Source organism: Biomphalaria glabrata, chromosome 5 (genome assembly GCF_947242115.1).
Source record: "Biomphalaria glabrata chromosome 5, xgBioGlab47.1, whole genome shotgun sequence".
NCBI classification, from domain to species: Eukaryota; Metazoa; Mollusca; class Gastropoda; family Planorbidae; genus Biomphalaria; species Biomphalaria glabrata.
Genome location: NC_074715.1, coordinates 4,064,044 through 4,208,222, shown reverse-complemented (window position 1 = coordinate 4,208,222; position 144,179 = coordinate 4,064,044). Strand labels below are relative to the sequence as shown.

The 144,179-nt window shown below is 35.4% G+C and overlaps 4 protein-coding genes across 10 annotated transcripts in view; 3 read left to right on the top strand and 1 right to left on the bottom strand.

Moving 5' to 3' along the window:
* LOC106075904 (aminopeptidase N-like) overlaps positions 1 to 18,604 on the bottom strand; it is a 27,892-nt gene extending 9,288 nt beyond the window's left edge. For 2 of the 4 annotated variants that reach the window (XM_056029058.1, XM_056029061.1), the window contains exons 1-3: positions 4,838 to 4,921; positions 2,004 to 2,313; positions 1 to 160 (exon numbers count right to left, since the gene is read on the bottom strand). The exon at positions 1 to 160 is cut by the window's left edge and continues 85 nt beyond it. In XM_056029058.1, the coding sequence (XP_055885033.1) occupies positions 1 to 160; positions 2,004 to 2,271 (428 nt within the window). In that variant the 5' untranslated portion in view covers positions 2,272 to 2,313; positions 4,838 to 4,921. Of the gene's footprint in view, positions 161 to 2,003; positions 2,314 to 4,837; positions 4,922 to 10,798; positions 10,973 to 18,505 lie in introns of those variants that run through there. The other 2 variants (XM_056029059.1, XM_056029060.1) reach the window with 2 other exon arrangements.
* A 37,678-nt stretch (positions 18,605 to 56,282) lies between these two features.
* LOC106071561 (platelet endothelial aggregation receptor 1-like) lies at positions 56,283 to 84,597 on the top strand. Of its 3 annotated transcripts, none has more exons than XM_056029047.1 (13): positions 56,283 to 56,403; positions 57,497 to 57,628; positions 58,697 to 58,861; positions 64,663 to 64,836; positions 70,128 to 70,337; positions 74,359 to 74,577; positions 74,718 to 74,852; positions 78,037 to 78,174; positions 78,538 to 78,672; positions 79,588 to 79,722; positions 81,198 to 81,329; positions 82,350 to 82,448; positions 84,116 to 84,597. In XM_056029047.1, the coding sequence occupies exons 1-13, from the start codon at positions 56,358 to 56,360 to the stop codon at positions 84,553 to 84,555; spliced, it is 2,160 nt and encodes a 719-aa protein (XP_055885022.1). In that variant the 5' UTR covers positions 56,283 to 56,357; the 3' UTR covers positions 84,556 to 84,597. The 3 variants fall into 3 exon arrangements, with proteins under 3 accessions (XP_055885022.1, XP_055885021.1, XP_055885023.1); XM_056029046.1 differs by having other exon boundaries at positions 74,356 to 74,577; XM_056029048.1 differs by having other exon boundaries at positions 56,397 to 56,535; positions 74,356 to 74,577.
* A 3,606-nt stretch (positions 84,598 to 88,203) lies between these two features.
* Positions 88,204 to 119,060, top strand: LOC106053000 (neurogenic locus notch homolog protein 3-like). Its single transcript, XM_056029052.1, has 13 exons — positions 88,204 to 88,438; positions 92,370 to 92,495; positions 93,145 to 93,315; positions 93,928 to 94,116; positions 98,059 to 98,271; positions 99,924 to 100,127; positions 106,922 to 107,053; positions 108,466 to 108,594; positions 108,695 to 108,829; positions 111,305 to 111,433; positions 113,064 to 113,201; positions 115,869 to 115,967; positions 117,596 to 119,060. Exons 1-13 carry the CDS (start codon positions 88,384 to 88,386, stop codon positions 118,012 to 118,014), a joined length of 2,139 nt encoding a protein of 712 aa, XP_055885027.1. The 5' UTR covers positions 88,204 to 88,383; the 3' UTR covers positions 118,015 to 119,060.
* A 1,798-nt stretch (positions 119,061 to 120,858) lies between these two features.
* On the top strand, positions 120,859 to 143,976 carry LOC106072979 (uncharacterized). Of its 2 annotated transcripts, none has more exons than XM_056029057.1 (10): positions 120,859 to 121,029; positions 122,533 to 122,607; positions 124,439 to 124,603; positions 127,747 to 127,920; positions 131,084 to 131,293; positions 134,715 to 134,939; positions 137,092 to 137,226; positions 140,359 to 140,496; positions 141,027 to 141,161; positions 143,158 to 143,976. In XM_056029057.1, exons 1-10 carry the CDS (start codon positions 120,984 to 120,986, stop codon positions 143,256 to 143,258), a joined length of 1,404 nt encoding a protein of 467 aa, XP_055885032.1. In that variant the 5' UTR covers positions 120,859 to 120,983; the 3' UTR covers positions 143,259 to 143,976. The 2 variants fall into 2 exon arrangements, with proteins under 2 accessions (XP_055885032.1, XP_055885031.1); XM_056029056.1 differs by having other exon boundaries at positions 122,476 to 122,607.
* The last annotated feature ends 203 nt before the right edge of the window (positions 143,977 to 144,179 follow it).

The following is a 144,179-nucleotide window of genomic DNA, read 5'->3' as shown; positions in this document are numbered from 1 at the left end:
ATCCGATAGTTGGTCAGTTTTGGCGTCACTGTTGGTGTTTGTTGTATGTTGAATGAAGGTGTTGAACTGGCTGAATAGTCGATGAGTGGCAGGCAAGGCTCCGCTTGCCGCTTCATGTGCAGTCCTTTGAGAGAGGTGTTAGGAGCTGGGCATTTCTCACCTGGGGAATGATTAAACATAATAGAGATAGAGACTGGCATATAACAGTTAAAGGAAGAGACAAGGGCCGGATATATAAATGCAGAGGCCCGGAGCAGGATATTTGTCGAGGCCCCAATGCTAGGACAATAACCCTTCTTCCTAAGTATTATTAGAGAATGAATTGGGTTGCCTGAATCAGACAGAAAAACCACAATTCTACCTCTTTCCAGAAACCGGGGTCATTTCAAAGAAGTCGCAAAACAAACACGTGTTAATTATAAATCATCCAATCAGGTAAGGAAGTTCAGGAAAAAATATAAATACGTCAGTTTCTATAAGGTCAAACTTAATAAAATATTTAGAATAGAAGTTTCTATGATTCTTGACAATACTGTATCATCATCATCTTTCCGTTACGTTGCTCATAGAAGATGGGGTCTCAATAAAACACCGCACTCTCCACGGTCTTGCTAGTTTTTTGATGGGTTCCCAGCTCTTTCCGATCGTCTCGGCTTCTTCTAGTACACAGCGTCGCCATGTTCTTTTTGGTCTTCCTCAGCGTCTTGTTCCCTGGGGGTTCCACTCTAAGGCCTGCCTAGCTCTGTTGCTGGTAACTTTTCTATGGTTGTGACCAATCCACCTCCACTTCCTCTTTAAGATCTGCGCCTCTATATTCTTCTGTCCATCCATCTCCTAATGTTAAATGTTTTCCAATTTAAAATACCGGTGTACTTTTAAGGTATTTCGCAGACATCTGTTGATCAACGTTTAAACAATGGGGGGGGGGGGGGGGCAAGCTGGTTAGTCGGGGTTTATGTTGTAACTGGTTCCTGTGTTGGAATGAGTTCTTAAGCAGTTGCGGGTCCACTAGTTGAGGTTAAAGTTATCGCTAAGTTGTTTCAGTAATAAGTTATATCAGTAAAATTTGTTTTAGTAGAAAGTTGAACATCATCACGATATTTAAGTCAAGCTGATACTGAGTTGAAAATCTACGCGAATGTTGAAATTAGAAGTTTGAAGAAGTTGTTTTCAATTTATATATATATATATATACTAGTCAACCGGCGGTGTAGGAAACGCCGCTATTTGAAATAGCGGCCTTAGGCCACGCTGCAGCGTTTGTGTCCGCATATTGCTCCGCACTTTAATATAACCCGTGCTAATTCTAGGTGCATACATTATTAAATTTAACCATTTCATAACTTATAAAAGATTTCCCGCTGCCTAATGATTTGCCAGAAGCTCCTGGAAATCTTATGAAATTGCAAAATTTACGAAAAAGTCCTGAAAATATCCGGAAATTATTTAAAATCTTTTGAAAACTCATACAAATCTCGTGAAATATATATACAAAAATGTCATTTTGAGATGTCACTCAATATCCTACGCGCGATAAAAAAAAACGGCATTATGCAATACCCGTAATAGTGGAATACAGTGAAAGAAACTTCTCGCGCCTCAAACTAATGAAAAATTACGTATTGCCAAATATTCTCAAAGATAGATTAAAACATTTGGTAATTCTTGCTATTGAGTGTGAGCCATGTAGGAAACAGTATTCTTATGATACTTATCGATCGGCGGCGTAACATACGCCGTTTTTTTTGCAAGGCCGGTCTTAGGCCAATGCAACCTATGCGGTCGCATTGTGCTCCACACTTTCATAGGACCCATATATATATATATCAGGCAAGACTTTTTTACTTGGGCGATATTAAGAAGAAGAAAAGATACCAAATGTATTAAAAAAACTAATAATAGTACTTCATAAATAAATATTTGGCAATCTGGAAATTGAAATGATCAAAATGCAGGAGAGCAAACTGTTTAAATATTTCGAAATAAAAACACTATTCTCTTACATAATTCTTTATATCCTTGACTGGCGAGTCTCAAGCAGTCAGACCTCTCTCCACTTACTGTCTCAGGATCATATCTATTAATCATTTCTCTATAGCCTCCTGTGAAATAGATGACAACACACACACAAAAAGCTCCCGTGGCAACCAGAATGAAAAAGACAAATCCTGCTAAGGCTCTCATGTGACACCTGCTCCTGTCGTTAGGCCTGGCTAGTAAGTCTAGCTGACTGTCGCAGACATCCGTGGATTCCGATTTTTTCGCTGACATAATGTATTGACGATCAATACAGATTTAGTGATAATGAACTTCCTAAATAAAAAAATGATTTATTCATTATTGTAGGGAATTGTATTAATTTATTAATTCTCTTATTTATGTCAACATATTAATTAAAGGTAGATCAGTCTTTCTAAAACTTTTACTGATTGCCCTTCCCACTTTTCCGAAAATTAAAATTAAAAAATGCCCCCCCCCCCCCCCCGCTTTTACCTAGCTGAGGACCTGGTGTTAAGTGCAATGTAGAAACAAAGAAGTCTAAGACTACGACTAACACGAACACTAAGACTAAGACTAATGCTAGGATCAAAACTAAGACTAAGGATAATGCTAAGACTAAAACTAAGACTAATGCTAAGTTTAAGACTTTTCTAGGACTAAGACATTTGAAAAGCTTCTTATTATACAATTAGAGGATATCTTATAAAATATTAAAACATTGGAAATAATGTCATTTACTAGCTTAATATTCGTGGCTTGATAGATATATATATATATTTTGCTTTTTTGGTCTTGAAAGTCAATGAACTCGAAAGTCTCTGATTTTGGTTTAGTCTTAAGACTAGTGTGGCTAATTAAGCCAATTCTAGAGCGGCAGACTTTGCGAAAATTGATGCATTTGTGTGCATCTGATTCAGGGCTCGCGGACAGGGCAGCTTTCTTTTTTATTTCTCTCATGATTAAGGCCGCTTCGTTTCTTTTTCTCTCAGCGAGGATCGTCCCAGCACGCACAGTCTGTCTCCATGCACTCCGGTCTTTGGCTATGTTTTCCCACATACTTTAGCTGATGCCTGTGGCTCTCATGTCTCGCTTGCAGACATCTCTATAGGTTAGTCTTGGGCGGTTCTTGAGTCTGACTCTCTCCACAAGCTATCTTTCGAGATTCTACCATCTGGCATGCGTGTGAATTGTCCGAGTCAGCGTAGTCTTCTTTGTGTCAGGAGAGCATACGTATGGTGCATTTTGGCCAATCTCAAAACTTCCTGATTGCAGACATGGTCCTTCATGAGATGCGCATTTATAACTACAATGAATATACAACTTCTTTTTTCACCTCTATAAATTATCCCACTTCACCCCCCCCCCCAAATCAGAAATCTTATTAATATCGAACCATGCCGAGAATTACTCCCTTAGAGCACGTGAAAGGAAGTGGTCATTAAGGTCGCCTTGCCACCCTACAAGGGCAGCCCTAATACCGCACGTGAACCAGTTCTCTTTCAAATCCTTGTCCAGACCGTCTTTCATGCAGAACTCGACTTTTATAAAGTCGCCCCCCCCCCTATTTTATCATGACTTTACGCCCCCCCCCCCTTTTGAGAAGACATCTAAGCAGTCGCACCCCACAGTTTGAGAAACTGTTGTGTATACTGTTGTCTTCAGAAATACACCAAAGTACGTAAAGTTAGTAGACATCTAAGCAGTCGCACCCCACAGTTTGAGAAACTGTTGTGTATACTGTTGTCTTCAGAAATACACCAAAGTACGTAAAGTTAGTAGACTATTACATAAAGAAAGAATAAGGGAAAGATAAATGCGCTCTGTATCATTCTAAAGATTTATTGCATTTATGCGATAACTGACTAAATATAATAATTATAAGGCTTGTCTTAAGTGTCCGAAGATTACAGAGGAATGCAGTATTTCCACTGGCTGCGCAGCCCCAGCCATGACCTACATATTTAACCACAAACAGAGCAAGTATAACCATTGTCCTCAGGTGGTGGATTTTGATTTTCTTTTCGCCGTCTGCGTCTGTCCTGGGCCGATGGTTTCCTTTAGGTCTCGAATGTATCCCGCGGCCTTTGTGAGTGACCTTCAGCTGTCTCGTTCTGAGGCCGCATGCAACCAGATGCTGATTAAATTTACAGATCTATAAATTTAAGGTAAAAAATTAAAAAAAAATAAAGATGCCAAGACAAATATAGATAATCGTGTATCCTTTGTGCAGATATATTGACTTGTGTCTCCTGAAACAAAGAAGATTACGCTGGTTCGGACATGTCACCCGCAGGCCAGAGGGTAGAATCCCGAAAGATATCTTATATGCCGAGCTTGTGGAAGGAGTCAGACCCAAGGGCCGCCCAAGACTAACATATAGAGATATCTGCAAGCGAGACATGAGAGCCACACGCATCATCGAAATTATTTGGGAAAACACAGCCAAAGACCGGAGTGCATGGAGACAGACTGTGCGTGCTGGGACAACCCTTGCTGAGAACAAAAGAATTGAAGCGGCCTTAAGCAAGAGGGAAAAAAAGAAAGCTGCCCTGTCCGCTAGCCCTAAATCAAAGGCATACACATGTACGAATTGTGGCAAAGTCTGCCGTTCTAGAATTGGCTTGATTAGCCACACCGGATTCTGCCCCGTCTCAAGATTAAGTCAAAACCAGTGACTCATTTGGGCGCATCCATTGCCTTTCGAGACAAAAGAAGCCATATATTGACTTGAGAGAGAAAGAGAGAAAGAGAGAGAGAGAGAAAGAGAGAGAGAGAGAGAGAGAGAAAAGAAAAAAAGTAAAAAAAAGTATGATTTGGTTAGTAATTAACGGACTACCTTTTGGAGTCGTTCTTGTATAGTGTGTACAGCTACCTGTACGTAAGTGTCACTTTACATTTTCCAACCCAGGTAAAAAAAGGGTCAGATCTTCAGAACTATTATCCTGGCTCGGATTGGCTGTTGTAAAAGGGAGTGAACTAATACGATACGTCAACGGGGCGGAGTCTGTGGGAGAGCGAGTCTCAAAGATTTTAGGAATACAAATAGGCCACTTCTTTTTTCCTCATAATGGTCAAAAACTATCAGCGATCTGACGACTACAACGCTGCCACCACATCAGAAAAACAAACAAACTATGGCATGGTTGAGTAGTTTGCGTTTTGAACTGTCCTTTAAATGGCCCCTGTTTGAAATCCCGCAGCTGGCGTTTCCCGCCGTATTCGTTTTTGAGTCAACATTCAACACATTTTTTTTTACAGTAATGTAGCCTATTTAGAAGGCCAGGTACAGGCAGTGGCGTAGCTATGGTAGGGGCTGGGGGAGAATTTGAAAACCCAACTGCGCCCCACTTGAAATGACTTTTTGATTTTGACTTTTAATTTTTTTTTTTTTACTTTAAATAGTATGCAATTTTCTCATGGCATGATGTCGAATGTTAAAATGCAGGGGTCCCTTAAGAGGTTAAGTCCCCAGGGCCACCAAAAGTTGGCGAATTTTAGTATTACGCCACTGGGTAAATAAAGTGACTGAAAGACAACACTTTGACTACAACAATGTGAGAACTGGTAAATGTTAGGACACAAAAGGACTAGGTCAATTTGAGAACTGAGATGAATTTAGAGATTATGTTAGGTTTGTAGATAAATATATTGTGCATTGTGTTTAGAGACAGTAAATGTACTGAAGTAGATGAATGACGTTGCAGAATGCGGGTACATGGAAGAACAAGATGGCTAGGGCTTAGAGAAGGAAGAATGGACCTCATTCACCAATCGTAAACAAACAACATTTAGCCTTGTGATTCTCTATCTCTTCCATACAAATTACGATCTTATGTTTATACACAGTGGCTATCACCTGACAGTTTTTTTTAATCGTTGTTTTGATCAATATTATCACGTGACTATATATTGTTTGTTTACGATTGGTGAATGAGGCCTATAGTGATAGACTGATAAGTAAAGGACGGATAGAGACAAAACGAGCTTCCCCATCTGTAAATAAATATCAGACGAAGTCTTTATCAGTTTGTCAGTTTTATATTGTAAAATGTGTTTTCCGATTCGGATGTTCCTTCAGTTTTGAAGATAATTTACTTCCTAGTCCAAACCTCCCGCAGGAAAACGGGGGACGGGAGCGGGCAGGGTTTGAACCCGGGACCATTGATAAGTCCGAACTACAGTCCAGCGCGCAAACCGCACGTACTTACATCATAATTCATTGTGATGTCCCTTGGCTGTATCCGGACTCGCGCAGTACAGTAAGTGATGTAGTGTTATGGTAGACACACACACAATATCCAGGCAAGGACAATACACACACACACAGAAACTATTTCCTGACAAGTCTTCTTGCATTTTTGACTTACTCATTGAGGTGTGTGTGTGCGTGTGTTTGTGTGTGCAAAAGTATCGTAGCCAGAAGGAGTAATCCGTAAAAAAGTCCAACTCTAAATGAAAACATCCGAACATCATTTTTATATGGCTATATAGTCAAACAGGAGGCGCGGTGGCTGAGCGGTAAAGCGCTTGGCTTCCGAACCGGGGACCGGGGTTCGAATCCTGGTGAAGACTGGGATTTTTAATTTCGGGATCTTCGGGCGCCTCTGAGTCCACCCAGCTCTAATGGGTACCTGACATTAGTTAGGGAAAAGTAAAGGCTGTTGGTCGTTGTGCTGGCTACATGACACCCTTGTTAACCGTAGGCCACAGAAACAGATGACCTTTACATCATCTGCCCTATAGACCACAAGGTCTGAAAGGGGAAACTTTACTTTTTTATATAGTCAAAGGAACTGTGAGAATCAGTGGTAGAAGAAAAAAGAAGTCGATTCATTAAATTTAAATGTATTTACTAAAAATGAACATGTAGGTGTGAATATAACATATAAAGTATTTTAATAGTTTAATTGTAGACCTATGTTGATTTTTTCCAAACTAACACTGAATAGAACGTAACCAAAAGCTGCAGTCTTATTAACGAAAGAATCTAATCAAAGGATTTGCAAGAGATTGTCTAGACTCTTGCGGTTAACGCATTGTCAGGGGTATGTATAGAGAGTATGAATGTATTGTTGTAACTTTGGTATGAAAGAGTTATATCCCTTAGTTTATATACTCCCAGGTTATGAATGTGAACGGCCTTGCACGTGTATGTTGTAATGTTCCCTGTATGTGTGAGAGAGTGTGTTAGTCCGTGGGGTCCTTTTCCCAGTTCAGAAAGGTTGAACAGTTGTTAACTGGACTGGTGTTTGTGTTAGTCAGATGTCATATACTAGAAGAGGATGGATTACGGAGTACTCAGGGCCGGTCTTAGGCCACTGCAACCTATGCGGTCGCAGTGGGCCCCGCGCTTTTATAGGCATCGCGCTAATTTTATGTGTAATTTTTAATTTTTAAATTTATAGGAAAAATTTATGGAAATAACCTGCACTTATTATAATTTCCTGAAAACTCATAAAAAATAGACAATGTCATTCATTATGGCAAACGCCATTCCTACTCGCGATTAAAAAAAAAAGACAGTGTCAGCTTTCATGCATAAAATGTAATAATTGGACGAATTTTCACCATAACCGGAAAATCCAATACGGTATTTACTTGTATAGTCACTGGCATATAAAAACGATAAATATGCCATAGGTTGCAAGATTGGTAATGTAAAATTAACTTGATCGCAATTTTGTACTTAGAAAAGAATGAATAAAATGCAAAGCTGAATTTATTTTCTAATACAAAATCTTAATTTTTTACTTATTATCCTTTTTTCCACCCAGACTAGGCCCCGCGCAATTAGTTTCGCATAGGGCCCCGCAATCGCTAGGAGTACTTCTATATAAATAATACATTTGTAATTTCATGAGAGAATTTTTTTTTCATTTTTGGATTCTTTTAGAAATACATTTGTTATCACTAAGTGTTTACCATCGATACACAGTAATCGTTCGTATCTAACCCCTAGTGAGTTACGAAAACTATAATCCGACACGCATTACCTCCCCTCTTTCCCTTGTATACTACTCTCCCCCCATCCATAATATTGTTACGTTCTTCTCTATCAGGCCTTCTGCAAACACTGCCCAACAACACAGCACATCTAAAACATCCACTTGACAACAAGAGCTTCAATAAACAAGGTGGCGGTTTATTTACAATTACATCAACAACAGCAATTAAACAAATTGGCTACAGTAACTTGAAATGCTTTGCTACAAAACAGAACTGCCTAACTAATCACTACCAGTCTCTCTAGCTCGTACAGCTACATTTTCGAGGACTCACTTCGTAGCACACAGTCCTAACTGCTTGCTGTCCTGGACTCGACTGTCATTTCTAACACACTGTCCCCCCATCTGTAAAAGCTTTTTGGCCACATGACCATAACATTGGTCATATTGCGTGCATTTGCAGTACTGTCCCTTGTTCACCAGCCCTTGACCTGTGTGATTGGCCTGAATCATGTGTGTCAGTAGGCCGCACACACATTAACCCTTTCAGTCCGCCACTAGGGTCTTAACAATATATCAAGAAGAAAAGTCAGACAGAGAAAACGAAGGGAGGACAACATGAAAGGACGGGCCTGCCATTGAAAGAGGTTCTATCCGGACAAAAAGACAGAGAAGAATGGAAAATGACAGCCAAAAGATCTTGTGTGGTACCCCAACGGTCTAACAGACTAAGGGAAAGGTCTAGGTCAGCGGTTCTCAACCTTTTATGCTCGGCGACCCCTTTTTACAATCCCCCACTCTGCCGCGACCCCCCCCCCCACACACACACATACAGCAAAAGAAGAAAAGACAATAACCATCCATATTTTCGATGGTCTTAGGCGACCCCTGGCAAATCGTCAATCACCCCCAAGAGGGTCGCGATCCACAGGTTGAGAACCCCTGGTCTAGGTGATATTAAAAAGATGTATATGGAAAGTGGTTTCACTAAGATCAGATGACTGGACAGAGAAGGTCTCTTAACATGGAAGCACAGACCTCGCCGCCATTAGCTGATAGTTTGAAGATCAATGTGTTGAAATGTTAGGTAAATGTTATAAAGCCAGTAGAGAATAAACTAGCTGCAAACATTGTACAGGTTACTTTACACGAGCTTGAAATCGCGCATTGAAAGCAGTGTTGTTTACCTGGACAATGCAATCGTGAGCATGCAACAGCTTTGCTAGAGGATTGATGTTGTTAAATTGGTGTATTCTTTCGCCACAAAACAAAATCTTAAACAAAATTGTTTGATAGAATAAGCTTTACCCGACATCACCATTAAATCAAACGACATGTATTTATTCTAGGTGTTTATGACCTCCTTCAGTTGCGCAGCGACTATGGATCTTCTAATAGAAATGAGATGTCTAGGCATTAGCTATGGTCAGATCGATGTCTCACTGACACAATAACTTTAAATTGCACATCTCAGGGAAATCGCACAACAAAAACCTGTGGCCCCTGAATATGTTATACATGTATTGTTACATTTCTTTTATATATATTTATGTATGCATACAATAGAGCATGTGTGTCTTATGTTAAGGCTTCAGCTCGGTGTTAATTCTATGAAATATAACTAGTGTAGCTCTAAGTCTGACTGGAAGTAACACTGAACTCAATCTACTTCAGTAACACCGGCGAAAGGCCGAAACAATCAAAATATGTAGTCGACGCTGATGTTGTTCTACACATATATTTAATAACCAAGAAGGGAATCGTCCGATGTCAGCTATGTCCGTAAATCCGTATCTCTATTCTACGGCTCTATACGAAGCGTCCTCTATGTAGCGTCACTTAGAGCGTTCTTGTTTTTTAACCAACTTTACATCATCGTCGCTAAGTAAAACTTTCCTCTTATTCCCGAAACAAATAACTAATTCCTAATCATGTCATAACACTTACAAGAATAGCTAACACCTGGTAGTGCTTTTTGATTTAGATCTAGTTTACGTGAGTATTTTATTGTACTTTAAACTAATAAGTTTTAGAGAGTCTTTTGTATTTAATTTATGTTATCAAATATATCAAGATAAACAAAATAATTTTAATTTCAATTATGCTTTCCTTGTAAGATGTTTCTTCTTTCTACCCAGAACTAAAGAACATATTTAACTAGTTCTAGGACTCAAGACAACTAATCTAGCCTTGAAATGAGTCCTACTAGCGTGTCTAAATACTTGTCCTTATTCGTTTCAAATGATAAATCACGTGATCATGCCTTAACCGGGGCCGGATTTAACTGCATGCTGGACAATTTATGAGAGATATACAATTACATAGAACCATTGTTTAATACATGCGCAACGGCTGTCTGTGTCTGCTCTATTGAAGTTGTTGGTGAACGGATGCTGTAGTTTTCAATTACTTTTTCAATCCTCGTGTCACTGGCTAGAAATTATTTTATACAAAATGTGTAATTTGAAATTAATGAATTTTCAAAAATTCATAAAACTTAAGTAGGGGGTCTACAGAAAATCAGAAAACATGCCAAGGGGTCTACGAGACAAAAAAAGTTTGGGAACCACTGCTTTATGATTGGTGAAGGTATTCAGGCAGTCTCAAAAGATAATAAACTGTCTCAATTGTTTATCGTTCAATTAATCGTAATCAATTTAGTATAATGAAATCATTCCAATAATATTATTAAATTAAAATTAATTTCAATAAATAAATAATTAATTTTTATTTTTTTTTTAGAAATGATACCAAATGATTTTGTAGTAGAGACACTGTACTAATAATTTTTATTTCCCTCCAGTTAATCTTTCACCAATTCTACTGAAATGATTCCAGCTTTATGTACTCACAGCCAATAACTTTAGAATCTTTAGACACACAGACATCATCTCAGATCGTTATTATATAGTTTCTGCTTGTTGCAAAAAAAAAAAAAAAGTTAATTTTAATACAAATCTAAACTACTACAATACAGTTCTAAACATAAATGAATGAAAATACCAAACAAACATATATGTTTTAATAACACGCAATATAATATTGATATAATATCATCAGGGCTATAAATAAAAAAAAAGATGACACTAAAATTTAATGAAACAAAACAGGTGTTAATAAAAATCATATCCAGCCAACTTGTTGAGTTTATCTGTTTCAGATGTTCCCTTAGAAATGAAAGTTAGTATGTCCTAGTCCAAAGGACCAGGAAAAAGAAGAAGAGGCAGACAGAGAAAGCGATGGGAGGACAACATAAAAGAATGGACGGGCCTACCACTGAAAAAGGTTTTAAACAAGGCAAAAGAGGACAGGGAGGAATGGAGAAAAACGATCGACAAGTCTTGCTTTGTGACCCAGCGGGCCAACAGACTAAGGGATTGGTAAAAGGTAAAAAGTCCAAACTTTCTAACCAAAGGACTTTGTCTTAAGTGGGCAGGGTTTGAACTCTGGAACGTCATGAAGATAGTCCGAAGCGCACACTACATGACCTGGCAGCAATACTTCTCAACATTGTCTCAAATGAAATAGAAAAAAAATTCAGATGTTCCCTCCGTAATGAAAATGATCATGCCCTAGTCTGAACCTTCTAACTGGACAACTTCGTCTTAACCTCTGCAGCATCCTGACGACAGCCCGAACCGCAAACCACCTGACCTAGCAGCAATCCTTCTAAACATTGTCTGAAACAGAAACACATCTTTATTAATTAATAATAGTCTTTATATGATATATACTGTTGAGTTAATTTTTTAAAATACTATTATTTCGCTAGATTTATTGATATATACAATGACTCTTATAATAATATAAACAATTATAAAAAAAAAGCAAAATCTAGACTAGACTAGATCTAGATTCTAAACCCAAATCTAGATCTCCTCTACCTTCTAGACTTAGAAATCTATTATACATCGAGATTAAATAACTATGTCAAGCATATATGATACATTTAAAAGATCTGATAAAGTTAACAAATAGCTAAGATCTATTAGTTTCTACAAAATGACAAGTTATTGTGTAAGTGGGCAATGTGCTCTTAGTCCGATGGGGCTTTTTACCCACTATTAGGTCATGGTAAAACGATCAATAAAAATATTATGAAATTAATTCATTATAAAATCTATCAAATCTTACGTGATTTAAAATTAAAATTCCTATGCAGAAAATATTCTACATGAAGATGAAATAAAAAAAAAAGAATATTACAAAAAAAAAAGACTTACCTTATAGTAGACTAGGTTCGAAAATTCAAATTTAGTTTTGAGTAAAAGAAATTGGATCGCCATAACATGCTTTTTGAGGTATAATCAATTGGCAGGGAACAATAATCACATATAATCGCAATTTCCATCATCCAAAAAGGCCTTTTACCCCAAAGTGCGTTTAAAACCACCCTACCCACTAGCAGAACTAGATGTTAGATTATTTTTGGTAGATGATATAAGAGAATTAGATGGACTCTGGGGCATTCTAAAAAAAAGTAAATATTTATATTACTACATTTTTCGAAATGAGGTACCGATTATGTATTTGTTTCGTTCACTTTTGTTAAAAAAATAAAGAAAGAAAGAATGCGTTTTTTATGTTAGAATAAATGTCAGTATATACAGAACAAGATTTTGTAATTATTAAGTTTTTTTTTTCTTCACAAGTATATCCTTCAAGTCTAATGCCACGAATTTTTCAATCTTAATATGTTAAACCCTTAAATAAAATGAATATGACATCACATTTAATAAGCTAAAATATACTAAGACATATTTTCACAAAACTCATTCATTGATTATTTACATATATTAACAAGCTAATAACGTAATAACAGCTTACTTAACTGTTTTCAAAATCTATTAGTAATAGTCGACCCACGGCGTAGGATACGCCGTTATTTTGCAGGGCCGGCCTTAGGCCCCTATTTGACAGCAGTGGGCCCTGCACTTTCAAAGGACCCGTGATAATTCTAGGTGTAAATTATTAAATTAAAATATTTTATAACATATAACAGAATTCCCACAGCCTCCTGATTAACCAGGAGCTCCTGGAAATTTTCTGAAAGTACAAAATGTACAAAAAAGTCCTGAAAATCTCCAGAAATTATTAAAAAATATTTTAAAACTAAATAAAAATCACATGAAATATACTGACAAAAATTGACATTTTGGGTTGTCATTCAATATGGAAAACGCCTATCCTACGTGTGATAAGTAAAAATGGCATTATGCATTCTCGCGCCTCAAACTAATGAAGAATTACTTGAGGTCAACTATTTTCGAAGATAGATTGAAACATTTGGTAATTCTTGCTATTGAGTGTGATCTATGTAGGAAATAGAAATTTTATTATATATGACTTCGCTACATTCAAAGCTCGAAAAGTAAATTTGTACCTAGTAAATAATGAATAAAATAGAAAGATAAATTTATTTTCTAATAGAAACTCTTAAATTTCACTTATTATCAGTATCCCTACACAATTTTGGCACCACCAAATCCATTTCGCGTAGGGCCCCACAACGTTTAAGTTCGGCCCTGCTATTTATTGACAGATGAATACAGAGTAGATTACTTGTTCTAATCCCCCCCCTCTTATTTTACCGCTATAACTACGTGGGGTATAAATAAAAAGAGTGATCTATCCATGACTTCTTGGTCACAACGGTTAAGTCCGGCCCTGCTATTTTGTGACGAGGGAATACTACTTGTTCTTCCCCCACCTCTATTATTTTTCGTAACTCTAGTCCGTCAAACTTGCAGAAATAAAAGAGTGATCGTTCCTTTTCTTCATGTGTGTCCAAACTCTTGAGCCATGAAAAGGATTAGCATTAGCATACGCCGCTATTTTGCAGGGCCTGCCAAAGGTAATTGCAACCTATGTAACTTTAGTGGTCCCCGCTATTTCAAAGTACCCACAGTTTCATAGGGTCCATGCTAATTCTAGGTGTATAAATTATGAAATTAAACCATTCTATAACTTAAAACAGATTTCCCGCGCCCTCGTGTCCTGGTAATCTCCCGAAATCGCAAAATATACGAAAAGTCCTTAAAATAGTAAAGAATGAAATAAAATGCATAGACGAACTTATTTTCTAATACAAACTCTTAAATTTTACTTATTATCCACCTCCCTACCCAAACTTGATCCGGCGAAATCCTTTTTGCTTTGGTCCCCACAATGGTTAAGTCCGGCCCTACTATTTAGTAACAGGTGAATATAGAATAGTAGATTAGTTGTTCTCTTTCCATAACTTCTTGGTCACAATAGTTAAGTCCGCGCTGCTATTTAGTGTTTGTAAAATGTTTCTTTGTAAAATGTTTTACATGTTTCGGATGTTCTTTCAGAGTTGACTATAGTTTACTACCTAGTCCTTACCTCCCGCAGGACGAAGGGGGATAGGAGTGGGCAGAGTTTGAACCCGGGACCATCGATAAATCCAAATGACACTCCAGCGCGCAAACCGCACGACCAGTCAGCCATCAGTAGTGACGGGTGAATACAACTTGTTATCTCCCCCTTCTCTTGTTTTTCCATGGGGTAACTCTATCCACGGAAACAAAAGAGTGATCTTTCCTTTATTCTTCTTCTTGTTCAAACTGTTGAGCCATGAAGAGAATTACATGTATAGGTTGTTTGTGGTCAGTTTTTTTAGTTGTTTTTGTGTTTTTTTTCCGTCTTTCTGTAAAGTTTTCATCTCATATATTACAAACGATATTGAAAATCGTTTTTAACGGTATTTTTAAACTTGTTAAGCAGTAATGCCTACTTTTTTATGTTCAGGTCAGAATCATTTTGCTTTTAAAAGGAAATCGATTTGTTTTATAATTCAAAATCTAAACTAAGGTTTTTATTATATGGATACAAGTTTTACTAATTATTGCAAATGTTTACTATTTATTGTACGAAAGGAAGAAATATATTAGGATTTGATTTATTTCCTATATTTCAATAAAATGTATGACAATTTTGGTTATTTCTATGAATACTGTTAAGACATGATAAAACATATTTGTTTAGACATATATGATTTAAAGGGTAGATGATGTATATATTATCCGTTTGTGTTGCCCACGGGCTATGAAGGTATTATGTAACCAGTACCACGATAAAATATCATTAGATTTTTTGAACCAGTGTCATGTATTGTAATTACCCAATAAAACACTACATTAACAAGTCTCTATCCTAGTTTTTTTTTTACACAAGAATAACAAAACATTTCATAAGAACTCAGTACACTACATTACATCAAGCAAGTTCGACACACCAGTACAGATCAGTTCACAACACACAAGAAACATAAATACAAATGTAAGCATTAGCGTTGGATGTGTTTTAGGACATCCTACTAATAAGGAAAATATTTATATTACCACGTGTTTTAAAATAAGATACTAAGCTGATACTGATTGCGTTCATTTTCTTTTTTAAAATGTGTTTTTGTGTAGCAGAGATGCCTACATGCAAAATGGAAATGTGTATTCCCAGACCTGGAAATGTGTATTTTGAGGGGCAAATGTGTATTTTTCTAATAATAAAGAAATCTACTCAGGAAGGACTAAAAGTAATTCAAGCACGTAACATACACAAATACAGCAATTCTAAAGTTAAAACAACATGAAATTATATAGGACAATTTGTACTTTTATCAAAATATTTACACTTTTAGTCTGTCATCTATAATAGACTTTTCTAGAATATGTTAGAATGCTGTCATTCTTGTCACAATGCAATGATTTTATGATTATATTACATCTTGTGTTTTCTACTTTCCATAATAGAGGCAACAGAAAATGCATTCAAAAGAAAGAACATTTTCGTTCTAAGTGAAATAAGACTAAAACCAGATGTAATGGTTTGCTAAACTGGATCAGTGACATCTAATTATATAAAAGTAGTTTTGTTTATAGGCAATTTATTTATATTATATCTTTATCTTTACAAGGTATCATAACACTGGAATTATTTTATCACATTTTGAAAGAGTTCCGATTTTCCTATTTCAGACCATTCTTTGCATAGTTAGCAGTGAAAGCTTTGGCAACCTACTATCACTAATAACAAACATTTTAAAGTTGTTGTTTTTTTCAGGGAAATAATCTTAATTGGTCATTGAATTTGTTTCTAATATTAAAAGCTGGGCTATTAAGTATGCCGAAAAGCTGTAAGATAAAGCTAATTATTCTGATTTCTGATGCTTGAAGTTGTATTGAATAAGGGCTAACACACTCAGCTTTCAGATCTCCTTGATTTCATTCTTAAGATTTAGGCTTTCACAAGTAATGTAACCTAGATAGTTGCTATTGACTAAACAGTAGCTTTCGATCTGCCTCAGAAGATACGTTATACATTAGGGAACATCAGTTAAAGGTATTTTTAACAATCCCACGGAACTGTAGGCTCTATCGTGAATGTAAAATAGGCCTACTAAAATCTAGACCTATACCTATACAAAGTTAGAACAGCCAATTTGCCCCTTTTTTTTTTGTATTTTAGAATCCATAAAGATAAGAAAGGAAATCAATAAATCTCTTGTGAAGAGTTACAGATATCTAGAGCCATGCTTGACGCTCAAGGCTTGAGTTACTAGACCTAGCCTGGTCACATTTAGATCTATATCTAGATCTGGAATCTACATCTAATTCTCTAATAAAGTAGAACCCTTACTCAAATGCCACTTGAAACGGAGTTTGATGATGATGATAATGATGTAGAGATTTGTATCTATTTAGGTCTTGATTTAGATTATAATTCTAAATTTACCTAAGATTCTATTATAGGTGTCTGACATCGTAAAATATCTCAAGTTCTAGTTCCAGTCTTGACGAATTAGATGTAGATCTAATCAATCAATTCAAAATCAGGTTAAAGACTTCATATAAACTGACACATTAAAAGGAACTCTGATTTATTTAGATCTGTTAAATCTAGTGGACAATTTAAATATTCGCGCGATAGCGCGCGCGAACAAAAAACAAAAATTGATGCTATCTCATAGTAGATCTAGATCTAATCGAAAAAGTCCATTTCCAGGCAATAAGGCACTGATATATATATACATATATATATATATGATCATATATATATGATTTACAAGAACTACTTTATTATGATTAATTTTTTTTTGCTTTGAAGGGGGAAATGCGTATTTCCAGATGATAAACCGCACTCGCGTATTTTCGTGTCCTTTTGTGTACCAAAAAAAAAAGATGCGTATTTGTAGGCAACTCTGGAGTAGGAATATCTGTATATTCAGAAAAAGATTTACTAATCGATGATTATGTTTTTTGTACATCTTTTGATGTCTTTTGCCTCGAACCTTTAATAATTTAATTAGAAAAACATTGAATTCCATTAAGTTATATTATGCTTATAATGCATTTTAATTTCACTAAAATAATTCCTACAACTTTATAAACTGTTACTTTTTAGTGTAAGAAACAATTAAAATAATAAAGCTATGAGATTATTTAGTATAGAGAAATAAAAGTATGCTTTTAGACTTTTACAATCTATAAATCAGATTAAGTATAGGTCAACTTTGTGTGAGGCCTACGGTTAATGAGGTTATTAAGTAACCAGCACAACAATGGAATGCCTCTGTTTTGTAATTGATCTTATGTTATAAAGGTTATGCTATAAATAAAAAGTTTTATTGAAAAAAAAAAACTTTAAATAATTTCTTTTTTTTTTAAGTCAATGTGGCGATATCAAAGCTACATAACTGTAGCCACATATACTTAAAAAAAATAGAAATTATATAACGATTTTATTCATAACGTTAAAGAAATTTGATTACAATTTGAGCATTACACCAAACAATACATAATAACTCTTGAAAACTTATACATGTGTCACGTACACAGTATCTATATTTAGCTAGTCAGCGACCTCGGGTAATTCCTTCACGCGGAGAGCTATGTTCAGAATAAATGTGATTGGTTTTGAGGTGTTGATTGTTGTACTTTGAGCTGCATTTATTGGTCAGATTTCAACCAAGCGGCAATGAGATACGAGTCACATGGCAAAACGCCCAAAGCTCTGTAAATTTCTAGATTTTTGGCCAGTCTTGTTTGGAACGTGTTAATGAAAACATGTACTAGAGTTTTGTATTAGAACTCAATTGTATTACTGTGTAGATCAGTTATTTTATTCAAGTACATTTAACCATTGTAATTATTTGTGAATAGCTTTTCCACGTTTTGAATAAAAGTAATTGTTTTAGACGAAGAGAAGTTTCTTCATTGAATATAATAAAATACTTAGATCGTATTGTCAAATAGTAACTCCTAGATCTAGATGATCCTCTTATCAACTGGCAACCTCTAGATGATCCTTTCATCAACTAGCAACTTCTAGGTGATCATCTTATCAACTGACGATTTCTAAATCTTCGGCAACCACGATCATTGATAGTGCAATATAAGTATAATCGTAACATCTGGCACCATCTTAGATTGTGACATTAGCACTATCTATTGATTGATTGTGACAATATGTATGTAATAAAATGTAGTAAATTAGCAAATTGTAAATGCGTAAATACTGTAAATACTATTAAAAATTACCCTGAGCACAATTTACACCCGCCTTCTCCTTGGGCAAACAGTTATGTTTACCCCATGGAGAATGGGAACAGTCGTCTAAGGTCGACACATTTGCCTGGCAGGAGACATCGTCGAGTAGGTAGTCGTAAACGTGTTTTGAGTAAAATCCATTCGCTCTCACCGCTCTGGCGCCAGATCTATCAAAGTCAATATTATATTCTAATTATTTCTTTGATAGTGGGAAGCGTGGTCGAGAGGCTAAGTACGCTTGAATTTGGCTTGTCTTCCCTGCCTTTGAAGGGGGCTCGAGGTTCGAGTTGTATTTATTAAGCGCCTAAAGGCAGCACGGAAAATCTACTCCTAGATACTCCTTCCCCCCTACTGGTCCACAAATGAGATTAGTCCAAAGCGCTCTGAGCATGCTATAAGTATGAAAGTAACGCTATATAAAAGCTATATTAATAATAATAGTGCAGCTCTAAATCCATGGCCTCCACATATTTATATCCGGCCCTATCTAGAACAAATAATGTAAGGAACCATTATGCTTTGTTTTTGTACAAAAGAAAGAAATCTATATTTCAAAGTTTCCCTATCAAGGTTTGCAAAGCGTCATTGATCTTTATAAGTTTTAGAAATTCATTTTTGCAAGTTTCTCTAACTCAACTTTTCTTAGAGTAAGAAGAATTCAGGTAAAAAAAAAAGTTAAATTTCAAAACCGTTGAAAGGACCTATAATAAGCTGTTTACTTTCAATCAGATGTGAGAAATATTTTTTCCTAGCGTCTAGAGTGCACTAATAACAAAATGTAAGTTAAATTATTTCAAAAAAAAAGGGGGCAACATTGGTCTATATATTAAGCCAGGGACCTTACAAGTTCAAATATTGCACGTACGCTTGTGAATTGCGTGATTGTCTTAAGTAAAACATCTTGTCAGACGTAGTGATCTATGGCGGCCTGGTGAAATGAGACCCATTCTAGCATTAGAAAGTAAAAAAAAAAAACACGTCAACTTAGTCATTGTAGCAGAAGCTTCTCACAAACAACACGGTAAATATTCTAAAATATGCTTTATCAAAGATAAACATTCATTTCAGACTTATTTTTTAAACAATTATAATTATGTCATTTTATTTGGTCGTTTCTAAATGTTTTACATCTCTTTGATGTTCCTTCATAATTGAAGATCGTATACATTCAAGTCCAAACCTACCGCAGGATGACTGGGCAGTGTTTTTAGCCCGGGGCCATCGAGATGACCGAACGACAGTCCGGCGAGCATTTAACACGACCAATCAGGCAGAATTAAACAAAGTTGTCAAAGACATCTTGAAAATAAATTGTGTCAAATGATATGCAATATCAAACGGTTTTGCACGCACCTTGAAATATAAATTATTTTTAATGTCTTAAAACGCTCAAAGTAATAATAATGTAACCAACTCCACGAATAAAGCATTGATCTATTTACTGTTGCCACATTATATTGTGCGATTTTGCATCTTTTTTTTTTTGACTACTGATTAATCACAATAACTTCTTATTTTGACCAAATCCTTAACTACCAAAACATCCTCCTACATACGTACATTGGCAGGGCTACTTTATGTTAGAGTATAATGAAAGCTGTCTGGTTTAATTTCTTAATAAGTTTGTTTTGATTGTGTTCAAATAGTTGTCCGTCACAAGAGAACACGTGAAATCACACTAGATGAGATCTTCACTCTATGACTGGAAATTAGCAGGAACATTTTAACAAGGAGGTTGATTGCGTATACATTGTGTTGCAGATTGTTTAAGAGCCATTAATAGCTAATTTATTTCTAATAAACAAAACTAGATCTTCAATTATTGACTGGAATGTAGCAGAAACTTTATAACAATGATGTACCAAGCAAGCACTGTGTGCTGCATTGTTTACAAACACTTGATAGTTATTAATTTCTAATAAACAAAAACTGTTAAATTATTGGTGTTCGTGTTTGTAATTTTCTGTACGCCAATATCGCTCAATGTATAAATTTACTAGACTTTATAATATTCCATTTATACGCTTTTAGATCTAGACTTAAAGGACGGTGCGAAAAATGTGCCTGACATACAGGAATAGGCTCCTACATGCGGAAATACCATAGGATGTATATTTAGTTTAAGATATATATTTTGTAGTCTTCTTGCCAGATTAAAATATTTTTTTTTAAACTATCAAAAATTATAACGGTTAAACTAGAGTTTTGTTAGTTAGGGAAACGATATTTTAATTATTTTCCAAAAGATATTCATCAACTGTCTAATTTCTAAGAAAATTGCTTAGAGCCGTTTTTGAGGAATGTGCCCACCCAGGTTTTACCGATTCCGAATGTGCAAATTAAAAAGAGAAATGTTAAAATTGTAATAAACATTCAACGTGTTACAGCACGTCACGTATTATAATAAGGCAGCCAGGTATTAGGACCAACAGGCCATGTCTTAGTGTTCATTAGCCAGATTTGGCTGTATATAGTGACAATAGAACAATTATATTACCTTTGATAACCCAACATAAGACAGACCACTTCGGCTTCACGTTGGGACCATCCATCATCGCAGACATATCCCCATTTGTTGTTAAGAAACACTTCCACTGTTCCCTCGAATCTGTTTGGTCCATCTCTTAGTCTAATCTGTAGGTCAGTATCGGCTGTGAATGTTCAATTTTATTTTCTAATATTGGAGATTTTTATCTATAAAAGGTAACTTCAAATAAATAAAAGTTTTTAAAATTCGTTTTACAGACTCCAGGACGTGTGGATTATAGATATCTATCTATTTTAAAAGATTAATGGTAATTTTATTTCTGTGTTCTATCCTTAGCCCTGTGATATTTGAATATGTTCATTTATTCTAAATGTCTTCCAATCTCTGTTTATTTACTTACGTTTTTCTGTAAGTCACCTGATAAAAACTATACATTTTTAGCGGCCCCCGTAAGGGGAAAAAGCCGCTATTAGGTTTGTGCAAAATGTCCGTCTGTCCGTCTGTCCGTCTGTCCGTCTGTCCGTCTGTCCGTCTGTCACACTCAGATCTCGAAAACTAGAAGAGATATGAAAAATATTATTTCATCATTAAATCCGGCTTGAAAAGTTTAGGTGCAACGGCTACTTTTGGTTTTCTAAAAGCAAACCGTTTAATTTATAAAATTAATTATGCAAGCGATTTTTTCATAAAAATACACCAATTCTAAAACAATTACGTAAATGTAAGGGAGGCAATGTTACAATATGCTAACAAAGATGGACAATTTTTGTGTATTTTCAGTATCACTAAGTCAAATATATTTTTAAAATGTACAGGAAATGTTTACAACAAATACAAATAATAGTTAAAGACGTTTTTTCTGGTCAACTAGCTGCTAAAATTAAAAGAAAACATTTCTGTTTGTTTATAAAGGCTAATAATGAACTTTGTATGTAAATATCACGCACATTTTTTTAAATGGACTTTTTATGCAGCGATTTTCGTGCAGTAGCGTAACGTCGCAACATGATCAGGTGCTAAACCAATTCCTTAAACTTTTTTTAAAAATCAGATTTTATTTATTTTTTGTTTAGTGCCCCCATCCGAATAAAAGAAGCTTATTTTTGTGCGTTTTGTCTGTTGGTCGGTCTGTCCGTCACGATTAGATTTAAAAAACTAGAACTCTAAAAGCTATTGAAAATCTGATTTACCCTTTAATTTTCCTCCCATAACATCTCAATAGTTTTAAGTATCTAACATTGATTGTTCCGGATTTTTTTGTGCAAAACTAATCAACGCCAACAAATGTTTGTTTGCTCTTCTAACTTATATTACATTCAATTTCCATGCTTAAACGTTGCAAAAAACACATTATCAATAATATGTTGTTCCGTTTTTTATGTAAATAGCATATTAATGCTAAATCATAATCTCTATACTGACTTATATTTCATTAAGTGTAAAAATGTTCCGGATATTGTTTTATAGAACATGAATTATGCCTAATGATTGTTTGAAATCGCATAAGCCTTTGAAAAAAAGTAATTTACTTGAATTGATTACTGAAAATTACTTTTTAGACATTTAATTTTCTTGTAAAACAAACATAACATAGAAGTTTTGTAATCGATAAAGAAAGTTCCGGATTTTGTTTCTTACAAATCGTCGCCAGAAATTTCCGAATTTATTTAAAAATCTACTAACGACAAATAATTGTTTGAACTCCCTCTTCTAATTAATAAACAAATAATCTTTTCATTTACGAAATAATGTTTTTACGGATTTTTATGAAAAATATTTTAACTCACTACTCTCTTACAGTACATTTAACTTTCTACCTAAAACACTAAAAAATCTAATTATCGTTAATATTATGTTCCGATTTTTAAGGAAAACAGAATCCAAACACCAAAGTAAGGTATGAAAATCTCTCCACGTGGCTGTAGTACATCTAATTTTTATACGAGACCATCCAAAAAATTTAATAAACGGTATTACATTTATCTGAAATTCTCTTTTTCTTTTACTATTTATACAAACATCCGGAACAATCTATTATATAAACTTTTCAATTGTGTTCATACCTAAAAATTATTGCGATGTTTTGAAACGTAAAATAAAGGTTAATCAATTTTTAATAACTTTTAGTTGTTTTTTTTATATCAAGATAACGGACAGACCGACTGACAGACAAAACGCAAAAACAATGTGGCTTTGATCCTTTTTAAATAATATCTATTAGAACTCAGTGCACCAATGTCTATGAACCCTCGTTAAATATCTCGTGTAAATAAAGACATTTTTTTTTATGGTACCGGTACTAGCCTATTGTGAGGTAATGGAATTTTTTTTCTTTGACGTCATATGAATGGACTCTTTAAATGTAATGTTAAAAGAACGCACTCGGTGCACCAATGTCTATTAACCCTCGAAAAAATTGCTTGTATTAATGAAAACATATTTTAGTCTAACTAAGCCGTGTGACGTAGTGTTTTTTTTTTCCTTTGACGTCACATGGAATGAAATCTTTAAATGAAATGCTAAAAGAACGCACTCGGTGCACCAATGTCTATGAACACTCGAGAAATGGCTCGTGTTGATAAAGGTGATTTTTAGTCTAGCTAGGCCTTGTGACGTAGTGTTTTTTTTTTCCTTTGACGTCATATGGAATGAATTCTTTAAATGAAATGCTAAAAGAACGCACTCGGTGCACCAATGTCTATGAACACTCGATAAAAGGCTCGTAATGATGAAGGCGATTTTTATTCTAGCTAGGCCGTGTGACGTAGTGTTTTTTTTCCTTTGACGTCATATGGAATGAATTCTTTAAATGAAATTCTTAAAGAACGCACTCGGTGCACCAAAGTCTATGAACACTCGATAAATGGCTCTTATAGATGAAGGCGATTTTTAGTCTAGCTAGGCCGTGTGACGTAGTGTTTTTTTTTCCCTCTGACGTTATATGGAATTAATTCTTCAAATGAAATGAAAAAAGAACTCGGTATAGTAATGTTTATTAAGCCTCGTTATGTGACTCGCGTTTAAAAAAGGAATGATATCTTGATTTAGATCTAATCTAGATTTTTTAAACTAGATCTAGATTTTTATTACAGTATATCTAGATCTGGATTTATATTCTAATTAAAATTATTTTAGAGTCTAGATCTAGAATTTCTAGATCTAGTTTAGACTAAAATAGACTAGATTAAGATGTAGAATTTCAATTTCTAAACTTAAAGTGTAAAAAAAATGTGTAGATTTTCATTTCCAAACGTTTTGATCAATATTGTAATGTTTTAATATACTAAAACTAATCTACTATTTTTTTATTAAATTTAAATTTAAATTTACGGCAAATGAATCTTTGAAACATTATTACTTTTGACCATCGGATGGCTGCCTGGTCGTGCGGTTTGCGCGCTGGACTGTCGTTCAGATTTATGGATGGCCCAGGGTTCAAACCCTGCCCGCTCCCATCCCCCGTCGTCCTGCGGGAGGTTTGGACTAGGAAGTAATTATCTTCAACTCTGAAGGAACATCCGAAACGTGTAAAACATTTTACATCAAAATTAAATCACCTCTTGAATATTATTTGCGAATATGCAGATCCGACAGGGATTCGACTTCGACGGGGGCCGCCTCTGAGTTTGTGTAACACAAACTCTCTTTGTAATCTTGTTTTAGTATTGTATTGCATCTGTTATTATCTTACTGTATTTATAACTTACGCAATGCAAAACGGATGTTAAACATAGTGTTACAAATGAACAGTGACAAGTAGAGGTAAACGTGCGACCCCAGCGAGATGACACTGCAGCAGAGTGTTCTCTGGAATCTACGCGTATAAACAAAGACAGGATGTGACGTGCCCTCAAGTGTTGTTCCAGAGGACGAACAGATCTACGAAGGGGGCAGTGTTACAAATGAACAGTGACAGTTAGAGGTCACTACGTGTGACCTCGGCGAGATGACACTGCAGCAGGGTGTTCTCTGGAATCGACATGTATAAACAACGACAGGATGTGATGTTTCCTCCCGTGTTGTTCCAGAGGATACTAGCCGTGTTTTTGCAACAATGCACAAGCGATTAGGGACTCTATATAAGCCAGAGAGTTAATGTGAAAGTCAGTTGTGAGTGAGCCGTTACAGTCGATACAGACGATGTAAGACGTGTGCGGCTCTAGTGGAAGAGAAATGTGTACGACTCGATGCAAGTTAACTAGGGTAGAGTTAACTGGAGTGGACAACTGTCGTTAAAGTCTATACAGCGAACTACAGTGGACTTGAGCCATTACAGTCGATACAGTCGATGTAAGACGTGTGCGGCTCTGATTCGGTAGACTTGAGTACGACTTGGTTCAGCTTTGGGAAACCTGGAGCGACACTGGGAAGTATGTCGTTGGTCTGTTCTTTGGAATACGGCTCAATGCAAGTTGAGAAGAGATGAATTGCAACGAAGTGAAGAGATGAATTGCAACGAAGTATAGATAACTGTAAACTGACAGATATTGTACAGTCTTCTACTCTACATGTTACAGTGACGAATTGTTAGAGTTAATAGTCATTAAAGTTATATGAAACTGAAAGTTTAGTCGTCAAGTTCTTTGCAGTGTTTTTATTTGTGTGCCTACTAATACATTTAGTCAGAAGATTCAGAAATACGTAACAATATAAATACAAATTAATAAAAAATAAAAAAAAGATTACTGTGTTAAGAACTTCCAATTAAAATTCATATATATATTAGCGATATTTTTTACAGCAACATATTATATTAAACGTAATAGCAACATAGGTTTCTAAAAAAAAAAAAATGATTTAAAAAATATATTTTAAAGATTTTTTTTCTTTCGTTTTCGTGAAAATACATGTTATTATACATTTAACAACTGCTGTTTATTTCTTACAGATGTGTTTTATTATTTCATTGTGCTTAAAATGACAAGCTTTTTAAAAATTGAAAAAAAAATGAAATCAGCTCTAAAATTGTAAGTAATAGCGCGCACACACACAAACACACCCACATATATATATATATATTGTAATTAATCTCAATATACAGGCAACACACACCACCAACTTAAAAAGAATTTTTCAACTTAGGGCTCCAAAGTAGCGTAACACTTTAATGTTAGATAAATTGAAACCAACATTGTACATTTGGCAACACGTAACACAGGTTGTACAAATATTTCTTCTTGAAAAACCGTACTGCCGTATCGACCCTCGCACTGACCTCTCCGTCTTATCCCGGGCTTTCACTGGGTTCAAAAGTTCAGGACTGACTTCACACACTGGGGTCGTCGTGTCGGACTTGGTTGCAGACCAAGATCAAGACGCCGTTCGTCTTGACTGTACTTGACAGTAATCCGCTCTGAACCGTCGTAATGCGCCGTACATAACCACACCGCTAAACCTCACAGAACAGTGCTGTAGTCGGCCGGATTGTAGTAAACAGTACTGTTGTAAACCTTCTTGAGTGTGACGCCTCCGCTCTTTCTATAGGGTTTCCGCTGGCCTTCAAGAACCGGACGGTAAATCGCTCGATCATACTAGATATCTCATGACTACATCCTTCGTAACATCGGCTGTGAAGTTTCATCGCTGCAGGTGGGGTCGATCGGTGGGAGCGGCAATGGGCTTGTCTCTTGACCTTGACAAAGCCATTCACGTTGCCTTCACCAATCTACCCACGCCTGTAAACTGCTATCTGCCGATGATATTGTCCTCTGGTCAACCTGGAAGAAAGCTGACCAACTTCAGGCAGCATTACAAGCCGACCTCCAAACCATCTCATCGTATTGTACAAAATGGCAGATTCAGATAAACGTTGCCTAAACGACCTTGTCTCTGTTAACCCTGGAATAAACATTTTTGGGGCCCCATTCGAGCTTCGACTCGGTGATTTGTGACTTTAACCCAAAAATACGCCAAGGTATCATTTGCGGCACCTATAGATGGAGCCCATTTTCAGCTGCAGAAAAAATGTCCAACGTGGCTCCTGTCAGCCTGAGGAGAGAGTGCACCGTGTTAAAAGCCCTTGAACGCTATAAAAGGGGCGAACCAGGGTCCGACCCACACTTTAGTCACTCAGTGGAGAGTTAGAAACAGGATATATCGGCAATCATTCATGCACGTCGTGGAAACTTTGAGGGTGCAAGCTGGCCTCCCCATTGATCGGATCGCAATCAGAAGGATAGGCACGTGCCCTCCTTGGAGAAGATTGCCCATCCGTACCATAAATCTTACTATACACGGGTTGGAGGCGACCATAAAAAGACACACCACAAGATTTACTTAGAAAAATTGCAATGGATTCACTAAAAACCTACCCGCCCAAAGCCATAAATTGCTATACTGATGGGTGGGTACTGAAGGACGCCGTATGGGGCCTACATCTGTTACCCTGACACCGAACAAGACAAGCTGTCGGTCGGATACGGCCTCGCCGCATTTAGCTTCGATGCAGAACTCAAGGCGATTACAAATTCGTGCGCAAAAAGATCACCTTTGCAACTACCGTTGTAATGGTTACTAATTCCCAGTCCTGCCTACAAGCCATGGCTGGCTTAGGGGAAAAGTCCGAATTGGTGTTAGTGGCTTTCGGCGCCACAAATAACATCCGTCTATTTATTGTAGTTGTCACCTTTATGCAGTGGGTGCCCTTGCACGGTGGCGTGAGGTGCACTGCCGTGGGCGATTCTAGCACGAGAAGGAGCTTTGGCCGTGCCAACTTTCGAAGCAATCCAAAATTGCCAGGAGGGTCTGGCAGCACATGCGCCACCCTAATCGTGAGAACCTGTGGTAAAGGCTAAAAATGTCAGAACAATCCATAATAGTGGGTGGCGTATCCGGTGTTCCATTACTACTGTATAGAAGCTATGAGGCACTATGCCGCAGAGCTAAGTCATTACTAGGGCCCTGCCATCAATCGGAGTTCATCTCAGGTGACTGATGTATCGATAGTCTTATATTGAAGTGGGGCTTTATCGTAAATTTTGGAGGGGGTTTTAAAATCCAACTCTACAATAGCTATGCAACTTTGGATACTTTTTTTTAAAAGTTTTGATATATAGAAGAATGAATTTGACTGCAAAACCCCCTGAATGTATGTATTATTCTTTGTGTTGCCCACGGGCATGGAAGGTGTTATGTAACCAGCATCACGACAAAATCTTATTAATTTTTTGAACCAATGACATGTATTGTAATAACCTATCAAAGGTTATATTACACAAGAATGACAAAATAGTTCATAACAACTCAGTACTCACATTACATCAAGCAAACTCGACACACATGTACAGATCAGGTCACAACACACAACAAGAACAAGAAACATAAATATACATGTAAACATTAGCGTTGGGTGTGTTTTAGGGCATCCTACTAATAATAAAAATATTTATATTACTACGACTTTATAAACCTTTTATTGTAAGAAAAAAACAAATTAATAAAGATATGAGATTATTTAGTATACTGAAATAAAGTATGCTTTAAGACTTTTACAATCTATAAATCAGATTAAGTATATGTCAACTTTGTGTGAGGCCCATGGTTACTGAAGTTATTAAGTAACCAGCACAACAATGAAATGCCTCTTTTTTTGCAATTGATGTTAGGTTAAATAGGTTATGCTATAAATAAAAAATTCGATTAAAAAAAACTTTAAATATTTGTTTTTTAAAGTCAATGTGGCGATATCAATGCTACATAACTGTAGCCACATATACTTTAAAAATAGAAATTATATAACACTTTTATCCATAACCTTAAAGAAATTTGATTACAATTGAGTATTACACCAAACAAAACATTATAGCTCTAGAAAAACTATATATGTATATAATAAACTGTAGTAAATTAGCAAATTGTAAATGTATAAATACTATTAAAAATTACCGTGAGCACAAATTACACCCGCCTTCTCATTGGGCAAACAGTCATGTTGACCCCATGGAGAATGGGAACAATCGTCTAAGGTCGACACATTTGCCTGGCAGGAGACATCGTCGAGTAGGTAGTCGTAAACGTGTTTTGAGTAAAATCCATTCGCTCTCACCGCTCTGGCTCCAGATCTATTAAAGTCAATATTATATTCTAATTATTTTTTTGATAGTGAGAGGCGTGGTCGAGAGGTACGCTTAAATATGGCTTGTCTTCCCTACCTATGAAGAAGGCTCGAGGTTCGAGTTGTATTTACTGAGCGTCTAAAGGCAGCACGGAAAACCTACTCCTAGATACCCCCTTCCACAAATTAGTTTTGTCCAAAGCGTTCTGAGCAGGCTATAAGCATAAACGTAGCGCTATATAAAACGTATAATAATAATAATAGTGCAGCTCGAAATCCAAGGCCTCCACCTATTTATATCCGGCTCTATCTAGAACAAATAATGTAAGAAACCATTATGTTTTGTTTTTTAATTACAAAATAAAGAAATCTATATTTGAAAGTTTCCCTGCCAAGGTTCGTAAAGCGTCTTTGATCTTTATTAGTTTTAGAAATTCATTTTTCAAGTACCTACAACTCAACAGGCTCCTACATGCGGAAATACCATAGGATGTATATTTAGTTCAAGATATATATTTTGTAGTCTTCTTGCAAATTTAAATATTTTTTTAACTATGAAAAATTATAAAGGCTAAACTAGAGTTTTTCTAGTTATGGAAACGATATTTTAATTATTTTCCAAACGATATATATCAACTGTTTAATTTCTAAAAAAAATCGCTTACAGCCGTTTTCGAGGAATTTGCCCTTCCAGGGTTTGCCAATTCCGAATGGGCGAATTGAAAAGAGAATATTTAAAAGTGTAATAAACATTCAATGTGTTACAGCACGTCAAGTATTATAATCAGGCCAGCCAGCCAGCTATTAGGACCAAATAGACATTGTCTTAGTGTTCATCAGCCAGATTAGGCTGTATATAGTGACAATAGAACAATTATATTACCTTTGATAACCCAACATGTGACAGACCACTTCTGCTTCACGTTGGGACCATCTATCATCGCAGACATATCCCCATTTGTTGTTATGAAACACTTCCACTGTTCCCTCGAATCTGTTTCGTCCATCTCTTAGTCGAATCTTTAGGTCACTGATGGCTGTGAATGTTCAATTTTATATTCTATTGTTGTAGATTTTTATCCATAGTAGATAACTTTAAATAAATAAAAAAAATTTTAAATTCGATTTACATACTACAGGAGGTGAGGATCATAAATATCTATTTTAAATGATTAATGATGGAGCGTTGGAGCGGCAATGGACTTGCCTAATGAGCTTGACAAATCCATCCACATTGCATTCAATAATTTACCCCCACCTGCATCAAGTAATCTCCACAGCCCATATCGTGAGGCAGATTTTGTCCGGTACGGACACATCTGAGATTGGGGGCAATGTTGTAATTCTGCTTCCGCGCCACATTGACGGTGCGCATGAGAGCACCATTCAAGACAAGTAGTAAAAGACATTTTTATACAGGAAGAAGAACTGTTGTGATTCAGATGAAGTTATGGGAGTCTAAACAGTCTAGGGCTAAGTGCTGTCCTGTGTGATACTAAATAACTGTTTTGGAGTTTCTGGAGCGACACTTGGAAGTGTGTTGGTGGTCTGTTCTGTGTTTTGGTATTAAGTTGGACCCTTAAAATTTAAGACATAACTCCCCTTGACTTGATAAAAGCTTTAAATTTCATTGGTTAGGTAATGCTCTAAATGCATCACAATTTCACAAGAATAAATCCTAAAATTTTATAAACTGTTTACAATTTATTGTAAGATTAATTAATATAATAAAGATATGAGATTTTTTAGTATATTATTTTATTAAATATATACAATTTATAAATCAGATTAAGTCAACTTAGCGTGAGGCCCACGGTTAATGAGGTTATAATATAAAGTAACCAGCACAGCAATGAGATATTTTCTCTTTTTCCAATTGATGTTAGGTTAGAAAGGTTATGATATAAATAAAAGGTTTCATTCACAAGACTTTAAATATTTTTTTAAGTCAATGTGGCGATATCAAAGTAACATAGCTATAGCCACACATAATTAAAAAAAAATAGAAATTATATTATGATTTTATCGATAACCATAAGGAATGTTTTTTTTATTTGAGCATTACACCAAAAAAACAAACAAACATTGTAACTATAGAAAACCTATATATCTATATAATAAACTGTAGTACTTTTGCAAATTGTAAATGTGTAAATACTATTAAAAATTACCTTCATCACAAATTACACCCGCCTTTTCCCTAGTCAAACAGTCATGTTGACCCCATTCAGAATGAGAACAATCGTCTAAGGTTGACACATTAGCCTTACAGGAGACTTCGTCAAGTAGATAGCCGTATATATGTTTCGAGTTAAATCCATTGTCCCTCACCGCTTTGGCGACAGATCTATCAAAGTCAATATAATATTCTAATTATTTCCTTGGTAGTATAGTTCTAGATCCAGGGCCTTCATCCATTTATATCCGGCCCTATCTAGAACAAATAATGAAAAAAACGCATTATGCTTTTTTTTTTTTTTTTTTACAAAAAAAAAGAAATCAATATTTGAAAGTTTCCCGATCGAGGCTCACAAAGTGTCATCATTTGTTATAAGATTTAGCAATTCATTTTTCACATCAACTTTTTTCAGAGTAAGAAGAATTCAGGTGAAAAACATTTACTTTCAATCAGATGTAAGAAATATTATTTTATTGGACGGTGCGCAAAATGTGCCTGACATATAGGAATAGGCTCCTACATGCGGAGATACCATAGGATGTATATTTAGTTCAAGATATATAGATATATATTTTGTAGTATTCTTGCCAGATTTAAATATTTTTTAAAACTATCAAAAAGTATAACGGTTAAACTAGAGTTTTTCTAGTTAGGGAACGATATATTTATTATTTTTTAAACGATATACATCAATTGTCTAATTGGGAAGCGTGGTCGAGAGGCCAAGTGCGCTTAAACTTGGCTTGGCTACCTAGAAGGGGGCTCGAGGTTCGACACCCGACTCGGGCAGAGTCAGTGTTTACTGAGCGCCTAAAGGCAGCACGGAAAACAAACTCCTAGATACCCCCCACCGGTCCACAAATGAGATTGGACCAAAAGCGCTCTGAGCATGCTATAAGCATAAAAGTAGCGCTATATAAAAGCTATAATAATAATTTCTAGGGAAATCGCTTAGATTGTTTTCAAAGAATGTGCAAATTCCGAATGTGCGAATTGAAAAGAGAATATTTAAAAGTGTAAAAGACTTTTCAGTGTGTTAGAGCATGTCACGTACTATAATCAGGCCAGCCAGGTATTAGGACTAAATAGACGATGTCTTAGTGTTCAACAGCCAGATTTGGCTGTATATAGTGACAGTAGAACAATTATATTACCTTTGATAACCTAACATGTGACAGACCACTTCGGCTTCACGTTGGGACCATCCATCATCGCAGACAAATCCCCATGTGTTGTTATAAAACACTTCCACTGTTCCCTCTAACATCTTTTGTCCATCTCTTAGTCGAATCTGTAGGTCAGTAATGCCTGTGAATATTAAATTTTATATTCTAATATTGTAGATTTTAATCTATAGATGGTAACTTCAAATAAATAACATTTTACTTTTTTTTTTAATTCAATTTATAGACTACAGGAGGTGAGAATCATATCTATTTTAAAAGATTAATGATAATTATCTGTGTTCTATTCTTAGCCCTGTGATCAGGGGCGGACTGGCTATATGGGCATTTGGGAAAATGCCTTGTGGGCCTTTACCCAAATTCGCCGGTAGGGCCACCGAAATGGCCTGATCGAAGTCACTATAGCACATATCAAGTTATTAAAGGTTTTATAATAATCTTCTTATATTATTATTTGTATAAAAGGCCCTCTGAGCGTCGTGTTTAAACAAATCTTTCACAGACATTACAGTGTAATACTATTTTAATCGTACACATTTTCCGAAAATAAAATGTAGAATATAGCCAGTGCTACTAGTAGGCTTCATCTTTTTAGAGCCTACATAATTGCTGATTTTAAAAGACTTATAATGCTTATAAAAATAAAGAGTTCACTGTATGCATGCATTTCGATACAAATTTAACAATGATTTCTAAGTACCGATACACCTAGAAATGGATGCCCATCACATTATAGAGAATTTGTGGGCTGAATTTTATAGAAATGCCCTGGCCGATTTTGACACCCAGTCCGCCCCTGCCTGTGATATTTAAATATGGCGTCTTTGACATGTGTCATTTATCTTACGTTTCTCTGTAAGTTATCTTATAAAAACTGAACAGTTGTTAGTATTGTATTGTCATCTGTTATTGTCTTACTGTATTTATCACTTACGTAATGTAAAACGAATGTTATACATATGAATACAAAGGAATTAAAAGTAGATTACTGTGTCAAGAACTTCTAATTAAGATACATATTTATCTATCTATATCTTTCTATATATAGAAGCAATTAATATTTACATTAGGATATCATATTATGCACACTGGCAACGTACGTTTCTAAAAACAGTTTTTAAAAACTTATAGTAACTACTATTTATTTCTTTCTAATACGTGTTATTATTTTATTGTGCTTAAAATGACAAGCCTTTTCAAAAATTGAAAAAAATGAAATCAGTACTTAAAATGTAAGTAATAGCGCAGGCACACATTTTGGCAGACTACACACATACCACTACACCAACCTGGGTCAGGACCAGTTTTATTACCTTACCCCTCTTTGATCAGACCATCCCTGACAGAATAAACCTCTTTGAAACTGTGAAGTTTCATTGCTGCAGGTGGGTGTCGATCGGTGGGAGCCGGAATGGGCTTGCCTTTTGAGCTAGCAAAGCCATCTACGTTGTCTTCAGCAATTGTAGCTTTTTTCTTCTCCACTAGTTTGCCTTCACTTGGTTGCATTGACGTCGTGGTCGCAATACCATCCTAGTTGCAAGAAAAAGTCTCCTTTTTCTCCGCTAGGTGGTCTTATTTGCCGTCAATTATGTCATAGTTGCATCACAATGCACGTTGGACTACGCAACTGCCGCCTCCTTTTTTTCCTCCAGTTGATCTTCATCTTGTTGCAGTGACGTTGTGGTCGCATTGCTCTCTTGTCGTTCGGTACTGAGGGCAGCCACTTAACACGCAGAGTGGTGTGGGGTGTAAGGGACGTGGTCATTAAGATCGTTGGGCTAACAGGTTTCTATATGGGTCTTCATGGGGTTTTCCGGAGAAGGACTTTGGAGATGGGCTTCAGTTCCACAGGAGGGGAAATAATAGGACAAGTCATCATCATCAGACTTGCCTGGAGGAGAAGCTAGTAGGGAAGTTTGGTAACACTTCACGTGCAAAGGTTCCTCATTTTCGGCATCAGGCTTCATTTGACTTCCTTGACCAGCAATCAGGGCTTCTCTCTGTCTCTCTATGGTCTAAGCAACTGGACAAACGTTTAATGGTTGCAGACCTTGTTGATGACATTCATCTTGCATGGGTCCATTAACTGCGTCATCAGGCATTGGTGGTGTTCTTGATCATCAAGTACTTCTGTAGCGAAATCCTCGGTCGAACAATAGACACCTTCTCTTGTTTCTTTCATAGTCTCCTGCTTCTCAGGTCTGTGCTCTCTAAGAGAAAGACAGTAATCGTTACGTTTCTTCTCTTGGGAGCCACAGTGGGATAGCTTGCTACAAGTGTCGCAGGAAGCACCATCATCACCAACATGGCCATTGAAACTGCTTATCTCTTCACAGCCTTGGAGGGAAAGAAGTTCGATGCTTAATGATGGTGCGGCTCCTCCATTTGTCAAGTCAATCTGGTAACACAATCTCGTTCAAAGTCTTCAACACGGGTCTCCCCACTTTTTCACCGAGGTATACATCTGTTCAAGCCTAGAGCAGATCTGTTCGTTCGACATTTTCCACGTCGTACTCATGGCACAAATCTCTTCTCGTACTGTGCCCATCTGCTCTAGCAGAGAACTAATCATTTCAATTACAGCTCCCATCTGTTGTTGCATAGCTCCCATATCTGGTTCGACTTCAAAAAGATGTTTCCGGATCTTCCTCTTCTTCCAATATTTTTTTCAGGAGGCGTGCCTGTAATGTTTCCTAGTTTTCGCCAGTCTTCAGCCCTTGTGCACGTACTTCTCGCCTCAGCTCTCTAAATTCAAATTCGTACAGCAAATTACGATCCTAACCGATCCAACTTCTGACCTGACATCATTTGTAGAGAATCTCACTATCCAAGCTCTCTGCAAACTGTACCACACACCATCATATATATATATATATATATATATATATATATATATATATATATATATTCCAAGCTCTCTGCAAACTGTACCACACACCATCATATATATATATATATATATATATATATATATATATATATATATATATATATATATATATATATTGCTATGTACACTAGGAGTGTATTTATTTTTTAATGATAAAATATTTAAATAAATTAGTTTTATTTTAAAATAAACTATATATACATATATATAGTTTATTTTAAAATAAAACTAATTTATTTAAATATTCTATCATTATCATTCTATCATCTAGCTCTTAAGTCGTTGTCCTTACAATCATGTGATAGACGGTCACAAGGAATACACATTTTTCTTGTTTAGGGACACAGGTTAAAGACCTACTGGAGTCAAGCCTTATCTGTAGTTGTATGGACCCTACTTGGCTATTATCCATGACATTGGGTTGTGTTCATCTCGAGCCCACATTGGGCTTTTTGCTGTGACAAATGTGTGCTTACCTTTAACGATGTTGTATATTTACTCATGTCATTGGCGCTTTGGGTCACTGTTTATCACTATCTATAATCATTATTTATGTAATACCCTACAATTGCTTCATTAAACCTTTGGTTTGTTATATACGCTGTCGATGTTCACTAGTAAAAACGTTATCATATTGTCATTATTTGTTCTCTTGCAACTTTCATGGAGTCGTATTTCTCTTTACTCAACTGTACCGAGTCGTACTCAAGTCTACTGAATTACAGCCGTGCATGTCTAACATCAATTGTATCGACTGCAACGACTCACGTCCACTGTAATCCGCTTCCTCTTAAGATTGCATCATATCTTGCCTTCATTGTTTTCTTTTCATTTCGGCACGTTGTGATGTGAATTAACAATAATTACAGAATAAATTAATGATCAAAATAACAGAAAAATATGTCTTGTTCAATACATAAATAGTATGTTAGACTCTAACACGCATACAAAACATACTAAGTATCGTTCTTCCTTAAAGAAAAAAAATACAATGAATATAAACGAAACATTTCGCGCCAAAACTTCCTCTTCGAGAAAGGGACTACGCAAAAAGATCATGCTTCGATTTTGAAAACTATAAAGTTTTAAACGATTATAGCATTGATACATTTTACACAAACAAACGTCATAAATTTATATAAACAATTTAGCTATTATGAAATGAATGTGTAAAAAATAATAACACTGATTTTTTTTGTTGGATATTCATTTGACGACATGTGAAACCCTTTCAGATATCTTTAATCTTCGGAATCGAGCGACTTTCCCATTATTTTACAACTTAAAGTAAAATAGTAAAGTTTCCCTTTCAGAATTTGCGATCTATAGGTCTTTTTTTGTTTGGTCCACGGTTAACGAGGGTGTTGTGTTTTCAGCACAACGACCAACAGCCTTTACATTTCCCTTGCTAATGTCAGCTACCCATTATAGCTGGGTGGACTCAGAGGCGCCCAAAGATATCCGAAATTAAAAATCCCATTTTTCACCAGGATTTAAACCTGGGACCCATGTTCGAAAGCCAAGCGCTTTTCTGCTCAGCCAACGCGCCTCCTGTCTTACAACATACTTTCTCAACTTAGTAATGGACATACATTAAGCTGGCCACATGACACCTTCGTTAATCGTCGCTATAGAAAAGATAAACTTTCCATTTTCTTTCCACGTAGATAGCAGGATCTATCAGGATTATTTTAACACCTTCACCTTTGTTATACAATTTTGATATATTTCCAATACTATGTGAGTTATTAACTTAAAGAAAAGGTTAGCACAATTAGAAGGCTATAACCAACAGCTTTAGAAAACATTTACCTTGACATTGTACTAAAGCTACAGCTGTTAAAAATATCCACGACATGATAAGAGGTTTAGCTAAAACATAACCAGAATAATGAATGTTTATTGAAAATGGAGATCATGTTTTGTATTAAGCGAACACAAGACTACATGTATGCACAAGAAAAATCTAATGATATTTCCCAAATGTTTTCTAAGCATTGACATTTTTCAGTTAAACAAGGAAGTAAAATAGATTTCTTACAGCAGTATAGTCACTAGGGAATACGGAGGGGAGAAAGTGCGGGCCGCCTGTGAAACGCCCATAAGAAAGTGACACTTAATCTGAAAAATATGTTATAGCTGCTTCTTCGTAATTAAAGATGAGGAAATTTCTCAGATCCTAAAAAATAACGTGTATAAGCTTATTACCAGACAGACAGGTTAACTTAATATAAGCTCAGTAAAAAGATTGGTAAGGCGCAGTGGCTAAGCGGTAAAGCGCTTGGCTTCCAAACCGATGAAGTGGGTTCGTAAAATATGAGACTGAATTATTACTATCCTCCCGCTATTGTCTTGATATAAGTGCGTGATTGAAAACCTATTTGATGTTTGTAAAATGGTTATCTCTCTTGACATTCTTTCTAAACTAAAAAAAAATAAAAATTCTTAGAGGCCAATAAGAGAGAATGCTTTTTTTGGCCTTGAACTCTAAGTGTGTATCTGTCTCCTAGAAAAGAATACAATCTGGCTTGTATTTCTTAGTGAGATGTACTATGTGTGTATGTTTATTGTTTAGCACTCTGATGTTAAGTGTCAAGATTTTGATGTCTGCTAAGAGTGCGTGCAATTGGTTTAAGTGTTTGTTATTCTATTGTGTGTATGCATTTTATCTTTAAGAGTTGCTTTGTTGTTTATGTGTTTGAAAGTCCTCCCTTTCATCATCTCTATATCTCTATGGCGTAGAGTTTGGAAAGTTCAGCTCGAAGTTGAACTGTCTTCCTCTCTTTCCTCCTCTTTTATCAGGGGGATTTTCGTTTAGGTCCTCTGAGGAGAGAGAGAGACAGAGACGGCCCTCTTTCTTGTTATTTTGGTTGGGGTGGTGGGTACTTCCAGATGTTTAAAGTTTGTTTCTTTGCGTTGTTTGGTGGGGGGGGGGGAGTACCCGCAGCTTTTTTTAAACCTCCTTTTAGCTCTCAACCATCATGAAGCCATCTTTTTTTTTTAAACCATTAATCAATTTCGGATTTTTTTTCTGTCCCCTTTGAGGATAGCTTAAATCTCCATATGGTTGAAAAGTATTGATTTTTTAAAAACCTAAATATTATACAGCATTAAATTCTGAACAATATGGTGTATACAGCATATCCTAATTCAAAGTGGAAGTATTTAAAATATTTTTTAAAAATATTTTGTATACTAACTTAGTTTTTACCACAGAGGTTGTCGAATTTTGCTATTTAATGCTATCAACCATTTTTTTTTCGTTCAGAGATGACGTGATAAAAATTATTTATGAATATTTTGCCAAAAAATAGGCACAAATAATGTTGTATATACAAGTATGAAAGTGAAGCAGAATAACTAAGAAAGGTTGAAAACGTTTAGAGTAATTATTTTGTTTTCTATGCCTACCCCCTTAAAAACTTGAAATAATTGTCCACAACCCTTTTTTTTATGCAATGAATATGGTTCATTCTGCTTCACAATCTTTTACTAGTATTGAATAATCAACAGCTGAAGTTTTATTGAGCTAGCTTTAGTAGTTTTCAAGATATTAACTATTTTTTATCATTTTAGCTATAAAAAAGCCCTCCCCCCCCCAAATTTTTTTCTTTCAAAAAGTTGATAAGATATATATATATTTTTTTTATTTTTACATGCCTAGATATAATAAAAAAGCATTTTAAAAAATTAAAACATGTAATTTTTATTGGTGGGGGGGGGGGTTAAGCCATGGCATATGTCCATGGCATATAAGATTTTCTTCTGTGGGGTTTTGTTTGCATCTAAGTTTAGCTCTATTTGGACACTGGTTCTACCAATGCTGATCATGCACGCAATACCAGCACTGCTGTCTGCGACCCGGGATAGTCACAAGTACCTTTTAGGTCCTCGGATTATCGTTGTATTTTAACTGAATATAGTCAGGGAGCTCGGTCTGTTTGCGGATTTTTACTCAAGCCACCCAGCTTGATAGGCTCTTCCTTGGAGCCTTCTTCTGCGAGAAAAACCAACTACACAGTACTTTAATATTCAAAACTCGCGCCGTTCACTCTGAACAGAAGCACAAGAAAATCAACAGAATCATAATTAATCCACACAATGTATACACTTAACACACAAGAAAATGACGATCTTTAAAAACATGTACAAATATTTTTTTTCCAATTTAAATCCGGGTACTTTATGTCATCCATAATCAAAACAAAAAATGCATTTTTATTTTTTTCTATAAGTGTAGTTAATTGATTGCAAAGTTCTTGTATATACTCTTAACTAGAAATTGGTGGTCTGTATATAATGCCTGCTTTGTCTAAATTTCCACCACTTTCAGTTTTGAGCCAATTAGACGAAACACCCTCAGTAAAGGAACTGAGCACAGCTATTGACATTCTTGCATACAGGAAAGCACCCGGAGGAGATGGTATTCCTGCAGAAGCTATTCAGGCTGGAAAGCATGCCCTTATCAAGCCACTCCATGAACTGCTAATTTTTGTGCTGGGAGCAAGGTATAGTTCCCCAGAAATTGAAAGATTGTCAACAAAGTAACAATTTACAAAAATAAAGGCGACCAATCCGATTGTAACAGTTATAGAGGCATTTACTTCTTAGCATAGTTGGAAAGGCTTATGCCAAAATAATACTGAAGCGGCTTCAGATCTTGGCAGAACGAGTTTACCCAGAATCGCAGTGTGGCTTTAAGGCGGTAGATCCACAACAGATATGATCTTCTCTCTGCGGCAGCTTCAAGAGAACAAAAGCAGTCCCTCTAGATAGCTTTTATTGACTTTACCAAGGCCTTTGACCTTGTCAGCAGAACCGGCTTGTTTGCCGTATTAGTCAGAATCTGCTGTCCTAAAAGTTATGAAAACTAGTATCAGCTTTTCATGATAATATGCAGGGCACCGTACAGTTTGACAGTTCCGCCTTTAGGCCATTCTCCATCAAGAGCGGAGTAAAACAAGGATGTGTTCTGGCTCCAAAGGTATTCAGCATCTTCTGTTCAGTTGTACTCACCAGCGCATTCAAATCCCTGGAAGATGGAGTATATATCCACAGTAGTTCCGATGGAAAGCTATTTAACACGATACGCCTTAAAGCCAAAACAATTGACTGCGAATCTTGATTAGGGAACTGCTGTTCGCCGATGATGCCGCACTCATATTTCATTTACAAGAAAGATTGCAGAGCCTTGTGAATGCAGCTACTTGTTAGGAGTTTAGCCTTACAGTAAGCTTATCCAAGACAGAAAACCTAACACAATATGTCGCCGAAATACCAGTGATACATATTGGAAATCACACACTTAATGTGGTGCAGGAATTAAAATTCTTTGGAACTTCTTCTTCTTCCTCTAGCCAACTTTATTGCTGCTGAGCTGTGAGCTCTTTTGCAGACTGTGCAAAGGAAAAATAGTGTGCTGTTTTCTTCAGTTGTTCAGCACTGCCGTACATGGTGTTGGTTATGTTGGGCTGTAGTGGTAGTAGGGTCTGACTAAGTTGGATTAGAAAGAGGCAAATAGGATATGGTTTTCGGTTTCATAAGGGTAGGTGCATTGTCTACAAAGGGGGAGTTGTGTGGGATTTATTTTATTGAGATGGTATTGAGATGGTAATTTAACAGAGGTGTGTTTCCTGTCATTAGTTGGAAGATTGTAGTATGCTCTTAGCGGGGGAGGAAGTTAATACTGTCCAGTTTGTTAGGCATGTTCATTTTTTTTGTACATGGCTCTGCCTGTATGGGAACAACAATAGCCAGTAATCTAGATTTAGACACTGAGCTGACAAAAAGAATAGGAAAGGCTTCTGCAGCAATGGCAAAACTCTCCAAGCGCGTGTGGAAAATACAAAATTGACTACGGTAAGAAAAATCTTGATCAACAATTCCTGTATTCAGAGCACACTTCTTTATGACAGTGAGAGCTGGGCAACTTACATGCGTCAAGAACACAGATTAAACAGCTTCCACCTACGCTGCCTGCGACGCATACTGTGCATCTCCTGGAGGGATCATGTCACCAACCAGTAAGTTTGGAAACGAGCCAACATGCACATCATCTATGCTCTCCTTCAACAAAGAATACTACGATGGCTCAGTAGTGTCACTCGCAAGCTAGATTGAAGAGTCCCTAAAGACATCCAAGGGCAGCCAAAGACTAACCTACAGAGACGTCTGCAAGCAAGAAATGATAGCCACAGGCATCGACCAAAGTTTGTAGGAAGAGATAGCCCAAAACCGGACTGCATGGAGACAGACTGTACGTGCTGGTACAAACTTCGCCGAATGCAAAAGAAACGAAGTTGCGTCAGCCAAGAGAAAGAAAAAAAAAGCAGCCCTGTCGGCTAGCCCTAGGACAGATGCATAAGCATGCACGAACTGTGGCAAACTCTGCCTCTCTAGAATTGGCTTGATCAGTCACTCCAGATTCTGCCCCATCTCAAGACGTAACCAAAGCAAATCAGTCATCTGGGTGCATCCATTGTTTTCCGATACATATATAAGATTATGCTTTTTATTAGTGAGTTGGTGTGGTGTTGATTTTACAAAATGTTGATTCTATGTTTTTGTCAGTTAGGTAAGGTAATTTCTTCTGCTATAACAGTATTTTTATTGCATTAAAACCCCCTTCTCCATGATTATCTGTCTTATCTTTTCTAAAAATTTCTGCATTATAATTTTCAGGATGTAGCCAAATTTGTGTTCCTGCAATTAGGTCTGGCTTATCATTTTCTATTTAGACTTTTAGGTCTGCTGATTTGTATCTGCTTTCAGTATCAGTCACGTTTAATGTTAACTTAAAAAGGAAAAGTTATTTTTATAGGAAACATTTGAGATTCGGATGTGTGCAGAAAGGTACTTCAGCGTCCGGGATAAAAGAAATATCTTACTTACCTAGGTTAAGCAGAATTTGTCAGTACATTTACAAGAAAAAAAAATGTTTATACGAGTACTATCTTTTATATTCAATTGGAGCTCATTAATTCACTACAAACTTCACAAGATATAACGTGGCTGGTAATAACTGACACGAGATCAGAAACTATGTTAAACGCTGTTTGATACACACTCGTTGATTGTGTCAGTAACTTATTCCCATTGCTCTAAGCTATTATTTCTTTAGTAAAAGATATACTGGAAAATGTTTTTTTTTTCTTCCTAATGATGTCTTCTGGATCTATTACAATATGCACACCAAGTAACATAAGAAGCAAAATAAAAGATCTAAAAAAAAAAAGTTTATTTAAAGGGGAAAAACTCCACCCTCGTCGTTTACATTAGCACCATTTTTTAATCAGTCTATCTCAATTTCTCTGTGTATCCTAATCGTAATGCCAAACCTTAGATCTGTGATACCACAATTTATATTTTTTCATTTATATCTACTTTATAACATAAAAGAAATTTAACAGTTTCAGTTTGAACCAGTTTAGATGCACAAAAGGCAGACATTTTAACATGACGCTAACTTAATCATTTCTACATCTACATGTCCAAATAGACAGGTTGTAATAAGAACACTTTGACAATAGTTTGTTGTTATTTAGTGTTAAACTGATTTACTTTTTTAAAATAGTATTTTTCGTTATATTAGCTAAACGTATTTTTAAAATCGTTTGACCGTCTATTTATTTCTTCATGTTCTATGTAGACCAAAATACTATTCATTTCTATCCAACATAAGCAATGTGGCAGGGAAGATAACTTTCTAGTTAATTTTCTTAATACTCTATTTTATTTGTTACGGCTATAAGAACCTGCTTTCTAATAGCATTTATAGATACACCCAGGTCTAGAAGTAGTCAATTGTTTTTTTAGTAATTGTGATTACATGAGTGATTCCCCTTTGAAAGGCCTTGTAAAGTGTGTGTTAAGTTGCAACTTGCTCCTAAGTTAATAGCATAGCCACTGGACCTTGCTGTGTGTTATGAGAACTGTATGTATATATTTTTTTTTTAATTTTTGGATTCCACCCGGAAATGTTTGAGAAACACTGTCTTAATGGGTTTTATTTCAAGTCATTCTAAAAGTGACTTGTACCTAGGATTATTTATTTTATGTCAATTCAAGAAAAATATTCAGCTCGGAGTTGCTTCATTTTATCCTAGAGGTTTTTTGGATAAATTTATAGGCAGATGATTGTGGAGACAATGCACATCTCTTTAAAATACAATCATGAAAATCATTATAAAGTGTACGAAAGGTTGAAAAACGTTCATCTTCAATAGCTTTCGAGCTATTTTATTTTGCATTGAATGGTCCATGTCAGTTGCTTTAGGAATAAATACATAAAAAGGACATTACAGGTAGGCCTACGAAAGGAGTAAATGATTAGAGCCATATTAATTCCGAAAAGACACGAATATAATGAAGAAAGAAAAATAAAAAAATGCTCTTGAAAAGAAAACAATAGATTCAACTCATTAAAGAATGCATGATTTTTTAAAAAGCAGCCTTAGCAATCCTGTATAGAACGAATTATTACCTATCGGAGTATCGGCGATGTTTTGCTTTTAAAGGATCCACAAATAGTTTTTTTTTATACATACAAAAAAGGGTATTTTGTATTAATTAGTACAGGCAATTTCAAAATGTAATGAAATAGAAAATAAAATTTTTGAAATTGTATATGCATATAAATTAGAGATGGGAAACGAACCGAACCCGAACCGAACGAACCGAACTCGAACCTCACTTATGACCGAATCGAACCGAACCCGAACTTTGAAACTGCTTGGTACGAACCGAACCGAACGAACCCTCCTTATCTTAACCGAACTAATTTTGCAATTTGTACATCCTTTTTTTTAATTTTTGGTTTAAAAAAAATAAAAATTACTTAAATATTTTATTTAAATTCTATTGATTCCATTATACTTTGAAAACTTGGGAGGGGGGGGGGATATTTTGAAAACTTTAAAAAGAAAAAAAAAGCGGCGCGCTGGGGTTCCCATAGGTTTTTCCGTATGTGCCGACTCCCCCCTGGCCTTGAATTTTCGCGGGCTGTTTGCAATATTGGTTTTGAGTTGAATAGGCGCCCTCTAATTAGATCTAGATCTAGACTCTAGTTCCTAGTAAGTACAAAGTCAACATTAAAAAATTGTCACTTTTATTTGAGATGGCTGTTAGTTGAGAAAAGAATAGTTTTGGCCAATTAGAGAGTGTAGATATAAATCTACAATAAGTTCATTTGTGTTCTAGTTTAAAATAAATTTTAATTATCTTCTATTAAGTGATTTATTTTTACAAAATTGTGAAGTATTCCATATTGGAATATTATCAGTGGCGTAGCAAGGGTGAGGGAGGGGGGGGAAATGGAAAATCTCCCCGGGCCCCCACTTGAGAGGGCCTCAAATGAGTGTTTTTTTTACAATATTCAATATTACGCAAAATGCAGTGGCCCCCAAAGAGGTCCAGCCCCTCCCGGGCTCCCAAATGATGAAAAATTCCTAGCAACGCCACTGAATATTTTTACTATTATTTTGTTTTGCATCATTGATCATCAGTATTTTTAATGCAGCGTTTCTCAAACTTTGGGTCCTCCCCCGTGGGTGGGGATGGCGAGTACCTTGAATTGGGGGATGGGGAGACGCAACTTCCTGACAAAAAGGGGTGTCATAGAGTGTGTGTGTGTGTGTGTGGTGTCTGGTGGCGATAAGAAGAGGTTAAGCGACTGATTTGTGTTTATGCATTGAGTATGATGAAATTAGCGTAATGCAAATGTGAAACGGCAGACAATCTTGAGACCTAGATTTCGTTTAAATATCAGTATATTTCATTAATATTACATCTCTATCAAAAGTTAAATATGTGAATATTGTAATAACAGTTAGGCTATATTGAGTTGTTCACATAAGAACTTTATTTTAAAGTTTATTAAGTTTATATGTTATTATAAGGCTTGTCTTCGAGTCCGAAGATTAGTGAGGAATGCAGTTTTGCCCATGGCTGCGCAGTCCCAGATGTGACCTATATATTTTGCCACATCCAGGGCAAGCATAACCACTGTCCGCAGGTGGTCCATTTAGTTTTTCTTTTCGCGTCTGCGTTTGTCCTCGGCGTTTGTCCTCGGCAGCGGATTTTCTTTTGGTCTCAAACTGACTCGTTCTAAGGCCCCATGCAACCAGATGCTCTCTTCTATGTCAGCTAAGCAAAGTTGACGGCTAAGCTGGTCTTTGAAGCGTTTCCGTGGGGCGCCTCTGTTATGGCGGCCACCTTTTAGCTCACAAAAAAAGAAAAGACTGTCTTTGGCATACGTTCGTCTCCCATACGGGATACGTGCCATACCCAGCGTAACTGCCGGACCATAAGAAGTCCCTCTATACTATCCTTACCGGTAAAAATATAAAACGCCTATATTGGTTCAATTGTACTACCTGTTCGTAAGCGACAAACCAACGACCAACTAACAAGGAGAGGGGGCATAGAAAAAAAAAAGTTTTATTTTCAGTGTAACTTATCTGAATATTAGTATAATTACATGTTTAAAAATTAAAATATATTAAGTAGGAGATGCCATTTTATCTTGCGAGGCGCGTATGCACAATATGGGTCAAAACGTTTTGAAGAAAACATTTTAAAACATCTCCGCTATTGAGATTCTTCTGCATTTTTTGTCTCAGAATAGTCGAATTTCTACCGTATATTGCAATTTATTATAGTGACATGTGTGAAAAAAAAAATCCTCGATAGAGACGTCTTTACACGAAGAATATTTGTTTTTTTATTATAATGAATTGTGCGTTCTGAAAGAAAGCACATCGATATTAGCCTTTAAAAAAAATATCTCTTCTTACTAAGAGAAAAAGGTTAGAATACGCTTAGCGCCGAGTCTTGCCCAGAATTAAGCCACTTGCCGACTTGAGCAAAAACCTGCCGCATCTTCAATTCTATCTCCATTAAGAAATGTTTACATTGCTTAAAATGTATGTAGGCAACATTATTTTTGAAAAAATATTGCCCATAGGCCTATTATATGTTGCAAAGTATTTGTTTTATGTAAAAATTAAACTTAAAGTGTTTGGCATATAGTCATGTATATATTTGTAATATATGACTTGGACAGTGTCATACTATTTTCGAGTGTGTGTTTCTGTATTGTTATTAATGTCTTTTGAGTATACAGCCAGTTATTTACACATTTATTTGACTCTTCATGTAAATAAATAATTTCTATACATTTTCACCTGGCACTTTGTTGCGTTTTACTATTTGCATACATTAAGATACCTATATATGTAGATGTTACACTTAATAATCTAGGAAATATAAGTACAGACCATAATAGCACTGGACGAACGGAAAATCACACCACAAACACTGAACCATTGATCCTAATAACCTAATTCAAGCTAGATGACATTTGGGAACTCGATATGAACAATATAGTCACAAGGGGACTGTTGACGATACATCACTATTTTTAGCAATACCCGCTACTAGGTAGCATTATTAACTCAAATTGGTTATGTAACATGAGGTGCTGGTTTAAAGAGCCCCCTTCGTTTTGTAGCATTGTTTTACTTTCTGTAAAGTTGTTTTGTTTGCCGTCTTGTTTATTTATCTTGGCTTTATTGTCAAGTAGTATTTGGACAATCTTTTTTTTTTGACCATTTCGGCTTGCCATAACGAATGCTGTTTGATTATATTTACTTTAATATTCACATTAGCTTGTTGATTACAACGTACTTTAACCACAGACACATGTCTAGACCTTGTTGATTACAACGTACTTTAACCACAGACACATGTCTAGACCTTGACGATTACAATGTACTTTAACCACAGACACATGTCTAGACCTTGACGATTACAATGTACTTTAACCACAGACACATGTCTAGACCTTGACGATTACAATGTACTTTAACCACAGACACATGTCTAGACCTTAATGATCACAACGTACTTTAACCACAGACACACGTCTAGACCTTGATGATTACAACGTACTTTAACCACAGACACTTGTCTAGACCTTGACGATTACAATGTACTTTAACCACAGACACATGTCTAGACCTTAATGATCACAACGTACTTTAACCACAGACACATGTCTAGACCTTGATGATTACAACGTACTTTAACTACAGATATATGTCTAGACCTTGTTGCAATGATTACAGCTGTCTGAACTTGTTCGTCTGCTAAGAGAGTGCGGTATGCGCGCGGAACTGTTGACAGTCGTTTCGATGTCCCGGGGTTTATACTTTGCCTGCTCCCATCCCCCGTCGTCCTGTGGGAGGTTTAGACTAGGAAGTGAATTATCTTCAACGCTGAAAGAACATCTGAAACAAGTAACAAATTTTACAAGACATTGCCTTTGTTTTTTGGTCGTGATAATTCTACATTGTAATATAAACTTTTCAATATTCCTTTTTGTTGAAAAATTACTATCTACTGTAGATGGCTAGTAAAGTTAATTTGACACTGATTTTGTACTTAGTAAAGTATAAATAAAATGCAAAGATGAATTTATTTTCTAATACAAAATCTAAATTTTCACTTATTATCCTTATCACAACCCAAATTAGGCCCCGCGCAATCCGTTTCGCATAGGGCACCGCAACCAGTAGGACCGGCCCTGCTTCACAATACAATGTGGTATTTGTGCGATGCCAGCATTAATGATGTTCATAAATCTCTCTCTCAATCTCTATCTCTCTCTTTCACTTTACCATTTGCTTTAATTCGAATATAATGTGTCTCTGTGTAATTGTATACGAAGGCAATCATTGTCGACGTTGAGCCAATTTTTACTAGACTTGTATCGTCTGTCTGGTACACCGAATCTCCTATTAAACTAAAATTTTGTAAAATTATTTCTTTACATGCCAATAGAAGAAATAAATTAAAAAAAAAATACAAAAGATTTGTTAATTAAATATTGATAATTAATTATATTTTTTTTTGCTATCTTAAACAAGGGCAAGAAACCGTACTCGACTGATGTGTTGGTATAAGTTAAATTAGTGTCCTTGAGGATTCAAGCCTTGAGAGAACATTTTTTTTCTGTATTTAAACAAATAATCATCTTATCTGGTGTTCAAATCATGTTTTCTCTCTTTGCTAACGTATTAATACATTTATGCATTGTTTTAGAAGTTTTGTACAATTATGAATAAAACGTTTGTAGTTTTAAAAAACAGTTTTTTCAGCACCTCAAACAGCCCAAGAGAGTTGACAACACTCATTGTGATAATCCACCAGATGATATCAAAATTAAATATAAATATTACACTACGGTGGATCCCTGGACACATTGGCATCATGGGATATGAAAAGGCAGATAAGCTATCAAAGGGAGGTTCATCTATGGAACAACCAGATAGACCTGTTAACTACCTCACCCTAAGGTCAATGTTAGTCAACAATCACAAAGAGGAGTGGCTCAACCAATGGGCATCAGGAAACACAGGCAGAGCCATGTACAGAGAAATGACTATGCCTAACAAACTGGACAGTATTAACTTCCTCCCCTGCAAAGAACAATCTACAATCTTATGCCACCAACTATCCTATCCTTTATTAGGTAATCTTTAAGCAAATCAAACTCACATGTCTTTGCCTTGAATTTGATGTCAGTGACAAAGTTGTCAAATGACTCTCGTTCATGTTGAGAACGCTGGAAAAAAACATGTCTTTCAATGGTAACATTTTTTCTTGGTAGACAGTACTTCTCGAACTTATTAAGAATTCAGTGAAGTGTATGGAAGGCATGGGCGTAGCCAGGATTTTTTTTCGGGGGGGGGGGATTTTTTTCTCCCTTACCTCCCCCCCCCCCCCGCGAAAAAAAATATATTTATTTATGTGTGTGTGTGTGTACATAATCTTTATTACATTCTGACCCTTCATTCTTTCGGAAGACGTTTATTGTGCCCTAGAATAGGTTCTTCCATGAGTTAGTGAAAAAATTGTAGATTCCCCGACATTACTAGCAAAGGGGTCTGGGGGAGCGCTAGGAGCTCCCCCAGCGCGGGGCGAAGCCCCCCCGCCAAACACTATTTCTGATATTGAAAACCAACAAAATGCATATTCTGAGGTATCTATAGTGCATTTTCCTGCTATTAAAAAGTTCTATTTCAAAAACCTAATGTGCTATTCTTACTGACTTAGACCCTCCCTCGTCGTTCGGCGCATTTGCCATCAAGCTGTTTCCATAAAATTGTGGACTCCCCGCCATTACTAGCAAGGGGGTCTGGGGGAGCACCAGGAGCTCCCCAGCGCGGGGCGAAGCCCCCCCGCCAAGCATTATTTCTGGTATTGAAAGCCAACAAAATGCATATTCTGATGTATCTACAGTCCATTTTAATGCTATTAAAAAGTTTTATTTCAAAAACCTAATGTGCTATTCTTACTGACTTAGACCCTCCCACGCCGTTCGGAGCATTTGACGTCAAGCAGTTTCCATAAAAATCTGTCACTGGTAATTTCTGAAGCCTCTTCGCACCTACCATGAGGACCTCCATGAATGAGTGGCGTCAAGTTGTAACTAGGATATCATTGCAACTCTTCATATGCGTAATTCATTTTGTCGGAGAACATGTCCCGCAAACCTCATGCGTCGTTCTCTCACAATCTTACTAAGGGGTCAACTACCAGTTCGGCATAGGATTTCCTTGATTTAGATCCGATCTCTATAACTGACTCCTGAAATCTGTCTTAGCCATCTTTGTTGAGCTATATTTAGTGTTTTTCGATTTCGGTAGATGACTATTCACTGCAGTTTATTAATGGAGCCCTGCCACTGGTAAAAATGTGTAACATCTCGTGAATACGCTCTCTGAATTAAGTGACTTGTTTGCTTTAGATTTTATATAGAAAAGAGAAGTTTTATCGTCAAAATCTTCTGTTGGGGGTTTTCCACCTCAAAATGCTCTATAGGGGGATCTTAGACTCAAAACCATCTGGAGGGGTTTTAAACTTTAAAAAAAAGCCATCTGTAGAAGAAACTCAAAACCCCCGATTTGCTTGGCTACGCTCAAATAATTTTATTGTGTAATTTGCTTTTTTTTTTATATTGAAGATGTATTTTTAGCACCAAACCCCTCTGAATGGGTGTTTAAACTCAAAACCCCTTTGACTACGCTCATAGATTTTAGAGTGAGTAATTTTCTTTTATTTATATTGAAGAGGTACTTTTTAGCTTCAAACTCCACTGGAGGGGAGTTTAAACTCAAAACCCCATAGACTACACTCATAACATTTTTAGTGTATAATTTGCTTTTTTTTATTATTAAAAAGAGGTATTTTTTACCTTCAAACCCCACTGAAGTGGGGTTTAAATTCAAAACTGAGTCAAAACCCATTTAGCTACGCTCATAACATTTTGAGTGCGTTATTAGCATTTTTTATATTAAAGAGGGGGTTTATCGTAAATTTTAGACGGGGTTTTAAAATCAAAATCTTCCTTAACTGTGCTCTTGGAATTAGGGGATTTTCGTTTGCATTTTTTTTTGTTTTGTTTTATAGAAGAGGGGGAGTTAACTGCAAAAACCCCAGGTAGGGGGTTTAAAACTCAAAACCCCTGGTAGGGGTTTTTAAACTCGAACCCCCCTGGTAGGTGTTTTTAAACTCGAACCCCCCTGGTAGGGGGTTTTAAACTCAAAACCCCTTTGGTTGTGCTAGGGCAAGTGATGGTTTAGTATTAAAATCTCACCTAAAATAAACAAAATCAAAGCAAAAAATCAGTCACTAAATTCCGACTCCCCCCCCCAAGGGGGGGATTTCATTTGGGGGGGGGGGTTGAACCCCAAGAACCCCCCCTGGCTACGCCTATGATGGAAGGACTTGCTAATCTCACATTCATTACATTCATTGTCCGTCCATTGGAAAGTGTTATAGACTTGCACTGCTTCTTGGCCGATCACATGCAATAATGTCATCGACTGTACTTCTCTGCTTTTTGTATCCAGTCCACTTGCTATCGAATATATCTGAAAGGATTGTTTGAACCTTTTCCAATTTTCTGCTACGTTGCCATTTAATTCCAGCGGTTGTGGCGGGTGGAGTCGGTCCATCTGCCACCATGTAATAGACAAAACAACATGAGCTTCAATAAACACAATGATTTTATTCGTCCTTTTTTATGCTCTTTTACTGTTCTCTATACTCTGACTTCCTTTTACACACAGTCCCTGACACCCTGCTGTTCACTCCAGCATGTACACTCAAGGTCCACTGGTCATTTCATACACAGACACACACACTGCACTACCAGCCACGCAAAACACATACACTTACTATCACACCAACTAAGAACAGGACACACACCACTATTAAATTACCACCTGAACAAAATAAACTCCACACAACTACCCCTTTGCAGACACTGCGCCCACCCCTTTGAAACCGTAAACCATATCCTCTTTGAATGCCCCTCCCCTATTCCACCTTAGGCAGACCCTACTTCCACTACAGCCCAACATAACCAACACCCTGTACGGCAGTGCTGAACAACTGAAGAAAACAGCACACTTTTTTTCCTTGGCACAGTCTGCAAAAGAGCTCACAGCTCAGCAGCAATAAAGCTGGCTAGAAGAAGAAAAAGAAGAAGAAAAAAAAAAACAGTTTGCTGTGAGTTTACAAAAAAAAAAAAATAAACGTCGCTCACAAAATTTTCAAGCCACAACGCATGGCGAAATACTAAATTTCATTTCTCTTCTTAATTTTGAGGTCTGAAAGTGACAGACGGACATTATACATGAAACTTACAGCGGCTTTGCCCCTTACGTAAGACTCTAAAAACACTGCTAAATTAGTATTTTCATCCGACTGTTCCCTTATTGATTAATTATACCATAGATTAAAGCAATTAATTAAATTTGTTATAACTTGTTTAGAAACCAAAGACTTCAAGTACTAATACTCAGTTTCTTCTGCTTATTTAATTCTTACATGAGGAAAATATTGAGCACGTGTTTTATTGATAAAAAAAAAATTAGAACTAGGAATTGCAAACACCTAAAATAAATCAGTATTTTTTATATTAATTATATAGAACGTGTCCATACAACTTTAGCCGCGCAACTACAGAAAGGAAATGCTTTATTTTATGTGTAGACACAATATTTACTTGCAAGTCGATATGTAACTTTTGTATTCTTGTAATTATTTTTATTAATAGTTAATAGAGACTTTAAATTTGGTAGGCATTTGGGCTGGTAAAGCTGAAGTCATGTCAGTAACATTTCTTGGTACACTGGACTGTTTACACACATTTCAGTAACATTTCTTGGTACACTGGACCGTTTACACACATTTCAGTAACATTTCTTGGTACACTGGACCGTTTACACACATTTCAGTAACATTTCTTGGTACACTGGACCGTTTACACACATTTCAGTAACATTTCTTGGTACACTGGACCGTTTACACACATTTCAGTAACATTTCTTGGTACACTGGACCGTTTACACACATTTCAGTAACATTTCCTGGTACACTGGACCGTTTACACACATTTCAGTAACATTTCTTGGTACACTGAACCGTTTACTAAACTTCAGCACACCCCTTGAACGTCCTCTTTAAAAAATAACTGAAGGAGGTTGATTGTCATTTGTCTTAATTTATCGTCTACCTTGTATTTTGTGTTGTTGTTGGTGTTTTTTTTTTTTTACCCTGTATTAATTGAAATAAACTATGTTTACCTTCAGTGATAAAGATTGTCAATTCAAGACAGCGCACGTAACCCTTAAAGTGCTGAGCTGTTTTAAAATAAGTGCCTACAAAAGGGAATTACAATAAATAAACTATCACACGCGTTTTAAGGGATTAAACTGAACACATTAAAAACACCTTTAACTAGTAGTCTGGACGTCATCTCTGAAGCCAGTATTACTTTGCCGAAATGTTTTACTAATATCTGGGTATCAGTTCAGAACCTTAGAGAGTCACTAGAACAAATATGGAAAAGCTTCAGACCTTTGTTAACAGATGCCTACGCCGGATATTAGGAATTAGGTGGCCAGAAAAGATAACTACTATCGATTTGTGGGAGAGAACTAGACAAAAGCCCATAGCCCAAGACATCGCAAAACGAAAATGAAGCTGGATAGGACTCACCCTGCGAAAACCAGCTACCAATGTTGCAAGGCCGGCACTTGACTAGAACCCACAAGAAAAGAGGAAAGTGGGCAGACCAAAGCAAACCTGGAAGAGGTCAGTCATCAGTGAAGCTGAGGGTACTAGAATGACATGGAAGCAGATGAAGAAAGCTACTCAGAAGCGAGTTCGGTGGAGAGTTATGGTGGCGGCCCTATGCTCCCCTGGGAGTGCACAGGATTAAGTCAAGTAAGTCAGTGCAGAACCTCAAGCACGTATTGTTCACAAGAAAAAGGTTCCAGGCGAAAAATTTGAATTTGATTCGAGCAGACAATAAAATGAAAGTCAATGAAAGACTCGCATGAATGTTCACCCTGTCATTATCCATGGAGTTTGATCCAGCTTTGAGATGTCAGGTTTACTGACAAAATAATTGAATACTTTTTGGCTTGTTTTACTTGCTGTATGATTTAATTTAACCTAATCACCCAATATTACTATACATTCGTTTTTTTTAATTTGTTGAGACTTTCACGTATTCGGCTTGGAACAAGCCTGTTCTCTCAGGAGTGGATCTTACTCCACAAGAAATTACATTGATTTTGTCTTCACAGTTTTTCTCCAACTCTATTGTGATGAGTGATTTGAACAAGACTTGTCAGTCTTGAACAGCACCCTAAATATTTTTTGCTTACATTACAGTATTACATATAACTAATTAATGATAAATAAAACACGTTTAAACTAAAGTTAATCTAAATGCGAAACTTTTGACATTAAAATTGACCAGAAGAAGTGAATTCTTTTCAAAATGACTGAAACTAAAAATATTCACAATGAAATGAAAATCAAGATCTCTAGATGTATATTTCTAAGCTCTAGACCAAGATGAAAGCAACATACTGAAGAAAATGTACCATCATCACTTGTGTCCCTTTTAAAAAACCAATGCGTTGAAAAATGAAATACGCCTAACAATATGTGCCATGTACCTCAGAAGAAAGTGGGCATGTAAAAGTGCTTTTCCTGAGAGATTTAAACAAATTAATTAAATTCGATTCAACCTGGTTTACAGCTTACAATTTTATTAAGTACGAACATAGGGGATAAACAAAGTAGAACAATAAATACTTTTCTAGATAACATTTGAAATGCAGTAGTTTGTATTTGTTCATTTTTGTACAATATATTGTTTTTTCTGAGAAAATTTGTCCTTAGTTTGATGCCCCTCATCCCTTGATGCCCCGTGCGGTCCGCACCACTTGCACATTCCTAGCTACGCCACTGCGTTTGACATAATTCCTTTGTTAATTTCTTCAAATTCTTATTCTACAACCGCCACTCGGTCCAAAAGTCCTACATGATGACGCCCTTGTGGACTGGGTTGTCAGGTCTCTTTCAGTATCACCCCGGATTAGATTTAAAAAAAAAGCGAAAAGCTCAGCTAAAGTAACCAGGGAAAGGCTATAGTCCTTTTCCGTGGTTTACCTATCCACATCTAACCAAACTGATGCTATACTACACTTCTTATGCTTTGAAAAAAAAATCCGTCTGACTCTTAAGGTAATTAAAACGACTGCTCTTCTTTCGCATGCAACAGACTTTCTGGCCTGGATGACTTGATGTTAAATGTATATTTTATTCATTGAATAATTTTGTTCAAATCAAAGAAACAGTTTTTTTTTAATCAATTTCCTAATTCTCAAAATTTTGTGTTTTGTAATTCAGAAAACCAGCATCAATTTGAATAGCCAAACTTTTAATATTTTTTCCATTACCAACTCTCTTTTGACATAAATTGAGTTTAGCGATAGAAGCTAAATGCTTTGAAATTTATTTTGAAAACCTATAATTTCTAACGTAAGACAATTTGTATTACTTTTACCATTTAGTGTTTTGCAAAGTGGGGTACGCTGACCCCCATGGGTAGTTAAAGAGTTTAAAACGAATACTTATTTCAATTTATAAATGATGATTTTTGTTTCAAACTTCTTTTTTAAAAAGGACCTTTCAAACAGTTTTCCATTTTATGAGTTAATTAATAAATGGAAAATATATTTATAACATTCCATTGATACGTTTTCCATTGTGACCTTAGATGCACATTTTTGTGCCAATGCGCGTAACTATAAATGAAGCTTAAGTTATTAATGAAGAAATCTTTGCCTTTCTAAAAGAAACTTACCTCCCCTTAACTTTTTCATTCTAAACTTGTTTTTTTTTTATTTGCTTGCATAGATAATATTTTAAATTAAATGGTTTACTTTTGGCAAAGTAAAAAAAAAGCCATTAAAACTTTGAATGACCTAAAATATCTTGATATCCGATTTTCATTTCTCTTCTAGTTTATGAGATCTAAACTGGACGGAAGGACAGACAGTCAGACCACACAAGCTAATAATATATATATATATCCCCCTTTCGGTGGCCGCTAAAAAATCAAACATTTCTACCTACCTTAAATGTGCAAATGGCTGAATATCCTGTCAGATACCACCGAAACTATGCAGCCTACCTTGACCCAGAAAAGTCATTGAATGATTTCTGTTACATACCTCTCTTTTATCTTTTGATTCGATTATAATAATAGCATATTCAGACATTACTTTGATCAATCGCATAAAATTCGAAGATATAAATCAGGATGTAACGTTTGGACGTTTTGATGAAATTTCAGCTATAAATATTAGTATCAGAAAAAAAAAACTTTAACATAAACATGATCGGATAAGAGACTTTATTAGGTCTCCTACTGGAAATGCACATTTTTTTTCCGATAGAGTGTCACTTTATTATGGGCGTTACACATGCAGCCCGCACCCCCTTCCCATCCCCTAGTGACTCAACTGCTTTAACCATTGTATTTTACTTCCGTGTTTAACTGAAAAAGTTCAACGCAAGGAAAAAATTGTGGACACATGTCTTGATATTTCTTGTGCATGTATGTAGGCTTTTGTTCGCTTAATACAAAACATGATTTCTTTCGGCTAAAGCTCTAAACATGTGGTGGATACTTTTAATAGCTATAGGCTTAGTACAATGTCAAGGTAAATGTTTTCTAAGCTGTTGTTTTTTATTGCATTAATCTTTTTTTTAAAGTTAATAGGTCACATGGAGGCGCTGTGGCTGAGTGGTAAAGCGATTGGCTTCGAAACCGGGGATTCCGGGTTTGCATACAGGTGAAGACGGGTTGTTTGTTTTTTTTTTGTTGAGATTTTTTGGAGCACGTGAGTCCACCCAGCTCTATATTCTCTTTTCTATCAATAAGCAATCAATGGTAGAGTTGGTGGAATCTGTTTTGATTATGCTTTCCTAGACATACATACTACAATTAGCCATTAGTTATAATTATTTTATTTATAAATAAAAGAAATTATCTTGTAAAATGAATATATAAAAAAATATATATTTTCAGTGTTTAATTTTCTACACGTTCTTTTCATAATAACTGAATTGTAAATATAAATGTATAACGTTTGTTTTCAAGTTTGTTATCAATGCTGCCTATAATCCTTTGAATCGTTTTTTTTTTATAGTTTCAAAATATATACAAAACATGTCCAATAGTTATAATTTTAAACTACTAACACAGAGATATAAGAAAAACAAGCAAATAAAGCAAAGAACTCTGATCCAACTTACTGACGAACTAGCCCTAAAACACCATCTACCCAATAACAGAAAAAAAATTACCAGATTCTCAAACATAACTCCTAAATTTAACAAAAAACAACCAACCATTAAAACACGTTTAATAAATTATACCCTAATAAAAAAATACAATCCAATTAGAGCTCGAAGTAGGCACGCTTGAAACGTCCTAATATGATTTCAGAAACTAGAAGAGAAAATGAAAATTGGACATCAAGATATTTTAGATCATTCAATGTTCTGATGCAACAGCTACATTTTTCTTTTCCGAAAGAGAACAAATTAATTTTTAAATTTATCTATGCATTAGATTAAAAAAACAACAACACCACTTTAAATATTAAATATTTCTGGTCCATTGGTAAATTTGATGGGGGCCGCCTTTGTAAAAGAAAAAAAAATCGGCGCCTTAGTATGTTATGAATTGGAATAGAAAACTATACCACATGTAATGTAATGTTTTGTTTTTGTTTTGTTTAATTACAACAGATTTTTGTAACATTAAAAACTACACTCCTCAATGTCAATACGCCTGTCGTTGTAATGGATCATGTGACTCTATTGGGAACTGTCTTGGATCATCCTGCAGTGACGGATGGTTCGGCACCGCATGTCAGTACTGTAAGTAGTGTATTTCATACTGCATTTTATGGTTTTGATTTTAGTATTAAATATTGAGAATAAAAATAATAATTAAGAGAAAATAACAAAGAAACCAACATACAAACTTTAAAAAAAATTAAGTTGATGGAGGAGAATGACACTCTGAGCTAATGCACTTGATATATAATAAAGATACAAATTTCTACCCCTTTTTATGAATTGAATCTAAAAAGTATTTCTAAATATCAATAGTGGGGGCACAGTCCTAGGTTCGAAACTCGGTGAAGTCTGGAATTTTTGAATTCCGGAATTTTTAGGGCGCCCCTTTCTCCACCCAACTCTAATTGTACCTGACTTTAGTTGGGAAAAGTAAATGCGGTTGGTCGTTTTGTTGGCCCCTTGACACCCTGCTCTTTAACCGTTAGCCCAAAAAAACAGATGACCTTAACATAATCTGCCCCATTCTATTTTTTTACTTCTTATGTTTTTACTAACACAGTAGACGCTTAAGTGACAAGGTGATATCAAAACAATGATTAAAATCTATTTTAAAATAAATGCACCATTAACTTATACACATGTTAGGCTAGGATACTATTTATGAAATGTTACGAAATGAAAAGCGTTTGCTAAATTTAAGGAACTGAGTATCTTTTTGCTAAATTTAAATAACTGAGTATCTTTGAATAAAAATATTGAACTTAAAGTCTGGGCTTTGCAGATTTGTAAGCTCTTTTATGTCTTTTATGGCTATTTTGAAAATAACTACTACTTCTATGTAAGAAGAACAACTTAAGTTTCAATAAAGCAACTTTAGAAAAACCTCAGAGTTATTCACTTCTAAGTTCTATGTTCATTAAGCGCATAAAGGCAGCAATAAAAGGGATATCTCTACCCCACGCTTGCCCACAAAAGATATACATCAGAGGCACAGAGCATGGTTTAGCATGAAATGCGCTCTAAACAAAAGAGTTATAATCCTGATTGTTTGAGACAACTTAGAGAATCTATTGCTGAAATTAAATGCGTATTATATTTTTAAGTATGTTTTTAGTATTAAAAATTATTTCTCCAATGATTAATTAGCGGATGTAACAAACAACGCAATGATATTACCTAAAAGTGCAGAAACGTTGCGAGCAAACTCTTCAAGACAAGATTGTGGTCAGCGAGTGGGTCCTCATTTTGTTATATTAACTTGGAATTTAGCACTGCCATTTACCTGGTTAAGAATAAAAATAATAAATAAAAGTAAGTTTTTATATTATTCCATCGTCTGTCTGTCTATCTAACTATCTCTCTCTCTCTCTCTCTCTCTCTCTCTATATATATATATATATATATATATATATATATATATATATATATATATATATATATATATATATATATATACCGTGCTTTTTTATATAAAACAATACGTACCGTACTCAGTAATGGATTGCCTAACTTTTAACTAATAATAAATTAATAATAAACGTTAAATTGCTAGAAAAGCAATAATCTTTCACTCAATTTGATAAAAGGTGCATATACGCTTACCGGTGCGTACCGTCACAAAAAAAAAAACACTGTATATATAATACAAAATATAAATATAGATATATATGTATGGTAACACTACAGAATACCAGGGCAAAATAGTTTAAGCAAAATTTTAAATAATTGAAAGAGAGAAGGTTTTCACTTGAAAATGAAGCATCATGAGAGTTCCTCGAGAGATAATATTGACATTCGTTGGCTAAGGTCCCTCATCAACAAACTTTATCAACAGATTTAAATATGAAACCTTGCAAGGTTTATTATACTCTTCCGCATATTATTTACACATTGAAACAAGCAGAAACTTCTTTAACAAATTATTTCGCTTGCGTACATTACAGTGTAAGCAATAAGCTAAAGTATTGTGTATATAGGAAAATATACAATTCCAATAATTTAAAGGATATATAAATTCTGTTCATATTCTATGGTCTTACACATTCGAGCCAAAATAAGTAAACAAAAAAAGTCCGCGCGACTTTCTCTTTTTTTGAGGGAGGTTTTCGCTCTACTTTGTCGGTACTGTTTTGTCCTCGACATCTAGGCCTACATTTGTTACGACTTTGGAGTAGACTAAAGAAAGTTAACTCACCAATCGTTAGGTCACCGATGTCCTTCTGATAGTAGAACACAATCCACTATGAACAGTCAATACTCCAAGTAATAGAAACAATTTCACAGTTCTCCTAATAAAATGTACATACCCGTATTCATAAAAATCGATTAAAAAAAACTATCCTCCGTCGAAAAATCAACTATCATAACTCCAGTTACTTTACACATCAACACACTCGCTCAGGTCAGTTTCACCTCCAAACATAAACAAAATTCAAAAAGTTCTCACGTGGAATAAATGGTCAGTCGGTGTGCGGGGGGGGGGGGAACACGTTTACAACACTGTCCTCTCCCTAGCTCTGTGCGTCCCGAACAGACTCTCCATCATATCCACAATAACGGTGCTACCGATCTTGGTGCACTACTTTGCATTTGGTTCGAGGGCCCTTCTGGATCTGGTACACATCGTCATTGATCATTTTCACAATCTGATATGGGCCTTCCTAATCTTTCTGTAATTTCTGCAAACTTCCCTTCTTTTTCTTGGAATTGTATAGCCAGACAAGATCATGTTCTTCAAACGCCGTAGAATTGGCCCTTCTGTCGTATCTGGTCTTCATAAGGTCGGTACTGTCTTTTATCCTGCTCCGTGCAACTGCATGAATTTCTTCTAGTCTCTTTCGAAGTCCTGTTACATATTTGCTCGCTGTTTTTGGTTGTTCTCCTGGTTGTCCAAATAAGAGGTCTGCTGGCATCCTAAGTTCTCGACCACACAATAATTTGGCTGGTGTGTAACCTGTAGTTACATGAACTGCTCCTCTATAAGACACGAGGAATAGGGGAATGTAGTCATCCCAATAATTTTGCTTAACTGATGACATTTTAGCCAGATGTTGTACTAACGTACGGTTGAAGCGTTCTACCATCCCATCCGATTGAGGTCATTGTGGTGTGGTTCGCGTCTTGACGATATTCAAGAATTTACAAATCTCCTGAAATAGATTAGATTCAAAGCTGAGCCCTTGATCTGAATGTAGTTCCATTGGGACACCAAACCGACCAATCCAATGTCCTACCAAAATATCGACTATTGTTGTGGTTTCCTGGTTGGCATCGCAAAAGCTTCAGGCCATTCACTAAAACAGTCTATTATCACTAGAATGTATTTGTTCCCTTTGTTAGTCTCAGAAAATGGTCCAGCTACGTCCAGTGCGATTCTCTCAAATGGGACACCTACGTTGTACTGTTGCAAGGGTCCTCTAGTTCGACGTTGCGGGCCTTTAGTTGCCTTTACCGATACTAATAAAACCTTTATCTGACTTTTCTAACGTTTTGTTAACGCCTACGGGACCACATCTGGAGCCGTTGTGCATTTCATGTAGCACTTCTGGGATTCTAATCTTTTTTAAAACCAAATCTAGTCGGGTAGAGGTCATATCGATGGATTCCCAAATCTGTTATAGAACGCCGTTGTCTATCACCAGAGAGTCCCATTGTGCCCAGTAAGCCTTGGTAATCTCTCCCGTACTAGAAATTTGATGCCAATCAGGGCGTTGTCCAACTTCCTTCCATTGCAAAATTAGGACTATAACTTTGTCATCCTTTTGATCTCTGCTTATCGTCTCTTCAGACCAAGACGCTGATATACTTAGCTCCAGCCGCCTACAATCCAGGGCTCTTGTTTTCCCTTCTACTTCTGTGCAATGCTTACACTGCTGCTTACAAGGTCGTCGTGACAAAGCGTCGGCATTGGAATGAATAATAGAGTCCACCACAGCTAGCAGCTCGCATCTAGTCACAATAATTTCGTTCAGCTTTTGACAAACTTTGGTTAAAGTTGGCTACAACTCTCTCGATATCGTTGACTTCCTTTGACAAAACAGCACAGATTCCTGTATTGCTAGCATACGTGTCAAGTTGAAACACAATACCTGGTAGAGGATAATTTAACATGGGTGATGAGACGAGAGCTTCTTTCAATCTTTCAAAAGCTTCTTGGCATTCTGGCGTCCTTTGAAATTGCGTCTTTCTCTCAGACAATTGGTGAATGGCTCTAGCGATAGTAGAAAAACTGGGTACAAAACGTCTGTAGGAATGCAAAGACCCAAGATACCTAGGTACTTGTGGGACATGACCTGTTTCCCAACAGCGGCAGAGGAGAATATAGAGTTCAGGGAGTAGGAGTGATTCGTTGACTTTAACTATTTCCACTGGGATACCATCACTCCCTGGAGATTTTCTATTTTTTATGCAGTTAATTGCTTTTTTAAGGCCGCTAAGGCTCGGAAGCTCAACTAGGCATTCCAGTACTGGAAGATCTGGTAGAGAAGCCAGGGCGACATCGTCTACTGTATTCTGTGTGGTATAGACTTCGAGGTAGTGTTCTGTCCATTGTTCTAGCTGCTTGGTTTAATCTGTAATTTTTTCTCCAGATTTTGATAGAAGAGGGGCAGGCTTAGACACTGTTGGACCCAGGGCCGCTTTAATGCCATTGAACATAGCTTTACTATTTCCTGAGTAGAGACTGTCTTGGATTCTGTTGCAGGTAATCCTCCAAAAGTTGTTAGCACATTGTCTAGCCATTTGTTTCGCCTCTTTATTAGCACTTTTGAAGGCTTGCAAAGATTTTGGAATATGCTTTGTCTTTTGAGCGAGGTGTGCAGATTGCTTTTTCTCGATGCAAGGTTCCATGTGTGCTAGATTCGCCTCAAACCAGTCTACAATTTTGAGTTTTTGAGACCCAAAGGCGGTGATTGCCGAACTGTAGATTACGTCTCTTAATTTCTTCCATCTGATAGAGATGTCTTCTTCATCACTTAACGAGGGGATTGAATTGTTAAGAAGCTCGCCAAAGAGTGCTGACTTCTCTGGGTCACCTATATGGTTGACGTTGATTCGCCTAGTTTTAGGTTGAGTTGAAGTATAAGGTTTCCTTGAGAACCAGTTTAATCTTGCTTAGCACTAGTGAATGGTCTGAGTTGCAGTCCGCACTATGTTATGAGCTGGTGTGGATGACACTTTTCAGATCCATCCTTTCGGTGATGCAGACGTCAAGCTGGTGCCACCTTTTTGAGCGTGGGTGCTGCCAAGAGAAGAGTGTATTTGTTACACACAGTTCATAAGAGCTACAGAACTCGAGTAGCCTTTGGCCAATGTCGTTGATATTGCAAACACCAAGTTGTCCCAAACATTTTGGCCATGCATCATTTCCATCACCAACACGGGCATTAAAGTCTCCATTTCTATAGAGTTGCTCGGACTTTGGAATACTTTTAATTACGTCCTCCACGGCCACTGGGATGATAAGTCTAGGGCTTCCTGTAAATCTCGCTGCCTGTCTCCACCCCACGAGACCGGTAGAATCAAGTTTTCCTGGTTCTGAGATTGGGCGGTGGCTACTTGATGGTTACCCAATCCATCTCGTTCTCTCAGACGGCCTGCATTTTTTTTTTGAGTACAGTTCCTTTGAATATGGCCAGGAGCATTGGAATTCCAGAAGCTAAAGAATATCTGATCTGCCTGGGCATCTACTGAGACCGCCGTTCCTCTGTTGTTTCCACCACCTGCGTGAGGTCCTCCTCCTAAACATGGAGCTCCCTACTGAAATTGGTTGTTTCAGCTGTGCCTTTAGCTGCCTCAAAAGATAAGGCGTATATCAAAGCGTCGCTTCTCTCTCGTTTCCTACTCAATCGGATGGCCTTCTTCAATTCGGGGTGTTCCACCATCGATAAACGCGTCCGTTACGAGAACTTCTAAGATCTCTTGGGTCAGCGTCGGATAAGCCAAGCGTGCCAGTCGTTCAATGTCTGCCATCAACTCTTGTAGTGTCTCTCCTGGTTTTTGCTGCCGAGTCTTCAATTGCACTCTATAAACCTACTACATGTGTTCAACCCCAAATAGCAATCCCATAGTTCTAACAAGTGCCTCGTAATCTTGCTGGTCGCTTACTATCTGAAGCTATTCAGTGGCCTTTCCTCGTAACGCAAGCATTAATCCAGTTTTTTGTCTTTGTTTGTTTTCCAGTTCAAGCCTCCTCAGATTGTCTTTTATAAACTGTCCACTAAACTGTACTATAAAAGATAGGTGGCCCAACTTTTCCAGTTGCCTCGCTTGATCCTGAATTTACTTTTGTGCCTTAAACCTTGCCCAGCTTGACTCTGATTGCCTGGACCTCATCGCTAAGGACTTGAAACTTTTGCTCCGACTTTACTGCAGTGATTTCATCCTTTAGCTTACTTCTGAATTCCTCCTTATCTGTTTTTTGGCTAGTCGCAATTATTTGCATTGCCCTAGAAGCTCTTTTTTCATTTCACCCAATATTCCGCTGAGATAGTCTTCACTTCGAAATCGTGAGTGTCTGGGTCGAACCCATATTTTTCAGGCCTCTCTTTGACGGCTAACAAGGGCTAGGATCTCTCGCCTCTTTCGGATTTCATTAATCTGGAGCTCGTAAAAGCGTTTAGAAGTAGACATTGTAAGTAGAGTAGGCGGAATCCCACTTCTGACACCAGTTGTTAAGACTTTGGAATAGACTAAAGAAAGTTAACTCACAGATTGTCAGGTCGCCGATATCCTTCTGATTGCAGAATCAAAAACAATCCTCCGTCAAAAAATCAGCGATCATAACTCCAGTTACCTCACACATCAACACACTCGCTCAGGTCAGCTTCGCCTCCAAGCATAATCAAAACTCAATAAGTTCTCATTTGGAAAAAAAAAATGGTCAGTCGGGGGGGGGGGGGGAACATGTTTACAACAATATTATATATATATATATATATATATATATATATATATATATATATATATATATATATATATATATGTACTTTATATCTTTATAAACTTTATATTATATCTACTTTAGCCACAACATAATCAATTAAATTTATTTAAAGATTTTAATCAGCAAAATTATTGTATATTGTAAATATGGAAGAAAATTCTTTCCACAGCAACTTTTAAGAACATTAGTTTAAGTTTAAATGATGCCTTATGTCAAAGAACAAAAATATTTTCCACTGATGATACTACTTTGGATCTCTATTGTGACAACAATGTTTCTATGACAACCCTAAAACTTGAAGGGGACAGTGTAGGAAATATTTGCACTATATTTGTCAGTGGAGGTAAATTGTTATAATCGCTTTAATTTTAGTTTATTACGGTTAGTTTTGAGAATCAAAATATACATTTATGAGTATCTCAATTATATTTATTTCCTTGTTTTTTTTTTTCTTTTTTTTTTAAATAACTAAAAGTCTTAGATTACATTAATTTTTATTACTTAAAGTATTTCAGTGTGGAGTTCGGGTGATACTGTTCAATAAAACAAAATCATTTTTTTTTAAATCCGGATGAAATGTGTATGTATGTATGTATGTATGTATGTATGTATGTATGTATGTATGTATGTATGTATGTATGTATGTTTGTATGTATGTATGTATGTATGTATGTATGTATGTATGTATGTATGTATGTGTGTATGTGTGTGTGTGTGTGTGTGTATGTATGTATGTATGTATGTATGTATGTGTGTATGTGTGTGTGTATGTATGTATCTATGTATGTATGTATGTTTGTATGTAGGCCTATGTATGTTTGTATATATTTATGCATGTATGTGCCGAATAGAAATCAAAACCGTTTGACCAATCTTGATAAAACTTGGCATACATGTTCCTTGGGTACTAACTTATACCGTAGTGTATATATTATAGCCCTAAAACAAACTTAAGACTCTCAAAAAAAAAAGATGACTAACTGTATGAAAGCATTATTACTTCATTGATCTAGGCTATGTTTACCATGTTTACACGAGAAAAGATCAAAAGGATCTAGATCTAGATTTAATTTTAAGAACTACACTTTGTGCAGATAGATTTTTACTTTGACACATGAAAATACAAAATTATGTCCATTGATTTCATTTCTTAATAAAATTAACCTTCAAATTTGTGTTTTAAAAGCATTTTCACGTAAATTCGTTTCTTATATTTGCGAATTGAGATAACTTGACGTACATTTTTTAATTTAAAATACCGTAATGTTACACATTGTTTTGTCTAAAACTTTAATTCAACTCTAAGATAATATAACTTTTCTTCACAAAGATAGTTTTATACTTTAACACATGAACATACCAATTAAAGTCCATTCATTTTATATTTCAATCAAATTAACATTCAAATTTGTTTTTCTAAAGCATTTTTAATACATTCGTTCGATAAAGCTGAGCAGAATGAACTCTTTCCAAGCCAAAATTGAACTCTAAATTAGTCTAGATCTAGATCTATGTCTACCTCAAGATCTACTTTATACTTTAACACATGAACATACGCAATTACGTCTATTAATTTCAAATTTTAATCAAATATATATATAGGCCTACAAGCAAATGTTTTTATTTGAAAAAACTGATTTAAGTCGATTAGCTAATTTCATATATTTATTTATATTATTTTTACAATTGCGCATTTCGCATTCGCTTTACTTATAACATTATTATTTCGTTTTATTGTTTACAAAACACTCTCCGTGACTATATCGACAGTGATACGCAAACAAAATCCAGCTGGCTGCGAGTAATATATGTCTAGTATATCTATACTATAAAATAGAAAGTAAGGCGTATGTATGTGTGTATGTTAGGCAGAAATGTTCGTTGGGTTCTAATTTATACGTATTGTATGTATTGTAGCCCTAAAACAAACTTAAGACCCTCAAAAAAAAAAGTTGACCGACTCTATTGAAGCTATAGTATTTTATAGTCTTTGTTTACAATGTTGACATGAGAAAAGATCGAAATGATTTAGATCTAGATCTAATTTTAAGAACTAAACAGAAAGGTTTTTACTTTGACACATCTAAAAACAAAATATAGTCTATTGATTTCATTATTTAATAAAATTAACCTTCAAATTTGTATTTCAAAAGCATTTTTACATAAATTTGTTCCATATATCTGCGAATTCAGACGTCCTGACTTACTTATAATCCCATACATTGAACAAATCGGGTAAACCCGTTTTAATTGCACTTTATATCCTATTCCTTTCGTTTTTAATTGATATGAATGTATCGCTTCGGGTAAATCCATTTTCGCAAAACTAATTTTTTTTTCGTAGCGAAAGAGAAAAATTTGAAAGTATCATTAGCTAAGTTTAACATACATCTAAATCTAATCCCCTAGATTAATAAACACAAACCTGGACCCGAAGGCCGCGGGTAATGTCTGGCTAGTTTATATTATAAAGTAGTTGATTATGATATTATCCCTGGTCCAACAGACCTTGAAATCATGAAGACCAAACCAAATAAAGCATCTGGACCTGATGGTATTTCAGCTAGATTACTCAAAGAACTAAGCAATGAGCTAGCCCCAGTGTTCAAAATACTCTTTCAGGCATCGCTTAACCAGGGCAGAGTACCAAAGGACTGGAAAGAAGCTAATGTCACCCCCCCCCCAATTTAAAAAAGGAGAAAAATCTGACCCAGGAAACTACAGACCAGTATCACTTGCCAGCATCACATGTAAAATCCTAGAACACATAATATGTAGCAACATCATAAACCACTTAGACAAACATAATGTCCATACCAACATAGCTTTAGGAAATATAGATCATGTGTAACACAACTAATATGACTAATTGATGATTTTTCAAAAGGTTTAGATAATAGTGAACAAACAGATGCTATCTTACTAGATTTTTTCCAAGTCTTTTGACAAAGTTCAACACCATAGTTTGCTTAAAAAATTAAAATATTTTGGCATTGATGGTCCATTGCATCAGTGAATTAAAGATTTTCTGATAGGTGGGAAGCGTGGTCGAGAGGCTAAGTGCGCTAGAAGGGGGCTCGAGGTTCGACACCCGACTCGGGCAGAGTTGTGTTTACTGAGCGCCTAAAGGCAGCACGGAAAACAAACTCCTAGATACCCCCTCCCCCCCCCCACTGGTCCACAAATGAGATTGGACCAAAAGCGCTCTGAGCATGCTATAAGCATGAAAGTAGCGCTATATAAAAATATAAATAATAATAATAGGGAGAGAACAAACTGTAATAATAAATGGCTCTAAATCAACACCGATAACAGTAAACTCAGGTGTACCTCAAGGTACAGTCTTAGGTCCACTACTATTTTTAATTTACATGAATAATTTAACAAATTGCATTACTTCATGAACAAAAGTCAGATTATTTGCAGACGATTGCATAATATATAGAACAATAAAAACAACACAAGACACAGATACTTTACAAAGAGGATTATATGAATTACAGAAATGGGAATCAAATTGGAGCATGTCTTTCCACCCAGAAAAATATCAGTTGTTAAGAGTAACAACAAAACTAAAACAAATTATTTCCACGTATCTTATTCATGGCAAACCAGTAACACAGACTAAAAACGCAAAATACCTAGGTGTTATAATAAATAAAAAAAACTGTCATGGAATCCACATATTGATTAAACTATAAAAACCAAACAAAGCATTAGGGTTTATTAAAAGGAATTTCTATAAATCACTTAGAAGAACATAAAACTAAAATGTTATTTAACCTTAGTTAGGCCAATAATAGAATATGCATTCTCCGTTTGGGACCCCTCAACTCAAGAAAACATTAAGAAACTGGAACAGACACAAAATAGAGCAGTGAGATTCATAACAAACGAATATTCACATTTGACTAGAGTAACACCATTAGTAAAATCACTAAATTTAGAAAGCCTTCATGACAGAAGACTCAAAAATAAAGTAGCAATTATACATAAAATACTCAACATAATCTTCAAATACAAAAACAAAATTTAATAAAATACTCTGAAAGACACAAAAATAAAGGCACATTCCTCGTTCCATATGCTAGGACAAATTTGTACAAATACTCCTTCTTCCCTAGTGCTATTAAAGCATGGAATGGGTTGCCTGAGCTAGCCAGGAAAAACCAGTGACTTGGAAGAATTTAAGTCATTGGTTAATATGCATGACTAAATGCATGACGCGTAGGACGTAATCATCTTCTTTTTTTAAATAACGTCTGTATTATATAAGATAAGATAAGTAGAATGTAAGGCGTATGTATGTTACGAATAGAAATCAAAACCGTATGGCCGATCTTGATAATACTTGGCAGAAATGTTCCTTGGGTACTAATTGAAACCGTACTGTATGTATGGTAGCCCTGAAACAAACTTAAGACCCTCAAAAAAAATTGCTCAACTCTATTAAAGCTATAGTATTTTATGGATCTAGGCAATGTTGACCATGTCTACATGATGAGACAAGACGGAGATGTCACACATACGCTGAGATGAAAATATCTAGATCTAAATTAGCCCTAATTCTAGAAAACATTTTTTTTTTACTTTTACACATGAACATACACATTAGTGTCTATTCATTTTATTATCTATTGAAAATTAATCTTCAGATTTGAGTTTACAAAACATTTTTTACATAAAATCGTTCGATTTAAATGTAAATAGCTATAAACGTCTTGACATCCTTTCCGTAGCTCGCCGCACCATTACATGCGCCGCGTAGTGATACAAATGAAATGAATGGTCATAATATTGCGCAGTACAAAAGCAAATTATTAAACTAATAAAGTACTTACATAATTTAATTTATTTTCCAATGTGTTTCTTTAAAGCATTTAAGCCTACAGTTACCAATTCGGTCTAATTTTGAATCTTTGTTTTCAATTTACTTTTCATTTAAGATTTACTTAGGCACATTTAGACCTTTTAACAACATAGCTACATATATACAAAAAATTTCATTCATCAAGTCGTCATAGCGTGCGTGTAGCTACATCTAGGTCAACACTGGCCATCAAATTGTCTAGTTTTTGACTAGACTACTATGGCATTTAAGTTTTTTTTTTAGATTCTATATCTATATCTACATTAAATTAAACTAACTTTGTTATATTAACAGCTACATTCACGCGTTCGCTTTAATTATAAAATATATTTGACATCTTGATATCGTGCACTTCTAAATACACTAGCCAATGTTTTAATTTAATAATTGAATCTAGATATCTTGGCCTGAATAGCTATTTTTAGCTCCATTCCTAATATTTTTGTATACTCGAATTCATACATTAGCTTTACTTATTACATTATTATGTTCTTTAATTTATATATATTTAAAAACAACACCATTTGTTGTAATACACAATCAATATGTAAGACGAATTTCCTTACGCGCCATAAAGATTATTATTATTATTAATTTAATTACATCATTTGGTACTATTTAAACTTCTTTAAGATAATTATAAAACGGGACTAATCATAACATTATAAATGATGAATTTGTCCTTTTTTTTTTTTTGGTAAAAGAGAATACTGTTCATAAATCTTGCTTGTTGGTTATTTATTGGTAATGTAATTCTTTTTCAGGTCGTAATTTTGCACTTTTCCAAAAGACTGAACAATCATCTACCCATGAATCACACAACTATGACTCGCAGTTTGCAGTTGATGGAATGGTCAGGTTCCATTGCATATTTTATGGTTGTAGTCATACAAATCAGAGAGATTTATGTCCCTCGTGGACAGTACGTTTTGATCAAGACTACTACATTTATAAATGTGTTATATATAACAGAAGTAAGTAACAGATTTATTTTAAATATATATAATAGTTATATATGCTACTTAACCTTATGATAAAACGGTCAATGTCAACTTGCTTTGAGCAGTATAAAAGTCTGGATGAATACCTCCCAGCTAGAAAACTAGTGGATAGTTGGAGATGCAGAAGACGTATCCAGATGCATCATGCCACTAGACTATCTGGTAAAGCTTGCCTCTCCTACAACCGCCAAAACATTCAACGTTTTCATCCCCTTCCCCCTTGGTGTCGCCCAACGACCCCAGACATACGCTTGAAATTAGTAGACCCTAATGCTACTAAGCTAAATCGTTTATCTAACGACCTTTAAACTCTAGCAGTGGGGACCATTAATTCCTTCAAGCCCTGTGTCATTTTTGCATAAACTGATGTATTTGGCTTCAATACACTCTGAAAGAGCAGGCTATGGAGAGTAACACAGACTGTTGTGTTCACTGACTCAAAACATGTACTACAGGCTTTGCAAAGCCCTGGACCATACCCCCCAAATATTGACACTGCTTGTCATCATGGCTTTACACAAAATAAAGCAACGTTATGGCACCCATGTAATAATGCAGTGGGTACCGAGTCACTTAGGGGTGACTGGCATTACCATTGTAGACTCCATGGCCCACCAGGGAGAGCAAACACCACCAACCGAACAGGCTGTGATTTTTCATCATGCTCTTGCTATAATCCAAAAACTAAAAATGGAAAAGGGGTTTAAGTGCTGGGACAAGTCCCAAAAAGCCTGCGGAGTGAGGCGCCCTGACCACACTTCCGCATTATCTGATCAACACAATCTCATCGTAACATTAAACAACAAATCGAATTATATTTACATAATTTGAGTCCCGTGATATTAACTAAAAAAGCGAAACCACTGACAATATTATTTTAAAAAAATCATTGTCTCACATCAAATTAACAGCCATAGACATATATAATATATGTTTACAATGAAAACAAAGAGCCATAGACTTATATATACTATATCTAGACTAGAGAAGGAGAACTTGTAACACTACAAATAATGTCGTGAATTTTTAAAAAGTTAAAACAAGGCGTTGTTTTGTAAAGTAGTTTTAAGTAGTAAAGGTGCGTTTTTTTTCAACGCTAACCTATGTAACATATAATTTAATGTTAAGATCTAGATTTAGTGATTGAAAATCAAAAATAGAATACTCTCTTTTCATAATGATTATTATTATTTTACAATTTTTAGATACATAATCTAGAAAGATCTAAGTAGTCTATCTATTTAAATATACATAAGATGATTAAAATCAACAGACATGTATTATTTCGATCTAGGATTTTTGAAACATCTCAATGGAAATTAACAGAAAACAGTTTCATATATTTGCGTGAATATATAGTTCTGTGATGCAGTGGCGTCACTTGGGTGGGTGTTACCCCCACCCCTCCTTTGAAATAAATCTTTTACTTTCGTTTGTTTGTTGAGCTGTAAATGCATCTAGTTTATAATTATCTACGTTATTAGATTGATGAACAACTATAAAATGAGTGTCTATTAAATTTTAAAATTCAGATGTTTATACAATTTATCTCTAGTTCACTGGGTTTGCGTAGTGTTGTGAAACTTTGCACTCATCCTTCATCTTCGGAATCAAAGACATTGTCATTAATCTATAGTTCAATTCTGCAACAATGCAACATGAGTACTGTATGTTTTTTTTCTGGACTTCAAACTTCAAAACGGCTGTCTGTGTCGGCTCTATCGAAGTTGTTAGTTACAGGTTCGAGCCTCGGTCGGCGTATGCCCTTATTTTCGTAGCATTTTAATTCACTACTTTCTCTTTTATAGAAACAGTCTGTGCAATATATCCTTCCACTCTTTTTTTTCTTTACATCAATCATAGCAACGACTTTTCACCTGGATTTGTAGCCGCAAGCTCTTGTTTTTCAATTATCCAATCCAGATAAATTCTTCGCATGTCTTTTAATATTCCAATTGCGAACTCTTTTCAACCACACATTAAATTAAGTCTCAAATTTCTTTTTTTCATTTCTATACAATTAGTTGAAAATAGTCGACAAAAAAATTAAGTTGTTCTTTTTTTTTTTTGCTATTAAGTGACTTAATCGTCCCCAATAGGAAGCATCAGAACCATTCTTTTGACAGCTGGCATAATTTTCCTTTTGCTCTGGATAATTTTATTCGTTAATTATGTGAATTTGGCACACGCCAAGAAGAAAAAGTATATCATTGGACTGACACATTGTAACATGCCCTTCATCATGGCTAGAGCTTCTTTTACAGACCAATAGAATTACATTAACATCTTCAGAAATCTCAGGCCACTTATTGACTATCGAATTCTACAAAATTTACATTTATTGAATGTGATAGTTTACTTCCTAGTCCAAACCTCCCGCATGACGACGGGGGATGGGAGCGGGCTGGGTTTGAACCCGGGACCATCAATAAATCCAAACGACAGTCTAGCGCGCAAACCTCACGACCAAGCAGCCATCCAGCCATTCTTTGCCTGAAGAATGTCGTTATTTGTTAATCAATAACTATTGGTTGGCATCCCGATACTACTGTGCTAGCTACAAATTCAATAGAATCGATTAAAACATTTTTTTAATCAAATTAAGGTTCATATACATACATGCAGCTGGTAAACATCTCAAAGTAATTTTTCACGTTTTTCTTGTAATATTGAGTATAACATTTTAAACATTTTGATAGAATTTCATTAAAAAAATTAAAATGTTTAGTCGAAATGAAAAAAGTATATATATCTATTTATTCATTGTAAATAACATTTTCAAATATTTAGCCACTGTCGTTTATTTTTTAACTTTCAGTTATTCCCAAAATTCATTTTTTTTACTTGGGTGTTACCCCCCTAACGGGTGTCACCCGCTGTGGACTGCACCCCCCGCACCCCCTAGTGACGCCACTGCTGTGGTGACTAGACCATTCTAAAGAAATTCCGAGAAATGATTTTACATTATTTCTAAACTTTGAAAACTAAAGATCATTACTTTTCTAAGACGGAGAAGAATGATTGGGGCGACTTGCCTTAGAGCTCGAGAAAGAGTTACGTACATAAATATCTATCTCTATTTATGGGTCTGTGAATCGATTAATCGCGGATGAGAATTTGTTTCCGGTTTCCAGTCTAAATATAATATATTTAAGTCTATGCAAAGAACAACCAGTCTCATATGCGGAAAATAAAAAAGGAGTGAAATAAAAAGTTATACATTATAAAGATAGTGAAACAAATATTGTATTCCAAGATGCTCGGTGAGAGTAACGCTGCACTCTTTAACGCCAGCGAGGTTAGTCGCTGACAGTAATTCCCGAATGAAAGGGTTTTTACCTTTTTTAAATGGAAAACGCTTAATTTATAGAAACAAATATTTTCATAATGATTATTTTTTATATCAGTGAAAACATATGTGTTACGTCGTTTCATATAGCTAGAAGTTTGTGTCATAGTGAAAGTCGGACAAGCATCAGATCTTGTTTTGTCAAGTTAAATCGGTCATCATAACAATGTACAGTCGGGATAATGTGGACCATTCTAACACAGAAAATTGAAGAAATCACGTTACAGATACGCTGAACTAGCAAAAGTTTTAGAAACCTTGACATCATTTTAGTAAATTCAAGTTTCCTTTTCAGACCTTTTTTCTGTAGCCCATAGAGTGTCATGTGGCCAGCACAACGACTAACCGTCTTTACCTTTTTTCAGCTACTGTCAAGTACCCTTTAGAGCTGGGTTGACTTAGAGGCGCCCAAAGATCCCGAAATCAGAAATGAGTCTTCACCAGGATTTAAACCCGAGACCTCCTTTTCGAAAGCAGCCTCGCCTCCACTGACTTTATTAGTTATCCAAAAATTAGAAGATTTTTCTTCAAATATTAATTTTAATTTAGAATTATTTTATTTAAAAAAAAATAGTTAAAATTTGTACATTGAAAAGCACCACAATTTGAAACTATTGTCAACGTTCACGTCTATTTTTGTAGTAGATGCTGAAAGACAACGATTGAAAGGCTTTGTACTTGAAATGCTGGACCAAAGAAATTCAACATTATTTCGTTACGAAGATTCAGAACCAACAAAACTTGTTTACACAGTCTTAAATTTGAACGGTGGTTCTGTCGCTGCTATTAATGTCAGCCAGAAAAATTGGTACGGTCCAGATCTCGTGCCTTATGTATCTATCAATGAATTTGAAGCCTATGGAGGTAATTATATATAGTCTAGTGCTGATAGAGAATATATCAAATATCTTTTCTATGAAAACAATAAGTGAACTTAGACGGGTAATATATCTAAATATACTACATTTTCAAGTAATTAATTGATTTGTAATTTCGGTTTATAGAATGTCTTCCTGGATTTTGGGGCTTAAGCTGTAAGGAACGTTGCCCGACTTCCTGCAGTTCGTCCTGTCATGCAGAACATGGAAAGTGTAACACAATCTGTATTGGCTATGCAGATCCACCACTGTGTTCAATTGGTAAGTGTTTTTAATTATATTTTGTCTGTAACACAGTTTAAAAAATTACTATTTTAAATGTTTTTATGAAATAACAAGTTTAATTAGTTAATTTCAAGTTTTAATATAAGTGTTTAAAAATAATATATTATCATAGTCAACAGGCATTATATATATTTATGGTGACCGGTCACTTCATCCTTGGTCTCTTCATACCCGGTCACTTCATCCACGGTCAATTTTATCTTTGGTCACTTCATCCCCGTTTTTTCCTCCCCGGTTACTTCATCCCTGATCATTTCATCCAAAATAAAATATTTTTTTCTTATTAATTGTTTAGTTATGCTGTTAAGGCTTTGACTTAATGTCATTTCAATTAATATATAAATATGATTATGAAGAATGCTCTTTGATATTTAGCATGTTACTAATGCGTTTATAGTGTTTCCTCTTCCACTTTACAATCTTGATGAGAAATCTTATGATATATTGTAAATCTGGGTGTGTACTTGGCTATAGCGCTTCTATTGAATTTGAGAAGTGTAATATCATAATATTATCCTGCACATGACGTAATGATCAATGGTCACGCTTTGGTGGAAGTAGTGAAATATCATTTGAGAGATGAGAACGCTTAGAATACTTATGACCATGCCGCTGATAACTTATCATCCAAAGCCAAGGTGTGGTGGAAGTAGTGGAGTTCATTTTAGAGATGAGAACGATTAGAATACTTATGATCATGCCGCTAATAACTCCTGACGACCATCTTTCACATTATTTTATTTTCAATCGCTCTTTCTTGAAAATGGACTCGTCATTTTTAGCCTTGAAATTAGTTTTTTTTTCTCTAATAAATGCTGACTTCATCCATCCTCAAGATATCATTTCGCCTTTATAAGTTTTGCTTTAAATTGATTTAGACATTAAAGTTATAAATTGTGTTATAAGCAAAGAGTATTATAAACATGGAGACGCGTGGCTGTGAGGTAAAACGCTTGATTTCTGAACTGGGGACCGGGGTTCGAATCCTGGTAAAGACTGGGATTTTATTTTGGGATCTTCGGGCGCCTCTAAAATTAGTTAGGGAAAATTAAGGCGGCTGGTCGTTGTTCTGGCCACATGACACCCTTGTTAATCGTAGGCCACAGAAACACAAGGTCTTAAAGACTATATATATATATATATATATATATATTTACAATCAATAGCCTATCTATCTTGTTCATTTAGATACACACCAAAAATACTTTTAGATATATTTATATATGTTGAATTTTTATAGTTTTTAATGGTATTTAATTTATACTTATGTAAGTAAGATATTACACTTTTTGTTATGTAAATAGAAATGAATATATTAAATAAATTTAAATTTCATGATTTTTACAACTAATATTAGATTAAATGACCAGATGATGACAAGAACAGGAGATATGACCTGGGGATGAAATGACCAGGGGATGAAATGACCAGGGGATTAAATGACAAAGGAATGAAATGACCAGGGGATTAAATGACCAGGGGATGAAATGACCAGGGGAGGAAATGACCGGAGATGAAGTTACCAGGGATGAATGGACCGGAGTTGAAATGGCCGGAAACCATATATATATATATAATAATAATAATAATAATAATAATAATAATAATAATAATAATAGGCAAAAACTCTCCCTGGAATTCAACAAATTATAACATCTTCGTTGCCTGTCAGAGGGCGGTACTGCTGCAGACCTGCCACATCACCAGAAAATTCCTCAGTGGAAACTGTTAAAGGGGCTACGATGAATTTTGTTTCTCTTTAGCGAAACTCGACCCTGGCAGCGCCAGAGAATGACTACTCGTTCATTTCTAACATAATAATAATCTTTATTGTCCGTATGGAAATTTGTCTTACAATTTGTGCATTACACCAAACAAAAAACATTATAACTATAAGAAACCAAAGTGTACATTCACATATATTTACAGTGCTTTTTGTGACGGTACGCACCGGTACGGCGCCGTACTGGCACCTTTTTCCAAAATGTGGGGATACATTATTACTTTTTTTGTATTTTAACATTTATTGTTAATTTATTATATTACGAAACTATAATACATAAAACTTTCCACCAGAACTTACAAATAACAAAAACAAAACCTAATGAAATACTCAGAAAGACACAAAGATAGAGACACATTTCTTATTCCGTATGCTAGAACAAATTCGTACACGTTCTCCTTCTTCCCTAGTGCTATATAAAAATAGAATGGATTGCCTGAATATTCCAGGAAACCATCGAATAAGCAAAGTTTAAGTCATTAAATTGTATGCATGACTAGACTGGCACATGAAATGCGTAGGACGTAATTATCATCTTTACTAATAACGTCTATAATATAAAAGAAGCATAGAGATCTCTATAATTTTCAATACTGGGCAAAGGTCAAATCGAAATAGAAAGAGCGTGTGTCACCAGTGTCAGCATGTCTCTGAACGTTTACAGACAGTTCAAGCCACCAATTATTTTTTTAGTTTCCTGACAATAAGCTTTATAGAGAGATCTGGCTGCATTGTTTTTAGGGTTTGCAAAAACAGGGAGATAGCATTTGTGCATTTAGATGCCTTCAGGCGAGAGTATAGCGAAATGCATCGCTCCGACTGCATAGAAAAATCAGTGTCTACCAAGTAGTGGTTCTTTCAACCCTTCTATATGGACCTAAGACATGAGTATTATACAGAAAGCAACTAAGACTACTTGAAAGCATTCACCAAAGATGCTTGCGCTCCATCACCCACATAAGGTGGAAAGACCGCACTACAAACAGTGATGTCCTTGCGAACGCCAGTATGTACAATAATGATGGACTTCTTATGGTCCAACAGTTGCGCTGGGCAGGGCACGAATACCGTATGGGGGACGAACGTATGCTAAAAGCAATCTTTTTTTGGTGAGCTAAAAGGTGGTCGACTAAACAGAGGTACCGCATAGAAACGCTTTGATGAATAGCTTGAGTGCCAACATGCCTCAAAGTGTGTTATATTATAACTAGGAAACACTAGCTAATAAATATATACTCTTTAAATCCTAGCTTATATTCTTCTTGATTCTAGCATGTTCGTAAAGTCATATAAAATGGTGTTTATGTGCATATTTATTTACTTATGTTTTATTTACATGGCTCAACATAGAATATAACAATCCCTAACAATTCACAGAATGTGACTCTACAAAATGGGGACCTAACTGTTCTAATAACTGCAGCGCCTCTTGCTACAACTCCTCCTGTGATAAACTCACTGGCATGTGTTTGTTTGGATGTCTGGGATATCAAGACTTTCCTTATTGCACTACAGGTAAGATTTGTTACCAAACAAGTCGTAGTCATACCGTATTACCGTTATTATGTCTGACTGAGTAAATTTAAAGTTGCTTCAATTCTATACTAGATCTTAAGATTTCTAAAATCAGAATTTTAAGTTTAGTTTCAGATATAAATTTACATTTAATGAACATAGCAATAAATACTCGTACAAATGTAACTTCCTCGCTGGCCTAATAAAAAAATGCGTAAGCACTCTGAGCTGATGTCGTCTCGGATTCGATACAGCAATCGAACCAATCATTTTTTATTTTATTTTAAAATAATTTTATATTTGAAGTTTGATAATGGAGCTTTTTCAAATATATACTTTTATATTTTTCTCGTTAACTTTCAGAATGCAATGAAACGTCTTATGGTCTAAATTGTAGCAACACTTGCCCTAGTAACTGTATTAATGGAACTTGCGACTCTATCACTGGGAAATGTTCAGGCTGTATGCCTGGCTTCAAAGGGGTCTTTTGCAACATTGGTAAGCACAAAATAGATTAAAATAGTAAAAATGTTAATACAGATGCAGCAAAATATGTAGAATAAAAATACATTTGCGTAATACGTAAAATACTGCACTTATTCTTAATCGATCCACTCAAATATATTTTAATATAAGTATTAAATGCAATGGCTTCATCATTGCATGCAAAGAAAAGTATATAAGGGTGCATATCATTTTGGAGTCATAATTTTCTTTTACATATTTTTATAGTTGAAAAACTTTTGCTATCCACAATCTCCAGCTTCTATTATTAAGTATATTATTACATATTTTTCTCCTTGTTCCAAGTCGTACTTTACTTTACCGAATCAGAGCCGCACACGTCTTACTTTAACTGTATCGACTTACTCGACTGTAACGGCTTAAGTCCACTGTAGTTCGCTGTATAGACTTTAACGACTGTAGGCCACTCCAGTTTACTCTACCCTAGTTAACTTGCATCGAGTCATACACATCTCTCTTCTTTTGTTTCGCTCTGTAACAACTGTAACAATGACACTACCGACGGCTGTCAGTTCATATTTGCTCTCTGGCTTGTATAGGATTCCTAATCGCTTTTCCATGTTGCAAGAACACTGCTAGTAGCTTTTGGAACATCACGTAAGGACGCGTCACATCCGGTCATTGTTTATCATGTTCATTCAAGAGAACACTCGCTGCTGTGTCATCTCGAGGGGTCACACGTTGTGACCTCTACCTGTCACTGTACATTTGTAACAATAATTATTATATTAAATACTTATAAGATATAAGATATATTCTATAACTACTACTGTTAAGTCTCTATCTAACATATTGTTTGTCATTTATTTTCTAATTAGAATTTTAAAATGTTATCCGATAATATTAAATAATTTATTTGTGTTTCTAAATATAATTTTTGTTCTTAAGCGTGTGACGCCACATTTTTTGGTTCAACTTGCAAAGAAAGATGCTCAACACAATGTTCTCAAAATGCTTGTGATTCTAAAACAGGAAAGTGTTTCACCTGCCTACCAGGTTATAAAGGCGACTTTTGTAATATAAGTAAGTAAACAATGCTATTCTAATTACATTCTAATTCATCAATATAAATATAATCATTAATTTTCTTTTTGTTGTTAGTACAGAATATGGTTAATTTTAAAAATTTGCACTGATTCATTTTATGATGATATTTAAATGAAAAGTTTAAAGTGATAATGTTAAATATAAGAATTTACTATATTATTTAAATTAAATATTTTACTTCTGTTTTGAGGTTTGTTAAAATACATTTAATAAGGAATCTGAACAGTCTCTTTTTATACACTATATTTATTCATCAATGAGGCAAAATGTCTTCCACTCAATTTTTCTCGAACTTTATTATGCAACCCTCAAATTTCCATTTTGAAATAAAAATGTCGCTTCATTAGTTGGTATCCAATACAATATTATTTTGGTAAAAAGTAAAGTTCCCCTTAAAAACCTTGTGACCTATAGGGCTGATAATATTAAGGCCATCTGTTTCTTTGGCCAACAGTTAACGAGCAGAGTGTCATGTGGCCAGTACAATGACCTACCGCCTTTACTGTACCTTAACTTAAGTCAGGTACCCATTAGAAATTGGTGGACTCAGAGGCGCCTTTCAAAATCTGGAAATTCAAAATCCCAATCTTCACCAAGATTCAAATCCAGGACGCCAGTTTGAGAAGCCAAGCGCTTAACCACTCAGCCACCGCGCCTATACTTTTTTTTGGATTTTGTTTAAATTTTTAATCAATATATTCCCGGGTAAGCTCCCGGTTGCAAATGGTCGTAAAATAAAATAAAAAGTATGCCAGATGGGTAGGAAAAGAAAACTCCAGTAGTGGTGTCTGAGGTGGTACAAGAGTTGATCCATTGTGCAGGGCCAAGGATTTTTGTCAACAATCTACATTCTACTCCTCAAGGGGCCGTTTTACAAAAAAAGTCCCGAGCGGTAAGTGTGGAAAATGAAGGTAGATGTGATCATACTTTCCCAAAGTTTTTGTGTCGGTTTGTTCAGAATTTCCGATTCACTAGAAATAGCGGTGTGGTTTAGCTGTAAAGCGCTTGACTTTAAAACCGGGGGTGTCGGGTTCGAATCATGGTGAAGACTGGGATTTTTAATTTCGGGATCTTTGCGTGATTTTGAGTCAATACAGCTCTGATGGGTACCTGGCATTAGCTGGAGTAAAGCAAAGGCGTTGGTCAATGTGCTAGCCGTAGGCCACAGAAACAGATGACCTTTACACCATCTGCCCTAAAGACCACAGGATCGGAAAGAGGAACTTTGATCTTTTCTAATTAGATCAAATCTGTTCAGCCATCCCGGCGAAAGAGGCTCTTTATTCTTATTTTGTCGGCCTTGAGTTCAACTCTACCGACTGTTTGAAATTATTATATCCCCAACTATCAGACCTGGTATAGTTCCTTTATCTCTACTAAACAAGGCGAATAAAGTTTTGTTAATAATCATTACTTTGCGATTTTAATGATCTCATATTTTCTTTTAATAGTTTGTGAGTTTACACATTATGGTCAAAATTGTTCAAGCACCTGTAGTCCATCATGTATTGACCAATTGTGTGACCGGCATGATGGACACTGTCTAAGTTGTAACAAAACAATGTATGGCAAGCAATGCAAAGGTTTTTGTTTTTTTCAATATGTTTTCTAACAGTTTTTTTTTATATTTCTTTCTCTTTCTTTCCATCATTATCTATTTCTTGTTATCATTCTCTTTATCACACATTCACACACAAGCAGATTCAAACTGTTCTACACATACTCCTTATTTATCCATTCATCTATCTTTTTATCTATCTATCTATCTATCTATCTATCTATCTATCTATCTATCTATCTATCTATCTATCTATCTATCTATCTATTTATTTAAAAAATGATGAAGAACAAATGCATTCTTTATTTATACTTTTGAGTGTTAATACGATTGAATTGAAGGAAACACCTAATTTCTGAAAGTATTTTTTCTTTACTTTTAAGTTGTTAACAATATATGAATTATATATTTCTTCAATAATACTGAAGCAATTTTTCATAAATTTGACAACGATTTGATATTATTATAAAAATACTCAAAGCTAATGAGGCAAATTTACATTGCAACGCTAAAATCTTTACATAATGGTTTATTTTGGAAAGTCTTTTTTCTATATAAAGGCTTACGTGTTTTCGGTTTACTGACATTATATTTGCAAAATTTATTTTGTATTAATAGGCTCGTTGACCTACAGGAACATGCTCTCGTTAACTCTGGCCGTGTAGTATGCGCTTTTGGATTGGCCTCATGTTTGTTCCCGAGTTCAAATTCAGCCCGATGTATTATTTCTTTAGCTTAGTGCTAGGGTACAAAATTCCTTATTTCTGTAAAAGAAAAGTATTTATGAAATTCGAAATCAATAAGTAATACTTTTCTTTAATTATAGTCTTTATATTTTTTATAAATATGTACCCTGGACTACATGGTAAAGATAATTTTATATCTTAACTTATAAACTTCCACTTTATAAAAGTGTTAACGATTATGATTGGTCTTATCAAAAGAAATAAAAATGAAAAGGAAGTAAATTTGCACATGTGAATAACTATAATTTATAATACTATAAGTAAAAATGAAATAAAATGTAAATATTTTTTTTTTACAGAAAAATGTCCCATGTATTGTCTGAATGATTCATGTGAAATGTTTTCTGGTAAATGTATGGCATGCAAACCTGACTATGTAGGAGACTTTTGTGACAAGAGTAAGTGTTGAATATATTTTGTATCTTTATTGTACTCAATAGTTTATCACTTGTGTATTACAAATGTGATAGAATGAATTTTTACTAACTTTGACATGTTTGATATTATTTATTTCTTTGCCGAATATGACCAGCAGCCTGCGAGCCTTAATTTAATTATAAATGATTTACTGGATTGAATTTAGATCTATTTCAGACTTGGAGAATGTTCCCATCACATTTTATTTGTCACGAAAATAAAAGTAGAGTATGAAAATGGGTTTAACTGTTCAGCCAACGTATTCATATCCAATATAAATTACTGTGAAAATGGTTTACTAGATTGGTCAAAAAGATTCGTTTTTAATAGAAAAACAATTAGGCAAATTTTGTCTAATTTTAGGGCCTTTCTGTTGTGGGAGTGACATTAAACATACACTACGGCCTCTGCCATGATTTAAGGAACTTTTATGCTCAGTTTTATAAACATTAGTAAAACGGTTTTGATTTTTATTTGGGACATACACACATACATACATTTGCCTTACTTTCTGCTTAATATATTAGAATGTTGGAATTGACTGAACTCACTTAGACATCAATACATTCTATTACATGCGAAACAGATTTATAATATTTAATGACTGTCTCTACCACATTCTGCACAGTAAGTACGAAACCACCAACCCATAGAACTTTAAAAAATCTGGGCTGTTTAAATTTTAATAAATCAAGCCTTTTCATTACAATTAAAACATGTAACACTGACTGTACCCTAGGTAACCGGTTCTGCCGTATAAATTCTGTACCACTGTTACCAAACTATACTGATTTCATCGTCTTGTCCTGGACTCGCTCAGGATTCAACCAAGACCATTCATTATAGAAGGCCTCAATACTAGCCTGCATCGTCACAGCCTGTGGGCATTTTCGACCAATACCTCCTTACCGCGTAATACAAACCTGTGACGTGGCGACACGCATTTTGGTCTAAACTACCCACATGTTCTGATGTTGCAGGTCAGTGTTGAGGCCTTCTTTAATGATTGGTCTCGGTTCCACTCACTGTACTGGACTTGATTTTGAACCGTGACTCAGTCTCGTACTCGTTAAGTGTCTTGACACATTCTCTCTTTATAGAGGTTCCCCAAACGTTTTCTATAAACCAACGGAACATCGCTTGTCTTTTCTGGATGATGACGTGATCATATCCGACATTTGGGCTTCAATACTGCTCACAACACGGATCTTTCTGTAAAGAGACGCCGCGTCGCCACTCGTCACGGTCACATGATTACAGACACATGATTACAGACATGATTACAGACACATGATTACAGACACATGATTACAGACATATGGTTACAGACACATGATTACAGACATATGATTACAGGCACATGATTAGAGACACATGATTACAGACACATGATTACAGACACATGACTACAGACACATGATTACAGACACATGATTACAGACATATGATTACAGACACATGATTACAGACACATGATTACAGACACATGATTACAGACACATGATTACAGACACATGATTACCCTTATCCGCATCGCCAGCACTGTTATAGCGATTTATTATTTATCTAAAGTATTGTTTCAACATTTTATTTTAAGTCTCCATGAAATAATCAAATGCATTAAGTCGTTATGTTTCTTTGTTAACAGGTCCAAATGCACAGGACATTTCAGTAGCTGTTGGTGTCGGAGTTGGTTTAGGTGCTGCTGTAGTTCTGTTGATAGTTCTTGTTGTTGTTGTTGTTTACAAAAGACGAGTCAGACAAAGGAAACAAGAAACAGTCGATGGTGTAGACAATGTCGCAAAGTTACAAGAAGAAGATCATTACGACACAGTTCAACCCCATGAGATTTACGACACTGACTCATTACATGATCATTATGACTCTGTACCAAATGAATTGAACGACATAGAGAAAGCTAATGAAAGGCATTATGAGATACAATCAAGTCAACAAACATACGACCAGCTATCCTTTGATATTGATGATACCGGCAAAGTACATTATGAGAAAGTGTCAAGCCCAAAGCAAAATGAAAATATATCAAGGCTAAAACAATATGAAAATGTTTCAATCGAAGACAAATAACATCAATAAATGATACACTTAATAAAATTTTGAGGTATTTTTTTTTTTGAAGTATTTGTATTTGTATTGCCAATGTATTTATTTATATATATTTTTTAATCTGATAATGGAAATAGCGTCTACGTTTATTAAGTATACATCTAATTTCAGAGTTATTCCCCTTACATAAGCCTGGTTAAAAAAATAAGGATTTGTTAACAAAAAATTGCTTGTTTTTTAAATACATAAATGCTAACATTTCGTTAGTACAAAAATTATACAGTAAAAAAAAAAAAAGTTGTTAACAGAAATACTAAAACAGTAGTCCAGGATACCGAAATAGAACAATTCGTATTTCATACTTTTTTATTCAAATGCTTTGATATAAACCTTCATGAAGTTATACATTTAACTTATAAATATTTTTTTATATTTCGAACTGTTAGTATATGCGATGACAACATTTGACTGTTAATTGCAGATTCCCATTCATTTCATCCCCGGTCACTTCATCCCTTGGTCATTTCATCCCCTGGTCATTTCCTCCCCCGGTCATTTCATCCCCTGGTCATTTCATCCCCTGTTATTTTCATCTGATTATTTTATCTAACAAATAGTAATTGTAAAAATCATGAAATGAACAATATTTAATATATTCACTTTTTATTTAAATGACAAAAAGTGTAACACTTTAAATGAGAATAAAGATAAAATTAAATGTCATTATAAACTATAAAAATTTAACGTGTATAAATCAAGAGGTAATGTAAAAATGTATTATCCTGATATGGATAAAGTCAGCCTTTAATAGAAAAATAAAACCTTATTTCAAGGCTAAAAATGACTCGCCCATTTTCAAGAAAGAGCGATTGAAAAATAAAATAAAGTGAAACATGGTCGTACTATCACCACACCTTGGGCTTTGATGATAAGTTATCAGCGGCACGGTCAAAATTATTGTAATCGCACTTCTATATCTCAAAAGATTTCCACTACTTCCACCAAACCTTGGCCTTCGATCATTACGTCATGCGCAGGATAATATTATAATATTACATCCCCCACATCCAATAGAGGCGCTATAGCTAAGTACACACCCAGATTTACAATATAATATAAGATTTCTCATCAGGAATGCAAAGTGGAAGAGGAAACACTATAAACGCATTAGTAATATGTCCACAAATATCAAAAAGCATTCTACATGATCATATTTATATATTAGAACAAATGAGGGCTTAAAGTCAAAGCGTTAACAGCACAATTCAACAATTAAAGAAGAAAAAATATTTAACTGGGATGAAATGACCAGGGTATGAAATGACCGTGGATGAAATGACCGGGGATGAAGTGACCAGGGTATGAAATATCCGTGGATGAAATGACCGGGGATGAAGGGACCGGGGATGAATTGACCGGCGATGAAATGACCGGGGATGAAATGACCGGGTATGAATTGACCGGAGATGAAGTGACCGGGGATGAAATGAGCGTTCACTTAATTACAATAGAATGTTACAATATTTTTACATGTATTACACATATTTCTGTGTTTTTTTTAAATATTATACATATATAAATATATATATATATATATATATATATATATATAAAGTTTACTTTTGAGCTTTTGAGAGATTTACATTAGTAACTAGTTAAAAATATAAATTAACACATTTTACATTGATCATCCCACACACACATACACATACACATTTACACTGATTAGCTTTTGATAGGCATATCTGTTTATTAATAATGTTAAGCTCTTAATGCATCAATCAATAACAGAGTTTAAAACAATAAGGAAAATAAAAGAAAAACATAATACGAATATAGGTGTGGTGTTTAACAGTTTTAAAAAATGTTCAGCTACACAAGCTAATTACTAATATAACTAGAACACTAATAGATGCATTTTCGAATAAACAGTAATGATGTCAGAAACTGATACATAAACAAGGTTATAAAGACAGTTTGTGTGGAATCACAAACTCAAAATCGGCCACTGAAGTGGTCCACACAGGTAGATAAAAGGGAGGATTCAATATTTTTAGTAAGAATATCAGAATGTAATTTTATCAAAGGTTAATGACAGAGAATGGAGAAAAAATGGTGCTCCAACGGTCCAGCAGACCAAGTGAAGTTTAAGTCAGATGTCAACCTGACCTAACTGATGGCATATAATGATTATCAAATTGATCTAATTGCTTTGTAAAGGGTCAATCTCTTATACAAAGCCTCATGAAATAAACAGTTCAGTACAAAAATCCATTTTTCTTTAGTTAAATGTCCGGTGAAAATCAGCTGTTCATGCGATTTATGTCCTACTTATATGCATATTAAATAATTTTTTTCTCATCAAGAGAAAAAATAATAGTCTTTTTTTGTAAATGTAGTTAGCAATACAATTGTAAAAAAAATGAAAAAAAAAAAAAACCGTTTCCATAAACGTTTAAGATAATATGGTAGATAATTAGCCCCCTTCCGTGCTTCTAACTTATAATATAGTTGTGAAAGTTGTAAAAATGTTGCATTTTAAACAAAAAAATGTTTGCATAGTTCATTTTAAAAATTTATATTTTCTCTTTCAGAAAAGAAAAAAAGTAACCTTGCATCAGAACTTTGATTGATTCAAATTATCATGATTTCGGATTTTCATTATCTTTTGTAGTTTATGAGATCTAAACGGGTCAGACCGACAGACCATATAAAACTAATAGCGTCTATTCCCCTTTCGGGGTCACTAAAAATTAGACATATTGTTACAAATGAACAGTGATAGGTAGAGGTCAACGTATGACACCGGCGAGATGACACAGCAGCTAGTGTTCCCTGGAATCTACATGTACAAACAAAGACAGGATGTGATCTAAGTAGTGGGACAGTTACTAATGAACAGTGACAGATAAAGGTCACTACGTGTGACCCCGACTTGATGACACTGCAGCGAGTGTTTTCTGGAATCTACATGTATAAATAAAGACAGGATGTGACATTTCCTGACATGTTATTCCAGAGGATACTAGGAGTGTTTGTGCAACTTTGGACAAGCGATTAGGGACTCTATATAAGCCAGAGAGTTAATGTGAAAGTCAGTCGTATGGAGTCGTGAGTGAGCCGTTACAGTCGATACAGACTATGTAAGACGTGTGCGGCCCTGTGGAAGAGAAATGTGTACGACTCGATGCAAGTTAACTAGGGTAGAGTTAACTGGAGTGGACTACTGTCGTTAAAGTCTATACAGCGAACTACAGTGGACTTGAGCCGTTACAGTCGATACAGTCGATGTAAGACGTGTGCGGTTCTGATTCGGTAGACTTGAGTACGACTTGGTTCAGCTTTGGGAGACCTGGAGCGACACTGGGAAGTGTGTCGTTGGTCTGTTCTGTGGAATACGGCTCGAGGAAAGTTGAGAAGAGATGAATTGCAACGAAGTGAAGAGATGAATTGCAACGAAGTATAGCTAACTGTAAACTGACAGATATTGTACAGTCTTCTACGCTACATGTTACAGTAACGAATTGTTAGAGTTAATAGTCATTAAAGTTATATGAAACTGAAAGTTTAGTCGTCAAGTTCTTTGCTGTGTTTTTATTTGTGTGCCAACTAATACATCTAGCCAGAAGATTCAGAAATACGTAACAATATATATTTTCTGATGATTTGATATTCCAACGAAATAAGTGTTATTTATCTTACGAAAAACTCTGGTATGTTATTGCAGGTGAATGTATTTAGCTTCCTGGTTGATTGGTAGCGTGTGTGATAAGATCATCTTACTTCTAATATGAATACTGTTGAACATGATTAAACCATTAAAGTGTGTTTTTAACAAAGAAATATATCATGATGTGGATACTATTAATTATTTGTTTATGGAATTTTAATATAGCTACGTGTGGTATGTATATTTACAATATCTTGATAAACAGTTATTTTAATTTGACTAATAAAGCAAAAACTTTGGCTTATCTTATATATTACAAGCGTTACTTTAAAAAGGAAGATAATTATTTACTACGCATTTCATATAACAATTTGTTTACCATTGTTCATAAGTGAGTTAAACTCTGAAAAGTCCTAGGTTTTTTCTGTCTGATTCAGGAAACCCATTCCATTCTCTAATAGCATTATGGAAGAAGGAGCACTTGTACGAATTAGTCCTAGCTTATGGAATAAAAAAGGTGTCTGTCTTCGTTTCTTTCTGAGTATTTTAATAGAATTGTTTTGCATTTGTTAATTAGAATTATATGTGAAGTGCTACCTTTTCTTACAGAGTTAAAAAAAAAATATAGTTAATGAAGACTGCTACGAACCGTACGGGAACATTTGATTTTTTTTTAGATATAAAATTGATTTGTGAGAATAAGACAACGTTTATTTAAAAATCCTTTAAAAAGTTTTCTTAAAAATTCTTAATAGGGCCTACAGATATACTTTCATATAACCTTTACAGTCGCGGATATAATCGTAACAATAACATTTTTTTTACTCTAGCTATCTTTTAATTGTTACGTTCTATTACTTTACCGAAAGCTACCTTGGATTTTTTTTCTCTTTCGTGGCATTTTTCTATATATTCTTTATAAAAACAAAATTAATTATTTTTGACTAACTGATATGAGAATTGATATATTTTTCAATAAACTCGTGTTTGTTAGTGGCAATGAATAAATGTATAATGCTATTATCTTGATACGTTAATAAGAATTGAGAGAAATAACGTGTACAAAATGTGTACAGACAGAACAAGTTGATAAAGTGTTGTAAAATAATAACCGAGATCTTCTTTTGTTGTTTAAAGCTGTTAAATTTATAAATAGCCGCTTTTGTAAGCACTCCACTACCTATAAAATGCTTCCTAATGGCATGCGTCTCAAATAGCCTCTGACAACCAGTTTAACTTCTGACCTTCACGTGTGGCTCAGATATTGAGTCCGGCGGATCTGTTCTCACTAACAGGAGAAGGGGCAAAGGCGATTAACAGGCGCCTAAACCAGTAAGCTTCGGGCAGGAGGGGCTCGTTAGCTATGGCTGGCTACCCACCCAGGAGAAGTCAAACCTCTGCTGCCTTGCAGCTATACCCAATCATGGGAAAGGCTTCGAGAGTCAACCCTGAGGAAAAATCTGGAGCTGGCGACCCTAAGTCAGTTTGCAGCACTCAGTGCTACACCTTGGCAGACCCTGCGACGCCGGTAAACCCAAACTATATTGGCACTGCTTTTCCTTTGGATGTATCAGTTGCGTGTAGAGGAGGGAACTTATGTGCGGGCGACATCGTTCCGACTACAGCTAATACCCAGGCATTCATCTCGTTTCCATGGGATGATCCGTAGTCACTGAAGGAGGTTACAGAGATTTACTTTGTAAATGTTTTAACAAAGTCTTCCCGTGAAAGGCTGTTGTATTTTTTATGAATAGATTAAATGATAACATTTTTTGGGGTATTTATTGAGTACTTGTCTTTCTGGTTGCATTAATTAGATATACACTTGAAATCTTCTACACCATGTTCCTTTTCATATTCTTCCTGTTACTGTTCCCTGAAGGGAGGTCTTTGCAACCCTGAGGAGTTTAAGTTAACGTTGTTTTTACCTTAGAAGGTCATTTTGGGGTCTGTTGTACTTAATAATAACAATACCATGTTACATTCAAAGCTTTATTCCACTGAATGACAAACAACTACACACAACACGGACTACGAAATACGGTCAGTACACAGGTTAACAAATGTAAACAAACACTATGGGGTGGACAATCCAAATAAGCAAATTCACGACAGGGTCCAATAGCTGTATCAATCCTGATTCTAATCTTTTCGTTTGTGATGCGGTCCTTGTAAGTGACACCTAGGATCTTTCTGTAGCAGGTAAGTTCCAAAGTTTGTTCACATTACTTTTGAAATGTAGGCCAAGGTATGTGATTACTGTCTCACCATTATACTGAAGCAAAGTCATGAGGAAAGAAAACAAATAGCAGTTCAAATATTTAGATAATAGCGCTATCTATTTTAAAGTAGCTAATAGACATATAGATGTTTAAATTAAAAAAAAATGTTATTCCTCCAAGCAGAGCTTACTTAGTGGAAGGTATACAATATATAGAAAATACACTGTTGACTTACTAGCACAATAGACCATTGAACTTTCACTCGATGTTGATTTATGTTCACTTAGAGAGGATTGATGTCGCTAAACGTGTCTCTCTAGCATCACATTTTGGTAATAAAAACACACAGATGAACAATAATAACTAATAAATAATAGATGAAAAAAATGATATTTTTTTAAATCTTCAAATGCTCCGCCCCTAAAAAGTCCTGGTTACGAGCATGTATACATCTAAACAGAGCATATAAAATTATAGTTTGGTGATACAAATCCAGCCATGTTAAAATACAGTTGTCCAGACTAGAAAATTGTATCTTGAGATATGGTATAGAACAGTGTTTCCCAAACCTTCCCTTACTAGTTAACTCTTTGAGGTTGCATTTTTTTTTTTGCTTAGATAAAAATTAATCTTGGTTATTACCATGAAAAATGGTGTAGAGTCAAGCCTGTTTCTGTACTTTGAATTTGGTTTCACTATAATAAGAAAATCTTGCTTCTCATAAAAAGGTTGTATAATGAGGTGCTTTATATTATTTAGTTTATATAAAGTATTTGAAAAAATGTGGTTCTCTTTAAAACAACTTGACCAAAAATTCATAAATGATTGGGTCTTTTATTATATATGTATTTCAAAGTAGAGTCAGATTCTAGATCACTTTAAAATTCATAGTGATGTTACAAAATTTATTTTCTTATAAAGAAAAAGTGTCAACACTTTTTCCCTCCAGTTACATTGATATTAATTCACGTGGTGGCCTATGTAATTATCGGTATTCTAGTAGTTCGTGGATAACCTATTCAGGCCAGGCGGAACATTAGGGCTCCGAAAAACACAATTTGGGAATTACTGGATTAAAGCAGATTCCAGTTTGGTCATAGGCCCTGAATTCGTACTTCAAAACATAAACGGACAATAGTTACTATGAACTAGTAACTATGAGATTACTATTATTCTATTTAAGTGTCATGTCTATCAAATTTATTTACAAAACCAACAGAGGAAGATCCTTTTAGCTCCTTTTTGCGAGCCTGCTTATTCATCGTTGATTTTGCCCCGCCTCCGCTGCGTCCCTCACAGTGCGTGAACAGACCACAGCGGCCGGGCCGTTCTAATTTCAACTGGAGTTTTCAGCTGGAGCTGGCATATCCCAACGCTCTTACTCACACTAGTGTACTACAACAGTCGACAGCATCAAGACAGAGAGCTAAGCTCCTGAGAAGACAACTAGACCAAGAACATTCAATCGATTATAAACAATGTGCACACACATATCTGTACCATCAGCAGTCAATATGATGATTTGATTATATTATTTATCTTTATTAGTAGACATATTACTTTACAATTTATCCTTATTCTCCATACCTTCCCATTTTATCTTTTATTACATTAATTTTTTTTTTTATATTTCTTAAACTAAAGTAATCCTTTTTTTTTATTGTACATTACCTGTGTGTTCTTTTTCCAAACCTCTAATGCGCGCTGGTCTATGGTGTCGTTAGAAACCACTAGAACTAACTAGTCCAAAGCTAAATTATTTCAATAGATAATTAATTTTAATTGCATACTACACCCAGAGGCGCATGACAACGGGGGCTTTACCCAGCTGCACACGCCAAACTCTAACAAGATTATATTTTTTTTTTATTTTAAATAATATCAGTTTATGTTTCACGCTATTATAAGCATGTATACAAAACATTTAATCATATTTTTTTAAGACTCTAAATTTGGTTCCCGAAATCAATATTTGTGTCACTGTGAAGACCAATGTGATCAACAAGGAAGTTGCTTTGGGGCATCTAATAAGTGTGTGAATGAATGGTTCGGATTAGGCTGCCAGTACCGTAAGTATTATTGATTATTTAAGCTTTACATAGTAGTTTAGAAAATACATAATTAAAAAAAAATTACATTGTACCCTAAATAATTACATATAAACTAAAGATAGATCCTTTTCAAAGAATCCCAATTTCAAAGACCTCGTTCGTTTGGCATGCAAGGCATGTGTACGTACCTGTGTCTACAACAGAGAACAATAGACAACCTAATGATAGTCAATTTTGAACAAATTCTAAACAATGTTAGCCTGATTGTTGAGTTTGAGTTTTTGGAAAATCGGCGCAATTTAGGTCATCCTTCTAGTGCTGCTCTTTCTTTATGAAAATGGAACTTATGGTTTGGACAATGCAATCTTCTACTGAATAGAAAAAAAATATAAAAACACTTTGTACACCATTATTATGTTCTGTTAAAAGAGAAATTTAAATTTTAGCAGATGCAATAACTGAAACTGATTTTTAAAAATTCTTGTAACAAAAATGATCATAGAGATTCGTAATTAAAGTATAGCATAAAAAAAAAAGCATTTGTCAAAGAAAAATGTGTTGGTTTATCGAAAATACACCCTGTCACCACATAATATATAGTTTAAAATTTTTAAAACTTTACAAATTATGATAAATTAATCTGAAATTACTACACCTCTATTATCAGAAAATCTAGCCTTTTCGTTCTCACCTGTATTTAAGTCTAAAGAAGCAGAACATCTGTTTAAAGAAAATGATGAATCGAAATGTGATAACCTCAACTCACAGACATCCATCTCAATCCAATGGAATACGTCCACGCCTTTCACCTGGATGAGAATAAAAGTCAACAACAATAGTAGGTTTTGAATCATTTGTATTTATCTAAACTTGTATATGTACAATGCAGTCAATGAATGATGATGTTGCATATATAATGCCAACACTAGGTATTTTTCGTTATTAATTAGAGAAAATGGTAACCTTTTTGTACTAGCCATTGTTTTCTATGAGCTGCTCCATTGTTTACTTCTCGATTGTTTCCGTTTTAAGTTTCAAGCATTATCTTAAAATAGTAATAATAAAATAAAAGATAAAACATCAATTGCATTGTTTTTATCATTTTTTTTAAAGCTTTAAAAAAAATGAAACAATTTTTCAACCCCTCTTCTCTATTCTCTCTCCTTACGGAAAAAAATCATAATGAATAGAAAGTAAAACTCACTCAGTTTTTTAAACATTCTAATGCTAGGCCTATAGATCCACTCCAGACTCTATTTTTTCCTCCTGTTTCTTTTGCTATCGTTCATTTATCTTTTCGGGGTTTTTTTAAATTTTTTTTGGTCACATTCAACCAAACCTCTCTCTCTCTCTCTCTCTCTCTAGCTATTGCATCTCTAACATTTTTTCTTTCGTATCAATATCTTTAAATCTTTTAATATAAAAATACCCATATGTCATTTTCCCTCAGCTATTCTATCTACTTTAAGCGTGACTTTCATTGACGAAGGAAAGTCTACAAAGTTCTGTGTCAACCAAACAATATCTCAAGTCAACGTAAATGTGTTTGACATTGCTTGTGATGTGGATTTCAAAATGACAACTTTACAAATCTATGGAGATATAGTTGAGCACTTATGTTACGTTCATATTAATGGAGGTATGTATCAAATAATGTTAGTATCCGGTGTACAAATTAACGATCGTGGTGATAAGCTACGCTCCTTCAAAGGTATACGCTAATTTTTGTTCACATTTTAGAACTACAGAAATATGTTTTCTAATTTTTTCCATATGTCATCATCATTATCTTTTCTTTGCGTTCCTCATGGAATATAGGGTCTCAGTAGAAACACGTTCCTCGTGGAACATAGGGTCTCAGTAGAGACACGTTCCTCGTGCAACATAGGGTCTCAGTAAAGACACGTTCCTCGTGGAATATAGGGTCTCAGTAAAAACACCATCCTCGTGGAACATAGGATCTCAGTAAAAACACGTTCCTCATGGAATATAGGGTCTCAGTAAAAACACGTTCCTCATGGAATATAGGGTCTCAGTAGAAACACGTTCCTCAAGGAATATAGGGTCTCAGTAGAAACACATTCCTCATGGAATATAGGGTCTCAGTAAAAACACGTTCCTCAAGGAATATAGGGTCTCAGTAAAAACACGTTCCTCGTGGAATATAGGGTCTCAGTACAAACACGTTCCTCGTAAAATATTGGGTCTCAGTAGAAACACGTTCCTCATGGAATATAGGGTCTCAGTAAAAACACGTTCCTCATGGAATATAGGGTCTCAGTAAAAACACGTTCCTCATGGAATATAGGGTCTCAGTAAAAACACGTTCCTCATGGAATATAGGGTCTCAGTAAAAACACGTTCCTCATGGAATATAGGGTCTCAGTAGAAACACGTTCCTCAAGGAATATAGGGTCTCAGTAGAAACACATTCCTCATGGAATATAGGGTCTCAGTAAAAACACGTTCCTCATGGAATATAGGGTCTCAGTAAAAACACGTTCCTCGTGGAATATAGGGTCTCAGTACAAACACGTTCCTCGTAAAATATAGGGTCTCAGTAGAAACACGTTCCTCATGGAATATAGGGTCTCAGTAAAAACACGTTCCTCATGGAATATAGGGTCTCAGTAAAAACACGTTTCTCATGGAATATAGGGTCTCAGTAGAAACACGTTCCTCATGGAATATAGGGTCTCAGTAGAAACACGTTCCTCATGGAATATAGGGTCTCAGTAAAAACACGTTCCTCATGGAATATAGGGTCTCAGTAGAAACACGTTCCTCATGGAATATAGGGTCTCAGTAAAAACACGTTCCTCATGGAATATAAGGTCTTAGTAGAAACACGTTCCTCATGGAATATAGGGTCTCAGTAGAAACACGTTCCTCATGGAATATAGGGTCTCAGTAGAAACACGTTCCTCATGGAATATAGGGTCTCAGTAGAAACACGTTCCTCATGGAATATAGGGTCTCAGTAAAAACACGTTCCTCATGGAATATAGGGTCTCAGTAGAAACACGTTCCTCATGGAATATAGGGTCTCAGTAGAAACACGTTCCTCATGGAATATACGGTCTCAGTAGAAACACGTTCCTCATGGAATATAGGGTCTCAGTAGAAACACGTTCCTCATGGAATATAGGGTCTCAGTAGAAACACGTTCCTCATGGAATAAAGGGTCAATAGAAACACGTTCCTCGTGGAATATAGGGTCTCAGTAGAAACACGTTCCTCATGGAATATAGGGTCTCAGTAAAAACACGTTCCTCATGGAATATAGGGTCTCAGTAGAAACATGTTCCTCATGGAATATACGGTCTCAGTAGAAACACGTTCCTCGTGGAATATAGGGTCTCAGTAAAAACACGTTCCTCATGGAATATAGGGTCTCAGTAGAAACACGTTCCTCATGGAATATAGGGCCTCAGTAAAAACACGTTCCTCATGGAATATAGGGTCTTAGTAGAAACACGTTCCATATGGAATATAGGGTCTCAGTAGAAACACGTTCCGCATGGAATATAGGGTCTCAGTAGAAACACGTTCCTCATGGAATATAGGGTCTCAGTAGAAACACGTTCCTCATGGAATATAGGGTCTCAGTAGAAACACGTTCCTCATGGAATATAGGGTCTCAGTAAAAACACGTTCCTCATGGAATATAGGGTCTCAGTAAAAACACGTTCCTCATGGAATATAGGGTCTCAGTAAAATCACGTTCGTCATGGAATATAGGGTCTCAGTAAATACACGCCACTCTCCACAGTCTCTTGCTAGTTTTTAATGGCTTCCCAGCTCTTTCCCGTCCTCTCGGCGTCATCTAGTATACTGCGTCGCAACATTCTTTTTGGTCTTCCTCTACGTCTTGTGCCCTGGGGTTCCACTCTAAGGCCTGTCTAGCTCTTTTATTGGTATGTTTTCTATCGGTGTGACCAAGCCATCTCTACTTCCACTCTAAGATCTCCACACTGCGTCGCCACGTTCTTTTTGGCCTTCCTCTACGTCTCGTGTCCTTGGGTTTCCACTCTAAGGCCTTACATATGCAGTACAGACTAATTTCAATACGGAAAAAAACATTAGATTACTTATTAAAAGGAGTCTTTAGTAAAAATGAAATATCCATTACAATTTAGAGATTGATCCTTTTTTTATTTCGCTGAAAACTGTATTGTTTTATTTAGCGTCTTTGGCATGCCCTGATTCATTCATGTACTAACGTAGCATTATTTCCCACACTTGCCGTGGAAGAAAAAAACAATGAAAATTCAACTAGTTATTTCTTTCAGTATGTTTATAACAACTAAGCACCTTTCACGATCAAAACAGTGATGGTCAAATTTACCGAAAACGATTTTTATCCGCAATTTCGATACAAAGTTTTTCTTTATATTGATATTCATAAAATGGTTTTATTTTGATAAGTTTGGATTTCGTAAAGATTACCTTAAACAAATATTTTTAATGGCATGTGTAAAAACCTTAGACAGATTATTAATCGCTTCAATTCTCATCTAAGGGGCTCAAGTTTGAAACTCGAACCGATTAAATCTGAGTTGTTTTTTCCTGAGCGATAAAAGGCAGCAAGGAAGCTTGTCATACATAATGTTTCGTGTTGACACAATAGATTGTATAAAATCGCTCTGAGCATAAAATATGTACTATATAAAGAATTTTTTTTAGATGGAAATAAGGATAGGAAAAGACGAAACCATTACAAATATGTTAATATCATAATTTTCTTCATCATGTATTTCAAGTATTAAAATATTCATGTTCGAGAAAAAGCAAGAATGTTCATAAAAGTTAAATTCTAAAGTCCCCTAGAAAGAGGTTTAAACAACAGGGCTTTAAAAATGACATCAGCATTCACTCCTGGCCAAAATAGTACAGTCTATAGCAAACTTGAAAAACTTAAAACAATCTGGACAGACGAAGGCATAGCCCTCGACACTAAAATCAGACATGCGCGCCCTGGTCATTGCCACATTCTTCTAAGCGTGCAAATCTTGAACGCAGATCTTGAGAAGAGGATCCTAGCAATGGAACTAAGATGCTACAGTAAGAACGTAGGTGTCACTTACAAAGACCGCATCAGGAATGAAAATATTAGAAATAAGATTAATACAGCTCCACGATGACCTGCTAACCACGGTCAAAAAACGTAAACTCAAACGCTATGGCCACATCACAAGGTCCTCGGGACTCGCAAAGACTTTCCTTCAGGGAACAGTTTCAGGAAGAAAAAGAAGAGGAAGACAGAAAGCGATGGGAACATCAAAGAATGGACAGGCCTGCCAAGGCAAAGGACAGAGAGAAGGGAGAAAGACGGTAGAAAGTTCTTCTGCTGTGCCATAAACGGTCCAACAGATAAAGTAATAGGTGAATGTAAGGGTGAAGAAGGATGTTTTAATTAAAAGGCCTATCATATTTGGCCAACGTCCGTTTAATTTAATCATTGCACTATTCAGTTATTGAGTTCAATTATATTTGTTACGTTTTAAAATTATTAAATCCAATAGACAAATATATAGATATATATATAATTTATTTAATGTAGATTTAATTAATTTTTTAGGAAGAAATCTGGCATTATTCCAAACTACTTCGCAGTCAACTACCTGGATGCCTACAGAAAGATTTGAGTCTAACTTTGCTGTGGACGGTTTGATAAAAGACACGTGCTATGCAGGACTATGTAGTCATTCCGGTACCGATCAAGGTCTTCAGATCTGGAATATAACATTTGACAAACCTTATGAGATTAACAAATTTATTCTCTTTAACCGATGTAAGTTGATAAGTACGGAAAGGATGGCAATTGTGCTAATTAGTTAGTATCATAAATGTTATCATGTAATGTACTGTTCTCTACTATGACCTAGAATTATATTTTTATTTAATTTTTTGAATAGTGAATGCAAATAATAATAATATTACCAACACTAAACATATTTCCACTTGATATAATTGCTGAAATATCTTAGGTAAACGTCAACTAATTCATATTTAAGATATCCTATGTAGATTTAACGATAGAATTCGGTTTCTACCAAAGCTTTACTGGTATTTGAACATTAGACATTTAAATTTGAGTCATGGAGACAGTGGCAGATATATTAAAAAACAAAAGTAAGCGACCGATGGCCTCAACTTTAAAGTGAATCACCACATATACAAACGTACGCTCGCGCGCACACACAAAACGCAAAGACACGCGCACACACACACTTACATACTAATATAATATATAAAATTAAAAAAATGAATATTAAACGTAAGAAAATGAAATTGCAATAACTTAATCTCTCTGTCTCTCTCTGTCTCTCTCTTTGTCTCTCTCTGTCTCTGTCTCTCTCTCTATTCTGTATCTGTCTCTCTATCTCTGTCTCTCTCTCTGTCTCCCTCTCTTCCTGTCTCTCTCTGTTTGAATATAGTTTTATTCTCTTTGTCTCTCTCTCAGTTTCTCTCTCTCTCTCTCAGTTTCTCTCTGTCTCTGTCTCTCTATCTTTCTTCACTATCTCTCTCTCTCTCTCTCTCTGAGAGGTTTCCCTCTTGCTTTTAGCCTGATTTCTGTTTTTTAATTAGAAAGTCATAACATGTCACAATGTTTATTTATATAAGATAGAACAAATAGTATATAAGTCAACACCATGGCTTCCTGAGAAATATCCTAAAAATACACTGATATGACAAAGTAGAAAACACCAAACTGTGGAAGATGAGTGGACAGAAAAATATAGAGGTGCAGATCTTAGAGAGGAAGTGGAGATGGATTGGTCACACCCTTAGAAAAGATACCAGCAACAGAGCTAGGCAGGCCTTAGAGTGGAACCCCCAGGGAACAAGACGTAGAGGAAGACCAAAAAGAACATGGCGGCGCAGTATACTAGATGAAGCCGAGAGGACCGGAAAGAGCTGGGAAGCCACTAAAAAGTAGCAAGAGACCGTGGAGAGTGGCGTGTTTTTACTGAGACCCTATGTTCCATGAGGAACTCAAAGGAATGATGATGATGATGATGGTTTCCTGTTTACATGTTACGAGTCTACTTGCCCTCTATTTGCAAACTACACACTGGTCATTCTCATATATTAAAACAATGAGTAGTCATTTACAAAAGAGACCAATAGATGTCATCCAGACTAAAAGTCACATTGAATAAATTAAAAATAATCCGCGTGTGAATAATGACATTCTTAATTAAAATCATAATATATTTCACATATAATCGATGAATAATAGCTATTTTGAAGCTTCTTATTATCCTGGACAAATTTGAATAAAGTTTATTTTTAACGCTTAATAATGTCTACCTCAAACTATTCAGTTAAATTTTTTTAGCCACAGCCTGTGTTGAAATAATTGTCTCAATCACTTCTCTAGCCCTAAAATAACTAAATATGATTCATCATGTCAAACCTTAACTAATTTTATATTTTCAGTTGATGACAATATAGACCGTTTAAGGGGGTTCTATCTCCAGGCATCGAATGGTGACAATTTCCTCACATTTAGTTACACTAACCAGCCGCCAACTGTTCAATATATATACACAATGGTTTACTTTGGTAAAAAGCCAGTGAATCAAGTGGTGATTGGTCTAAATAACAATTACCTTGTGATAAATGAATTTGAAGCCTATGGAGGTAATATTTGATTTAATTAAATATTTGCTAATTAAAGACATCATTATTTTATTGTATTGTTACTTTATTGCTTGCATGATAAGTAACAATTATTAAAAATAAATAGCAAAGTATTTCAATCTCGGACAAAGCTTATATCAACTGTTCAGTTTGTCGTGTCTTTCTTTACACGTACTTTCATCCATTTCTCATTTCGGAATAAGTTGAAACTTTGCACAATTATTCATCATAATTTTTTTTTTATATAGAGACAGTACTAAGCCAAGGGATGCTTCAATTAGGTAGTCGGCTAAAAAATGTAAAACTAAATGGTAACAATAAAACGTAATATTTTCATAAGTGACTTAAACAATATCAACGGTTCATGGGCGTAGCCAGAGGAGAGGTTTGGGGTTCAAACACCCCCCCCCCATCCGAAATGAAATCCCCCCCAGAAGGGGGGGGGGGAGTCGGAATTTAGTGACTGATTTTTTGCTTTGATTTTGTTTATTTTAGGTGAGATTTTAATACTAAACCATTACTTGCCCCAGCACAACCAAAGGGGTTTTGAGTTTAAAACCCCCAACCAGGGGTTTTTGAGTTTAAAACCCCCTACCAGGGGGTTCGAGTTTAAAACCCCCTACCGGGGGGGTTTGAGTTTAAAAACCCCTACCAGGGGGGTTCGAGTTTAAAACCCCTACCAGAGAGGTTCGAGTTAAAAAAAAAACTACTAGGGGTTTTGAGTTTAAAACCCCCTACCAGGGGTTTTGAGTTTTAAACCCCCTACCTGGGGTTTTTGCAGTTAACTCCCCCTCTTCTATAAAACAAAACAAAAAAAAAATGCAAACGAAAATCCCCTAATTCCAAGAGCACAGTTAAGGAAGATTTTGATTTTAAAACCCCGTCTAAAATTTACGATAAACGCCCTTTTTAATATAAAAAAGCAGCTAATTTTTCACTCAAAATGTTATGAGCTTAGCTAAATTGTTTTGACTCAGTTTTGAGTTTAAACCCCACTTCAGCGGGGTTTGAAGGTAAAAAATACCTCTTTAATAATAAAAACAAAGCAAATTATACACTAAAAATGTTATGAGTGTAGTCAAAGGGGTTTTGAGTTTAAACGCTCCTCCAGTGGGGTTTGAGGATAAATTTAAATACATCTTTAGTGTAAGAAAAAAAGCAAATTACGCACTCAAAATGCTATGAACGCTGCCGAAAGGGGTTTTGAGTTTAAACCCCCATTCAAAGGGGTTTGGTGCTAAAAATACATCTTCAATATAAAAAAAGCAGCAAATTACACACTAAAATTATTTGAGCTTAGCCAAGCCTATCGGGGGTTTTGAGTTAAAACCCTTCTTCTACAGATGGCTTTTTTTTTAAAGTTTAAAACCCCTCCAAATGGTTTTGAGTTTAAGATCCCCCTACAGAGCATTTTGAGGTGGAAAACCCCCAACAGTAGATTTTGACGTTAAAACTTCTCTTTTCGATATAAAATCTAAAGCAAACTACAGTCACTTAATTGCAAGAGCGTATTCAAGAGAGGTTACACATTTTTACCAGTGGCAGGGCTCCATTAATAAACTGCAGGCAATAGTCATCTACCGAAATAGAAAAACACTAAATGTAGCTCAACAAAGATGGCTAAGACAGATTTTAGGAGTCAGTTATAGAGATCTGGTCTAAATCAAGGAAATCCTATGCCGAACTGGGAGTCGACCCCTTAGTAAGATTGTGAGAGAACGACGCATGAGGTTTGCGGGACATGTTCTCCGACAAAATGAATTAAGCATAAGAAGAGTTGCAATGATATCCTAGTACAACTTGAGGCTTCAGACATTACCAGTGACAGATTTTTATGGAAACAGCTTGACGTCAAATGCTCCGAACGGCGTGGGAGGGTCTAAGTCAGTAAGAATATTACATTAGGTTTTTGAAATAAAACTTTTTTAATAGCAGGAAAATGCAGTGTAGATACCTCAGAATATGCATTTTGTTGGCTTTCAATACCAGAAATAGTGCTTGGCGGCGGGGCTTCGCCCCACGATGGGGAGCTCCTAGCGCTCCCCCAAACCCCTTGCTAGTAAAGGCGGGGAGTCTACAATTTTATGAAAACAGCTTGATGGCAAATGCGCCGAACGACGAGGGAGGGTCTTAGCCAGTAAGAATAACACATTAGGTTTTTAAATAGAACTTTTTAATAGCAGGAAAATGCACTGTAGATACCTCAGAATATGCATTTTGTTGATTTTCAATATCAGAAATAGTGCTTGGCGGCGGGGCTTCCCATCGCGATGGGGGAGCTCCAAGCGCTCCCCTAGACCCCTTTGCTAGTAATAGCGGAGAATCTACAATTTTTCCACTAACTCATGGAAGAACCTATTCTAGGGCACAATAAACGTCTTCCGAAAGAATGAAGGGTCAGAATGTAATAAAGATTTTGTACGCACACACACACACACATAAATAGATATAATTGTTTTTTCGCCGGGGGGTGAGAAAAAATTCCCCCCCCCCCCCCAAATCCCCCCCGAAAAAAAAATCCTGGCTACGCCCATGCAACGGTTACACAAAGTGCACCAAAGACTTTTCACTATAGCAATATACTTTTGAAACTGTCAACGAAACATCAACTCAGACAATAGCAATCAAGACTTGCATTAACTTCTGAACGTCAATTCAGCATCGATGACGACTACTTTGTCAAGGGTATACCAGTACCTAAAAAAAAAAAAGCAACACTGATACGGGTAAAACTAACACTGAAAACCTGTAGAGATAACCAACAAGACTCTAACGTTTAATCTATAACTATAATTACTATCGAATCCTCATTAAAAGAATGTCATAAAAATATAAAATAAAACTCATACCAAAGAGGGGTCAAAGAGTCCTACCCAGAATGTTCTTCAAGCATAAGATGATGAAAGGCAACCCAAACTAAAAGTTGCCCAATGACGTCACAATACCTCATGAGAAATAATTAAGCCGAGAAGAAAACGACACGCATTCAACATCATAGAAGAAAGTGACGCTCTCAATTTGTGTATTATATCTATATTATAAAGTAGAATGTGAGGGGTATGTATGTATGTATGGATGTATGTTACTTATAGACATCAAAACCGCTTGACCAATCTTGATAAAACTAGGCAGGAATGTTCCTTGGGTACCAACTTAGACCGTAGTGTATGTATTGTAGCCCTAAAACAAACTTAAGACCCTCAAAAAAAATAAAGTTGTCCGACTCTATTACAGCTATAGTATTTTATGGATCTAGGCCATGTATACAATGTTGACATGAGAAAAGATAGAAAGGATTTAGACCTAGATCTAATTTTAAGAAATACACTTTGCGCAGATAGTTTTTTACTTTGACACATGAAAATACAAAAGAAGATCCATTGATTTCATTATATAATAAAATGAACCTTCAATTTTGTGTTTCAAAAGCATTTTTTACATTAATTAGTTCCTTATATCTGTGATTACAGATTTCCTGACGAACATTCTTTCATTAGACAATTCAGTAATGAATCGCGTACTAAATATTAATTCGTTTAATTGTTTACTTTATAATCCCATCCCTAGATCTAAAACTCTAATTCAACTCTAAGATGATAAAACTTCTCTTCGCACAGATAGTTTTATACTTTAACACATAAACATATTAATTAAAGTCCATTCATTTCATATTTTGATCAAATAAACATTCAAATTTTGTTTTCTAAAGCTACATTCATCTACGAAAGCTGCGAAGCCGAGTTAAAGGCCTAGATCTATATTCATTCATGAATCGTGTACTAAAAATTATTTCGTTTTATTGTTACTTTATAATCCCATTCATTTAACAAAGCTATCGCTCTTTTCGTTTTTAATAGATAAGAATGTATCGACTTCCTTCGGGTAAACCCATTTTCTCAAAACTAATTTTATTTTCGTAGCGAAACTGAAATAACGTGAAAGGATCATTAGCTACGTTTAACATACATCTAAATCCAATCCACTAGATTATCCAAGCATTTTTTACATAAATTAGTTCCTGATATCTGTGACTACAGATTTCCTGGCGAACATTATTTCATTAGACATTACCTAATGGTTACACATTAACACATCTCTCTACTGAGTCTATTCCTAGGCCTAGGTCTAAAACTCTTATTGAACTCTAAGATGATAAAACTTCTTTTCGCAAAGATAGTTTTATGCTTTAACACATAAACATACTAATTATTGTCCATTCATTTCATATTTTAATCAATTAACATTCAAATTTGTTTTTCTAAAGCATTTTTAATATATTCGTTCGCTGTTCGCTAAAGCTGCGTAGCCGTGTTGAGATAGGCCTATATTCATTCTTGAAAAAAAGTTCACGCATGCGCAGCACAGAACTCTAGATTAGTGTAGATTTACATCTACGTCTACCTCAAGATCTACTTTATACTTTATACACATGAAAATACAAAATTTAGTCTATTCATCTCAAATTTTAATCAAAAATATGTAGGCCTACAAGCAAATGTTTTAATTTTTTTTAAATGGATTTAAGCCTATTAGCTATTCTGGTTTGATAGCTTCATTCACACTATTTTTACATTGACACATTCGCTTTACTTATTACATTATTATTTCATTTAATTGTTTACAATACACTCTCAGTGACTATATCGACAGTAATGCGCAAATAAAGACCCGCGGGTCGCGGGAAACATATGTCTAGTCTATATTATAAAGTAGAATGTGAGGGGTATGTATGTATGTATGTATGTATGTTACTTATAGACATCAAAACCGCTTGGCCAATCTTGATAAAACTAGGCAGGAATGTTCCTTGGGTACTAATTTAGACCGTAGTGTGTGTATTGTAGACCTAAAACAAACTTAAGACCCTAAAAAAAAATAAAGTTGTCCGACTCTATTACAGCTATAGTATTTTATGGATCTAGGCCATGTCTACAATGTTGACATGAGAAAAGATAGAAAGGATTTAGACCTAGATCTAATTTTAAGAAATACACTTTGCGCAGATAGTTTTTTACTTTGACACATGAAAATACAAAAGAAGATCCATTGATTTCATTATATAATAAAATTAACCTTCAATTTTGTGTTTCAAACGCATTTTTTACATTAATTAGTTCCTTATATCTGTGATTACAGATTTCCTGACGAACATTCTTTCATTAGACAATACCGTAATGAATCGCGTACTAAATATTAATTCGTTTAATTGTTTACTTTATAATCCCATCCCTAGATCTAAAACTCTAATTCAACTCTAAGATGATAGAACTTCTCTTCGCACAGATAGTTTTATACTTTAATACATTAACATATTAATTAAAGTCCATTTATTTCATATTTTGATCAAATAAACATTCAAATTTGGTTTTCTAAAGCTACATTCGTTTACGAAAGCTGCGAAGCCGAGTTGAGATAGGCCTAGATCTATATTCATTCATGACTCGCGTACTAAAAATTATTTCGTTTAATTGTTCACTTTATAATCCCATTTATTTAACAAAGCTATCGCTCTTTTCGTTTTTAATAGATAAGAATGTATCGACTTCGGGTAAACCATTTTCGCAAAACTAATTTTATTTTCGTAGCGAAAGAGAAATAACGTGAAAGGATCATTAGCTACGTTTAACATACATCTAAATCCAATCCACTAGATTATTCAAAAGCAAATGTTTTAATTTAAAAAAAAAATGGATTTAAGCCTATTAGCTATTTTTACATTGACACATTCGCTTTACTTATTACATTATTATTTCGTTTAATTGTTTACAAAACACTCTCAGTGACTATATCGAAAGTAATGCGCAAATAAAGACCCGCGGGTCGCGGGTAACATATGTCTAGTTTTTACTATAAAAATAAACTCTACACCAGACCTACCTATACATGCTACAACCAAAAGCGTGTATGTGTATACGGGCGGGATAGTTAAACTTACAAAAAAAAGTCCTGGTGGGTTTCTACTAGTACCGCTTTCATAGTCAATGAATGATTCAGGTCTATTTAAAAATGTAATTCAAAATATCGCTTAATTAATAATTTCCAAGTTACCGTCATTCGGCATTTCTTCTTCATCCAAATGCTGCCCATATTGTGCATATTGTCTATTTATAATTGTCGATGTGTGGTTTGTGTGGCTGAGATCTAGGCCAAAACCTCTTGGCCACGTTTAACCAACCTAACAAGGGAAATCAAGTTGATCAAGTAGAGTTCTGAGCGCTTAACGGCATCACGGGACACTTTTCTAAGATACCCCCTCCCCTCACTGGTTCACAAAAGAGAGAGGGGTCACAGCGTGTAAAAAAACAATATATGTGTAAATGCATTATTACTTATGCTCATATACAATTCGCGTGGCAATCTTTAAGCGAATTCCTCGACTTCGATGATATAGATTGTTGAATAGAGCAGAATTTTTTTTTTTATCTGTGGAAAGATAAGTCTTCTGTGTTTACTTTTCTTTTACCCCCGAAAAATCGGGTGACTATAGAACGAGATTTTTCTGTTGAAACGATACTTGCTTATTATTAATTATTTTTGCAATTTTTTTTTTTAGAAATGTAACGTTTCTCTAAAGTGTGTTTATTGTCTATACAACTAAAAGAACCTTGACTTTGACCTAGACCTTGACGCTTTTTTTTTAAAGAAGCATTAACCTTGCCACCTAACGTGATTTAGAAATGTAAAACACAAACAGACTGATAAAGCCAGGCAAAAAAAGAGTGGAAAGTATGTTATATATGGGGATTATCAAGAATACATAAATGTTTTATATTGTTGAATTTAAATCACTACAGATTGTCTACCAGGTTATTGGGGTTTGGACTGTACACAGAGATGTAACAGTACATGTAGTGACACTTGCAACACAGAAAATGGTTCATGTAGAGTTTGTATTGGATCTGATGATCCGCCTCTTTGTTCGAAAGGTAATCATTCTTTCTCTCTCATTCTTTTTAAATACATGTATATATATATATATTGATAGGGGTAGTAGTACACGTACTCATATTGTAGCCCCGTTAATTCAAGTATCACTTTTACTTATTGCCCCCCCACACACACACACACATAATGGACCTCATTCACCAACCGTAAACAAACAACATTTAGCCACGTGGTGCTCTACCTCTTCTATACGATTTACGATCTCATGTTTGATTTATGATGGTTGTCACGTGACAGCTTTTTAAATTGTTTTATCAATAAGATCACGTGACTAAATGTTGTTTGTTTACGATTGGTGAATGAGGTCCATTACAAATCGCCCCAGGTCAGCGCTAGCCGAAGGTTCATGTCTGACGAGTGGCTACGTTCAACCGGGACCAGTAACAACACGACGGTTCGAGAAAGATCTGTGTTATGAATAGTTCTCCGAGCAGTCATGTTAAATGTGTGATCATCCAGAATGATCGAGCTACGTGAAGTCGGTTTCTGTAAGGCCAGCAAGGTCCCTATAAAAAGACCGGATGTGTCAAAGTCATGACAGTTCCCCACAACATAGTTTTCTAGTGGCTCGGCTTGGTTCATTTCAGGGCGGTTCAGCGGTGTTGTTCTGTACGACACATTATGAGGATTCAGTGCGGAGTACTGTCAAGACGCCTAACGAGTAGGAGACGACATCTTGATCTTAATCTGCAATGAAGTCCGATACAACAAGCCATTTTAATGAGGTCAGTCCGGAACAGTTGAACCAAGCGCATGTGTATATATCCAGTCATTCGTCTGTCTGGCTCAAAATCTTTCACTTATATTTTCCCGCTTCTTTTTCTCGGATCGATTTAAAATGTTGCACAAATATTCAAATAATCGGAGAATGATGTTAAGAATTTTAGAAAATATATTTTTATAAGTACTCGCTTAGCTCAATGGCAAAACAAGTTAAATCAGGAGGTTCGAAGTTGAATTGAGACAAGAGCAACTTTTTTTTTAACGACCTTTGATATCAATGCACGTAAGGAACTCCTGTCAATATTCTGGAAAATAGACGCATACAATTATCAAGACCTGGAGAGTAATTTTAGTGTACAGTTATCAGTATGACTATCTCCACAAATTCCATCTGAAAAAAAAAGGTTATTCAAAACTACCAATAAGATCAAAAATAAATTTACACTGATTTAGCTCATTCTAATACTGATAAACTGTCAAAAATGTTAGATCCCTGATAACCAAGCGATTTTTCTTTTTTGACCAGAAACCTAAATGGTATTGCAGGGAAATATAAGGTTACATTTTAAGTAGATAAAAGTATGTACATAATTCAAAATATTAAATGCAAGTACTCGCAATACAAGGAAAGTTTAAAAGAAAGTTGTTTTTTTTTATTTAACTTATTTAGAGTGTCCAGAAGGAAAATATGGATTAAATTGTCAATGGCAGTGCACTGTTCATTGCAAAAAATGCAATGGAATAAATGGAAGCTGTTTGTTATGTCAACCAAGATGGACAGCACACACTTGTGAAAAAGGTGCGTTTATAATGTATAGAATACATATATTACAATTTCTGAGTACACGAGAGACTACAATAGATAACATTTTTTCATTAAAACGTATCACTATTTCCAGCATGCGCACCAGATCACTATGGGCAGAGCTGTCAAAATGAATGTTCTGCACATTGCGATCCACCAAATACGTGTAATAGTGTTAGTGGATATTGTAAATGTCAACCAGGATGGACAAATACTACATGCGACAAAGGTATATTCTTATACACAGTATTTTAGTACTAACAATAATGAGAAGACACTGTAAAGTGACCTAACCTGTCGCTTTTTTTTTTTTAATGTACAGAAGTCAGTAAAATAAAATATAGGTCATACCAGTATCTCAAAATTCTTTCTTTGTAAGTAGTTTCCTCCATTTTTGTAGTCAGTTCAGTTGATTATTTAAAGCTAGTTAAATTCAACAAGGCTATTTTAATACATGTACTGTACTTTTGGAAAAGCTCTTTACAGAAAACATGCTGTATTGCGTCATGCTTACATGTCGCCATACAGGTCTAGAATTTTTGGTTTCCCAGAACTGTCGAGACGGAGATCAGCAAGTCTGGGACAGTCAAAAAGAATAAGAGACAGTTTCTTCTTCTTCCCCACAGCGGTGGCACCGTGAGACAAAATTTAGCTATAGCCGAAAGAAATATGAGCCAACAGGACAGTGACCTGTCCTGCACTGTGCTATAATAGCTTGCTCAGGCCTGGACAGCCTCCACCACGGGGAAGTGCGGTCATGGCGCTTCATGAGCTTCCACGGCTTTTTGGGACTTGTCTTAGCACTGAAACCACTTTTCCATTTCTGTTTTTTTAGCGGCCCCCGATAGGGAAAAAGACGCTAAAAGTTTTGTGCAAAATGTCTGTCCGTCTGTCCCGTTTAGATCTCGTAAACTAGAAAAGATATTGAAAATCCGACATCACTATATTTTAGACCATTCAAAGTTCTGATGCAACGCCTACTTTTTTTTTCTGAAAGCGAAAAATCTAATTTTTAAAATCAGTTATGCAAGCAGTTTTTTAAAGAGAAAAAGCTTATTAGTATACATTATAAGTTAGACCTAGATTAAAACGAATAATAATCTTGTAAACTTCATTTTTGTGTAATTTTTTTTTTATTGCGAAAATGTTTTTTTTTTTAAATTATTTTTTTGAGCATTCGAATAAGAGATTGAGCCTTTTCAAAACAATTACATCAATTATAAGACTTCAGTTAGGCCAGGAGAGGCGCGGTATCTGAGCGGTAAAACGCTTGGCTTCGGAACCGGGAATCCCAGGTTCGAATCCTGGTTAAGACTGGGATTTTCAACTTCGGAATCCTTGGGCGCCTCTGAGTCCACCCAGCTCTAATGGGTACCTGACATTAGTTGGGGAAAAGTAAAGGCGGTTGGTCGTTGTGCTGGCTACATGACACCCTCGTTAACCGTAGGCCACAAAAAACAGATGAACTTTTCATCATCTGCCCTATAGACCACAAGGTCTGAAAGGGAAACTAGTTAGGCCAGATTCACATCTAACTTTGCATTCAATGCACCTATCCTTTGATCTGCTGGACCGTTGGGGCACTACACAAGATCTGTCAACCTTCTTTCTCCATTCTTATATCTCATTTGTCTTTGATATAATTTCATTCGGATGTTCTTTCTGAAAATATTGAAGCCTGCCTGTGTGGACCACTTCGGGGGCCGATTTTGAGTTTGTGTTTCCACACTAACTGTCTTTATAACCTTTTTTTTTATTATAGTTAGAGCATGATGAAAAAAAAAAGCAAAAATGCCTTGGGAATGTTTGATCATGCTCAGATCTGCAATATTATAAGTTTCAATATTACTGCTTGAAGGTATGCGGTGGCTGAGTGGTTAAGCGCTTGTGCTGTTCATGTGACACCTTGCTCGTTAATTGTTGCCAAAGAAACTGATGACCATAAAGCTATCTACCCTATAGATCGCAAGGTTTGAAAGGGGAACTTTCCTTTTTTAAAAAAAAAACTTTCACTGATGGTATGTCAATCTGAACATTAAAAATAAAAATCAACTTCATAAAATCCAAAATGGTGCTGGTAAGGTCATTAAAAAAACATTTCGGCAACTGTTTAATAAAGAACATTCTTAAGTAAGGTACAATGATTTTAGAAAAAAAAAGCTTATTCACGATTGTGTGATTTACCATCACAAAGTAGATACAAAACAGATTACAAAGACAACCAGACACAAAACTCTTTTATACTCCAAGTAATCAAACCATCAAATCATGAAACACAATTCAACTATATGATCTATAAATTTCAAATGTAACTTTTGAGAAAATGTGGCGTGAATGTATATTTCGTTTTTTATTGTTACAATGTTTTGTTTGTTATAATGCACATTTTTTTAATAGCAGTAAGGCTATAAGAATAATAAAGATTATTATTATTATTATTAATATTAATAATATTATTAAACTTTCTTCTTTCCTGTATGATTCCAATCTTTTATCCGGCTTTTTAGTGCATAAATTTTAACCATCTTATTGTTATAAACTTACATAAACATTACACATATTATATTTATATCATTTTCTCTTTCATTTTATGTTATTAAATGTTGTGACATTTATCAATTTAAAAAGAGAAAAATGCAAATTCCTCCCCTGTAAGCTCTATGACTTTGTGTCACTAAAAAATGCAAATACATATTTCGTTCAGAGTGTAACGACGGGTGGTTTGGAGATTACTGTCTTGAAAGATGTTCTATTCACTGCAATTCTACATGTAATAAAACCGACGGGGCATGTTCATGTCTTCCAGGATATGTCGGACAAAAATGTTCACAAGGTCTGTAAATTAAAGTATTTATATTATTTATATCCTTAAAATCAAAGAGGAGATATAAAATAATAATAATGACAATTGTTTTTATCAATACATCTAATTATTTAAACCATTATAATTATCTAGTAACTTTTAAATTAATGTTAAAAGCAATCCAATGCATGCATGCATGGCCGGCCTTAGGCTCCAAAGTGGGCTCCTGGCAGTTACACCGTAATTTATTGGCCTATTTAGCATGTCACTTTCAGGAATTGGCTCTTGTTACAGGATTTTAAAGAAAAAGGACGAAAAAGGATTAACATATTTAGCGTATCGTACGTTTAACGTAACTTTATTAAACCACTGCCGTCTATTGCATTCGAGTTGCTTCCTATGTATGTGGTATAATAAATGTTCTATGATGATCTTATTAATAGCAATAGATGTTATTGTCAAAAAAATTAGAAGAGGTGCCTTGAATTAAATAGGGCCCAGCTATTTGTAAGGCCGGCCCTTCATACACGTATATGTTTACATTATTGCCCATAATTAAATTTCTTATGAAATAAAAAAATACATGGCGGATAACGTATAAAATAGCTAGCTGGTGATCAAAATAAGGTAAATGTTTATAGGACATAGCTTTTTTTTTTTCAGAATTGAATAAAATTATCAGGTACCCGTGCTATGCTACGGTTGAAGTTTATATTTAACTTGTCCGGAACATTTTTACACCCATTAATAAAGCGCCCCGCATTATAACGCTCCTCCACCCAGCTAGCTGGTGATCAAAATAAGGTAAATGTTTATAGGACATAGCTTTTTTTTTTTCAGAATTGAATAAAATTATCAGATACCCATGCTATGCTACGGTTGAAGTTTATGTTTAACTTGTCCGAAACATTTTTACACCCATTAATAAAGCGCCCCGCATTATAACGCTCCTCCACCCTTAACACAATTTTCTAGCCATCAAATTCTAAGTATTTTATTTTGTTTCTTTCATCCACACAAACGCAGGGCCCGCAACCCTTTATCATTCAGCGTAATTTATTACAAATTACTTTAAACAATTACTGAACACTTAAACAATATAGTTTGGCAGGAGATTCAAAATTAAACTATTACTTTAAACAACGAAGATCCTTCAACAATTAATAAAAAGCTTTGATTCTAGAACTAGGAATTATTTAATTAAAAAATACACTCAGCACAAACTTAATTAAACAAGCTTACTGTCTTTGTTCATTCTCTCAACTATAACTGACTATCTCTTTCATTTCAAAAATGTTACAAAATTTCTCTGTAACTATATTTAAAAACAATCAACCCGGTCCTTTAATGGTCATGCAATCTTGCCCGCTACTGTTACAAGAAATTCGTCACTATGACCTTATGGTACAGACGCTGCAAAATTTTTAAAATAAATGTATTGCAACCGCTGCATTGAGTATACACAAACACATCGTAGGCAATTCAGAAAATGTGTATTTTTCCATAACTTTTCAAATTTTTAAAATCTGAACTGCACTGACGGACCAGTGAACAGAAAGAAAGAATAAACGAAAAAGTGATTTGTACACTTTCAGGGACCTCTACGAGTACAAAAAATGTTTCATGATTTCTACTAAACAGTGATTGTTCTTATTTCTAGAGTGCCCACAAGGAAAGTATGGTCAGAACTGCTCCGGGATATGTTCTCAAAACTGTTTTAACGAATCCAAATGTGATATTACCAATGGGGACTGTGAATCATGCAAGCAAGGTTACAAGGGAGACAAATGTGATAAAGGTCTTGAAGGGATTTCTTTGTTTTCTGTTTAGATTGTTTCCCTTCTTTCTGTTTTTCTAATCTTACTTTTATTTAAATTCATATTCTTATTTCTTTTTTTTTCTATTTTTTATATTATTAATTTTGAACTAATTAATCTAGTAGTTTAATAACTTTTAAAAATATAATTTTTCTTTTTTCTGTCCTTTATTATCTTTTTAGATTTTTTCCTGGTGTCTCTTTTTCTCTCTTTCTTTCTTTTTAAGACTTATTGTTATACATTTCTTTTTCTCTCTTTCTTTCTTTTTAAGACTTATTGTTATACATTTCTTTTTCTCTCTTTGTCTTTTTCCATGCTAAAGAATCTATATTACCTCTATTTTTTTCTCTCTCTATGACTCAAATTTTTAGCTGCTTTTTGTGACTCTTTTTTTTTTATATCTGTATGTCTTCCGTAGGCCTCTCTTAATTCGTTTTGCTTATCTTTCTCCCTGGTTTGTTTTTACACCTCCCTCTATCTTCCTATTTCTACCTTATATTAGAATATATATATATGGTTGTCTCTCCCTTTTATATCTTTCTTCAAAGTTTACTAGAAGATCTAATGATATCTATTTTAGTTTTACACTATTTCTACAGAATGCCCAATCAAAACCTACGAATATCAATGTAAAAGTAATTGCTTAATGGGTTATTCCAACATATGCAATGAAACTGATGTACTTGTCAAGATGGGTGTGACAAGGTGGTTTAAAATATGGCCGTTTAATGAGTCTAGGGGGGGGGTATAGTTTAAGAACTCACACCTGCACAAATTTTATATACGGGCACAGCGTAATAAATGCAGACAACAATGCCAAATATGTATAGAAATATAAACAAGGTTTATTGTAAACAAAAAAGATAAGGTGTAATGATTTATAGTGGGCTAGGTTTAGATCTAATATGTACATACACATATACTCATCAAATTTAAGAGCCACGTGGTCCAAGTGTCATTAGGCTATCTTCCTTAGCTTATGTCTGGTGCTGCCTTAAGGAGGCTGGTGTGGCTGGTGCTGACGGCTGTCTGCTGGTGGGCTGGCGTATTTGAGACAGAATTCCCCGCTTGATTGAGACGAAAGTTACTCGGGGATAGGCGCGAAATGGGAGACCAGGAAACTGGTCCCACTCGCGTCCATTTTTCTTCCTGCCCAGGTGGTCAGAGAAGGCGAAGGGGAGATGATCAGAACTTTGGCAAGGCAAGGGAGATTACGTTATGACACTGGTCAGAGCTAGTCGATCAGGGAAACTGTTGTCCAAGGCGTTGAGTTGAGTGAACCCTTTGAAGTGACCAGCCGTTCCCGAGAAGGGTCAGAATGGGAAAATTTTACCTGGCACGTGTCAAGATGGGGAAGGTAACATGTGACGTCGGTGCCAAGGGGATGGTTGGATTGGAGGGGTGATGGTGGTATTTTAGCGCTCGATGGGCTAAATTAGGAAAATTGATGATTAAAATGTGAAATAAAATAATTAAATGCTTGGACCTGAATGATACCTTAAGTGAGCTACAAAGGCAGCACGGCACTTAATTAGATTAGACATGGCTTAACTGACATAGAAGAAAACATCTGGATGTGGCAAAATATTTAGGTCACAACTGGGGATGCATCCCTCATTATTTTTCGAACTCGAAGACAAGCCTTGTTAATATTGCTGAAGTTATTATAATAGTGAGGGGAAGCATTGACTAAGTACATCAAGTTTGAAAGACAGTTCTTAAATCATTCATCTTTTTTTGCATATTTTTTTTTATCCAAGCGGACTACTTATCAAAGTTACCTAGGTTATAGGCTCTATCTTGGAAACTTCTTCACCATCCAGGTACAAGAAAAATGTCTTTACTGACATATTAGTAACAAAATATTACAAAGAAAATGTTTAAAAAATACAAACTCCACTAATAACAAAACTACGAAGCACTTTACCCTATGCAACACTCGCGCCGTCTGCTCTAAAGAATAAACAGAAATAATCCGAAGAATGAAAACACTTGACAAATAAAACAAATGAAGTTTCCTAAAAATTCTTTGGAAATGTTTATGGAAATTTTTTCCGATTAATATCGCTGGAATTAATATATATTTTGTATCATTCATGGTCCCAAAAAATGCATTTTGTTTTACTTTTAGTGTTGAAAATTGATTACATATTTCAAGCTTATACTTTAAGCTACAAGTTAGAGGTCTGTAGATACTGCCTTCTCCTAGGGATGTTGAGGTGATGTTATTTTTACAAAATAATGATATGATATTTTTCTTTTAGTTAGGTAAATAACTTATTGCTATCTGAACTCTACCATGCCTATCTGCCAAATCCTTCCTAAAAATTTCATAATAATTATTGAAGGTTTCTGAGTTGTACATTATACAATTTAACTATGTTTCTGTTTCTACAGATACTTCTGGCTTTTTTTTTCTTATAAATTTCTAAGACTATTGATTTATTCCTAATGCTTTGGAATGAATAAATAAATGCATTGTATTACCAGAAGATTTCTTGTACTTTATATTTAACTAACCAGTACGTTCTTAAATGTTAATATCATTCAAATTAAAAAAATAATGAAAAGGAAATAAATATTGACACAAGAACACATATAATTGACAATAATTACAAAAGAAATGAAATATAACGATTTCTTTACAGAAAAATGCCCCATGCATTGTCTGAATGAGTCATGTGACGTATACTCTGGTAAATGTCTGTCGTGTAAATCTGGCTATGGAGGAGACTTCTGTGATACAAGTAAGTGTCACTTATATTTGTCAATGTTGTAGGCATATATTCATAAATCTAGTTCAATATTAATCAACATACGTACTCTTCAATGACTATATTTTAGTCTTATGAGGTTTTAGCCTTAAACATATAGGCTTTTTAAAATGATATTATATTCTGATATATTTATGAAGACATAAGTAAATACATTTCTTGAAGACGTGATAGTCTTAATGACATAGTAAAAAAATATAAACCCGTCTGCTTTTCTGTAATAAAATAAATTTTAAAGTTTAGTTAGTAAAAAATCTATCAAACTATAATGGATGCTAAAATGAATTAAAAGGGGTTGGTTGTTGAGTTAGTCACATGACAACGCCTTTGTTAACAGAAATAGAAAAAGATGTGATTTTTAAATTATTGGATATGTAGTACCCAAAAACTGAAAATGGGTATCTCTTTAGTTACTTTTGTCTTTGAACTCGAAATGTTGTAAAAGTTCAAAAATATAATTTAAATAGATCAAAATATTAACCCTAATAGGACCGAACAGAACTAAATAAACATTTAGTGATAAGCTACCGGGGTCATGTTTCTCAGCCTCATTGTGGTGCTTGCGTGGAAACAGTAGTTAAAGAGTAAACGATTCGGTCATAGGGAAGAAAAAAAGGGGACATTTTCCCGGTTTGCTCGGCCTTTGTCCTCGCTTCTAATCCGAGTTTCCTGTGATATGAGCCATCGGTAATAAGGTTGTAATAATTTACATCAGCTAGGAAAATAGCTCCTATAGTCTCGTATACTCAGCTCTTATCACAATTACAAAGATATGAGTTAATGACTTTGATAACAAAATAATGCACTTATTTTAATATTTTAATGAATTAATTGAAATAAACATAAGTAAAAACATCGAAAGAAGAGTTAAGCTATGTCTTTAAATTTGATTTTTTAATTTTTTTTTGTACAATTTATTTTTTGCGTATTATGATGTTGAGATAATTTTATAATCTTAGATAAGTTTATTGCTATTTATGATTCTTCAATTGATCGGAATTTATTTAGATATCATAAAACTATCTTGCATGAATTTAAAAAAAAATATTTCTACGACTTTCTCTACCAGGATCTCTGCAACTAATGCACCACAGGACATAGCCAACTCAAAGAAGTAAAAAACTATTGGGCTCCTAATTACGTGAATCTTGAATGTACAATAAATCAAAGCCAAACAGTACAGTTGGCAACACGTAACACTGACTGCAGAAATGTTTTACCGTAGATATAACCGTAGTGCCGTATAAACTTTGATGTTGTATCAATGCTCCAATGGCCTCGCCTTCACGTTCAACTTGTTTAACACTTCCGCATAGACTTCACACAAAATTCACTGTACCGAACTCTTTTTCCTTTTATATGTTATCGAGACCAACAGAACATCGCGCATCATTTCTGGATCATCACATGACCATAAACGACTTGACTTCAATACACAAATATTTCGCCTCTCGCCACCTAGCGCTAGACGTTTTTTTTTTTTTTTGTTTGATTGTTATAACCATATTCATTGTTTTAGTTAAGAATTATGTATCAACAATATTTAAAATCTCCCAGAAATTCTAAAACTAGATTATGGCTTTATGTTTATTTTCTAACAGGTTCGAATATCCAGGACATTTCAGTAGCTGTTGGTGTCGGAGTTGGTTTAGGTGCTGCTGTAGTTCTGTTGATAGTTTGTGTCGTTGTTGTTGTTTACAAAAGACGAGCCAGACAAAGGAAACAAGAAACAGGTGACGGTGTAGACAATGTCGCAAAGTTACAAGAAGAAGATCATTACGACAAAGTTCAAGACACTAACTCATTACATGATCATTATGACTCTGTGCCAAATAAATTGCACGACAAAGAGAAAGTTAATGAAAGGCATTATGAGATACAATCAAGTCAACAAACATACGACCAGCTATCCTTTGATATTGATGATACCGGCCAAGTACATTATGAGAAAGTGGCAAGCCCAAAGCAGTATGAAAATATTTCAAGGCAAAAATATGAAAATTTTTCAATCGATAACTAATTGTGATAATAAATGATACACTTAATAAAAATTATTATTCAAAACTAAGACTTCAGTTTGTAAAGAGAAAAAAGGGAGAGCAATACTTTTAATATAGAATAAATAAATTAACTTTGTGCTTCTACTCTAGTTACTTTTTTCACAATTCTTTTTAGACTTTCGATCTCAATGAAGAGAATGTATCACTTTTTGTCATTAATGGCACAAGGAAGCCGAGTTTTTTTTTTTAGTGCCTTCCCCCCAAAAAAAAAAGAGGAATAGACTCTATTAGTTTTGTGTGGTCTGTCTTGGTAAATTATTGTTTTATTTTTGGATTATGTGATTACATGAATTATGCTATATTTTGCAGAGAAAGAAGGATGTTGATATGTGATGTAATGTTGTCTGAGAGTTAATTCCCTTAGCGGATTAAGAAGTGTGTGTTGCGTTGGTTATGGTTAAATAAAGCCTCTGTGTGTATTTCTAAATCAATTTGTTTATGAGGAAAATTAAGATAGCAATGATCCAGACATATTGTTACAAAAGCTACATGAATACTGTCATCCAAGGAAGAACGAAGTACTTGAAGCTTATAGGTTCTTGAATAGAACTATCATCTCTTCATATGATTTGTTTTTTACTAGTTTGAGGACACAGGCTGAGAAGTGCAATTTTAAAGACAAAGACCGAATGATAAGAGAAAATTAAAGAGATAAACTAGTTTTTCTCTGCTAATCAACGTCTACAAGAGAAGTTACTAATGTGTTCAGATTTGACACAAGAAAAAGCTATAGAAATATGCCAAGTCTACGAAGTAACGTCCAACAGTCTCAAAGCAATGATAAAAGAGTGTAATCAAACCGATGATGTTCTGAAGCTTGAAGATGCAGATAGCCACAAAGCACCACAAAGAAAGTTTATCAAGGACTGCAGATTTTGTACAGTTTTTAACAAGATTTGAACCAGGGACCCAAAGTTTAAAAGGCAAGCGCTTTTCCATATATTCATTTAGTGTACATTTATATTTATTAAAATAATAATTATTAACCTTATCCATGCATTCAAAATTAATATAATGTTACATGTAATAAAGAGAAACTAAACAAAAAAAAAGATTTATTTTTCTTACAAAATTAGATAAATTGGCAACACAAAACAAAATATTCTTGACCTACTTCAAAATTTGTTTTAATTTCTGGTAGTGAGCTAGAAATGACTTTGACCAATTAAGACTTTTCCCTCGTAAATAAAAATTAGTATCTCCCCTTCCATTTGTCATACAATCTAGATTTAGATCATAACGTACTGAGAACGCTAAAAGCAAAAAAAATTGATTTAAACAAAAACCATTGGTAAAAAAATATTTCTAGATCAAAAGATATTTTGTTTGTATTTTGCTACCCACCTAGAGAAAGAAAACTCCGAATTCAAACACCCGATGATTGGAAAGGCTTCATTAATAAACAATGAGGGGAAAATCATCATGCGGATACCCTTAGTTTACAGCTTAGTTTGGATATATCAGCTGCGTAGAGAGGGGGGGGGGACTTATGTGTGGTTGACATTGTTCCGAGCACAGCTAATGCCCATGCGTTGTATACATATATAAATAGATATAGATAGATAGATAGATAGATAGATAGATAGATAGATAGATAGATAGATAGATAGATAAATAGATAGATAGATAGATAGATAGATTATTTTGTTTGGTAATAAACAACGAAAAGAAATAGTGCTCGACGCTTTAATTTTTAAAACTAGGGTTAGGGTAACAATAGATAACTATAAAGCCCTCTATATTTATACAATTCTGGCACTAATTCAACATATACATATATTGATTCTTATTTACCTGATACACGAAATAATTGTTCAAAATTTTAATTTATCCGACATTTGGCTTGGAAGAAAAACGTCTCCAAAAAGTTCTACTAGACAGACACGAACAGACAGACAGAATTTATATACGCTTTCTACATTAACAACATCATCCAGTATAACTTTCAGGACAAGTTGTAGAAAAAAAAATCTAGTAACAAATATGTTATAACCAATTGTCTCTATTGGCAAAGAAAAAAACATTTAACACTACACATCTTGGATAAGATTTAATCATAAATAATAATATTGTTTATCTCACACACAAGGTTAAGGTGTAGCCTTTGACACAGCTACATGATTCTTAATATGTTAGACACCTTATTTATAGATTAGTTATTTAGCGACGCACCATAGAAGACGCATATTGAACGGGAGTAGTGACGTTTGGGATATGTTGGGTTAGAGACCGGAAAATCAGTTAGTGATAGAATCCTCTAGGGTAACGACGGGTTTAGTTGACAGAGACTTTTACTGTGGCCTTTTCTGAGAATAAACATAGGATAAATTGTTCGTCAGCGTTGACTACGTCTCGTTACTTGTTAAATAGATGTCTTGTTTATTCTGTATTGTTGATCAACTACACTGAATACACCCGAACAATAAAACTCAAACGCTTGCAGAGTAATTAATTGAAATTCAAGTCATCTAGAGTTGACCTCAAGACAGCCTGAACAAGCACATCACAGTTAAGGTGTAGCCTCTCACACAGCTACACGATTCTAAGCGTGGCGTCCAAATCGTACATTTTTTGTGTCTTCCTCCGCCTATGTTTAATAGAGAAGGTTTCCGTACCGTGCTTTCGTTAGACACTTAGAAAACCCATTTTAACTCCATTTGCCATTCAAACTCGATTTTCCATGGTAGGTGTCTTCCCTTGAATAGCGTGAATAACATGAACTAACGTCAACCGAAGTATAGAATGTATATAAGCTTTTATCCCACTTCCGTGTTGCCCTTTAGATGTTTAGTGGGTTGGAAAAAGAATATGAGACACATTTAGCTGTTACCTACAGTATGTTTAGAGAGCGATGTTCACTTAATAGAAACACTTGTTCATATTTTTAAAGGCATGTTGGCAGGGTGTGGATTTATCTTAACAGACAATAATGTGGTGGATACTCTTGATAACCATAGCTTCAGTGCAAAGCCAAGGTAAATGAATTAAATAGTTGGTAAAAGTTGGTAATAGTCCATAGTGTACATTTCTCCTCTTGTCGTAAGACGTTAATACATCGTACAGTAATGGAAATTAAATAAAACTCTTTTTCATTTCCATCATGGTATAAAAATAAACAGCTCATAAATATATATCCATTAGATTTGGGTCGACTGTTGCGTAAAATATGTACATATACAAATGTTGCTCATTTATTAATATTAAAAGTATTTGTAGAAAAATATTTAAAAAAACAAAAAAGCTACTTCAACCTGTAAAGTTGGTGGACGGGATTGTCTCCCCGAAATAAGGCTTAATGGTCACACGAAAGAGCCCTACGAGATGAGCCAAAGCCGATGTTGTATGACGGATGTGAACAACCCATTCAAAATAGATTTTTTGTTTAACATATAATTTCGATCTCTTCTATTTTATAACAAATAAAGTTTCAATGCATACATAATAAAGCAGCTTAATGTAAAATGTATCAAACCTGTCTAGAATCTTTTCAAAATGTATAATATCAAGATTTAAACGAAAGATGCCAATGCGAAATGTTCTCATTAGTATTTTTTATTCAGTAATTATAATAGATCTCAAGGCGCGGTGGCTGAGTGGTAAAGCCCTTTTCTCTTAACAGGGAGTTGACTTGCTCAAATCTTGGTGAAGACTGGGATTTTAATTCCAGGATCCTTATGGCGCCTCTGAGTCTACCCAGCTCAGTCTACTTGACATTAGTTGGGGGAAAAGTCACTGCTGGCTAAATGACACCCTCGTGGGCCACGAAAACATATGACCTTTATAAATAGATTAATTATTAACAGATTGTTTGAAAAAAAAACAGAAACAAAAAGAATGTAAGAACCACAGCACTAATTACATAAAAGCATAAGCTTTTAAGGACGATGTTCTTATTGAAGTGTCATGGTGTGTCTTTCATCAAAACTATTCATTATATTTTAGAAGTCAGTTATAGAGATCGGGTGTAAATCGAAAATGAAAAAAAAAAATGTACTGTTTCCTCGAGGCCTTAATTATATATGCTGTGTGTGCGTTTATACATAGGGCTAGGGTTTACTAGGCGATAGGGTTAGGGCAAAAAATGCTCCCCACCCCCTAAAAGATTCTGCTTATTGGTTAACCAAGGACGATTACTGGTATAAACATAACACAAGAATATTACCTGTGATACGATCAGGTGATTACTTGGGATAAAGCATTCCATAACCAGATATAAAATGACACAGTGTGGGGGAGGATTTAGTTCAGATCTGGCGGAAGGGGATCAGTCATGTGAGGATCGCCTTTACCGCCCCTCTACTTAGATCCGCCAGTGGTTACATGTGTCAGATAATCGCACACATTTTTAACCTTATCGTCACTTCAGTTACAACACTATTTTTATGGTATTGTTTTGTTTCATGCTTATTTTTTTATAACAGATTTTTGTCATCTACTCAACTATACGTCGTCATGTAAATATGCTTGCCGTTGCAAAGGATCATGTGACTCTAATGGTAACTGTATAGGATCGTCTTGCAGTGATGGATGGTTTGGTTCAGGCTGTCAGTACAGTGAGTATATTTTCCATACTGTGTTTTTAATAAATATTTATTCAATATAAAAGATCTATGGCCTCCTTCAGTCGCAAAAAATGAGATGAATGCCTGGCCATTAGCTTTGGTCGGAACAATGTTGCCCACACATCAGTTCCCCCCTCTCCTCGCAGCTGATGTATCCAAAGGAACGGCAGTGCCGATACTGTTTTGGGATCAGCGGCGTCGCAGGTTCTGCTATGGTGTAGCACTGGGTGCTGCAAACTGCCTTAGGGTAACCGGCTCCTCATTTTTCTTCAGGGCTGAAGCCTTTCCCATGATTGGGTATAGCTGCAAGGAAAAAGAAATTCAGAGTTTTCCTTTTCCTAGGTTGGTAGCCAGCCATGGCCAACGAGCCCCTCCTGCCCGAGTCGTACTGGTTAGGGCGCCAGTTACTCACCTTTGCTCCTTCTCCTTTTAGTGAGAGCAGTTCCGCCGGACTCAATATCTGAGCCACACGTGAAGGCCAGGAGTTGGACTGGTTGTCAGAGGCTATTTGAGACGCATGCCATTAAGAAGCATTTCCTAGGTAGTGGAGTGCTTACATCCATTACATAAAAGATACATCCGATTAAAAAAAACACAAATGATAGTAGGATAATATAAGATTTCGAATATGACTTTTTAATAATAATGAATAATGACATTGAATTCAATGACTTTCTAACAGAAACTAAAGTGGTGGCTATTGATATCTGTCACAAAGGTGGAATTATATGTACATATATATTATGTTATATTATTGAAGTGAAATATAATTATCAAATATCTGATGTAAGCCTCAGATTCTTTATTAGGGATGTTGTGGCTCTTCCGCGGTGTTGAATGTAATCAATGCAATGATCATGAGGTAACCTTCAACCAAATCAGGAACACCGGCGAAATGCCAAACAATCAATATAAGTAGTCGACGCTAGTATCAAACAATCATGAATACTTTAATACTTAAAAAGGGATCCGTCCAATGTCTTTCCGTAAATCCGTATATCTATTCTACTGCTTTACACGAAGCGTCTTCTTTTTAGCGTCACTTAGAGCGTTCTTGTTTTTTAACCAACTTTACGTCATTGTCGCTAAGTAAAACTTTACCCTATTCCCGAAACAAATAACTCTGAATACATGCCTAATCATGTCATAACACTGAACAAGCCCTCTATGTTATTTATGTCATGTTTAGCAGTATTCAGAGTTATATTTTCTAGTTTTACTTCTTTTTATAGGTTCAGAGATTCTTGAATGAAATTAGTATTACAACAAAGCCTGAAACGTATTGCCTAGCACTGGTTATTGTCTTTCCTTGTGTTTATCTCATTTTAAAATTAGCATCATAGATAGACATGAAGGAACCAAAATCCTGGACGGAAAAGATTCCTGCATTTTTTAGTACTATGAAAATTACTGTTTCGAAAAAATCATGCAGTTTACAGTTTTTTACTTCGACAATTATATTTTGCGACACTTTTTACAAATGCTATACCTTGCGGTCTAAGGGCAGATGATGATTGTACATCTGGTCTACGGCTAACGATGATGTCATGAGCCCAGCTCAAAGATCAACCATTATAGCTGGGTGGACTCAAAGATCTCGAAAAAAAAAATCCCAGTCTTCACCAGGATTCGAACCAGGACCCCTCGGAAACCAAGTGCCATACCGCTAAGCCTCTGCGCCTCCTAATGAAAGAAATGATTTATAAAATATCATACCGACATATTGGAGAATAATCTGAACACATAATAAAATAATTTTTAAAACATTACATAGCTTTACAGAACAATGGCTTTATACATTAACGATCAATTATTTTTTTAGGTGATGTTGTCATTAACGCAACGATACTACCTCAAAGTTTAGAAACTTTACGCTCCAACTCATCAAGACAAGATTGTGGTCAGCGAGTGGGTCCACTGTTTGTTTTATTGACTTGGAAAGTACCACTTCCATTTACATGGTTAAGGATCAAGCTATTAAATAAAAGTATTCTTTATTACATCTAATTCCATCGTCTATCTATCTATCTATCTATCTATCTATCTATCTATCTATCTATCTATCTATCTATCTATCTATCTATCTATCTATCTATCTATCTATCTATCTATCTATCTATCTATCTATCTATCTATCTATCTATCTATCTATCTATCTATTAATCTATCTGTCTATCTATCTATCTTTCTCTCTCTCTCTCTCTGTATATATTATATATATATATATATATATATATATATATATATATATATATATTTATTTATTTATATATATATATATATATATATATATATATATATATATATATATATATATATATATATATATATATATATATATATATATATATTGTTACGAATCTCCCGGACCGCCGTCGATCCTTCCCTAACCGCCGTGTTGACACTCGTCTCGGCTGACAGTCGTAACTCGTCACGGTTGACCGCTCGTCCAGCGCTGGCCTGGGGCGATTTGCGTCGGCTGACTACACACACACCACTACCCCCATCTGTGCCACTACCAGGTTTATAACACTGCCCCCTCCTTAGATCTGTCCGTCCCGGACAGGATCAACATCATGACATTGGCTGTAAAGTTTCATCGCTGCAGGCGAGGGTCGATCAGTGGCAGTTGGCTTGCCTTTTGAGCTTGATGGAGCCATCCATGTTGCAGTCAGCTTCTTTCTTCTCCTCCAGTTGGCCTTTACCTGTTTGCCTCGACGTCGTGCTTTCATCGCCACCCATGTTGAATTTAGTAAACGTTTTCTTCTTTTCCTCCAGTTAGCCTTCATCTGGTTGCATTGATGTCGTGAGCGCATTGTCATCCATGTTGCACTCAGGAAAAGTCGCCTTCTTCTTCTTCTCCGCCAGTTGGTCTTCATGTGGCTGCAGTTATTTCTTGGTTGAATCACCATGCACGTTGGACTACGCAAACGCCGCCTTCTTCTTTTCCTCCAGTTGATCGTCCTCTTGTTTCAGTGACGTTTTGGTTGCATCGCTCTCTTGTCTGTCGGTACTGAGGATAGCCACTTGACACATGGAGAGGTATAGGATGTAAGGGCAGGGATTACCAAGATTGTTGACCAAAGAGGTGGCTTCATAGGTCTTTGCGAAGAAGGACTGGGATGGGCTTCAAATCCAAAGGACAGGGAATTGTGGGACAGGTCATCATCTTCAGCCTTGTCTGGAGGGCATGCTTTTGGGGCAGGTTGGTAACACTCCTCGTGCAAAGGTCCCTTGTTTTCGGCTTCAGGCTCCATTCGGCTTTCTTCACCACCATCAGGACCTCTCTCTCTCGTCTCAGTCACGGGCCAATCGCTTGTTGGTTTCAGACCCTGTCGATTACTTTCGTCTTTCAAATGTCCATCAACGTCAACTTCAGACTGCCTTGGGTTCTCTTTACCACCTTCAGGACTTTCCTCTCCAGTCTTGGCAGCTGGACCAACGTCTGTTAGGTTCGGACCTGGCTGGTATCTCTCGACTTGCATATGTCTCTCAACGGCTTCGTCAGGTTTCAATGGGTCCTCGTGATCACCACCAAGGCTCCGCTCTCTGGTTTTAGCATCTGAACGAGCGTCTGAGATGATGATTCTCTCCTCCACAGCAGGTATGCGTTGGTTCATAGCGGCTATCTTGGTGTTCATGGCATCTATCTTGGAATTGATCTGTTAGGTTCTACTTCAAAAAGATATGTGTCCGGATCTTCTTTTTCTTCCAAAATGTCATCTCCTAGGCGTGCTTGTAAGGTTTCTTTATTTCCGCTCGTTTTCAGATCTCGATCACGGAGTTTTTGCTTCAGTTCTCTGAATTCAAGTTCGTACAGCAGTTTCAGACGAGCCATAGTAGATCCGATCCAATCCGATTCCAATCCGATCCCACTTCTGACACCAGTGTTACGAATCTCCTGGACCGCCGTCGATCCTTCCCTAACCGCCGTGTTGACACTCGTCTCGGCTGACAGTCGTAACTCGTCACGGTTGACCACTCGTCTAGCGCTGGCCTAGGGCGATTTGCGTCGGCTGACTACACACACACACACCACTACCCCCATCTGTGCCACCACCAGGTTTATAACAATATATATATATATATATTGTTACGAATCTCACTATCCAGGCTCTCTGCAAACTGCATCATACACCAGCAACTTAAAGAGCTTGACAACTCAGGGCTCCAAAGTAACGTAACACTTTAATAGTTGAATAAATAACAGCCAATACTGTACAATTGGCTACACGTACACTGTACAAATATCTCTCCGATAACACTGTTCCGCCGTATCAACTCTTGCACTGGCCTCTCCGTCTCGTTCCGGGCTTGCACTGGGTTCAACAGTTCAGGACTGACTTCACACACTAGGCTCGTTGTGTCGGACTCGATCGCAGACCAAAATCAAGACGCCAGTCGTCTCAACTGTACTTGACAGTACTCCGCACTGAACCGTCGTAATGCTCCGTACAAAACCTTTTCTAGGTGGTCAGATGACTACAACTCTCGTGACGCTCCTGAGCTCTGTTTACGATGTCGATCCTTCCCGAACCACCATGTTGACACTCGTCTCGGCTGACCGTCGCAACTCGTCACGGTTGACCGCTCGTCTAGCGCTTGCCTGGGGCGATTTGTGTCGGCTGACTACACTCACACCATTACCCGTCTCTGTGCCACAACCAGGTTTATAACAATATATATATATATATATTGTTTGATTTCGAAATAAGGGAATAAATGCTACATAATGATATATATATATATTTATATATATATATATATATATATATATATATATATATATATATATATATATATATATATAAATTACCTCCCCTTATAACATATTGACACGTTGCACTTCCCATTGACGATTAAGTTGAAATTTTTATAGTCGATAACAATACACGAATCTATCTAGAAATAGACAATTTAGTACTAATTTAATTACTTTTGTTTTTTTAACAGAAAGGGAGATACGCCGCAAAATTTTCAGATAGATAGATAGATAAATAGATAGATAGATAGATAGATAGATAGATTTGTTTGTGTGTTTATAAGCTTGATATTCAAATATTCATTGAAATCGATTAAACAGGTACTCATCTGTTAAATACCTTTAGGTATGTATTTTTTTTTCCACAGCCACCTATAGAAACATTACTTTGAGTTTAAACAATGCACTTTGTCAAAAGACGAAAATCTTTTCTGTGGACGATACAACGCTGGACATTGCTTGTGATGCCAACGTTTCCATGACAACATTAAAACTTGAAGGAGACGTTGTAGGGAGTATTTGCACTCTGTTTGTCAGTGGAGGTAACACAAAAGTCTTTTTTTTTCACAGTTTTCTTCTTAGATTATTACTCACTTTTTAAAACAGCAGAAGGAAATATATTAACTCTGAAGGTACATTGAGATACATTTTTACGAAACTAATACAAACTCATTATGTCTGTCCGTCTTTCTGTCTGATACAAAGTTTGAAAATATTTTTTTTTTCCATTTTCCCATTTTCGGATCAAAAGTAAAACATTATACAGTTATCCCATGAACCTGACGAGACATGAATCAATCAAAAATAGTATAACATTATTGAATTGATTTTTGATGAATAATTGTCTTGTTTGATTTCGAAATATAAGCTACTTAAAGAGAGATGTGTATATATATATATATAATGGGAGAAGAACGTGTCAAAACGTAATAACAACCTTAATAATAATTACATATATACATATCATGGGCGTAGCCAGGGGGGGGTTCTTGGGGTTCAAACCCCCCCCCGAAATGAAATCCCCCCCCTAAGGGGGGGGGGCACGGAATTAAGTGACTGATTTTTGCTTTCATTTTGTTTATTTTAGGTGAGATTTTAATACTAAATCATCACTTACCACAGCACAGCCGAGGCAGTTTTGAGTTAAAAACCCTCTACCAGGGGGCTTTGAGTTTAAAACCCCCTACAGGGGGTTTTGAATTTTAAACCCCCTACCAGAGGTTTTTGCAGTTAAATCCCCCTCTTCTATAAAACAAAACACAAAAAAATGCAAACAACAATCCCCAAATTCCAACTGCACAGTTGAGGAAGATTTTGATTTTAAAACCCCATCCAAAATTTACGATAACCCCATCTTCAATATAAAAAAAGGAAATTACACACTCAAAATTCTATGAGCGTAGCCAAAGGGGTTTTGAGTTTAACCTCCCTCCCCCTTTCAGTTGGGGTTTGAAGCTAAAAAGTACCTCTTCAATATAAAAAAAAAAGCAAATTACACACTATAAAATCTATGAGCGTAGCCAAAGGGGTTTTGAGTTTAAATCCCCCTCCTCCAGATGGCTTTTTCTTTAAAGTTTAAAACCCCTACAGATGGTTTTCAGTTTAAAATTCCCCTACAGAGCGTTTAGAGTTGAAAACCTCTTTCTTCAATATTATTTTAAAGCAAACTACAGTCACCAAATTCTTTGATCGTAGCTAAATGGGGTTTTGAATTAAAAACAAAACAAAAAAAAAACCCAGAGATTTTTTAGTTTAAAACCCCTCAACAGATGATTTCACGAAAAAACTTTCCTTTTCCATATAAAATCTAAGCGAAATACAGGCATGTAATTCCAAGAGCGTAGTCAAGAAAGGTTACAAATTTCTACCAGTTGCTTGGGCTCCATTAATTAAATGTGAATAGTCTTCTGCCGAAATTGAAAATCATTAAATGTGTCTCAACAAAGATGGCTAAGACAGATTTTAGGAGTCAGTCATAGAGATCGGGTCTAAATCAAAGAAATCATATGCCGAACTGGGAGTCGAATCCTTAGTAAGGTTATGACAGAGCATCGCATGAGGTTTTGCGGGACATGTTCTCCGACAAAATGAATTACGCTAAATAAGAGTTGCGGAAACAGCTTGCCGGAAAATGCGACGAACGGCGCGAGAGGGTCTAAGTCAGTAAGAATAGCACATTAGGTTTTTGAAATATGCATTTTGTTGGCTTTCAATACCAGAAATAGTGCGCTGCGAACTCCCCCAGACCCCCTTGCTAGCAAGGGCGGGGAGTCTACAATAAACAATAAACGTCTTCCGAATGGGTCAGAATGTATATATTTTTTTTTCGCGCGGGGGGGGGGGGGAGGTCGGGGGGGGGATTTCCGGGGGGGGGGGGGATCCCAAAACCCTCCCCGAAAAAAAATCCTGGCTACGCCCATGATACATATATATATATATATATATATATATATGTATAAAGGCCTGTTATTGCGTTTTAACACATTGTTCCCCTACTTCTCATTGTTCAATGAAGTTGAAATTTTGCATAATTATTTATAGCTAAAAATATACACGAACCAACGAGAAATTAACCATTTAGTACTAATTTAATTGATTTTCGTTTTTATAGCACAAAGAGAGATAAACCGCGTAATTTTCTGAAAAATGGTAGTTGTTAGCGTTTTCTTCCCTTAGATAAGCTTTGTTTATTTTTTAAAATCATTTTCTTCATTCTATTATTTGTTGGATTGGTTTTTATGTTGTTTATTTTGTATGTATACAGTGTATAGGCATTCAAACGAACGGAATAGCCTGTACAGACTGTACAACGTACAAATTAAGAATTAATGCATTAGTTAGCATCCCAAACTAATTTTGATAAAGAGACAAGGGCTTAAGACACAAGCAATAAAATAACACCCATGAAATCGTTCACCTGGTTTCTCATGACGATAAGAGAGAAATAAAAATCATTTCGCATTTCCGAAAATGGAAAGCTTATGAAAACACTCACTCAATATGAAAATAGCCTGAAAAAGATTAAGTTCATTTATTAATCTCTGAACCTAAAAAAAAGAATTACCAGCTAGAAAGTAAAACTCTGGGATCCGCTTAACAACACTTTGCGTCACGGGTGAGCAACCTATTTCCATCGAGGGCCGCATAATAACATTTTTGGGAATGGAGGGCCGCATATATGTATATATAAATATATATATATATATATATATATATATATATATATATAAATATATATATACACTCACAACTTAGAGAAAAAAAAAAACAACTAGATGTCTGTGTCTTTAAATTAAAACTGGTAAAGTCATTGGCAAATAACAAACCCCATTAGGGCAGTTGTTTGTGACAAACATCTATAAAAAAGCTAACAAGATCCTCGAAATAAAGAATCACCCTTTGTGCCAGAATTTTGTGATTTTAACATCACAAAAGAGATACAAGACACCGATAGCAATGACAAACAGACACAAACACTCTTTTGTTCCCCTGGCAATCAAATCATTAAATAAGAACAATCTGGTATAAACTTTGTCACATGTAAATTATGAGTGAGTCTGGTGTGAATGTACACTTTGGTTTCTTATAGTTATAATGTTTTTTTGTTTCGTGTAATGTACTAATTGTAAGACAAATTAAAGATTATTATTATTATTATTATTATTAACATGTTAATTATTAAATGATAAATAATTTCTTTTTCAGGTCGTAATTTTGCTCTCTTTCAACAAACTTCTCAATCATCAAGCTATTATTCAGATGGCTTTAATGCAAAGTTTGCTGTTGATGGTAGAATCATACCATCATGTTTATTGGGTGGTTGCAGTCATACACACAGATGGGATAGTAATCCAACGTGGACAGTGTACTTTGATCAACGAGTCCAAATTAATAAATTTGTGTTATATAATAGAAGTGAGTTTTAAGGCAGCAAGAATTATTTGTAATAAGTCTCTTCATCATTCTTTTCCTTGTTCTTTCTCTCTGTCTCTCTCCCTTTCTCTCTCTCTCTCTCTCCCACTCTCTCTCCCTCTCTTTTTTTCCTTTTGTCTCTCTCCTCTGTCTCTTTCTCTCTGTCTCTACCTTCTCTCTCTCTCTCTCACTCTCTATTTAATTATATTATCTCTCTAATCTCTCTATTACTCTGTCTCTTTCCTTTCTCTCTCTCTCTCTTTCTTCTCTCTCTCCTCTCTCTCCCTCTCTCTCTCTTTCCTTCTATCTCTCTTTCTCTCTGTCTCTTCACTCTCTATGTCCTTTTCTCTCTCTTTATCTCTTTCTCTACCCTCTCTCTCTTTCCTTCTCTTTCTTCTCTCTCTCTTTCTCTCAATCTCTACCTTCTCTCCCTAACTCTTTCTCCCCCGCTCTCTTTCCTTTTCTCTTTCCTTCTCTCTCTCCTCTGTCTCTCTTTCTCTGTCTCTATCCTCTCTTCCTCTCTCTCACTGCCTCTATCTTTCTCTCATTCTCTACTCTCTCTCCTTTCTCCCTGTCTCTCCCTCTCTCTCTTCCCTTTTCTCTATCTTCTCTCTCCCTTTATCTCTCTATACTCTCTTTCCTTCTCTCTTTCCTTTTTGTCTCTCACTCTCTCTCACTCCCTCTCTCCTTCTCCCTCTCTCTTTCTTTCTCTCTCTCTCATCTCTCTGTATCTCTCTGTCTCTACCCTCTCTCTCTCCGTCCCTCTCTTCCTTCTTTCTCCCACTCCCACTCCCTCTTTCCTTTTCTTCCTCTCCCTCACCCTTTCCTTCTCTGTCCTTTCTCTTTCTCTCTGTTTCTACCCTCTCTCTCTCTCTCTTTCCCACTCTCTCTTACCTTCTCTCTCTCTTTTCTCTCTTTCTCTACCCTTTCTCTTTTTCTTTTCTCTCTCCCTCTCCCTCTTTAATTCTCTCTCTCCCTCTCTCTCCTTCACCCTCTATCTCTTTCCTATTCTCTCTTCCTCTCTCTCTCCATCTCCCTCTTTCTCTTTCCTTTTATCTCTCCCCCTGTCTCTCCCTCTCCCTCTTTCCTTCTCTCTTTTCCTGTCTCTCTCCATCTCCCCTCTCTCTTTCTTTCTTTCTTTTTCTCCTCTTTTCCTCTCTTTCTTTCTCTCTTTCCTCTCTCCCTCTCTCTCTGTCTCTACCCTCTCTCTCTCTTTCCTTCTCTTTTTCTCACTCTCTCTGTTCTTCTTTCCTTCTTAATGAAGACATCTTACACGTTGGTCTGTGTACTATCAGCCACTTGTGGTGCATGATGACATTCATTGAATACATTTTGGACCTGCACTTTCTACATGATGTGAAACTCATATCTCTTTCATTGGAAGGACTACAGAAGCTTCTGTATTCTCTGGCAGCTGCTTGTCAAGAGTTTAGCCTTACTATAAGCCTCTCCAAGAGCTCCAAGATCCCGGCGCAACACGACTCAGAAATACCAGTGGAAACTACGTTCAAGGGCCCATAGACTATAGCCTATAGAGATGTCTGCAAGAAGACATGAGAACCACAGGCATCAAAGAACGTATCTGGGAGGAAATAGCCCAAGAGAGGAGTCCAAGGAGTGAGACAAGAGCAAAAGAAATGAAGCGGCCTTAGTCAAGAGATAGAAAAAAAAATGCTGCCCTCTCAGCTACCCCTAAAACAGATGCATACACACGCACGAACTTTTGCTTCAGAGTTAGCTTGACTGGCAACACTAGGTTCTGCCCGCAAAACTTAAACCAGTGACTCATCAGGGCGCATTAATTGTCTTTCGAGACAGAAAGAGTCATATATAAAGAGGCATACATATATATACCTCTTACACAGTGGCGTAGCTACCCATCTGAGAGTGGTGCGGGCCGCACGAGGCATCCAGTATTGAGGGGCATCAAACTACGGATAAATTTTCTTAATAAATCAATGCATTATGCATACATAAAAAAGACAAACTACTGAATTTGAAATGTTTACTAGAAATTAATTTACTTTGCTCATTCTTATCTTATCTTATATAATACAGACGTTACTTCAAAAAAGAAGATGATTACGTCCTACGCGTCATGCATTTAGTCATGCATATTAACCAATGACTTGAATTCTGCCAAGTCACTGGTTTTCCTGGCTAGCTCAGGCAACCCATTCCATGCTCTAATAGCACTAGGGAAGAAGGAGTATTTGTACAAATCGGTCCTAGCATTTTGTTAATCCCCTATGTTCTTTCTTAAATTAAACGTAAGCTGTTAACCAGGTTCAATAAAGTTGACTATAGATTTTTTTCAATCTTTGAAGGCAACGCACTTTTAGACGCCCACTTTCTTTTGGGGCACATTTGGTTACTCCAAAGCTCAGTTCGCAGGTTTCATCTTAACTTATTGTAATATTGCATGATAATATGACAAATATTTTTCGATTTTTTTTTCAGTTCTCCTGACATTACAAAACTGGACCAATAATGACGGGGTACAAACTCTGTATTCTTTCATTGACATCATTTTAATTTATTACCTTCTCTAACCATTCTCTGAAATTGGCTGGAAGTCAGGCTGAAGCTGAAATCTATTCAGTAACATTTTTCGGTACACTGGACCGTTTACACATCTTTTTTATCGACTTCAGCACACCTCTATGACACCCTCAACAAAATAACTGAAATAAGCCTTAAGCGCTTGGTTATAACGTGCTGGTCGAAAAAAAGTCATTTCGCATTTTTATTTAGAAGTGGGGGGGGGGGGGCATCACGAGGAGCTTTCTCTGGGCATTATATTATTATTATAGCTCTTATATAGCGCTACTTTCATGTTTATAGCATGCTCAGAGCGCTTTTGGTCCAATCTCATTTGTGGACCAGTGGGGAGGAGGGGGTATCTAAGAGTTGGTTTTCCGTGCTGCCTTTAGGCGCTCAGTAAACACAACTCTGCCCGAGTCGGGTATCGAACCTCGAGCCCCTTCTAGGTAGCCAAGCCAAGCGCACTTGGCCTCTCGACGACCACGCTTCCCACCATATACCCTAGCTACTCCACTGCGCCTTAAGGGAATACCAGCTGAAGTAAATGTTCCAGACTTAGAATGTCTTGAGCTCCAAACCAAATTTGATTATTAGATAATAATAATTTTAAAAAAGTATACGGCCTGTTAAACAATAGTTTTCCTAGTGTGGCTAATTAACGATATACAAAATTTCAAATTTTAAGATTAAATCATTCGATATACTTGTCTCGGGTTTTGTCTATGAATTTGCAAGCTGAATTTTGTTTTCCAAAATGTCAAATTTACTCTTAAGAATATATAACCCAAGTTGGATTTAAATATCGTTTATTTTATAAAAATAAAATTATCCAATATAAAATTACATAGTCCATTTCTAAAAAGGTCTTCTTTTTTTTTAGTCGATGACAAACAAGAACGCTTGAAAGGTTTTCTTCTCGAAATGCTTGACAGCAGCAACTTGACCATATATAGCTATCAAAATAATTCAGAGCCAACGAGACTTGTTTACACAGTGTTAAACTTGAAGGCTGGTGCTGGAGCTGCAGTTCGAATCAGTCAGAAAAATATAATTGGTTCAGACTCCGTACCGTTTGTCACTCTCAATGAATTTGAAGCGTTTGGAGGTAAAACAATTTCTTTTCTTAAAAAAAATACTAAGTATTTTATTTATTACTAGCCGGCCCGCGGCGTAATATACGCCGCTATTTTGCAGAGCCAGCCATAGGGTACTGTAACCTATGCAAGGCAGTGGGCCCCACACTTTGATAGGACCCGCGCTAATTCAAGGTGTAAAATATTAAATTAAACCATTGTATAACTTATAACATATTCCCGCGGCCTCCTGATTTACCAGCTCCTAGAAATCTACTGAAATTGCAAAAAAGTACGAAAAAATCCTAGAAATCTTCGAAAATTATTAAAATCTTTTGAAAACTCATACAAATCTCCTTAAATATATAGAAAAAAAATTGTCATTTTGGGGTGTCATTTAACATAGAAAACGCCAATCCTACGCGCGATAAAAAAAACAGCATTATGCAATACCCGTAATTGTGGAATCTGGCGAAAGAAGCTTTTCGCGCCACAAACTACTGAAGAATAACTTGAGGTCAACAATTCTCGTAGATTGATTGAAACATTTGGTAATTCTTGCTATTGAGCGTAATCTATGCTGGAAACATAATTTTTATGATATACTGTATGACTTTGCTACACGCAAGGCTCGTAAAGGTATTCTGTAAGTAGTAAAAAAGAATGAATTTTTGAAGAATGAATGCATAGACACATTTATTTTCTAATACGAACTCTTAATTTTCACTTATTATCCAAACTTGGCCCCAGCAAATGGGTATGTCCGGCCCTGCTATTTAGTGAAAACAGAGTAGATGACTTGTTCCTCCCCCCCCTCTGTTTTTACGTGGGGTAACTCTAATACGATTTGCGGGAAGAGTGATCTTTCCTTTACTTCTTGGTGTCCAAACTGTTGAGCCATAAAGAGTATTATAATATATATATATATATATATATATATATATATATATATATATATATATAATATTATATTATATTATATTATATATATATATATGGAGAGAGAGAGAGAGAGAGAGAGAGAGAGAGAGAGAGATTAGGTAGAATAAAGAAAACGTGTTTGAGACTAACAGTGGTTTGAAAGAGGTGAATTTATAATGCTTCAACAGAGAGGTCAGATATGAGTATTAAGAAATCGCTCTAAAACCTTGGTATCTATCGGGGCAGATGTACAAATTATTTGTTTATCTGACTAACAGTTAACGAAGGTGTCATATGGGCAGTACAACGACAAACTGCCTTTACTTCTTAGATATATGTCATGTACATATTAAGGTTGTGTAGAATGGGGGTAGTATGATTGCTAGCCAAGAATTTGTTTCTTTAACAATTACACAATCTGCTTTCCTATTAAATCCTCTGTCGTATCAATGATCACTCAAGACATAGTGAAACTATATATATATATATATATATATATATATATATATATATATATATATATATAACTATATATATATATATATATATATATATATATATATATATATATATATATATATATATATATATATATATATATATATATATATATATATATATATATATATATATATATATATATATATATATATATATATATATATATATATAACTAGTCGACAGGCGGCCTAGCATATGCCGCTATTTTGCAGGGCCGGCCTTAGGCTATTGCAACCTATGCGACCGAAGTGGGCCCCGCACTTTCATAGGACCCGCACTTTCATAGGTGTATAAATTATTAATTTAAACCATTTTATAACTTAAAACAGATTTCCCGCGCCCTCCTGTCGATTAACCAGGATCTCCTGAAAATCTCCCGAAATTACAAAATATACGAAAAAGTCCTTAAAATATACGGAAATATAGAGACAAAATTTGTCATTTTGGGGTGTCATTCAATATGGAAAACACCAAACCTACGCGCGATGAAAAAAAAAAGCCGGGGAATGAAGTGACCGGGGGATAACATGACCAGGTGATGAAATGACCCGGGATGAAATGACCGGGGATGAAGTGGCAGGGGATGAAATGTAGGTGCGAAATAAAAAAAAAATTAAAGGTATATTTCAAAATTACAAAAAAAATTTTTCAATTTCCTTTTCCGAAAAAAAATTATATAATATAAGATATAGCTAGCAAGACTAGTTTATCCTTACAAAGGACCTCGAGTAATATAACTTGTCTTATAAATAATTTTTATAGAATGTCTTCCTGGATTTTGGGGATTAAATTGTAGGAATGTCTGTGAATCTGCGTGCAGTTCGTCCTGTCATGCAGAACATGGAAAGTGTAACACACTGTGTATTGGTTACACGGATCCACCACAGTGTTCAATTGGTAAATTTGTGTTTTATTTCTCTTTGTTTGTTTGTCTTTTGTCGTCTTTACATCTTCTGCCCTGTAGACCACAAGGTCTGAAAAGCGAACTTTACTAACTTTTTACTGTAAGCCATTTAATTATGTATTTTTGACTTTTTATAAAAATAAATTCTATGATTAAATAGTTTTAAGACTAGTTATTCTTAATTATAAGAGTGCATTTCATATTCACCATGACCTTTTTTTCATTCTACTATATGTAGTGCGAAAAACGTGTAGATTTTTCGGTATCCTAAATATAATTATTAAAGATTTAATACACTTTCAAAGCTAAAAAAGTTCTTGACCATGATGAAAAATCCAATACTCATTCCACTAATGTTCAATGGAGTCCCGGCACCATCTTGTACGTAGATTTCAAGCGTTTGTGACCCCCAATAGGTTTTTCTTTTCGTGTTTGCTTCGGTACTTAGTCCGACAGGTCTTAATAAAAATCTACTAATTATATTCCCTCATTTTCTTTAGCCATAATTTTTTTTTAATTTAAGTTTTTAGTTAAGTGTTACTTTCGTGAGAAACATCTTTTTAGAATGCCTCTATTCCAGTGAGAACTTCATAGATCCTTGTTGGAACCGGGATACGGCTCCAACGATTTTTCCTATAAATTTAATCATTTATGGCTGAGAAAAGAATTTCTAGCTCGTTAGCTACACCGGGGACTCTCTAGTTTGACAGTTATAATTTTTTAAGTGTCCACACAGGCTTAAGCCACCCAGCGACTTAGAATTTTCTACGAAGTTAAGCCTTGAATAGAGTTGAAAAAAAAAAAAAAAGATTGCCGTTCGCGTCTTATGTAGAAATTAGCTGAACTGAATTTAGTTGTGCAAGCTCAGTAGATAGGGTCCTTGCACTTTTAAAGCATTACATGAAACATAGAGAATAAGAAATAGTTAACCACCGCCAGCTTCATAAAGGTGAAATTGATTTAAAAACTTACTTTTATCGTGTCCCAATAGACAAAAAAAACGGAGTTATCTTATCTTATCTTATATAATACAGACGGTACTTCAAAAAAAAAAAAAAGATGATTAAGTCATACGCGTCCTTGGGCTGTATTACCATTACAGTAGCGAACCTTTATTTCAAGACTAAAAAAACATTATTATACATTTTAAAAAAAACTCCATTATACAACTTTAATATTAAAAAAAATATATAAATTAAAAAAAAAAGTTTTAGGTCTAGCCGGATGTTAAACCCGTGCTTTGAATTTATATTCATACGTCTCTATCCACCAGGCCAGTAATTGTTTTATTGATTAAATGGCAATTTTATTATACAGACGTCTAGAACTAGATCAAATCTAAACAGCTGATTTTGAACTCTTAACGTCTAGGTCTAGATAAACTTTTAAATCTAGAATCTGAATATAATCTGTATTAGATTTAAGTCAAAATATAAGCAAAGCCTTGATACTCATTTAGAGACTGTTGTACAAATGCACTTTCTTCCCTAGTGCTTTAAGCGCATGACATAGTTTGCCTGAGCCAGCCAGGTAAACCAGTGACTTGGCAGAATTTATGTCATTGGTTAAAATGGATTTCTACAAGCTCGCACGTAATAATCTTTTTTGAAATAACGTCTGTTTATTATCTTATCTTAAAAAGCCGATGCGCAAAATTTTCATGCACATTAATTTATAAAGTTTTTTGAATCAGTAAAGCCTTACATTATAAAATTACCGAAAAAGCGACAGTCCTTTCAAGTCCTTACAAAACCTTTACTAGATATTGTAATAAACCTGGTGGTGGCACAGATGGGGGTAGTGGTGTGTGTGTGTAGTCAGCCGACGCAAATCGCCCCAGGCCAGCGCTAGACGAGCGGTCAACCGTGACGAGTGTCAACATGATGGTTCGGGAAGGATCGACGTCGTGAACAAAGCTCAGGAGTGTCACGAGGGATGTAGTCATCTGACCACCCAGAATGGTCGAGCGACGTTCTGTCCGGTTCTAGAAGGCCAGCAGGGACCCTATATAAAGAGCAAAGGTATCAGAGACCAGGCAGTCACAACTTCCCGATCTACAGTTCGTTACAACGGCTCAGTACAAGTCCGAGAAGTAGTCCTTAAGGGACTGCAGGCACGACATGGCCTAAATTGTGCCGATGTGCCTCAAATCCAAAAAAAAACAAAAAAAACAAAAAAAACAAAAAAAAAAAAAAAACAAGTCCGAGACGAGACAGAGAGACCAGTGCAAGAGTTTATACGGTGGAGAGATATTTGTACAGTTTTGTGTTACGTGCTGCCAAGTGTACAGTATTGGCTGTTATTTATTGACATTAAACTGTTACGTTATTTTGAAGCCAAGAGTTGTCAAGTTCTTTAAGTTGGTGGTGTCGTTTTGGTGCAATATGCAGTGAGCCTGGATAGTGAGATTCGTAACAATATGTTTTACAGTCAAAGGAGTTGAGGCGAAGGCTATTGACACTGTAGTCTTGCGAGCCTGGTTGAACAAACCGCTCTGTCTAAAAGAGGTCCAAGTCAATGTCTCTCACAATCTCTTAGACACTTTACAGAAATCTTCTTTTAATTCCTATTTAACCACTTCCTCCGGCGATCGTTTTCAAACAAAGGCTGCGATGACTCAGTGTAGCGTACTCGGGGGTGTTTGATCTAGACCTAGATCTAGTTCTCTAGCCAAATTTAAATTTATTACTAATTTTTATTTGAATAATTATAACATTCTAACCAGAGTTTTCTCTATGTGGCCAACACGCAAGTAGTTAATTTCTCAGCGATGTACATCAACTGTTGAACTTTTAGTAAAATAGTTTGATTCGTTTTTCTTTAAGAACAGCTTCCAGGTTCCAACTTCCGCCCACTCTTCAGTTTCCAGGTTTCTGACTTGAATAGAGGTATTGTAACACATGCATAATACGTGAATAACACACTGTTAAAAACATCAAAGAGAATTTATTCAATTAGCTTGTCAAGAAAAAAATAAAATTATATGTATTGAATAGTAGCTATTTGTCTATACAATCCTAACCTAGAATCTGATCTTCACGAGTGACTTCGATATAATGAGATATTTTAAATTGTGTATTTATTTAGCTAAAGCAGTAAACCAAATACTATCCAACAATTCACAGAATGTAAAGCTACACAATGGGGACCGAATTGTTTGAATCATTGCAGCGTCTCTTGTTATAATTCCTCCTGTGATAAACTCACTGGCTTATGTTTGTCTGGATGTCTGGGATATCAAGACTTTCCTTATTGCACTACAAGTAAGACTTATTATTATAATTTAATTAATTATAACATCAGTTAGCTGTTACCATATATTTATGTTGTTAAAATTACATAATAGAAAAAAAAATAAATATCCTTACAAGAAAATTGTCTTTGCGTCATGTCATTAAAAGCTGTCAAAATAAATACGTGCACCAACAATGTTAGCAAATAAATTCTCTTCTTGTATTATCCTACGCTTTATTTGGCTCGTGCCAGGATAGTAAATTGCTTTCGTTACTTTAATTATACTAGTTATAAATATAAAGAAATCATTAAACAAATACTTCGGAGCTAAACTATCTTTATTTTGAGGTAAGGAACAGTAAGGAACCCCTTTCTCACCTTCTCATGTCTATGTCAAAATGGTTAACAAGGGTTTAATGGGGCATGTTCTGAAAATTCAAAATCCTAGTTTTAACCGGGATTCGAAACAAAATCTGTCGGTTAGGAAGCTTAAGGCTTAACCACGCACCCACTGTTTTGTTTTTTGGTTTTTTTTTGCGTTTAAAATTTTACATTTCAGAATGTAACAAAGCTTACTCCGGTGTAAATTGTACCAACTCGTGTCCAAGCAATTGTTTAAACGCTACATGTGACTATATCACTGGAAAATGCTCAGACTGCACGCCTGGTTACACCGGGGACTATTGCAATAATCGTAAGTGCAAGGTAGATTTCAATGTAAAAATTGTTATACAAAAAGACAGATTTTAAAAGAAGACGCATGTTTTGTCCTCATATGATACAGCGAAAATTGGAGGTCTCAAAAGGGTTTGCGCAGTCACTTAAAATACTGCCCTCATTCTTTAACATGGTACTCGAAGACATTAAATTATAAGTTAAAAAGCATCAATTTCATAACTAAATGCAATCAAATAAATGTTTTGATATACAGGTCATTATTATTAAATTTTTGTTTTATAGTTTTTATAATTGAAAAGTTTTATGTTATCCACAATGTCTAGCCTGTGTAGCTTTCTAATTTCGTATATTCTATAAAATATGTGTATCGTATATGAATGTTTAACATATATAATTTGTGTTTGTCATAGAATTTAAATAATAACAACGTATAAAAGACTCTAACATTCCCCCACCACTACGCCCCTTTGATTTGGTCCCAGGCTTCAAGATAGTGTTTACTTTGCCTTGGACACCTATACCTTTTATAACTTCGTTTAACCCCTGAATTCGATTATCAGTATCACTTAATTACCAACCCCTTCCACCATACGCCTAAGGTAAGAAGTCCTGTATACAATCTCTAGTATTCATCGACCATTCAGCCATTTTTTTTAAATATTTCAAAAGATCTCTGATGAGTTTCGACAGGAGCTCTTTTCGTTATTGCATCCTGCGCATCGAACACTTACGTAATATTTTGGCCAGACCATCCCTTCCCGTTTTAACTCTCAGGTAACAGATTTTTGGCCCTACATTTTATTACGTTGAATTATAACGGCCCGCTCATATCAACCTCCCACACAAAAACACATTTCTCTAGACATTAAATTAGAGATTTACTTTTCTAGCTTTTCCCATTACCACCCTTTAAAAAAAAAGGGATATACATCAAATCGATAACTTTTCTTATGCTTCGTAATTCAATATTTAAGTATTTCATAGTCTTTTTCTATGACCTTTTTTTTATCACTCTGACCTGGTAACTCTCTCTCAGCCAAGAATTCTATTTGTTTTTTTTTTTTATTTTTTTCATTCACAATTAATAGACAAAATAATAAAGTTAAATCTACATTTCATTTCGTTTATATACACTTTTACAGCAAAATCACATATTTAGACATTTCGGTTTTATAGTACCAAACAATAATATTTTATACAGTGTCTACAAAAGAAAGTTTTGGGCTAAGAAGAAATGCACCCACAAAAAATAAATCATATAGTACTAAAAACGGAATTAAGTTTAACTCTTCCTCTCCGTAATTATTTATCACATTCTGGAGGAATTTACGCTGGTATCGTTAGTTAGGAGAGAAAGAGTTAATGTTGTTCATTTTAATATGCCGGCTTTAAATTGCGAATAATTTTTTTTCGCTAAATTTGACTAAAGCGGTTCCAATTGTAAAAAGGTGCTTAGTTTTTTTTAGGCACGGAAGATAACAGCTGGTTATATTTTCGTATTTTGTCGTCCACGGTAAGTGTGAGAATCAGTGATATTACAGTACGTGAATGTTTTGGAGTGTGTGTGTGAGTTTCTATGGTGACAGTGAGAAGAAGTTAGAGATTGGTTGGTGGCAATGCAGTGTGAATGACGCAAGATAAGCGTATTATTACTCAGCGGTCTTAGGTAGGACAGACGACTTCAGAATGCTAAGAGTGAAAATGACATGTTTTTGTAGTGAGTTAAATTTCTTTTTCAAAATATCACTTTTATAGTATTACTAACGTGCACTAGATTTATTTATTCCATCTCAAGTTAAATTTGGGCCTATATTGTATAATCAAATGTATATTTAGTATTGTTTATAAAGAAATTATTCAATGCATTTCACATTTTACTCGTTACAATATAACACACAGTTTGGTGCTACCAGTCAAAGATTTTAAACAACTATTAATTAGGGCCCTAAAGAATATGAAATAGATTACCGAATATATTTTTAATTTTTAAAAACTATAAATACTTCCATAAGCGTGTTTCGCAACATGTTTTGGTTCCAACCACAAGGGGACGTGTTCTATACAGTGTTCTCAGTGTATTTGTGACTTGACGGTCCTGCATTCCAGGATTTAAAGGCAACTTTGGTGATATAAGTAAGTGAACAATATCATTGTTTTATACATAAATGTTTTTAAAAAAAAATGAAATTACGAAACTACTAATAGAATGTAAATTTTAACACTATTTTTTGTACATAAACATTGTAAGTATAAATGTAAATTTATTCTCCTAATAATATGATAACATAAGGAAACAGAACTGTTTAACAAGATCTTATTCACTCTTCTATATTTTATTAAAATATGGAATTGAAGCTAGGTGCTGAAACAAATGTGATACATACATATATTAGACATAAATGGATAGCAGCACCAGGGACCAAGTTTTAAGAGAGAAAGTAGTGGATTAAAATACTACGAAAATAAGGGAATGCGCCGACCGAGGCTCGAACCTTTGACTCTGGATTCGACACCAACGCCAACCTAACCCGTAGACCATCGGAATGTCCAAAAAAATCATTCTTCTGATCCAGAGTCATCGCTAGGCTGTGGTGTCGAATCCAGAGTCAAAGGTTCGAGCCTCGGTCGCTTATTTTCGTAGCATTTTAATTCACTACTTTCTCTCTTAAAAAACTTGGTCCCTGGTGCTGTTATTTATTTATGTCTAATATATGTATGTATTGTATTAATTAAATATTTTAATTCTGTTATGGGGTTTGTTCTTAGTTGTAATCAAACAATGTATGGGAAGCATCGTAACGGTACATTTTTTAATATCTATCTATCTATCTAATGTCAGTGTTTCAGTTTATTTATCTTAATAAAAAAAAAAAAAAACTAATGCAATCTTATTATTATTATTTTTGTTGTTTAGTGTTTTATAAGATTTAATGGACACACAATTTCTGAATATATTTTGATTGAAAATATACCAAATTTTATTGTTACATTTTAATTACAAACACAACTCCTTTTTTATTTATTTAATATTCTA

What these genes read in the sequence shown, in the direction of transcription:
- LOC106053000 (XM_056029052.1), top strand. Translation starts at nt 88,384, where the DNA reads ATGATGTGGATACTATTAATTATTTGTTTATGGAATTTTAATATAGCT. An exon ending in TGAATTTGAAGCCTATGGAG is followed by an intron (nt 100,128 to 106,921) that starts GTAATATTTGAT and finishes AAATCACTACAG; the next exon opens with ATTGTCTACCAGGTTATTGG. An exon ending in AGGAGACTTCTGTGATACAA is followed by an intron (nt 115,968 to 117,595) that starts GTAAGTGTCACT and finishes ATTTTCTAACAG; the next exon opens with GTTCGAATATCCAGGACATT.
- LOC106071561 (XM_056029046.1), top strand. Translation starts at nt 56,358, where the DNA reads ATGTGGTGGATACTTTTAATAGCTATAGGCTTAGTACAATGTCAAG. An exon ending in TGAATTTGAAGCCTATGGAG is followed by an intron (nt 74,578 to 74,717) that starts GTAATTATATAT and finishes TTCGGTTTATAG; the next exon opens with AATGTCTTCCTGGATTTTGG. An exon ending in AGGCGACTTTTGTAATATAA is followed by an intron (nt 79,723 to 81,197) that starts GTAAGTAAACAA and finishes TTCTTTTAATAG; the next exon opens with TTTGTGAGTTTACACATTAT.
- LOC106072979 (XM_056029056.1), top strand. Translation starts at nt 120,984, where the DNA reads ATGTGGTGGATACTCTTGATAACCATAGCTTCAGTGCAAAGCCAAG. An exon ending in AGCTTCAGTGCAAAGCCAAG is followed by an intron (nt 121,030 to 122,475) that starts GTAAATGAATTA and finishes TTTTTATAACAG; the next exon opens with ATTTTTGTCATCTACTCAAC. An exon ending in GATCAAGCTATTAAATAAAA is followed by an intron (nt 124,604 to 127,746) that starts GTATTCTTTATT and finishes TTTTTTCCACAG; the next exon opens with CCACCTATAGAAACATTACT.